The 139,105-nt window shown below is 44.1% G+C and overlaps 13 protein-coding genes and 1 long non-coding RNA gene across 19 annotated transcripts in view; 5 read left to right on the top strand and 9 right to left on the bottom strand.

Moving 5' to 3' along the window:
- Positions 1-11,365, bottom strand: part of LOC133972076 (protein shisa-7-like) — an 18,484-nt gene extending 7,119 nt beyond the window's left edge. Inside the window, exons 1-5 of the mRNA XM_062409292.1 lie at positions 8,972-11,365; positions 6,053-6,295; positions 5,830-5,946; positions 5,505-5,650; positions 810-1,040 (exon numbers count right to left, since the gene is read on the bottom strand). Coding sequence (XP_062265276.1) covers positions 810-1,040; positions 5,505-5,650; positions 5,830-5,946; positions 6,053-6,295; positions 8,972-9,378 — 1,144 coding nt within the window. The 5' untranslated portion in view covers positions 9,379-11,365. The remainder of the gene's footprint in view (positions 1-809; positions 1,041-5,504; positions 5,651-5,829; positions 5,947-6,052; positions 6,296-8,971) is intronic.
- A 2,005-nt stretch (positions 11,366-13,370) lies between these two features.
- Positions 13,371-14,534, top strand: LOC133972677 (intraflagellar transport protein 57 homolog). The gene has a single exon (XM_062410243.1). The coding sequence runs from the start codon at positions 13,371-13,373 to the stop codon at positions 14,532-14,534; it is 1,164 nt and encodes a 387-aa protein (XP_062266227.1).
- Positions 14,535-30,163: 15,629 nt separating this feature from the next.
- Positions 30,164-52,360, bottom strand: LOC133972070 (CCR4-NOT transcription complex subunit 3-like). Of its 2 annotated transcripts, none has more exons than XM_062409282.1 (20): positions 52,208-52,360; positions 48,953-49,015; positions 47,004-47,071; positions 45,876-45,950; positions 45,258-45,347; positions 44,511-44,639; positions 44,026-44,121; positions 41,869-41,997; positions 41,564-41,654; positions 40,469-40,602; positions 39,329-39,385; positions 37,951-38,944; positions 37,545-37,650; positions 37,268-37,415; positions 36,546-36,680; positions 36,195-36,291; positions 35,428-35,629; positions 33,857-33,989; positions 33,476-33,601; positions 30,164-33,317 (listed from the first exon to the last, which is right to left on the bottom strand). In XM_062409282.1, the coding sequence occupies exons 2-20, from the start codon at positions 48,975-48,977 to the stop codon at positions 33,219-33,221; spliced, it is 2,934 nt and encodes a 977-aa protein (XP_062265266.1). In that variant the 5' UTR covers positions 48,978-49,015; positions 52,208-52,360; the 3' UTR covers positions 30,164-33,218. The 2 variants fall into 2 exon arrangements, with proteins under 2 accessions (XP_062265266.1, XP_062265265.1); XM_062409281.1 differs by having other exon boundaries at positions 46,983-47,071.
- Positions 52,361-53,653: 1,293 nt separating this feature from the next.
- Positions 53,654-57,923, bottom strand: LOC133972093 (coiled-coil domain-containing protein 106-like). The gene is made up of 7 exons (XM_062409316.1): positions 57,779-57,923; positions 56,413-56,586; positions 55,608-55,796; positions 55,381-55,533; positions 55,101-55,304; positions 54,528-54,688; positions 53,654-54,292 (listed from the first exon to the last, which is right to left on the bottom strand). The coding sequence occupies exons 1-7, from the start codon at positions 57,816-57,818 to the stop codon at positions 54,137-54,139; spliced, it is 1,077 nt and encodes a 358-aa protein (XP_062265300.1). The 5' UTR covers positions 57,819-57,923; the 3' UTR covers positions 53,654-54,136.
- On the top strand, positions 55,609-60,393 carry tmem238a (transmembrane protein 238a). 3 transcript variants are annotated; one of them, XM_062409330.1, is made up of 3 exons: positions 55,609-55,725; positions 59,693-59,882; positions 60,005-60,393. In XM_062409330.1, exons 2-3 carry the CDS (start codon positions 59,732-59,734, stop codon positions 60,166-60,168), a joined length of 315 nt encoding a protein of 104 aa, XP_062265314.1. In that variant the 5' UTR covers positions 55,609-55,725; positions 59,693-59,731; the 3' UTR covers positions 60,169-60,393. The 3 variants fall into 3 exon arrangements, with proteins under 3 accessions (XP_062265314.1, XP_062265313.1, XP_062265311.1); XM_062409329.1 differs by lacking the exon at positions 55,609-55,725 and adding an exon at positions 58,642-58,756; XM_062409327.1 differs by lacking the exon at positions 55,609-55,725 and adding an exon at positions 58,721-58,853.
- Positions 60,394-63,071: 2,678 nt separating this feature from the next.
- On the top strand, positions 63,072-67,133 carry LOC133972102 (visinin-like). 2 transcript variants are annotated; one of them, XM_062409325.1, is made up of 4 exons: positions 63,072-63,169; positions 64,438-64,969; positions 65,633-65,744; positions 65,906-67,133. In XM_062409325.1, the coding sequence occupies exons 2-4, from the start codon at positions 64,589-64,591 to the stop codon at positions 65,989-65,991; spliced, it is 579 nt and encodes a 192-aa protein (XP_062265309.1). In that variant the 5' UTR covers positions 63,072-63,169; positions 64,438-64,588; the 3' UTR covers positions 65,992-67,133. The 2 variants fall into 2 exon arrangements, with proteins under 2 accessions (XP_062265309.1, XP_062265310.1); XM_062409326.1 differs by having other exon boundaries at positions 63,146-63,169; positions 64,516-64,969.
- A 1,460-nt stretch (positions 67,134-68,593) lies between these two features.
- On the bottom strand, positions 68,594-75,915 carry LOC133972078 (voltage-dependent calcium channel gamma-8 subunit-like). Its single transcript, XM_062409295.1, has 7 exons — positions 75,118-75,915; positions 72,809-73,886; positions 71,703-71,897; positions 70,991-71,050; positions 70,733-70,891; positions 70,515-70,626; positions 68,594-70,407 (listed from the first exon to the last, which is right to left on the bottom strand). Exons 2-7 carry the CDS (start codon positions 73,002-73,004, stop codon positions 69,552-69,554), a joined length of 1,578 nt encoding a protein of 525 aa, XP_062265279.1. The 5' UTR covers positions 73,005-73,886; positions 75,118-75,915; the 3' UTR covers positions 68,594-69,551.
- Positions 75,916-77,115: 1,200 nt separating this feature from the next.
- LOC133972069 (epsin-1-like) lies at positions 77,116-85,800 on the bottom strand. Its single transcript, XM_062409280.1, has 11 exons — positions 85,761-85,800; positions 84,641-84,781; positions 84,451-84,561; positions 83,833-83,988; positions 83,072-83,200; positions 82,791-82,911; positions 82,530-82,705; positions 80,786-82,331; positions 80,261-80,407; positions 79,728-79,883; positions 77,116-78,957 (listed from the first exon to the last, which is right to left on the bottom strand). Exons 3-11 carry the CDS (start codon positions 84,517-84,519, stop codon positions 78,452-78,454), a joined length of 3,006 nt encoding a protein of 1,001 aa, XP_062265264.1. The 5' UTR covers positions 84,520-84,561; positions 84,641-84,781; positions 85,761-85,800; the 3' UTR covers positions 77,116-78,451.
- A 1,047-nt stretch (positions 85,801-86,847) lies between these two features.
- necap1 (NECAP endocytosis associated 1) lies at positions 86,848-91,838 on the top strand. The gene is made up of 8 exons (XM_062409321.1): positions 86,848-86,943; positions 87,879-87,979; positions 88,362-88,466; positions 88,555-88,636; positions 88,794-88,902; positions 89,134-89,281; positions 89,539-89,632; positions 89,850-91,838. The coding sequence occupies exons 1-8, from the start codon at positions 86,849-86,851 to the stop codon at positions 89,902-89,904; spliced, it is 789 nt and encodes a 262-aa protein (XP_062265305.1). The 5' UTR covers position 86,848; the 3' UTR covers positions 89,905-91,838.
- On the bottom strand, positions 88,868-92,635 carry LOC133972105 (uncharacterized). Of its 2 annotated transcripts, none has more exons than XR_009924427.1 (3): positions 92,272-92,635; positions 92,026-92,094; positions 88,868-89,664 (listed from the first exon to the last, which is right to left on the bottom strand). It is a non-coding gene; the product is annotated as an uncharacterized LOC133972105 (long non-coding RNA). The 2 variants fall into 2 exon arrangements; XR_009924426.1 differs by having other exon boundaries at positions 92,026-92,099.
- A 3,517-nt stretch (positions 92,636-96,152) lies between these two features.
- On the bottom strand, positions 96,153-101,707 carry LOC133972091 (serine/threonine-protein kinase SBK1-like). Its single transcript, XM_062409314.1, has 5 exons — positions 101,541-101,707; positions 98,878-99,022; positions 98,602-98,804; positions 98,265-98,426; positions 96,153-97,884 (listed from the first exon to the last, which is right to left on the bottom strand). Exons 1-5 carry the CDS (start codon positions 101,544-101,546, stop codon positions 97,318-97,320), a joined length of 1,083 nt encoding a protein of 360 aa, XP_062265298.1. The 5' UTR covers positions 101,547-101,707; the 3' UTR covers positions 96,153-97,317.
- Positions 101,708-121,861: 20,154 nt separating this feature from the next.
- si:ch211-171h4.5 (B-cell receptor CD22) lies at positions 121,862-128,231 on the bottom strand. The gene is made up of 12 exons (XM_062409308.1): positions 127,870-128,231; positions 127,567-127,620; positions 127,012-127,190; positions 126,600-126,747; positions 126,342-126,499; positions 125,805-125,961; positions 125,001-125,137; positions 124,193-124,331; positions 123,598-123,703; positions 123,316-123,334; positions 122,707-122,784; positions 121,862-122,334 (listed from the first exon to the last, which is right to left on the bottom strand). Exons 2-12 carry the CDS (start codon positions 127,613-127,615, stop codon positions 122,266-122,268), a joined length of 1,239 nt encoding a protein of 412 aa, XP_062265292.1. The 5' UTR covers positions 127,616-127,620; positions 127,870-128,231; the 3' UTR covers positions 121,862-122,265.
- A 1,358-nt stretch (positions 128,232-129,589) lies between these two features.
- LOC133972092 (formyl peptide receptor 2-like) lies at positions 129,590-132,750 on the top strand. Its single transcript, XM_062409315.1, has 3 exons — positions 129,590-129,714; positions 131,204-131,390; positions 131,789-132,750. The coding sequence occupies exons 1-3, from the start codon at positions 129,707-129,709 to the stop codon at positions 132,674-132,676; spliced, it is 1,083 nt and encodes a 360-aa protein (XP_062265299.1). The 5' UTR covers positions 129,590-129,706; the 3' UTR covers positions 132,677-132,750.
- Positions 132,751-139,001: 6,251 nt separating this feature from the next.
- The window catches only part of LOC133972678 (chitin synthase chs-2-like), a 7,288-nt gene continuing 7,184 nt past the window's right edge, over positions 139,002-139,105 (bottom strand). The window contains exon 22 of the mRNA XM_062410244.1: positions 139,002-139,105. This exon is cut by the window's right edge and continues 94 nt beyond it. Within this exon, the coding sequence (XP_062266228.1) occupies positions 139,002-139,105 (104 nt within the window).

The following is a 139,105-nucleotide window of genomic DNA, read 5'->3' on the forward strand; positions in this document are numbered from 1 at the left end:
CCAGCCGCTCAAACATCTTTTCTTCCCGATCCACGGCAGCCAGGCCCCTGCAGACCAGCCAGCCAACACCCCTCCCCCCCTATCTCCACATCTCTCCCTCCCTCCAACCCTTTCTCCCTCTAACTGCCTCTCCCTTCATTCTTCCTCCTTCTGCATCTCTATCTCATCCTCAATCGCTCCGTTTTCTTCCTCCTCGTCTGCCCAGTCAGCGTCTTCACGTTTCTCCCATGTTTCTATTTCCTCTCGTCCCTCTACCCCCCCTTCCCCTGCCTCCCCCTTCTTCCTCTGTTCGTTTCTTATCGTTTTTTTATCTCCTTCATTTCCAACCTTTCTCTTCTTCTTGTCATCCACCTCTCACCCTCCCTGATCCCTTCATTTCTTTCCCTCCACTGTTGACTCTGCTGTTCGGCTGTTCAGGACCTGTTTACACGTCCGAGCTGCACCGAGAGGATTATTTGGCTTCGCAGCTGAGTCACAAATCTCCTGGCGGCCATGCCTCTCTGCTCCCGGGAGAATCAGGCGTGTGAAAGTTTGACAAACGGGGACACAATGAGAGACAGAAAAGAAAGACGCAGGGAGGACGAGGGCGAGCTGGCGTGAGAACAACTGGCTCGTAGTCACAGTTTTACAAAGATGTGCTTGTGAGCTTTGAGGACAAAAATCAAAACCAGTAATAAAATCATGATGGCTACACGAGGTGGAGCCAATTCTTCTCTATCGACCCCTGGTGGTTGGCTACAGCACAGGTCATAAACCCTGTCTCCTCCATTTTAGCAGATGAGACATGGACCACGTGCACTTGGACTCACCCAGCCTCTTCAGGGAGCTGTAGCGGTTGATCTCTGGTTTCATGGCGGCGTCGTAGGACGGCGGCAGCTGGGCCAGGTTGTGGAAGGAGTGGGAGAAGGACGGGTGGCTGCTGTTGTGTCGCATGCCGCCGCTGATGATGCTGCCGCCGCCGCCGCCACCTTTCCCGCTACCTGAGAGCAGGCTGGGACCGGAGGAGAGCTGCTGGGTGTTGTTCATACGGGGGCCACGCTCTGGAGAGAGAGAGAGATAAAAGAGGGATGAAGAGAAAGAGGGAGAGGGAGGAAAATGGATTGATGAAGAGTAGGATGATGGTGGTTGAGGGAGAGAATGTGGATGAAGAGAAGGAGATGGAGGATAAAGGAGGAAGAGGATGGAGACGAGGAAGAGGGGATGAAATCAGAGAAGAACAGAAAAGAGAAGAAGAGGAGGAGGACAGAAGACACGAGCGGGTTAATGATCAGTAAACACAGGAAGTGTCTCCGAGCTCCATGGCGACCATCTATAAATACGACTGTGCTGCTTCATCTGAGGCTCCGACACACAAACATATCAACCACATGTAAACACAGAGACACACACAGGGAGTCTGTGCACATTCACATTTATACAAAGTGCAGAAGCAGCACATCGATCGATTCATATAATAAATGATTTATTCTTATGTAAGGCTGGTGGTGAGGGGGAGGGGGAGGGGGGGGGGGCGTCTGTTTTGCAACATGTAAACTCATATCAGTTACATCACACAGGACGTTCATATACAAACAGACGACCCGACAGGAAGTGAGGGGGGGGGGGGTGGGGGGTTCTCTTCTGAAGGTGACGGGTTCGTGTTCATCACAGTGTTACTTCACTTTGTGAGTTTTGGGTCCATGTGACATCGTTCCATCTCTAACTCGAGAGTGTGGACCCCCCCACCCCCCCCCCCCCCCCCCCCCCCCCCGACCCGAGCCCATTGGGTTCAGGTCGGGTTCTGTCACGAGGTAAATCAGGGGAAATATTCAATAACACAATCAGCGAACATTCAATTCACTAAAACCCTGAGAAGCCTTCGGTTCAGCCTCGGTCACTTCAGGCTTGAATCTGACTGTGTAACTGTAGTTTGCTTCGTGGGGGGGGATTTGAGACTGAGCACACGGAGACGCCCCCCCAGCGGTGACCTGACGCTTCTGATTCGAGACGCAGAGAAACTTTATTAACTGGGTGTGAGCAGGAGATGTTTAATAACCGATGTGAGCAGCGGTAAACGATTACACGACTGAGGGAAATTGGCCGTTTGCTGTCGTTTCCTGACCCAATCGATGAGGAGTCCATTCAGGGAGGAAACGGTTATGGGCTGCGATCTCGTTAAGATTACTGTTGGACATATGCTGCTCATTGACCAGTGACAGTAATGGGCAATAATGTGTCTCTGTGAAGCGTCACCCGGGGAACACACACCACATCGACTTCTGCACTGTGCACGTCACACACACACAGACGCACACGAGGAAACAAGTAATGCCAGCTGTGAGATCACATCGTTCTTTAGGAGCAGGACGAAGGTTGAGGGAAATATAACAGATGTTGGGTTTAACGTGTGCTTGTGTGGTTTTATCAGAATTAGCTCGGTCATTTCCACGAGCGCACGTTGTTGGACTCTTTTTGTGTAGCACCTACGACGGCTGACGTGAGGTTTGGTTTTGTGGCGTCACGGTGAAACGAGCCGAGGGTCTGAGTCAGAGAGCTGAAGGGCTCTGATCGTTTCCTCGCTGGAGGTTGTTCACATTATCTAACACCGGAAGAGCGAGAACCAAACCACAGGACAAATATCAGAGTCCATTTCCCCTCTGTGACCTGAAGGGTCGAGCGCAAACGAGCACAGACGAATTAAACTCTTCAAATGGGATCAAAGGCATTAAAGGAAGACTCTGAAATGTTCAAACCCTACAATATGACAGCTTTTTCAATTATTCACTTTATTCCACTGACTGATCAACTGTTTTTAATCAGCTAAAGATGGACGACAGAGGGGACCCCCTCCCCCCCCTCGGACACACAGACAGTGTGACGCCTTCATTGCTCATGGAAAGCTGGTAAATATGAGCATCAGCGTACGGATGTGATTCTTCCCCTGAAGGACACATGTCGATGTAACTGCTCTGAAACGATCTTCATCATCTCATCACGTTTTCACAGAGATCTTATCCAGAATTCTGCAGCGGCCACGTGAGACGCTCTAAATCAGCCTCAGCAAACGTTTCTGAATAAGATCTGAGGATGTGGGAAATGTTCTGGGGGAGATATCACGTGTGCTGGCATTGCTTTTTGGTTTTCTCGGTGCAAAGCCGGAGAAAACAGACTCTGGGAGTGCAGTGACCTGGCTGAGGACCTCAGTTAACGTATCATGTCAGCTGTGAGCACATCACCGCAACACAGAGAGAAGAAGAGGAGGAAGAGGAGGAGGAGGAAGAAGATGGGTTTCCTTCTTCAGCTTGAGAGATTTCATGTTCAGATTTTGTTATGATATCTCTCAGGACCCTGCGCTTGTGCTCAAACGAGGCTCTTGCACCCAGATATTTTGTCGCTTGGACAGATTTCCTGAGCTTCAGCTTCAGCTCTCCTCCTTGTGCTATCGTGAATCGTCTCGGATTTCTTCGTGTCAAGATTACGCGACCAAAAGAATTCCAGGTGTAATGATGACAAATCAAACTGCCCCGTGCTTGTTGTGGTTACTTCTGTTCCTGTAATACATGACATGGATTTCCTTTGCCCTGTATTACAGGAACACAATTCGAAATCAGACGTTTTCATTCATGCAGAGAAGCAGCGGGAGGAGAAGAGCTCAAGCTGGAGCGCAGCCAATCCGACCAATATCTGAGTGCAAGCGCAAGAAGAGGACAGGATCTCGAGTGAGAGCGTTACACAATCTGAACATCAAATCAATAAGATGCTCTTGAATAGAAAAGAAACCCCATAAAAGAGGAAGGAGCACATTTGGAAGCAGGCTGGTGGTGGTGGTGGTGGTGGTGTGTGGAGGGGGGGGGGGGGGGGGGGGGGGGCAGGCTTGCATGAAGCAGAGGGCGGGGCCAGACAACTTGTAGCTCGCACTCTTATCCCTTGTGTGTCACTTTCAACACGCCTGTGTCGTCACAGACACAGATGTGAGTTGACAGTGACACAGCTGTTTAAAGAGCGCAGGACGACAGGCCGTCAAACCAACACAACACAGACACACACAGTGTGGTCGTGAGGCGCCGCCCCGGCCGCGCTGCTGACCACGAGGCTTACCGATGGTCGCAGCGTGTTTGGGGCTGGAAGCACCCCCCTGCTGGTTTAAATGGTGGGGCAAGTTCCCGGCTGCAAAGAGAGCAGAGCTGACAAACTGACAAACCACTGGAGACACGAGAGGCGTGTCGAGTAAGCATTTGTGTCAGCAGAGGGACAGACAGTGGACACACAGGACAGAGAGACAGGCCCTCCAGGAATACAGTGGGTTTATCAGACTGCTGCTCAGACTGTGGCTTCATTTTCATTCAAAACAGAATATTACAGAATATTCAGACAGCAGAAAATGAAACAGCAACGTTTTGATTAATCGCTTTATAATAACCAACATTTGTGAAGTTGGAACTGCTTTTCTCTTTTCTATATCAGCGCATTCTGAAGATATTTGAGTTTGGGATTTATCAATAACAACATTTAATCAAAATAAGAAATTATATCAATAATAATAAATGTTTAAAAACTGTAAAAACCATGTGTTTGTGAGAGATTAGAGTGATTCAGTATTTATAGAGCCTGGATTCTGAGTTAGTGTTTGTGGACGTGCACTTCAGATCCCAACCACACGTCCAGCTCCAGTGAGGAGGTGCTCCAGCTCCGGCTCTGAGGAGCACCTCCTTCACAGGAGCTGCTCCGGCTCTGAGGAGGAGCAGGAGCCTCGACAGCAACAGGGACAAAACAGGCTCGGCTTATTTTCATTTGTTAGATTCATTAGAGCAAATATTCAGATCCCGGAGAGACTGTCGGCAGAGAAGTGAGAGACAGCAGCCGAGCGACAGAGAGACAGAGGAAGTCAGAGAGAGAGAACAGTGTGTGTTGTTGTTGTGTGTTGTTGTTGTGTGTACACACGGTAAACGTACGACAAGACAAATCCATTCACGCTCAGAGAGAAAATATTAGTTAAATGTGAATAAAACAAGAGAAATGTGAATGTTTGAACTCTCATCTGTTGAGAAAACATAAATACATAAATTACAAATTCAAAAAAAATACTGTTTCTTATAAACATATAAAAGATTTATAGTTATCTATATATATAATTAAAGTATGTACAATTATTAGGAAAAGAGCTCAGATATTAGAAATACTAATTAAACATTTAAATAAAGTCAAGGGATTCAGTGACAGTGACATTATCAACATTTAGTTAAATAACACATTTGTAAATAAAAAAGAATAATCATACAGAATTATGTAATATGAAAGTTATATGATTATTATAAATTTTCTAGCATTTTCTTTTTCTTTCTTTTCCTAGTTTTAGAAAATCATTTATTTGAATCTCATTGAGCTCGTGTCTGAAAACAGCTTGATGCTGCGATTGAACTGGGATCTTCATGATTTGGCCTCAAATCTTCTTTTCAGTGTCGGTAATCAGATTTTTGTTTTATTATTGATCTGATCAGTTCTCACGTGAACGTGTGGACACTCACTGCGGTTGTCTTTGCTCTGCAGGACGGGGGTGTAGAGGTTTTTGGACGTGCGTCCGTCCGAGGTGGGGCTGGTCAACATGTTGGTGTTGTTCCTCTCTCCCTGCTGCACGGGGCTGGACTGGTGACGCAGGATGTCCACCAGTGATCTGACACAGCAGAGGACGGACGGAGGGACGAGAGGAGGAGGAGGGAGCGAGACGGACAGAGAGGTGAGGAGGAAGAATATCCAGACAAACAAAATTCAGACGAAATCAAATCAGGTTCTGTGCATCTTGCTTTGCTCCACATGACGTCTGTTGACACCTGGATGGACACCTGGTCTCACCTGGGCATGTTGACGTCTCGGTTTCGGGGTCGGCGCGCCACCTTGCTGAAGGCGATCCTGACGCCCACCGCCAGGACCAGCGTGAAGGAGATCACTCCTCCGATCACGTAGGCCGTGCTGATGTCAGGAGAACCAAACGTGAGCTCACGTTACAGAAAGACAAAACTCTTCTCTTTCATATCTTTGTGTGTGTGTGTCTCCCTCTTTGAGTCCAGACCCTCACCTGCTGGTCTGCAGCGGGAGCGTCTCGAAGTCCGGGTCCTGCTTGCTGCCGGTGGGCGCGGTGGAGGTGACCTGCGGGTCGGCCCACACGGGCGACTTGTAGTTGTTGCAGGCCTCCTGGTCCAGCCGGGTCCTGGCGTGCTCGCAGCAGAAGCGGTAGTGGCAGGTGCCGCAGCAGTAGATGTAGCTGCCTTTGGAGCAGTTGAAGGTGGTGTCGAAGTGGCCCATGACGTCGTAGTAACCCCTGAGGAGACATTTAGTCAGTGATGTTACACAGTTTGTGACCTAATTGACCCAATTCCTACAAACCAGTGGAAACAGAACACAGATATTTAGAAAAACAAAAAATCTAATGTTCAGAAAACATCACATTCCTCAGACTGTCCTTTGCTGCAGCTCCTCTTTTCAGCCTCTGTCTCAAACACCTGGTTTTAGCTCCTGTCCCTTTAAATCCAGTCTGCTCTGATTGGTCAGCTGTTCCTCTCTGTTGTGATTGGTCAAAGGAACTTGCTTTGCCTGGGACATGTTTAACTTTATAATATTTGCCAAAGTTTCCAGGTTGAACGACATGTTTCCACGAAATCATGTCAACGAGCATCGAGGTTAGTTTTATATTGTTTGGTGGGTGTGTCACAGGTATCGTCCAATCAGCAGCGTGTATATAAAGATCTCTACAGCCGTGGCAGCTGCTGTTTGATCTTCATATCAACTGAAACAATGACATTTACTGACTGACTGTGGACTATAGTGGATCTGATCTGGATGTTGGATCATGATCTTGCTGGTTGCTGACCATAGACTGTGATTGCAGCAGAACTGCTTGGCGTGTCATGTTGGGGTTGTCCTTCAGAATGTCTACCCTCATCAATGCTGCTGAAAACTTAATCTTGATGATGTTCTCCTGCACGTGGCATCTATTGCACTTGTGTCCGTCCTGGGAGACGGATCCTCACATGTGTCTCTGAGGTTTCTATGTATTTGTACCTGTTAAAAGGGTTTTTAGTAGTTTGTCCTGACTCTTGCTGAGGGTTAAGGACAGAGGATGTCACACCCTGTTAAAGCCCTATGAGATGAATTGTGATTCGTGAATATGGGCTATACAAATAAAATTTGATTGATTGACTGATTGATCTAACCCTGATACAGAGCATCACTGTTTACATTAAACTTTCACTCTGTTGAGTCGTTTCAGGAGAAATGTTTTCAGTGGAGCGTTCTTTACAAAATGTTTCTCCTTTAAAAGTTGAATATCGAGGAGAATATAATGCAAACACTGTAGAATGAGCTCAAACTGCAGCTGAGCGAATGTGTGCGTGACTCTCCACCTCGGCTGCCAACAGGCTGCTGCTCTGCAGAGGCTGTTTCCAATGAGCTAGTGCACATCTCTCCTCTCTTCTCCCACTGGGTTTGAGGCATGTTGTGAGCTGCCTACGTGCTCCATGCACCATGTTGTGTTGATGGAACAGATCTGATCTGTGCAGCTGGAGGAAGTGTGATGTCTGACAAGATGGAAAATATTCATGTGCGAGCCTCAGAAGAATTTCTCATTATTTTTTTTTCAACACAAGTAGAATGTCTGAGAAAGAAATAAGATATGTTTTAAATATATTTTAGAATTCAGAATATCCACACGTGGAAACTTCTCCGATCGTCAGTTTGTTAAACGCAGGATTCAACCTCAGTTATTAAACTGAAACCTTCTCGTGATCTCACTGCACATCGAATAAAAACCAGGAGAGATTCACGACAGATTCATAGATGGTGTTTGTCATGTGACGTGTCAGCGTCCGATTTAGAGCCATCGCATGTTGCCTAGCAACAGCAGGACGCCTCTGAGTGGAGCCGGTTTATGGAATCAGAAAAAGATTCAGAAGAATCATCGTAATCAGAAGATTCATCAGAATCATCAGGATCATCAGAATCATCAGAATCATCAGAATCATCAGAATCATCAGAATCATCAGAATCATCAGGATCATCAGAATCAATCAGAATCAGATGAATCAGAAAAAGATTCAGAAGAATCAGAAGAATCATCAGAATCATCAGGATCATCAGAATCAATCAGAATCAGAAGAATCAGAAAAAGATTCAGAAGAAGATCATCAGAATCATCAGAATCATCAGAATCAATCAGAATCAGAAGAATCAGAAGAATCAATCAGAATCATCAGAATCATCAGAAGAATCATCAGAATCATCAGAATCATCAGAATCAGAAGAATCAGAATCATCAGAAGAATCATCAGAATCATCAGAATCATCAGGATCATCAGAATCAGAAGAATCATCAGAATCGATCAGAATCATCATCAGAATCATCAGAATCATCAGAATCATCAGAAGAATCATTAGAATCATCAGAATCATCAGAAGAATCAGAAGAATCAGAATCTGTTCATATATTCCATTTATATTTCCATTTATATTCCATGTATATTTCTAACTGTACTTCATATTTATTTACATATTCCATCTCTGCAATTTAACTGCAATTTGTTTGCACTTCTGGTTAGATGCTAAACCGCATTTCTTTGTATATGTACTTGTACTGAGCAATGACAATAAAGTTGAAACTAATCTAATCTAATCATCAGAATCAGAAGAATCAACACATCACAGGGATGAAATAAAATAGAGACATGACATGAACTTCCCTCCACCTCATCAAACTGATTCAACCCATCGTCTTGAATCCAGAAGATCTATCTGATATATTAAGAGTATTTTTAAATCACTCTTTGATTTATTCAATTTTTCCATAAGCTAAATCATGTTAAATCAAACGTCAGCAATTTCATTCAAATCTTTTCATTAACCCTAACCCTTCTGATTTAAAACACGTCTTATTAAAACATTAAACATGATTTAAAGAGATTATTAGTGTAAATTTCAAATCAACATTAGCTTTGTTGTTTACCTGCACACGTCCACATCCACCAGCTGCCGGGGGGGCGGAGCCACCTGGGCCGCCCCGAGTGGAGGCTTCAGGGCGTCGGCCGTCATGTTCCGGGGCAACATGGTCTGAGGGAGGGGCTTCGGAGGAAGCTCGGCCACGACTGGTGGAGCAGGGTCGTCCCCGTCCTCCACCTCGGCCGCTTTGGGCGCCACTTTGGGTCCGGCGGGCGGCGGCGGCAGCCGGGGCTTGTAGCCGGTCAAGAGGAACAAGGTGGAGCTTGATTGGCCGCCGCTGCCGGTCAACGTCCTCGCGTCGCCATCGACAGCGCGTCCTGCCCGGGTGGCGGTTAGCGAGGACACGGCAAGGCAGGAGAACAGCAGGACAGCGAGGGACGAGTGAGACATCCCTCCGGACACTGTGGGTTTCATCGTCTTTACCACAAAGTTCAGGAACCGACGTAAAAAAAAAAGATGGCGGCTCGTTGATGTATAAAAAGGCTCAATATGAAAAGGTCAGACTCTGAAGTCACAGGTTCGAGTCCACGTGGCGCAGGAGCGAAGGTTTATCTCTGGTTCCTCAACGGGCTTCACTCCTTCAGCCTAATGTAAACATGTCTCTGCGTACGAACCCGTCCCTTAAGCAGCTTCTGTAAACATCGAGGTCTGTCAGCGTTTCTCAGGCCCCAGACAAAGTGCCTGTGAAACGGCTAAAGTCTGAAATCATCTTAAATTAAACTGGCCAGAAGTGTAGAATCGTTGAAACAGAAAGTAATCTCTTTTCTTTTCGTAAACAAAATGAGAGCGAGAAAAATGTAAACTCTTAACGAGTCTGCAGAGTTTTCCTTTATGGCACGAAAGTTACAATTCACATAAGAGACGGAGCTGGACACCGTCTGTAAACTGGAGCTGAATGTAAACTTGTGTTTCTCTCCTTCAATGAGCTGTGACGGATGTCGGAAGAATTCTTGTGGGCGTTTGGCACTTCTGTTGTTCTGCGTGGAAACGGACGCGTGAAATCATACGTGGAAAAAAAACGACAACGCAGAGTGTGTGTTCAAGCTCCGCGTGTGTGTTTGTGTGTGTAAACAACACAGCTGGCTGCTTTGAGTGAGTCTAACAAAGCTGTGACCTCTTTCAGAAGGATTTCAGTAAAGGTCAAGATGCTTGAAGTTTTGGTTTAAATCTGAAACGTGGATTTAGACGTCACCGATCTGAGAGAAGTTCTGTAAATGAGCAAGGCATTCACCAAACAGTGATCGACAGCGACGGGATCACAGAAATGTGCGTTCGATTCCCTTGTGTGAGTGTCTCTGCTCTGAGTTGAGCTTGGCCCAGCAGAAGAGAACGAAGGAGGGCTTGGGCCCGGTTCGAGCAGGGCAGCGAGGTTCTGCCCACAGAACAGACATGAAAATGTCCGGATTCATCCGTCAGCACGGCGGAACACGGGAGGACGACGGGGAACTCGGCGCGGCCACGATGCGCCGCGGCACTCGGACGCCCGCCGCCGGGTCACAGGTTCGGTTCGGACGCAGCTCGAAAGAGAAAAGTCACAACTCACGAATCGGCTTTCATGCAAACGGAGGAAATGTGTGTTTCCTGCGCTGACTCCCTGAATGTGTGTGCGTGCACCGACGTGAAGGTCACGTGAAGGTCACATGAAGGTCACGTGAAGGTCACGTGCAGGTCACGTGAACATCGTGAGGCGCTCGGTGGATGTGAAGGTTTCGTATGGCTGGTGCTCGTATGGCTTTAGGTCGCTTCCTCTCACAGACTGAGTCCTCTTACACCGAGAAGGTAAAAACAGTGAAAGGTTTTAAATTGCATGTTTCGAGTGAAAGAAGAGGAAGAATGTTAAAAAGAAGAGAAAAGGTTGAAGAGGTCGCCGGGGTCGGATAAGGGAGGGGCAAGGGGGGGGGGCACGTGAGGAAGAGACGACTCGGAGTGAGAGAAGCTTCTCTCCTAGAAGCAACTGGAAGAAGGAGATAGGAAAAGTGTCAGCAGTGTTTCACAGACTGAGACGACAGTGACTCTCTGAGTCTTTGAGATAGCAGCAGCAGCGGAGGAGGAGGAGGAGGTGGAGGAGGTGGGGCTTGTATTTATCAGCTTCAGACGGAGGCTTGTCAGTCAAACGCCGTCCTGCTGAAGCCGTGTAACGTTCAGTCAGAAGCACTTTGAACCATTAAAGCACTGATCCTGGTCCCGGGAGGAGAAGAGTCTTGAGAGCAGCAGAACCACAGAGAGACGTGAACTGTAGGAACTCTCCTCAGGTGGAACGGGTGGAGGAGCAGGAGGTTGGAGACACAGTCAGCTCGGCTCCTGCTTTTGGTTTCACTTGTAACAAAAGAAACGACAGACGAGACGGGAAGAGGCTCAGGAACCTGGATTCCCAACAGCATCAAGAGGAGGAGGAGGAGGAGGAGGAGGAGGAGGTGCAGCCGTCACCTGCTCGCCGTCTCTTCAGGTTCACATCCACTCCACAGGCTTCACACTGAAGGAGAAGAAAACAGAGAGTTTGATTCAATCTGTGGTTTGTTCTTCAAGTAAAAATGTTTTCAATCTATTTTACTATCTCACTAAATTCATTACATTGAGATTTGTTTTCATCTTTTCCCCCAAAAACCACAACACGTCTGAACATTCTGTCTGAAATGAGATGAATGAGGAGGAAACTTTTCCGGCTTCTTCTTCTGACGAGAAACAAACTCGCACATTTTGTCACAAATCGAAAATAACAATCAAAACAACAGCGAAGTTTACTGAGGCGAAAACAAACCAGGGAATCAAACCTCCGGCAGAACTTGTTGTTCTGTTGATGATCTTGACTTCATCACTTCCTGTGTCAGAACAACAGACTTTCTACAGGAAGAGATGATTTTATATAAGACTCCGGCCTCCAGCATCTTCACGTCAAGCTTATTGAAAGCTTGATTAGACCTGAGACTCTGCTGAATGGAGGGGCCTATGGCACAGACACATACACACACACACACACACACACAGACACACACACATCAGCTGACAGAGGAGATGGGAGCAGCCGTGATCTGACTTTGATAAAAAGAGAGCAGGCGACATGACAGCTGCCATATGGACTCATCTGACAGAGGGGCCGAGCAAAGAGACCACAGATGTGTGTGTTTGTGTGTGTGTGTGTGTGTGTGTGTGTGTGTGTGTGTGTGCTGTTTGCAGAATGAGGCCTGCAGCGTCAGAGACTCAGCACTGCTGTCAGGAGGAAATCTAACAAACAGATCTTTTCTCCCTCTTGTTAAATACTTTCGAATGTTGTGTCTTCGTTAACCTCATGAACTGAACTCTATGTAAATGTCTGCCGTGACCTTTGACCCCCTGTGAAGCCAAAGAACTGGTTTTGGAATGTTTGATAATTCAATGTGCTTGTTTGCCGATATGACAACTTTTATTTTACAGAAACGTTTATTTAAACATTTGACATAAACAAAAATGTTTATTTCTTAATTCCACTTGGAAACAAAAGAAAAGGGATCAGCAGCAGCAACACAACTCTGCAGCCAACACAAGCATCAGAGCTGCAGCTTCTAAAGACAAATATGTTTTAACACACAGCATCAGAAAGATAACATGCAGAGAATAATTATCAAATTATATTTAAAAAAGGACGTTATTCTCTCATAACGGAGGAGGAGGATAAGAGTACAGGATGTTCAGATTCCAGGACTGGGCCGGGACTACTTCCTGGATCACAGTTAACCTACATGGTCTCAGCTGGAGAGTTCTGGCTCCACATCAGCGTGTCTCCACCTCCAGGGCTTTTCCAACCCGCTTCCTCAGATGTGGTAATTAAGAAACCCCCTCTGACACACAGCTGAACCTCCACCGGCTTCCAAGGCCACAAACACATTCAATCCAATCAAAATGAATAAGAAAGGAAATAAAATAACTAGCATCAGATGTGTTGAAGGATTTCATCTGGACCTGGTGTCTCCAGGTTTACACGATACTGTTATTTTTAATGCTTATGAAAACACGATGGTCTCAATCTAAAAATCAACACTGTGATAATCGAGGGGTATTCTGCTTTTAACTAATTATTCGTTATCATATTAATATTAAAACATTATGAGTCAGATTATTTCCTGAGATGTGTTTCTAGTTGTTGAGTGAATACAACTCTACATTGTATTTTACATTTTATTTATGTATTTGAATTAGGTCGTCCAAACCTTAGCAAATACACTTTATTTGATTTAATTACATTTTAAAAACAAATAAACAAACAACAGCATGAACATGAGCCTTTGAACTTGTCACAGGCCTTTGATCTTGGAGCTCAGATATTACATCACATGTCTTTGATCTTCTATAGTTCTATAGGATCTTATCCTCGTTCCTCTGGGTTGATTCTGAAACTCGTTTTCTGTCGAGCTGTTTCTAAAAAGCTCGACATGTCGGGAGGAGAGGAAGAGGAGTGCCCTGACCGATCAGACTACCAGGAGTTTGTCAGGATGGAGCTTCTCCTGGAGAAGCTGAAGCTGTTGAACTACGAGGAGGAGGTGGTGGCCCGACACAACCTGAAGCCCCTGAACAGACATTACTTTGTCGCCAGTCGATATCTGCCTTCCGACCCCGACGAGCAGTTCCACATGTTCAGCGTCATCGCAGCCTGGCTCATCAACACGGCAGGGCGCTCGATCCCGGCGCCTCAGGAAGACGACGACCCGACTGCCACCGCGTCCAGCATCCTGGCCGAGCTCAGGGCCCTCGGCGTGAAGGTGGATGTCCCACCATCAGACCTCCTCCAGGGCTCTGGGGAGTTGGTCGTCTTTGTGCTGTACCAGCTGGCCGAGAAGGCCCTGAAGAAGACCGGGTTCTCCTTTAAAAGACCGACCCACGCGAGAGAAAGCTCAGAAGATGAGTTCATGACGGAGGACGAGGCCGAGCTGAAGTTCGACGATGAGGAGGATGAGATGAGCGATGACGAGGAGGAGAAGGAGATGGATCAGGAGGCAGTGGATCCAGCAGAGTGGAGGCTGGAGGTGGAGAGAGTCCTGCCTCAGCTCACAGCCCCGATCCAGACCGACTACACGGACTGGAGGAGCCACGTGGACCAGCTGCATCAGCACAGCGGCACAATCGATTCTTCCCTCCAACAGACCAAGAGCTTTCTGCACAAGCTGCAGGAGGACATCAGCAGCAGCATGAAGAAGCTGAGCAGCAGAGAGACGGCCATCTCCTCCCAGCTCAAGCATCTGATCCAGGAGCACCGCGACGGTCAGGCTAAGAAGACAGACGCCTCGGAGCGATACGAGAAGGCCACCAGACGGATGATGGACAGGACCCGAGTCATGGCCGAGGTCAACGACAATCTGAGGGAGGTGAAGAAGCAAATGGAGGAGAAAGGCAGGAGCATGTCTGACGAGGCCCCGCTGGTGAAGATCAACCAGAGCTTGGTGAAGCTGAAGCAGGAGATGGCTGAGATGGACGTGACCATCAGCGTCTTCCAGCACATGCTGCTGCAGGCCAGACTCCGGGAGAAGCACAACATGATGTGTGACATGTACGCCAGCAGCCCCCCCGACCCGGCCACCGAGCCCCTCAGCACCAGATGAAGAGGCCGAGGACTTCAGAGGGGACATGTCTCCGTGTGACGTCAAACACCACTAAGGACAAAACAAGTCTCAACTGCAGGGATACGGTTGTGTACACATTTTGTTCACTCGACTCCGATGAGTGTGTTAGGATGTTTACAGACATGTGCAGAATAAAACATGAGATTTCATTCTTCTGGAACATCAACCATGTCCTCCTGGTTTCTTCTTTACTGTAGGACTGCAGCTTGTGGCTGAACGTCTGTCTGTCTCCATCTTCCTGCCTTTCCGGTCGTCATGCTGAGACCTGCTGTGTGTCCTACACACACACGTATAGATTTGTGTAGCTGCCTATGTGCCTGCTGCTCGGCCTTCCTGCCCACAGCATGTGTCAGAGCATGAACCTTTAATGAACCTCAGAAGAAGAGGTTTCATTTTATATCTGACCTGCAAACAGCTGGAGACGGATCTGAATGCTCCTGAGAAGCTCCGGTTGCCTTCTTCATATCTGAGTATGATGCAATCAACAGGCGAACAAGACAAACGTTGTGTTTCTCTGAGTTTGAACATGTTTTATATAAAGTACATGTGTAAATGTGTTATATATAATGTCTGTAACACTTATATCCAGGCCCTTATACATAAATACAATATGTGCCTGTACATGTGTGTGAGCCTGTGGATCGCTGCTGCCTCACTTCCTCTTACAGGGACACGTGAACTTTAAAGACACAGAAGCCCCCCCGACAGGCAGTGAATTAGTGCAGCAGACCCCCTGTCACACACAGACACACACGCACACACCTCCTGACTTCATCCATTCACCCCCTCCCTCCCTCCCTCCCCCCCGGTGCGTGGGCCGTCTCTCAGAATACTGCAGTGTTGAAAAAGAGAGAAAGTGAAAAAACAAAGGGAAGAGAAAGAAGGAGAAATAACTACGTCTGTTTGCGTCGCCACCATCTGGATTCACTGGATCTTTGTTTTTCTTTGTGTGTTGTGTTTTTCTGCAGCGTCACACAAACACACAAACAAGCGTCAGTGGGTCGATGCTGCCGTTGGTCAGCTCGGCCTTCGTCTCACACGTCTCACTCCTCTTCCTCCTGCCTCCTCTTCCCAACATCACTCTCATTCCACTCACATCTTTCCCCCCTCTCTCTCTCGCTCGTCTCGTTCCCCCCGCTCCCTCCCTCCCTCGCTCCCTCCCTCTCTGGAGCATGCTGGGAAATGTGCCAGTGCATAAGGGCATGCAGCAGTATGGCTGTGTATTGGGATATGGACTGGGGCGAAGCTGGCTCTGCGGTGAACTCTGTCCGTAAAGGTCAGTGCACCGCCCTTGGTCCTGACACAGTGCTGGAGTAAAACGGGTTTCAGAATAAAAATCCATTAATGTAGCCTAGTTTTCAGCTGATAGTGTGGAGTATCACAGGAGGCTTCCATTAGCTCTCATCAGGGCCACGCCACATAATGTGCTAACCATTGATTTCAGTGGAGTCCTCGGATGTGCGCTGGGTCGAGCCGCGATGAAAACCTCATTTTACACGCTAACGTAAATAAGTGAGTTTAAAGCTGCTTTCAGACACGAGGCTGCTGATCCTCCTGAAACCCTCCAGAGGGGCAGTGAGCGGGAACACAGAGGTCCGAGTCCGTCACTCAGGACAGGTTCCAGAACCTTTCCAGCCGGTCTCCTCGGAAAACGTCCAGAAAATGTGAGAATGAGCCGTTTAACACCAGAGTCGGCTCTTATCACCAAATCTCTCGAAACTCGGCCTGTATATATAAATCCACATCTTCCTCGGCTTCTTCAAAGTGTGGGATGTTTGGATTCTTCCACTTTCAGGTCAACTACACAATGTCTTTCCTTTTCAATGGGACAGGAGTTATTCGATTTCACAAGGCATCATGGGAACTCCAGGACACATGGGGCTGAATGGTAACAGTCCCAAACTGGTAACGAGTCCGTGGTAACGAGTCTCTCTGTATCTTCCAGAGCTGGCACGAGGAGTCGATTAATTGATGAGTTAATCTACAGAAGACACAGTTTAACCAGTTGAATATGGTGGAGTAGTTTCCAGGACTGCAGACTCCCGCTCAGCGGATCGATTGATTGGTCGATGGGTTCGCTCGTCCAACCAAATTAAATTCATAATGAGAAAAGCGTTGCATCGATAACCTTCCAGGATTAATCCATTCGTTTTGGCGGTGGATAAAAAAGAGACACAACCTGGTTTCACAACTTTAAACTCAGGTTCGAGTGATCCAACGTTTACTGGACGTCACCACAGAAGATGTCATCATGAACCAGGAGTTATTCACCAGCCGTCAGGATCTTATTTTAAAGGGGACATATTATGAAAATTCCACTTTTGTAGTGCTTCTACACGTTAATTTGGTATCTGGCATCTACCGTCCCAAAAACTCTGGAGAAAAACAACTCCCACGATTAGATCGTGAGCAGGTAGATCGTGATCGTGAGCAGGTAACCAGGCTGGTGGAGCCCGGTTAGCGTTAGCTCGCTGCTGCTACCCGTCAGACATTTAAGTGGCCACATAAACAAGGGACCCCTGGGACACCTCTAAACGTCGACTCAACAGAGTGGAAGGATGCTGCTGCTGCGCCAGCTCAAGCTCCCACTGCTCCCACTGCTCCCACTGCTCCCACTGCGGAGTGAGGGGGGCGGGGCACTCAAACAGGTCAATCTGAGGAGGGCTGTTTTAAATGATCCTTGTGGTATTTTGACCAAAATATGTTACAGACATTTCATTAAGACCCCAAGGAGCCAAATCCACTGTGGTGAAATGTGCATGATATGTCCCCTTTAATATTTCCTGAACAAGCTGATATCAAGTGAGTTTGAAATGTTCAGAAGCGTCGGGTGGATGGAGAATAATCTGCAGAAGAAGAAAAACAGCAACAACTGAAATGCCAGCGTCTGCAAAGCAGCTACATGACGAACACGTGTCGGAATCAATCACCAGGTTGAATCGATAGACGCTGAGTCACAGCTCGTGTCAGTTGTAATGTGATATGTAAATGTTATCATGGATTTATTGCAGCATATGTTTCATGGTAGCTGTGAAACACATGGTGACAGCCACACTGAACCAGGACCAGCAGATATTTCTCTCAGAAAGATGATCAACTGTAATTAGTCAATCTGATCCCGGCGCTAATTATTCCCTCTCCTGCAGAACCAGCGGTGTAATGTTTCCCGGTGACGGCTTCACACGGCGTAAATTAAACATAATGTTTTGCCGTACATGCGCAGGAGCGGGATGTGGTCCCATCTGTTGGAAGTGGGTGATGCGACGCCTCACAGATCGAGCTGCAAGGTGTCGGTCCGGCCACGGGCGCTTCCAGCTCGCCACGTGCACGCCGCACGCCGCACGCCGCTACAGGCCGGTGAGTAACCGCTCGGTGAAGAGCCGGAGCTGGAGGCCGCTCGGCGGGGGAGAAGTCAACACACAACATCACAGCTGCACAGCGTCTGCTCAGGAAACACGTGACAATAAAGTTGTGTGATATGTATCCACAATGACTGTGCACACACAAAAACACACAACTGCTGTCCAGCTGCGTGTTTGACACATGTAAGAGACACAACCTGCTTTGTGTTACATGTGTCCGGGTGTTTTTGTTTTGTATTGTATGTGCGGCAGTTTCCCAAGCAGCCTGGTGGCCGCCTGCGGTATTGATTATAAACCCCGCCTCCTCCATGTAAACGGATGGGACACGGTCCAAACTGAAAAAAGTACATCTTGAATAAATGTGTCTCAAAGATGTTTTCTGTCATTTTCCTCGTCACACTGACAATGATCAAGTGTTAATGTTTCTGACAGAGGACAATTATTTATTTTAGTTTATTATTATTTAGTTTTCTATTCGTTAGCGAGTTTGTTCTAAACCTCGAGAGTCCCTCAACTTCCATGAAGGGAATGAAAAGTGAATAACAGACGCTGTTCCACTTTGTCTGTGCTTGAGGGAACTGACTGTAAATAACTTCCTGTCCCATCCTGCTCCTCTCCAGCGTCTCCGCTCCCAGCTGATCTGGGACCAGCCAGCACTGAGACCCAACCAGGTCAGACACATCTCACCAGTTACACTTTTAATAAAGACGTCTGCTGGGCCACAAATGGGTCACTGCACAACTACACATTTATTTATCATTTTTATTGTATCAACTTTTAGTCAATGGTCTTTAACTTGGTAAGTGTAATTGTAATTAGATATAAGTGATAAATAAAGCATTTTTAATATATATATATGTATATATATACAGTCTATACATAGATAACCCTGCCACACTTACAGTTAATGACATTTATAGTTGTTATTTTCATGTTTATTGTTGTTCATATACTTTTGATTTATTTTTTAAAATGTGTAAATGTTTTTTTGACAATGAATGAGTTCCATCATGAATAATTGATTATTGTTATTAATTTGATTACGGTCATGATGTATAAAATGCATTAATTTTATATTATTTGCAATCTTGCTTTTTTTTTAATATATATTTTTTTAACTTGTTTACTTGTTGATGGTTTTATTTGTCCTCTTTTTGAAGCTGTTGGGAAAAGGTGATTTTTAAATGAAGTTATTATCTTGAATTCACAGCCACAGATGTTGAATCAGCTTCATTTGGTATAGTTTCAGGCAGTGGAGTCAGTCTGACTGTTGTGTGTGTGTGTAGTGTGTGTAGTGTGTGTAGTGTAGTGTGTTGTGTGTAGTGTGTAGTGTGTAGTGTGTAGTGTGTAGTGTGTAGTGTGTGTTCTCGGGGGTTGTTGTGTGCAGATCATCGGCCACTTGTTCTCTCTCCTCCGGTGATTACATGAACACCTGAGAGTCTCCGCAGGCAACCGCTACAACCCCCCCCACATCCGTCTCCGTGTGAACTCCATCTCACATCCTGACCTCCACCTATCAGATGAATCACAGCTGACTCACCCCCCCGACAGTGACGGAGGGCGACGCCGCAGACGATCCAGCTCCTCCACCGGATCCAGAACCAGCACAACTACTGTCAGTGAGCAACCGGCGTGGAACAAAAGAACGTCCACATCACTGTCTGATCTCTCTTCTTCCAAAACACGTAACCTTGCAGCTATTACCCACAATGCACCACAGTTTCAGGACCACCCCCCCTCCGGTTCTTTCACCATTATATCATCAGTCGGTGATGTGCAACGCTTTTGTCATCAACTTGCTGCACCGACTTTTCTCATCTGCTTCCACTCCACTCAGTGGATCCCTGCGTTTCCCACAATGCCTTGCAACGGCCCCCAGAGAGTGGGCGTGAACTTGTTGATTTGGCCGGGGGGGGGGCGTACACAGACACACAAACAGCTTCAAAGTGTGATCACTCAGCTGTGGGGTGAGACGCATCTGTAATCACTGCTGTGCCCGTCACTCGACCGCCACACGTCCCGTGACAGCTCTCTCTCTCTCTCTCTCTCTCTCTCTCTCTCTCTCTCTCTGTTAACTTGAAAACACACTATTCTGATATTCAAACCTTTAACAGCCTCTCAACTGATGATTTGCTGCTGTTCTCTGTTTTTATATGATTGTACATTTTTATATCTTTTTGAATAAATAAGTCATTTTTCTATATCTGATGAGCTGTGGGAAGCTGTGACGGACATTTTTCTATAAACTATAAATCTTTCTAGATTCTTTAATGATGAAAATAATCATTTGCTGCAGCCACACTCAGATTTTTATGATAAGAAATTAAATCTGAACTCATGTAATCATTCGTTTTCACTAAAAGTTTGGCCCACTACACATGTATTTAATATACTGCACTATACCAGATACTATATATAATATTTCTCTGTTGTGTTGCACTATTCATCAGTATTTAATTGTTCTTATATAGTTGGATTCTATTATTTTTTTAACCTGTATTCCCTCGGCACTTGTTCTGCTGTAATAACTGAATATTAGATCAATATCAATAATCTCTTTTACACTGAGATACAAACTGTGTGATTTGCTTTTTATCTTCTATTACATTTGAGATTGGTTTTCATATAAACCTTGAAACCCCACATGTACCTTAATTTATGTATTTTGTATTTATTGTTTCTATAAGTTGTGTGAAATAAATTAAACAAAGCTCAACCAGATCAGTGAAACATTATCCATCTTATCTTAAACTCCAGAGATGTTCCTACTCATCTCTGGATGAAATATAATGAAGTGATTTCAACCCATATTTTAAAACAATTATTTTTCAATTATCAATGAATCCTCCAGAAAATGAGTTTTGGACGACAGCATTTAAAATATCATGTTGGGATCTTGGAAATTGTGATTTATAGACTTAATAATAAATTGCTTATGACCAGAATACTAATACTTATCAGATGAATCCATTCATTACCTATAAATCAATAATGAAAATAACCGTTGGCTGCAGCATCGTTCATCATCGAGTCAGAAACGTTTCCTGCTGCCAAGACGTTAAATCAATGAATCAAGTATCGATAAAAAGGCAATTTAAAGTCTCCTTTTGGATTATCAATTAATTCTTCTCGTGGTTATTGAGCTTAATGCGGTTTCTGTTTCCACTCTACCAAATGTGATTCATGTGATATGTGTAAAAATTGAATAACTGGGTTTTAAACTGTGGGATTTTTCCTCTTTTTTATTTAATTGAGGGATAATTCCCTCGTTGCTCTGATCAGTCAAACATGTTCCTGCCTCTGAACTCACTTCACGCTGTTCATCTCCTGATCCTGATGAGCTGATGTGGAATCATGTGATATCTGAATAGAAAGCTCACAGCTGCAGCTTCACACGTGTCGGATCCGTCACTTCGCTGCAGGTGAAGTGTCCGAGGGCCTGAACGCTGAGGACACGCTGAGGAGCTCAGGAGGCCGAGGCAGGTGTAGGTGTGCAGCTCGGAAACATCCTCAACCACACATGCACCCTGCAACCATGTGCAAGGTGATATCATCCACAAACACTCACCTACACAGAACTCCTACACACACACACACACACACACACACACACAAACACACAAACACACACACACAGACACACACAGTGAGTTAGGTAAGGCACCTGTGAGGCAGCAGAGCCGAGGGGAGCAGATAGTTTGCAGTGTTTCTGCATTAGCACGATGCATTAGCATTCATGAGGCAATTATTTGCTCATGCAGTACGCGGCCGCATGTGTGTGTGTGTGTGTGTCTGTGTGCATGTGTGTGATCTGTGTTTTTCTGCATGACTCTCATGTTGCTCACACACACACACACACACACTCAAATGCATGCTGACAAAAACACACAATCTACACCCCCCCTCTCTGTTTTGTAGGTGCAGCTGCATGTGTGAGTGATGCTGCATCACAGTGACACACACACACAATGGGAGGATTTGTGTTGCATTGTGTCGAGGCGTGTCTGTGTTGTGTTGTATATGTGATGAATGTATGTATCTGCAGATGAGAGAGTCCAGCGTCAGGATGAAACCTGTTCGAATGTCCACACACACACACGCACACAGACACACACGCACGCACACAGACACACAATGCAGCATCCACAGCACCGAGAGAGCAGCAGCTAAAGGCAGTGGATGACCCGTGGTGTGTTTCACGCGGCTCCGCAGCGCGCACAGCCGCAGCCTCCGTCACCACGGTGCACCTCCGAGGAGGAGAACCACCAGCGCGTGCCTCCAGCGGTTTCTCCTCCGTCAGCGCACAGCTGGAACAATGAGGCTCCGTCACCGCCGCTGCGCCCTGACGCGCACCGCCGCCTCGGACCTGATCCAACATCCACACACATTCTCCTCTCGTGCGACTGTCACACACATGACGCGTCACACTTCCATTCACCATCTGTACGCGTCTTGTCACACGCATCGATACGAGTTGGGTGTTACGCGCGGATCCGTTATTCCGGCTCATTTTTACGCATCTCTGATGAACGTGTGAAATGCCCGCGTCAGGAGGAGTTGTGGAGTTTTACCTGTTGTGTCGTTGTTGGTCGGCAGCTCGATGTTAACGTGTTTCTCCGGCGGTGACAGGAAACGTGTCTCCGACATGTTTCATTGTAAATCCGCGTCTGGCAGAGGAAGCGGATTCAGCCGCAGTGACGCGTCGCCCGTCGCTCGTCTCCGCCGCGAAACAAAAACAACGCAGAGAAAAGATTCGTATAAAACCAGCGCGACTCGTTAGAAAAGGACCCGTCGTTACTGATGGAGACACGCGGGGAGTCACTGGTGCGGTCTCATCACGCAACGGGAACGCACCAGACTGAGGCTGCTCTCTCTCAGGTCCGCTGCTGCTCCGGGGGGACAACTCGCGCGCTGATTGGACCACGCGCTTTGCATTCCTCAAGTGCTGGAAGCGATCAACCAATCAGGCAGCGGATCCGCACCGTCCCTGCGGCTGATTGGCCGAGACGCGTTCGAATGCCGTCGCTAAATTCCCGATGCACGCGCCGCTGACCGTAAATGTGGTGCAGAATTCATGAGGGAGCATTAGTCTTTATTTTTTATTTATTAGCGCAACACATCGTTCTGTATTAGCAGTTCTCCATTCAGCCACAGGTGGCGCTGTGTACGTTCCTCTATATAAACTTTATTTGATATGCTTTAGAGGTCGAGTGTGAACCAATCAGGTGAAAGGAAGTGAACATAAAGGTTCAAGTATACATTCTACGAATTTTAGTTTTTTATTGACCCTAGAATGGGCCCTTTATATTATAATACTTTGTATTTAAATACTTTACATTTAAATACTTTATATTATAATACTTTGTATTTAAATACTTTACATTTACATGAGGAGCAGGTCGTCTCTACGAGGCAGCCATGTTTCTCACAGTAGCCCAGAATGCCCAGTTTCTATGACAACTGAAGTTACCACAGGTTCTATTCCATGTTTGGAAGGGGGGGGGGGGGGGGGGCTGAGGTGAGGGGTGTTCAGCTGCAACGTGACACTTCACCACTAGAGGTCACTAAACTCTACACACTGAACCTTTAACACTTTGTTGTATTTGTTATTTCAGGTCGTTGTTATCACACTGATGTTAATTAGTTATTTGATGATTTATATGAAAATGATGACGATGTGTATTTCAACAATATTTTGGCTTAATTTCCTGATAGTACGAGGAAGCAGAGAGGCGTCGGCCATCTTTATATCCAGTCTGTGTACACACCTCTATCTGTACTTCATTGTACTTGTACTTTTATATTTGACTACACAATTTTCAGATTCTTAATCTCAGCTCCAGGATTTGTTTTCCAACAGATCACGTTTTGTTTCATCATTTTAGCTCCGATCATAAACCTATTGTACTGTTTCTATAGATAGAGCAAAAACACAAATCTTTATGTTAAATAATTCAATCGGAGCCCATGTTTTCTTGAGGACTTTAATATATGTATGTGTAAATGTGTTTATAGTTGTGTCGGATTTAGAGGAAACAGAAATGCAATGTATTATTAATTATGAGTCATAATTACCTGAAGCTAGTACAAGACATCATATATTGTTTATATCTGCGTCTAAACAGCCAGTTTTCATGATAATGCTTCACCATGAGGATTGAAGTATTTGTGGTGGACTGGCCCTTGAAAAGACACAGAGTACACACCAGTATAAGTATAGTCTGTGTGTTATTTCCCAGGCCTCCCACTCCACATTGTGATGAGTAATCATCTATTATGGTAATTGTCTTAACAAGATTAATACCAGACTAATAAACATAGTGTGAATAAAAAGCAGTTTAATGTGAGTTAAGGTGGCTGTTGCCCCCCCCCCCCTCCGTGTTGAAGGGGGCTGTTGAATGGCTGCTTGATGAATGGGAGGCAAGCGGGAGGACAGGGGGGGGAGGGGGGGGGGTTTGCAGAAGCTCCAAGTGATAATGCAGTGTCATCAGTTACCTTGACAACCGCGGCCTCTACATGTAACGTGTTAATTATGATTTTTTTTGCAGAAGCTCGTTCTCTGCTCGTGGTCGAGCGACTGCAGCTCCGGCTACAAGACGGGAAATATCAAAGGATTATCTCTCCATCTCTCTGCCCCCCCACCTCCAACCTGCAGACGCAGCGCTAACTAGGATTTATTGTTCAGTTTAATTTACTGCACGAGACATTACGCATCATCTCAGTCCAACTGCCGGGAAATGAAATCACCCGGGTTGTAAAATGAGCGTTCAGACGTTATTCAAACCAGTGATTGGACGATCATATTTCAATACAACACAGTATTTATCATTTATGGTGAATAGTTCTGTGGACGTGTGTTGGTCTCGTGAAACGTTAAAACACTGGAAGACAAAACTTCTTTATGTTTTGACCCAACACAAGCCGTCCAGTTCCCTCCTCGTGTGATAAGTGTTCCTCTGTGGCCGACATGAAAATAGATTCACTTTAAGCTCTTTATTTATTCATGTTTATGCAAATGAATACTTTATCTAAAGGCGTAACGTGTCCCACAGATTCTTTTACACTTGAATAATTACAACCAGGAGAAGCCAGGATATGTTTTTACTGTAGAATCATGAGTCCGTCTGTTTTTCTGTCTTCAATTGTTACAAAAGTGATTATTATAGTTACACATATTATTATTCAGGTATTAGCAATAGAATTCCAGTTGGAAATATGTATTTTTCTGAACGTTCAGAAGACAGAACATCTCCCACCAGTCTCAAACCAAGCTGAACCTGATTTCACACATTAATAGATAATAGTCCTGTAGATACACCTGGTGGTTCTCATCAACAAATCTCAGAGAACATCTAATCTCACAATGTGAAAGAGGGTTCAGCACCTACATGAACTGGTTCCCTAACTTCCACAGCTTCCTGATAATCCATTCAGGAGTTTTTGTGAAATCTCACAAACAAACGCAGAATAAAACTTTACGTTAAACAGAACGTGACCAGCCTGAGGTCGTGACCTCTGAGTCCTCCCTGGGTCATGATGTCCTCGTCTCGTGTCCTGAGCGGCTCCATGGATTCTGTCCTGATTGGTTTCTGTCCACAAATGTAGATTTTACTTTTGTTATTTCAAAAATCTTGAACGGTCAAAGATCCACAGTGAACTCAGATAAATATTCATGTTGACTCCGGTTAAATCTGCACTTTGCTCCGTTTTCATGCAGTTGAATATCTGATCAAAGCTCAGCAGGAGCCGCAGATGGAGAATCTCCATGTTGGTCTCTGCAGAGATAGAGTTGGCACAAACCTACCGAGCGTTTGCCAGCTGCTGCTTCACCGAAGACGACCGGTAATCTGCTGTAACGTGTGTTTCACATGAACGTCCACGGCTCAGCCGGTGGAAACATGATTATGGTCATTTTAGATCCAGAAGCGCTTCCTGCAGGTACAACAAGAGGAACCCAGTGAGGTGGCTTCAGCTGAGACCATCAATAGATCAATACCTTCACTGGATTCACAATCAATGCACCCCCGCAGGTCGATACAGTGAGAACACTGGATTCATTATGCATCTGGTTTTCTTTGTGTGTTTTCAAACGGTCACGTAAACCCTCCTGATGGCCAGGGAGACGATGATGTCACCGGAGCTCGATGTGACTGGGAACAATGGAATCTAAAAACCATTAGAAATCTATGAAGAGGAACAAGCTTCACGTGTCCGGTCCACTGTTTCCATTTGATCTGGTTCCTTTTGGCTTCTCAGAGATTAGACATCGAACATGTGGACGTGTTACCGCCTGAAAACCACTGAGCTGTGGACGAAGTGAACACTTGTCTCAGAAATCCACGAGTTCACCTTGAAGGGTGAAAAATGGTTCTCTGATGACCTCCATCCATCTTCTTCTGCTGATCCAAGGTCAGGTCCCGGTGGCAGCCGGGCGTTCCAGATGTCCCTCAGATGGCGTTCACAGGCCAGATGGGACGTGTGGTCCTGTAGTCCTGGGTCCGAGCTCCTCATCATCTCTCCGGGGCCGAGTCACCTGACTCTCTGCAGCCTCGTGTCACTGCCCAGAACTCAGGACCAGGACCAGGACCAGGACCAGGACCAGGGTCAGAGGGTCAACCACCTGGTGAAGGGATGGCTCTGAGGAACCGGCCTGTGGGTCTGACAGAAGGAAACACAACGTGGGGTTCAACTGTTTCACTCAAAACACGAGTCTCAATAATATCTGATCAGATCTGTTTTGGAATGTGGATCAAATGAGAGGAAATGATCTTAATCAGCCGAGCACACGACGGGGGTCAGAAACAATAAAAGTGTGAGGAACTAGAATCTGTTAGTCTCAGAGCGTCTTCTAGAACAGAACGCAGATCAGTGAGCTTCCAGATCCGCAGCAGCGAGGCTGAACGAGATGCTTCTGTGAGCAGAGCAACAACACAAAGCTGAAAAAAGAGAAAAACGCTTGTTCATGAGCAAAATTAGAGCATGTGGAGGAGGAAGACGTGGCCGAGAAGAGATGATTCAGAGGGGGCCGCGGCATGTGAGGTGCTTCTCCAAGAAATGAACCTTTAATGATTCCCTGGGGGAGTCAGGCCGACCGACAGCCGAGGATGAGGAGGGACTGTTCTGATTAGACGAGGAAGGTCAAACTCCCGGGTCTCAGCCCCCCCCCCACACACACACACGCACACACACACACACTCTCGCCTCAGGACAGGAAAGCAGTCTGTTTCTCTGTTTGCAGAATTATCTCTACATGTTTTATCAATTCCAATTCACAATATGTACGTTCACTAAGGAGATTAGCTTAGCTTAGCATAAAGACTGGAAGTGAAGGGCAACACTAGCCTGATCAAATGTCTTAATAAATGTTACTTTGTATAAATATTAGAAAAAGTGAGTAAATAAGAATTAAAAAGTGAGTAAAAAAGAATTAAATAGTGAGTAAATATATATTGTTTCTTTTTACTGCTTTTCTAATGTGTGTTTTATTTATTGTGTTTTATGTTTGTATGTTTATATGTTCATTGTGTGCACCAATAACCAATGCAAATTCCTTGTAGGTGTAAACCTACTTGGCAATAAATACTTTCTGATTCTGATCAAATGAGGGGAAATTGGAATTATTCTCATCATTCAACAGAAATCCTTTGAAACATTCTGAGAACGTCTGTAACAACCTGAGTTTTCTGAACTTTCCTGACAAACCTTTGGGAAAGTGAAGTTTGGACTCTTGTTGGAAACGACGCATCTCATCAACAGAAGAAGAACCAGGAGCTCACGTCTGAATCATAAACTTCTGTTAATATCTTTAACGAGAAGAGAAACAACCCAGTGAACAGTGAACTCAGGTGTCATCTTCTCTTCTCTTAATACCTGGGATCATATCAGACGTCCCTGAAACTCCTGTTTCCTGTTTGCTCGTTTTCCAGCTTCGGTCTTTCTGTTGTTCGTTCCTCAGCTCTCAGCCTCGGCTCCTCTTCCTCTCGTGAAGCTGCCTGAAGACGCTGAGGTCCATCTGAAGAGGAGCAGCTGTGCGCCGCCTCCGGACGTTCAGGGTTTGATTCCCGGGCAGGAAACCTTCTCTGGGCGTTTTCCAGAGTCTGCTCCAGCACCAGCGTGGGTTCCTAGAGTCACATGTATGAAGGGATGAGCGTCAAGGCGGCAGGATGGAGGACGAGGACAAGATGGCGTCCGCTTCATGGAGGACGAGAGGAGGAATTAACGTGAGACATCATGAGAACTGTTGAATCTGAAAGGTTCAGTTTCTCTTTCCTCTCTGATCGTCTCAGCTTCATTATATCTACACATAAAATAAAACAAATCCTGAAACGTGTCAATGACGTTAGTTCAGAAATCAAAGAAAGACAGAAAAATACTACGTCTCTGTCTCAGTTCATGTTGTCTTCTCCTCCTCTTCATCGTGTTCAGCCTTTACATCACTTCCTCCAGGGCAGGAGGGGAGGAAGGAGGAAGGGGGGGGGGGGGTTGTGGCTCTCAGTGGTCGACCTGCCAGACCTCAGTGCAGTCAACAGACAGGGATGAGTCAAAGTGTCCTCTGGCCAGCGGAGAGTGCGTCACCCTCACACATGAGGGCACACACACTCACACACACACACACACACACACACACATTAGGCAAAGGTACCGACGTGGTCCAGTGAAATCTCCAAAGTGAAGCGTTGCGTGACAAACGAGAATCTGCAGATCTGGAAAAGTTTTGAATTCATCTTCTTCAAATCTTAAATCTCTTGATCATTTTTCTTCTCACCTGTCTCACACATTTTGACCTGTGGTCACCTGTCGCCAGGCTAGCTGGGTCCATGTCCCATCTGCTAACATGGGGCCAGCCACCAGGGGGCGATCAAGATGGTTTAGCTTCACCTTTTTGTCGTCCATCTGTATTTACAGTCTGTGGTTTTTAAACCGGCTGGAGGTCGATCATATTGTAAATAAATCCTAGATCCTTCACTTCCTGTGGTGAAGTCGTGTTTCATACGTGTTCGACTTCAATGACCTTTGACCCCTGATGTCTGACCACATGTGAACCTTCGAAATATAGAATCTGTTGATCAAGATAAAGATTTAAGAGTGTGAATATTTTGTCTTTCATCAAAATGTCTGTAACATTAGATGGAAAAACCTCCGTGACGAGGACATATGGCTGCACGTGAACACAATCAAACAAACACACACACAGACACACACACACACACTGTAGACTTCAGGACAGAAAGCTGAAAAGAAGGAAACATCTGCAGGCACTGACCTGGGTTAAGTCTCGTTAAGTGTGGAGCGTGCAGTCGTCCAGGAGGAGGAGGAGGAGGAAGAGGAACAGGAGGAGGAGGAGGAGAAGGAGCGAGGAGCAGGAGGAGGAGGAGGAGGAGGAGGAGCGAGGAGCCTCAGCAGCCGTCACTCGGACAAACACACAACACAAGCATATGGTGGAGCGTCTCCGTCTGTCGAGCGTCGGTTCACACGAGGCAGGAGCGTGTGAGCGGTAAACAAGGCGTCGCTCGGCCCGGCAACATGAAAGAGGGTAAAGAAGTGGGTCGCCCAGAAGTGAGGGATGTTGGGGGGGGGGGGGGGGGGGGGGATGCTGCTGCAGTGCCCTTGAGCAAAACCCTGATGAAGCTGTGAAATACATCTGTTTATTAAATAATTGTGTTTTATAACTTTCAACCCGATGGAAGAAACGACTGCGTTTGATTTGACTGAGATTTGAACTCTGAAAGGAACCAATTAAGAGCTTCTGTGGAAACGTCTCAGTGTTTGATGTTTGATTCCCAGTTTAAAAAGAAAATGAAAGTGTTGTTTATAACCTTAGTCAATTTATGGTTTTATGCTTTAATTTCATAGTAAACAATAAAAACTGTAGTAAAATCTAATTGAATCACAATATTTAATGTTGTGATTACAAAGTGTAAGTTTACCAATGAGCAGCTCGAGCTGATCCACTGGGAATCTGCAGTTCTCCCAGTAAAGCTCTTTCCATTCAAATGTCTTCCCGTCTGCTGTCTTAGGTGAAAACGGTCAAAGATCTGAATCCTGAAATAACCCCTAATAAAATCTTAACCTGAAAGTTATACAAGCAAAATCAACACAAAGTCTAAAAATGATGTTTCCAGCCGTCTTGTCATTTTCTTTTAACATTTAATTCATGTTTTCAACCTTGAAACATGATCTTGTATTTTGTGTATTTTGTGTTTGTGACATCGTGATAGTTTCCCACAAACCACAGCACCAGCCCAGTTTTCTGAAAAGTAATTATTTTAATATTTTACAATCCTTTATTCATGGTTATTTCATTATTTACTTTTTCAGCGCCACTTTGTAAGTGTCATTATTTCAAGCTGTCTTACGACAACAACAAACAAAAAGAGAAAAAACCCAACGGAGAGGTTTGAAGAAGGAGTCTATACAACACTTTTGTCAAAGGGGCAGAGAGAGAGATTCACATTCGGGCTCTCGATCGCCCTCTCGTCCCTTACGCTTGTCAAAGGTCAACAAAAGGTTAAAAGCGGGACTGTGGGTTCGGGTGTCGAGTCGTCGGCGTCTGTTCGGCTCTAAAAACAAACCACGCTCCTGTTGAGACGATCGTTAAAAACAACAGGGTCCTCGTTCTCCTCCGGGGGGGTCAAACGTAGTTTCCCCCCCCCCGTGTCTGAAAAAAAGAAAAAAAATATACAAACTACCACAGATAATCCAAAAAATACAAAATATGAAGATGGCCTCTCGTCCAGGTGCCGCTCCGACCAACGGAGGAACAGGTTGGAGTTTTTTTTATTCAATTTCTTTTTTCTTTTTTTTTCAAAAGCTTTTGGTGAACGAAAGAGAGAAAGTGAAGTGAAGCAGAGAAACGCTGTTGGTGCTGGTCTGTTTATCTTGTAGTTGTTGTTGTTGTTGTTGTGCTGTAGCAACGGAGCTGCTGGCGGATTCATTTCCTCAAAATGATCGATGACATACTTCCTGAGAAACAAAGGAAATATCTACCTGGCGTTGAGAGAGGAGGAGGAGGAGGAGCTGAGAGGAAGAGGAGGAGAAAACTAAACAAAAAAAGAAAACAAGCTGCAGCTGGGAAACCGCCTGAAGGAGGTGAGAACTGGGCAGAGTGTGTGTCTGTGTGTGTCAGTAGAGGACGCAGGATGAGGTCTGGGCATCGTTGCTGGTGTTTGTGCTCTTCAGCACGGAGAGAGCGAGGAGGAGGAGGAGGGGGGGGGGGGACACGGACGTCCAGCTGCTGGTGGAATCAAACGCACGACGCTCATGTGGATCACCGCTGGAGCTTCAGTCGTTAAAGGATCAGTTCATTCAAATTACAAAAAATGAAAACCTTCACGTCTGTTATTTGTTTGAACTAAGACCAAATTATGTTTCTTACCTCGTTTAGTTTGTGGATGTGAAAAAGGAAAGTGACGCAGGAGAGAGTAGAAAAGTTTCCACCTGCAAATCGTTCGGCCGACACTGGAACCGACAAACCAAAAGAGTTTGAGCTTATTTCCCAGAAACGTCTGTTTTAAATACGTGTCTGAGGAATCGAGGTCAAACGAGAAGCTGACCTTCCTCCGTCGATGAAGAAGTGTCGAGTTAAAAAAAAGCTCGAGCGACTCTCTGCAGATTAATCCTGTTTTTAATCTCAGATTTGCTGCGATGACTAATTTTAGAAGTTGAGATTGAAGCACAGGTCTGAGATCAGGTGACGTCATGGCGGCTGCTTGACACTCAGACCTTTTTAAACCGTCGGTACAGGTTTGGTTTGATCGGTTATTCAGCAGCTGAATCCAACGAAGGCGAATAACAAAAAACTGTTTGTGCTCCTTAGAAGAATCAGTTAAATACTTCTTCACTTCTCAGGAAACTGAAAGAGGAGGAGAACGTGTGTGTTGTACGATTTGAGTGAACTGACCCTTTAACTTAACAACGTGAGGTTGAACTTGGTGAAGCTAGTTCTTCTGCTCGCTCTCCTGTGGCGGTGACGTAACGCTGCCCCCCCGGTAGGAGCCCGGTGCTGCCGACACCTCGCCGGCTCTGCAGTCACACTCCACTGGAACGGGACGGGAGGAGGCGGGCCCAGATATTTTTAGACGCCACGGATTCACAAAACGAAGCGGCCACTTTCACCACTTCACACGAACACAACAACAGAGCCTCGGAGATACTTTAGAGTGCGAGAGAGAGAGAGAGAGAGAGAGAGAGAGAGAGAGAGGCCCGTGAGCCGCCCACGACCGACCTTCACCCACGTCGTGTTGATTGTTTCTGACTCCGGCCGCCGTCGAGCGAGCAGCAGCCGGAGTCAGAGATCCACCGGAGGAGCTTCACCGGTGGATCTGCTTCTGAAGCTGCTTTCAGACATGAACCCAGAGTTTCCCTGAGGGGCTGGATGACAAACGTCAGAGTCAGTTGCTTGACTCTTCCCCCCCCCCCAGGAGAAATGTCTGGAACATTGATAGCGAGCGAGTGGACGTGGTGATGACGCTCTAACACGTCTGACCGGGTCCTGCTGCTTCCTCACATGTTACAGACATGAACTCCAGACGCACGATCTGGAGTTCATGTCTGAAACAGTTTTTCATGAGTGCTGGAGCGATGAAGCCGAAGACGCTCTCGTTGGAGCAGCTGGAGGAGAACGCTGTTTGGTGAAGGTTCAACTTTTCCCTGCTGCGTCAGACGAGGGGGTCGTTGGTTCTAATTGTTGGTCTACACGGTTCCTACAGGTTCAGATCGGTGATTATTAAAAGACGCCGTTCTCTCTCCTCCTCCGTCCTCACTTTAAAAAAAACTAAGTCACATTTGTCCCCTGCGTCAGGCCAAAGTCTGAGATCTGGAGCCTCTGTGGTCGGGTTGGAAACAGGACGGAGCCTGAACTGTACGAATCGTCATCTTTGGTTCTTCAGGGGCAAATGTAAGAAACAGCTTCTAAAGCCAAAGCAACAGAATAACAAGGAGAAGGGGAAAGCTCGGGTCGTCAGGATGTCGCTGTGATTTGAGTTTTTTATCTGCCAAAACAAAACAAAGTCTTCTCGTTGATTTAAAGAAAGTTCCAGTTCAGGAAAAAGATGGAAATAAAAGACCTGGTGGAGGAGGAGGGGGTGGAGGAGGAGGGGCGGGGCTGGAGGGTCAGTGGGAGGGACTGGTGTCGCCCTCCGACCCTGAACGTCTCCTCTCCAGCAGCGAGCTGAGGTCAAAACCAGGAATGTCAGCCGGACCGCCCGTATTTGTTCATTCGCTAATTCTTTCCTGCGTCCACGTCCCTCTCTCTCTTTCTCAGTTGTTCGCCCGTCTGTCCTTCCACATGTCTCTCCGCAGGTCACTGGAGGTCACGGTCTTCTAGGTACCGGTACTCGAAAGTGAATCCCTCCTTCTTCCGCTGGCCCCATTTCTCATAGTCAAAGTAGATGTACGTTCCCTGAAGTGAAACAGGAAGACAAAGAAACCACGATGACAAAGGGTTCCTCTGGTTGAGGACCTGGTGGTCACCACCTCCGTCTGGGAATCGAACCGACGAGAGGCTGTCTATATAAACACCATCACTAGTGTGGACCTTCGTAGAGATGTGAGACTCACCTGCTCAAACTCATCAGTGATGGTCTTGGGTTCTTCGTGCCTCTGAAACCACATCATGTACTTTGTGTGGAACCTCCACGACTGCTTCTTCAGGGCTTTGGCTGCCAGATACTGGGCCTTAGTGCCCTGCACCCGGGAGAGAGGAGACGTTCAGGGGATCACACAGACCACAAGTGATGGAGACAACACAGGTTCTTATTGTGCTGGAGATCTAAAAGAAACTAATCCTGAGCTTTGCACAAAATCCACATCCTAGTTATCATTTGATATTTTTGCAGTTTCTTCTTCTTGACTCAAACAAACACAAAACACGGAACTCACAGAGACGATTCTCGATTTAACTTCTACTTTAAACTTTCAGTTGGAATCACACAAACTTACCTCCAGGTAGTAAAAGATGAAGAAGAGGGTCTCGGTGGAAAGCCTCTGGTAGAACTCTACAGTGTCAGAGTGGGGGGGTGGCACCTGGTGGTGGAAAGGCAGGGTGGGGCAGGGGTTCCTCATCAGGTACTGCCTGAAACACAGAGGAGGAGAGGGAGGAGCTTAGAGGGACTGAGAGGACGAAGCCAAGTGAGACACCTCTGAGACAAGAGACTCAAAGAAAAGAGATTAAAAGTGAGATGGTGTTGTTTTTATATTACAAAAAGTATTTGTCGTCTTCTTTGTCCAATATTTTTAAAATCTAAACTTTATTAAACTTAAAAACGAATGATGCCTGGAGTCTTTTCTTTCATTATAATCTTAACCTTGTTTTAACCGTTTTTTTAAACATTTTTTTAACATATTTTACTTTCTTAACATGTTCTGTGCCTGAATAAAGATGAATATTATCATCAAGAATTAATAAAACAGAGTCAGGCATTTCACAATCATTTCCCACTCATGGAACTTCTCCTCGAAGAGTCTCGTTGAAGTAGAAAACGTACAAAGTGCGTTGACCCGGTCATGTGACCTGAAGTAACAAGCCTGATGAGTTTCAGTTAGAAACTAATGGGAACCATCGACTGACCCTGATGAATCCACACAAAGTAGGAAAATTCACCAGTGGGTCAAACTCTCGCTGTTTTCCATCTAAACCTCGTGTTTTCAGGTCAGTGACGAACGCACAATGTCTCTTTGTGTTTCCACTGCACGTGTCCCTGTCCCCAGGACTAAGGACCGCGTCCAACAGAGGACGAGAGGTTGGACGTGAAAACACTCGACAGTCGGGAACAAGCAGCTTAATGAAACGATTCAATAAAGACAAGTGAGGATTAATGCATGTGAACGTGGATTATGGATATTTAAAAAAGTTTTCGTCTCATGTTTTGGTTATAATTAAACATCGATGTCAGATTCCAGTTTTAAAAACACAAAAGGAGGTGTGTGTGTGTGTGTGTGTGTGTGTGTGTGTGTGTCACTCTCCGCCTCTGGCTGAACAACAGGTTCTGTGGGACAAGAGGTTTTGAGTGTTTGGATTTAAATGTCAATTGTACCTGTGTGGGCTGAAAGCATTGTACAGCCCCAGGATTATCTGTTCAGTGTGTGTGTGTGTGTGTGTGTGTGTGTGTTGTGTCACTGCACAACAAGGTGAAAATACTAAATATATATCAAATACAATGACACCATTTTTACTATGTCTCCTGGGGCGTGAATCTAAATAACAGACTGTAAATAAAGATGGTCGACACGTTTCCACTTCCTCCCACACAAACGCTGCCACTCATCCAAACAGGAGCCGGTCTCAGCTGTCAATCATCAAGATGGTTAACCTTGTTTCTATATCATCAAATTACTAATTAAACCAAGACAACATATGACATGTGTTTATGACCTCTACTGCAGACAGCCACCAGGGGGTGATAAAGATTCTTTGGCTTCTCTTTTGGGGAATGAAAGTCTTGGTACCGAAGTATTGACAAAGCGAAGTTAACGAATCATCTCGTGGTTATAAAATGTGGATTCCACTGCACCTGATCCTCTCGGAGTCGGATGGGTGGGGCATGTGCGTCCACGCCGCCTCCTCCATGGCCTGTTGGTAGAGCTGGTCTTTGGACACGGGCACCGGCCCCAGTGGACAGACCCCCAGTGAGGGGGGGATGCTGACCTCTGACAGCGAGGTCTGAGGCGCAGAGGGGGGTCCGGAGGAGGCTGTAGTGCTGCTCGGGAAGATGTCTGAGGAGAGGACACAGGTAAACACTACTTAGACCTGATGGAATATACGAGTGCGTGTACACCTTTAAGAAAACTAATGTTTTTATATGAAGTCCCTTGTTTCAACACACATGACTGATGAAATCAATTTTGTAATGTGCTGAAGTACGAGCAGGAAAAGGTGAGATGTGTTGACGGGGGTTGTAGTTTGCTTGTAATCACTCGCAGCCGATAAAACCTTTTAAAAGTCTTCACTTCAGAAAACCCTCAGGATTTAGGAGGATGTTTTCAAACTGGGCTTATTTCGTATTTGACGCCGTCGGTCTTAAGTCGGTTAATGTCAGAGCCCGGATGAACCAGGGAGGAGAAGGGTGCAGGGGAGGGCTGGGGAGGATGGAGGGATTCAGAGAAGTTGAGTCAGGGACGATCGAACCAGTGTTTGCTCAGAGGAGGCTGAGGAGCGTGGGAGGTGAGATGACACTTTGCTCTGTTAAACTGCAGCTTTCCTCTTTCTGCTCCGTGGTCACCCTCCTTTTACTCAGCTCCATACCCAGTGTGTGTGTGTGTGTGTTAATGTGTGTGTTACCTGGGGTGAGGTGCAGGGAAGTCACGTCTCCCTCCATCCCTGAGCTGAGTGCTGCTCGCTCGGCCATGGACTTCAGGCTGCTCAGAGGCTCCTGGGGCTGAGGAGGACAGACGAGAGAAGAGACTCATGGGAAAACAGACTCTGCTGGTCGTGGGTTTTCGGAGTTGTCCTTCCTGCCCTTACGGGGGAACTCAACTTCCGCCCACCAGTGAAAACACTTTCATGGAAATCATTTGGGCTTTGCCTTTTGGGCTGTTTGTATTGGTGTGACGTAACATCAAGCAGCTGACGAGCCATTTAGAAACTGAACAAAAACGTTTACATTGTCAAGAGAATAGTATTTTCCCGTACCTCGTCTTTCATGGTCATGTTGTCTTCAAACAGGGTCGAGTTCTCCGAATCCATTAGAATGCTTTCCTTTTGTGGTAGACATGAAAAATCGGACCTTGGTAGTTTCAGAAAGCTCAGAGCTCCCGAGCTGTGACACTAGAAAGTAAAGAAACATGGATGACGTTAAGATGCCCAAAGAGGGGACAAATCATTTTGGATGCCCCCTGGTGGGAATTTGCAGAACAGATGACATTAAAGAGATTCCTCTAAAGATGGCTGCTGGTGGGCGTTCACTTTCCGTTGAATTTAGTCGACGAATACTTTAATAAAGCGTCTGAAGAAAAGTTGATATTTGCAGCAGTCTATGTTTCCTAGCTCTGCTACACTACAGTAACGTTAGCATTAGCACATCATGTACTCGACTTCCCACATCTTAGCATTAATATCAGGGATAGTTGCTGTATTTTTTAAAGGAAACTAAAGGCCTATCTTTTTAATCTGACTTTAAACTACTGGTTTTATATTTATCTTTATCCATCGAGCGGTGATGATATCAATGAGTGAACTCTAACTCTCTGACTCCTGTTAACTGCTCCCATCGAGTATAAACCAGCTCCCCTCCCAACATGTTAAACTCCTGTGGCTGAGTGGGAGCAGATCCCTGCAGCCTGCTGCTGGTGGAGGAGAGTGAAACCAGTGAGTGGAGGCTGCTGCAGCAACATTCAGTGTGTTTGTATTCTCACCTTCATGCCATCGGAGGACTGTGAGAAGGACAGCGGTCCGTTCAGCAGGCTGCTGCCGCTCACCATTTTGGCATCACTGTAGGAACCCGGCGATGGAGAGCTGGACGACAGAGTGATAGAGCCCAGTAGACTGGGACCAGTGTCCTTACTGGGAAGAGGAGGAGAGGAGGAACAGAGGGTCAGCGGGTCATAAAGAGGGAGAATCTAGCTATTAAAAATAGACAGAAACCACAGAAGAAGAAACGTTCACATGTTTTTTAAATGAATTCAGACTCACGGCTGATTGGCTGAGGAGGTCAAAGATGAGGGTTGGCTGTTTTGTGATTGGCTGACCATGTTGAGGGCGGAGTCTGTTGTGCTGTCGCCTACCACAGCACTGTAACCTGAAGGAAAAAAGAAATGATTAAATGGAATCTGAGTTTTCAGCTCATCGTCTCTCAACTGTGATAAACAGTAAATGCAGAAGACTGAACGGGTCATGAAGTTCAACACTTTAAGAGGAACTCTGACTGTTTCCAGTAGTAAAGTTAGTGGGTGTGTAGATTCCAGTGAGAGCACCAGTACCCCCACACTGTGTTACATGATCCTTTCACAATTAGATTTTAGGTTTGGCTGATTTGTCTGTTAAAGGTCCGGAGAAGCTGGACAACCACTGAGCCTCTCTTCTGCAGACAGATACTCACTAGTGCTTCCGTTCTGCTTCTGTCGGCTCGGCGGTCTGACGGACAGCGACGAGTTTCCTCCCACCACTCCGCTCCCCACTGATCCAGAGCTCCCTCCGTTGCTCCCGATGATGCCGACTCCACTTCCTGGAGCCAGGCCTCCCACCGGGCTCGGGGACATCAGAGACATCCCCTGCATCCCCGACTGGCTGGAGCTCAAACCCAGAATCCCAGAGCCGATGCTGCCCATCGATGTCGATGCGCCCAGTAGACCTCCTGATGAAGATGTCGGCCCGCCGACTGTGATGTTCCCACTGCCGATGGATCCCAACACGCTGTTGGAGGTTGTGGTGCTGACGCCTCCCAGGGAGCCCGGTAAACCTGGTAAGCCGGAGCCAACAGCGCCTGAGGCGGCTGCCTGAGCGTACGGTGCTGGGGTGGAGCTGGATAGAAGGCTCGCCATGGTGCTCAGGGATGCCGGCATCCCTGACAAGCCGAGGCCCCCGGACATCGGACTGGTGGTGAGGGAACTGGACATGCCGCCTTTCCCCAGAGAGAGTCCCAGGCCGAGGCCGAAGCTGTTGGAGGTCTGCGAGGGCCCTGACGGAGGCAGGGAGTTTGAACTCAGGAGCCCCTGCATGCTGGCATTGGGGGGAGAGGAGCTGGAGGAGGCGGGGTGGCTGTTGATGCTGGGGCAGGCTATAGGTGCAGAGGAGGAGGAGCTCACTGAGTTCTTGGCCGGCTGCTGCTGTGCCGATGGGTGCGGCGGCTGCTGGGTGGCGTTGCTGTAGCTGCCAGCGGAGGTGTTGGAGAGCAGCCCCCCCGAGCTGGTGAAATGACTGTTGCCCCCTGAGCCGCTGCTTCCACCCCCAGCCATGGTCGCCATAGAGACCAGCGAGGAGGGGTTCAGTCCTGAGACGGAGGAAGAAGAGCAGGAGGAAGAGGAGGAGGAAGAGGAGGAGGAGGAGGAGGAAGAGGATAACGAGGAGGAGGGGTTTCCGTTCTTCACAGGTGACTGAAAAAGAATTAAAGAAAAGGTGTTTGATGTAAACTGCTCCTCTGCAGACTGATGAAATATCTGACTCCAGGCAGTCGGAGCGTTGAACGTTCAGCATTAGAAACAAGTTTTACATTTAAAAATACCAATACCTGAAAATGTTTGAATATATTTAGTTATATAAAAACAGTTACTTTAATAATTGATGAATCTATCAATTAACCAGAAAAACGTCAGAGTATAAAAGTTAGATTCAGAAAATCAGAACGAGTCTGTCTTCATTAAAAGATCATCCAACTTCAGAGTTATCTTCACACTGACTGATCAATAAATGATATTATTGTTGTGTCAAAATGTTTGTGTCCCAGGAGGCTGCACTAACAGAAGTGTGTGTGGACTCACCTGACTAACTTCACTGTCTGTTGAACGCCCTCTCTTCTTGTCATCCTCTGAGTTCTCCTGAAAGAGAACCACATGCAGGAGATTGTGATTATTCAGGTCTCAGTCTATCAGAAAAGTTCCTTATTAAAGAAATGTTTGGGAAGCGCGACTCGACTGTAGCTGTGCTGAACAGAGATCAAGCTTCAGCTCAAACTGCTCCTGGATAATTAAAAGTTTAAACTACAACCAATTGAACTTCTGCTTTCCCAGGAGTCCTTGAACATCTCATCCTTTACATTCACCTTGATGCCAAAGTATAACTTCCTGCCAGCAGCGTTTACCGGCTCCACGCCTTCTATTCAGACACATCAGACTTATAATAACTCCTCTCACTGCGTGCTGTCGGTGGGCGGATCGGAAGAACAGATGATATAATGGTAAGAGAGCAGAACAATGAGAGCAGATGGCAGGGCTCTACAATCACAGATACAAAGGCAATTATCTCCTAGTTATGTTTTTGATGTCGGCCCGACTTGACTTGAACTTCACTTTCAGAAATTAGATCGTTTTAACTCTTTGATTGGGTCATTGAGGAGGTAACAATGAGGTAGATGGTTGTTGGTGGAAAAGCAGAGGGTCGAGAGACGCTCCGTTACTTTTTGAATTTCACTCTCGAGATTTAATGTTGGAGAGTAAACAGAATATTATAAAAAGCAAATATAAACTCTTAACAAGGTGATTGACAGCTTTCCCAGTGCCAGTAGAGGAGTTTGTTTCTCAGCCCCAGAAACCAACATGCTGGAAGCACAACACACAACCAGAGAAAGATCCATCGAGACCAGTGACAATGTTTTACGGTGGTTACGCTTTTATATCTTTTCACTTCAATCTTGCACAAACATCACTGTAGCACATTGTTCCCAAGATATATAAAAGAAGAAGACAAACATTTACTGAAGTGCCCAAATGTCCAGAAGCTCAATGCGTGTCCAACCAGAAAAGGTACAGAGTTCTACCAGTGACAAATGTGTTCAAAGTTGAGCTACCCAATGTTACATTCATTTCATGAACAGAAAAAGACTCAATATCAATGTCAAAAGTGCAGGAAATGTAAATTTGTGGACTTCCATCAATAACCAAACTCTGAAGAAGATTTCCTACCGTAGTGCAAGTGGCAGGCGAGGGGGGGATGGGTGAAGATGAGGTGGTGGAGGTGGGTGTGCTGCTGGAGTGCTGGAAGATCTCGTCCTCCAAGGTGGACTGTCCCGGCGGGGAGGTGGCGAGCAGCGTCTGAGCTGCAGGGAGCAGGAACACACAAGAGCTCAGTAACAGTCTCCGGCTGATGGAACAAGCTGTGTTAACACGTTGACGCTTACAAGCTTCACTGAACGTGGGTGCATTTGTTTCACAGGAGCAGACCACCTGAGCTGAGACTCAGCCCTGCTCACACTAATGAGGATATTTTGCTAAACAAACTTTTCCTGTGTTTGAAACTCAAGCACACGTTTCAAGTCACTAAACTCGTGCTTCAGTGCTAAGTGCAGATTCTCAAAAAGTGGGATTCCTGTGTCGGGACAAGGGCAACAACAGCAGCTAAAACCGGTTGACAGGAGAACAAGCTCACCAAGCATGCTCACAGAGTTCTTCTTTGGTATGTGAAGGATCGCTGATGTGGACTTTATCGCCACCTAGTGGCCCGGCATGCCTGTTTAAGTGTGTGGTAATTTTTTGCGTTCTCGTCTGCGAGGAGCTGAGGCTGAATATCTGAGAGAAGGTATCCACAGTGTAGACAAGACCTCAGTCTGATCTAAGAGCCACAGAGTTGATTTGACATAATTCTGCACTGAATTCAGGAGTGAAGGTCATGGACGTCTCTGTGGTTCAGCAGCTACACTGATGGGAAATTCAAAAAGTAATTATACAACAGTCTCCTGAGGAACAGCTGTAGAAGGACTGAAACTTTAAACCATGCAGAGGCTCATAGTGCCGCTTAAAAACAACATTTACTCTCTGGTGCCTGACGTCAACACTCCTGGGTTTCGAGCCCTTAAAATGTGGATTTTTGGAAAATGCTTCAGTCTGGACGGATATAAATGGAGACTCAAACTTTAAAATGAGAATGTATTAGCGTGGACGTGATAACTAGAAGCTGTGGATGTCGTTATCCGTAGTTATCTGACTTTATTGTTCAAAAAATAAACAAAGACACCTGATTAAAGCTAAAGACGAGTTACGTCCAGCTCTGCCTCTACTTACGAATGTCTTCCAGATCCAGGTCGTCGTACAGAAACTCGTTCTCCTCAAAATCTGGATCCTGCGACGAGTCAATGTAGTACTCCACATCGTCCTGAAATAAAGGAAATGATCATATCTGCATTACTTCAATGGTATTCCTCAGGTTTTACACCAAACAACAGTTTGATTTTCCATTGAAACAGAAGGTTACAGTGCAGTATGCCAGTTAGGAATCATATACATATACAAATATAAAAGGTTTTCAGAAGCAACAAGACAAACTGTAAAGAATACAAAGTTCAGGAGTGTTTTTCTAAAGAGCAAACCTTGATCTTCTTGATGGAGTCCACCTGCAATGAGTCGTTGTCCAGCATCCTCAGTATTGTTTCCAGCATCCGGATGTGGTATCGATGCTTCTCGATGAACTTCTTCAGCTCCTCGATCCGGTCCTGCTTCTGCACATAAAAATGGATGGAGGCAGCGGGGAAGTTATTTTAAAGTCTAACTTCTGTCCCCCCAGACTTTTGGTTTAAAGTTAAGACACTTCTGAACGAAAGCTGTTTGTCTCTACACAAACTTTTAAATTTGATTTAGACAGTGTCACTTTAAAAAAGGACCATGAACCTCCTCCATGTCAGAAAATGGGAAATGAACTTCACTAAAAAAGCCGAAACAAACGGCAAGTAAATGTTTTGAAAAGATGGTTTCCGTCATCTGTTAGACTGTTTGTTCAAGTCTTCATGTTTCTGATGGAAAACAGAATTGTGATTGTTTGAATTGACCCAAACAAGAACCCCTTCATGTTGGAGCTGATCTGGTGAAACCGGTGAATCCATGACCCCCCCCCCCTGTTCACTCTGAGTGCTTCTCCATTTGGTAAAAAGATTCTTTCATTCCAATGCAAAACATAAATTTGAATGAATTATTCATTCAAATAGTAAAGAACAAGATGGCCCAACAAGCATTCAGATAAAGTCCTTTAAAAATTTACAACAATAAGAGAATCCCAGTAGTGAGTAAACATATAGGAGGTTTAACAGTATGCGACTGGGAGGCGCTGCTGTGTGTTCCCTTTACGGCTTAATGCATCGGAAGCGCCACTTCTGATTTCAATATTTAATTCTTCAACTCGTTCACAGTTAATTCATGTTCTGAAGCACTTGAGTGCTTCTAACCCTTTTATTATGTATTTATCCATCTTTTTGAGTACATCTATAATTTGGGGTCAAACGTGTTCCAGTTTATATCTTGACCAAACTCCGGATGGTTCTTTTCGGTGAAAGCTTCAGAGGCGGTGCTGTGGACGACCGGCTGTTCTGAGAGGATTATTAAAACCCCACAGCTGCTAAAACACAGACCTAAGACGCATGTTGTTCGGCTGCTGCTGCCGGACGACATTAGTGGAGGAGGCAGAGTGGAACATATTAATGCGTTTCATCTCAACACATATTAATGCTGCCTCAGCACATGAACACAAGGATTTCACTGTGCTGAGTGCAAACAGGTGACATTTTAATTCTTTATGTTCCACTCACACTAGTTATGTGTTATGGTACAAATTGTTTTTTTAGTCTCAGCCAACGTTTTACTAATTTATGAAGATTAAAATAAGGCAGGTCCAGTTTCTGTTGTTCACTCAGCTGAAGGCATCGGTTGAGCATATATTTTAATCCTCAACCTTGAAAAGCTATTAAAGAAATATCTAACTTACTAGTTTCTTTAAGTTTGGTCCATTTGCTAACATGGAGGTGTGTACTACAGCCAGCCACCAGGGGGCGAATCAGATGTTTTGGATCAACGTTTGGGAGCAGAGAATAAAGAGGAAGGACCACGCATCTCCACTTCAACTTTTGGAGCCAGAGTCAGTGAAGTAGTAATTGGGGGGGTGGGGGGGGGTGGAGCCTCAGAATATAGATCCTGAGTCAGACCCACCTGTCAATAATGATGTTTCACTGCATTTTTTGAACCATGAAATAACTCATTGAAACCCAACTTATCAGAATCAAATGACACTAGAACGACATGTACTTTTTTTTTAGTCTGGTCCATGTCCCATCTGCTAACATAGAGGAGGCAGAGGTTATGACTTCAACATCTCTAGACTTGCCCGGTGACACTAAGTGCATCAGAGACGCATAAAAAGATCCTTTGTGCAAATTCCATGCTCGGAGCAAAGAATCTGAGGCAGTTACAGAGAAAGTCGTCTTGATCCAAAGGATACAAATATTTCCTGTCATCATCACAAAGACATAATTTTGGAGACAGTGAAACTGCGAGGCTACTCAGAACCTGCTCGATCTCGGTCCTCAAGAGTAAAGTCAAAGAGCTTTTCTATGAATGAGGCCCCTGGAGAGGACAGAAGATGAATGGAGGACAGAGAAGCTCGGTGAGGCTGAGGGTCGACTGATCTGAGTTAATGGAGGGAAACCACACAGAGCAGAGAGGAAAACAATGAATGAATCAGGGAGGAGGATTAAACCGACCTCCTTGTCTCCTTTCTTTTTTTTGGTCTGGACCGACAGAGACTCCACTTCACTCTCAAACTGGTCCACCTGCATGTTCAGTGTGTCGATCATATTCTGAGGAGAGAGAGGAAGAAAAAACAAGACAGGGGAAGTTAAAATCACAGCAAACGTGACACGGCTCTAACATGGTTGTAAGTGTTAAAGCTGAGAAGAAGGTGCATTAAAGTTTATCATACATTTAAGTTCAAGACAAGTCTGTGAGCAGAGTGGTTTGTTTACGATCATAGCTGTGTATTGTCTATATTTGAATGTTTTACACTATGTGGTGAAGACAAAGATTCATTTTCCATTAACTTCTCAAGCAGCTCACTTTCTATTAGAACCCAAACAGGTTCATGCTGATGTGTTTTTACCTGCAGCTGTCGTCTCTCTTTGTTAAACATGTTTGACTAAATGAACGATCCCGCGCACAGATGATCATTTCAAAATAAAGTGAAACTCACCGTTAGCCACATCCCGACCTCCTCCTTCTCCCTCTGGGCCGGATCGACCTTCTGTGCCAGACCCAGTCCTTCTTTTGAGTAGGCTTTCGTCTTGGTCTCTCTTTCAACTATCTTGAACCGCTCCATTTGCTGCAGACAGACACAGAAAAGAAAAACATTATTAAAACTTGTACCTATTAAACAAGAGTTATAATGTTCACATTAATCCTAATGACACCATAGGAAACGGCTACGCTGAACAACAGGTGGAAGCTCTCGCACCAGCTCCCACGTTTACCATCTCTCTGTGAAGACGCCACAGTGATGGCAACTGAGTTCAGATTTAGATAATAACTCCTGAGTCTGTCTGACTGTGGTTCAGCTGCACAACTCACGTGTGTATTGTTAAGGGCTCAAAGAAGTCCAGTGCAGAACTGGGATGGAATCTGAAACACGCATCATGTGAATCTCTACAGGAGCCTTGATATTTACATAATACTAATATTAGAAAATTATATTGAGTTATTTTTTTGTGAACTGCATTTCCCAAAATGAAATGGATAACAAACGTCAATAAACACGAGGATGATGAGTGTTAGGAGTGGCTCGATCACTTATCTGGTTATGGATCAATAACTCCTAAGACCTGAAGTTAGTCAAATACATTTGTAAACGTTTCAAGAGTCTGAAGAGTTGAAATCAAACTCCACCTGCAGAGTGAGCGTAGCCATGAACATGCTGTGAGCTCCCTCTTCAGTTCCTACTCACCGTTTCTATGAGTTTGCGATTCTCGACTAGCTGCCGTTTATCTTTGATCTCGTTGGATGCCACCCACGTCTTGATCTGGTCTCGAAGACGCTGAGGGACCAGGAGCAGAGGAGGAGGCAGAGGAGCGGAGAGCGGGGGAGGGAGGGAGAGAGAGAGAGAGAGGGAGAGAGAGACATGAGTGAAGTGTGTGGTGCGTGCAGAGACTCGTCTTCAACTGTCATGGACGGTGAATTTCATTCAACTGGCTTGGCTTTAAGTTTGGTTCTCATGGAAACATGGAGATGAAGCGTACACACAGCTTCTGGCTTCTGATCATATTCAAAGTCATTTATTGCACGACAGCAAACACTATTCAACCTTTCATCCATTGTCAGGACATGAGACCTCAGGTCGACCAGTTTCTGCCTCAGCTGCTGATTGGCTACAAACTGGACGACGAGGAAGACTTCACACACAGGAAGTGGAGCCACAGCTGATTAGAACCAATCAGGTGGCTGCATCATCACCTTTTCCACATGTCTCTGGCTGACACTTATTTAGTTCTGGGTAAAACCTGAGAGCATTTGAACATCGACAGATTTAAATGATTTATGGTTCAAGTCCGGTCTTGGTTTTTACCTGTAGCTTTTTAATCTCTTTCTTGAGGTCTGCTTCATATTTCTCCTTTTGGTTGGCGTTGGCTGCATTGTGAAGCTGCACACACAAGAGACATCAGGTGAAATATTTAAAGGAACAACGTGCACATGCTTGCCACACATTCACAATAACAGGAGGAGGATTAAACATGTGCTCTGGAAATACAGAGCGATTTAAGAGCTATTATACAAAATCATGTCATCTGTTTTGTGCTATTGATCTCACATCATAACACAGATAAATGGGGTCAAATACAAACATCAGAGGAAAATATAAAATATGCAGAAATCACAGGAATAACTAAATGAACATGTCTGAGTTCACTCAAGCTGCTGATAATATAACCACAGCAGTATAATAAATACAGGATATAATGAGGGGAACAGGGCGACTGGGATCTGTGCTAACTGAACCACTAACAGGTTTGTGCCTCTTTATTGTCCAAACAGATCTGCGCTCTGGGCCTGCGGGCTGCTGGGAGCTCAGGGCCGACCACTGTTTTAATAATCATAATAATAATAATAATGAGGACTGCACATGCTGTTGTGGTGATGGCAGTGTTCATTTACTTATTATGACTGCAAACGCAAATCCCAGTTCAACACCCTTATAAAGAAAATAACCATAAGCAGGCAAACAATTAAATCACTGCAGCTCATGTGTAACGTGAGAGTTGTGTTGAGATTAACACGACAATATTCACACAGTCTTGTAATAGTCAAAATTTGGTTGAATGCCAGTTGAAGCTGACACACGTGTCCTGTTCACAAGCAAAGTTTACAAGCATCTGGGTTTTTTGTTTGTTCCCTGATCCACACGAAATTATAGTTTTTTCATCAGACCAAAATATGGCTCCGGGGGATATAGTGAAATGTTCTTATGCTCTAACTAAAACTCTCAGTGAGAATGTGCAGAGCTGCAATGATCGGCCAATTGAGTGAATAACTGAAACGTTAATGGAAAGGACATTGATTTTCCTCTGACATGACATTGTGACGGCATTTTCTGATGTTAAACAAACAAAAACATAATCGACAGAACAATTTGAATATGAATTGAAATGTAGAAGAAAAAAAAAGTTTCACAAACCTTGTCACAGTCCCTCCTCACCTTTTGCCAGATGTCTTCGAACTGTTCTACACCTTCCGCTACTTTTTTCAGACATCGATCTATTTCACCTGGAGGAGGCGAGAAGGAGCAGAACATCGAGCAGCTTTAGTGAAATGAGCAAATATGAAGATGTCAAAACACCAGGGGCGAGTTCAAAGAAGCAGCCGATTTAAAAACTGAAAACATCTTTTTAAGTTATTCCACGCTATAGATTTGAGAGGATTAACTCGTCAGCATAATCTCAGTAAAAGCGTGGACCTGCTTTTTTTTTTCCACGTCACGTTGATGCTCGAATTTCAAATCACACACACGGAAAAACAACAAACGCAACACAGAAGAGTCGGGCATTAGCAAATTGTGGCCGACATCTCATGAAATATGCAAATCACTAAAGGTGCATTAAGCTTGTAGGCAGGAGGCCACACAAACACCCCCCCCTTCAAATCTTCAGCTTCATGATCAGAGGAAGGCCGCGGAGTCAAACAGGCGGTGACAGGAAGTGAAAATCATTTAGGCCTCGTTATCGCCACCATGTCCCAGATTAATGTTTTCTTCAAGTCACGTGACAAAGATAAGTTGTTCGCTAATAAACATAATCGGGAAAAATCCTGTTCTTATGCAGTTTGATTATTTTTAGCACAGAGATTATAGTTGTAGTGAAGTGAGAATTGGAGAAAATGTGGAGAGTCATCTTTCAATTTCATAATCATATTTAGACAATCATTTAAATAGTTATTTCTCTCATATATATTTACAGCATATTCAGTTTTAGATCATTTTAGCTGCAGTATATTTGTAGTTTTGAAAAAACAAGACACGTGGAGACATTTTCTGACATTTCACAGACTAAACGATTAACTAATAAGAAGTTATTAGTGGATAATTGATGATAAAACTAATTGATAGGTTAATCTGATTCACTGTTATATGTCTGGAGTCTGGGAAAGAGAATCAGAAACAGATGAATACATCAGTTGATTTGAACCTTTCGCAGAAATATCAGTATCTGTGTTACTGTTTGCTGATATGAGCCCAAAGCAGCTTCCGACATTCAGCCGTGTTTCAACTTTTATCTCCACGTGGCTCTGACTGTGATTTGATCGACTGTGCGGCCACTCGGAGAAACGAGTGAAGACTCAACAAATGAGAGGAGCCAAAGTTGAGTCTGACCTTAAACAGCCTGGACGTTAAGACACCGCTGCGGGGGTGTTATTTTTAGATGAAAGTCTACCTCCTCTGTAATAATACATTACAATGTGACAGAGCCGGGTCGCTGCCTGCGCTCCATCTTTATTCAGGACGAGATTTAGGGGGAAATACAGGTTTAGTTTTTTCAGAGAGGGAAGTCACGAGAGCGTGAAGAGATGAGTGAAGCTGACAGAGAATCATTCAGGATGAATCCTGTCAAAAACGGTGTCTTCAGCCCTGTGGTGACAAATGGCAGCTGAAAATAACATCACAAGAAAAAGGACTCCCAGGAAGAGTGCTGTGGGACGGGGGGGGGGGTTCTGTCTGTACACAAAGGTCTGGGTTGGGTTACGAGAGACGCTGTGGTGTTGTGTGTTCAGCTTTGGATGCTGGATATCAACAGAGCAGTTCCAGACATCAATCAACGTAGGATTCACTGTTACAGTCCGGGCTGTTTAGATTCAAACTAATAAAAGCAGCGAGTAAAGAAGAGAGGAGCAGCGGAGGAGACACATCTTGACGGGCCTCCCTACAAAGTGTGTGTTAGTGTTTGTGTGTGAGCTGTGAGCCAGCACATGGACGTCAGGCCACCGTGACCACAAACAGGAAGTGTCAACATTTACCAAACCAGAGCGTGCGGGGTGATATGGAATATTCCAATTTAATATTCAACTGACCATTGACAGGATAATTCTCGCACACGCACACAAACACACGCAAACACACACACACACACACAGAGAGACAGAGAGTAACCTCACCTTGAAGTTTCCTTTTATCGGCCATGACTGATAACTAGGATGATGTCTTCATGCCTTCTTTCACTGCAGAGAAACACAAACCAAGAGTATGTATTAATTAAAAATGCAATTCAAAAGAGTTGATAATCTGCATCTTTACAAAGACTATAGAATAAGATAGGACATTCTGAAAATGTTTCAGAATGTAGGAAACTGATGTTTATGTGCCGGCTCCGTGTTAAACGTCAGCTGAGGATTTCTAAGTGAATATTTTTCACCTTTCAGAGAGCGAGTTTGAGTTTGAGCTGGTTGCATTCAATGCCCTTTCCTCTGCATGTTCCATATCACATGATTTAGCATGTAGGCACAAAGAGATGCTGATGTAAATATTCTTTAGTCCAAGATGGGACAAATATGGAGATTTGAATCTTTCCTTCTCTTATGGAAGTACTTTTATATCACCCATCATGCTGTAGTCAGATCTTAGTATAGTATAGTATAGGAGTGTTCAGGCCTCATGTGTTGTCACACCACATTCTGTGACAGAGCAACCACGGGTTCACCTGCAGGTGATGTGAAGTGCATCGTGCGCACAGAAAAAAACGACCAATTATTCAAAAATGGCTTCTGACTAGTAGAATTTCATCTGAGCTGTTTTCCCTGTGGCTCCTGCATCTATTGTCCTCTGGTGATGAGCGGGTTGTTCTGATATCAGCTTGGAAAATGTCTCTGCTGATTAATGGCGGGCAGGTACTAAAGTGTTAGCCAGAGCTAGCTAAAGTGTCAGCATGTAGTTTTCACGCTGGAGAGTCCCACGAGTAAAATGGCGGCGTGTGCAGTGTTCAAGACTTCAGCTTCACTAATTTGACAAAGAAAGCTGAGACTAAGAAAGATACACAGAATTCTTGTCGAGTTAATTTCAGTTCTGTTGTCAAACTAGATAAAAAAGAAGTTCTATGACGGGCTGGGCAAATGGTAGAAGAACATCTCCACTCAGCTTTGTGCCAAATGAGGTGGTTTAATGTTTCCTCTCGCCTCAGTGAACGTGTAATAAACTGTTCTGCTCGACTTTTCCTTTCATGGCTGAGCAACAATTTACAATGGAATTTCACAGCTGCCGCTTCGTCAAATTTAAAAGTGGATCCTCTTGACCTGGAACAGAACCTGAGCTGTGTTCAGCAAAGTCGCATCGAGCGCCGTCTGTCGACGAGACAGAGCAGACGTTTTTATAACATGCGGTCCGAGGTGATGACAATACGCCGTCTCGGCTTTAAGGCCGGTTATCACGTTCGGACACAGGCCATTGAACAAAGACGTTTCTGATCACGCTGCAGAAAAGTAATATTTTTAACGTTGTACTGACGCACACCCAGAGGGAAGCTAACGGCTACAGGAAAAGAATAACACACATCAGCTCAGCTGATTTGCTGAAGGTGTTAGCATTTTCCACAAGTACCGGACTTGAACCCATCAAGTCTCCTTGGTGGATGTATTACATGTATATAATTAATATAGTTTATTGGTCAACTTAACGCCTCCATAATTATGAATGACAACAAAGAAGCTTTCAGGTGCATTTTGACGCTCAGAGAGCAACTGAGCATTTAATTTGAAAAAGTCCTTTTTAATTAACGCGTCTTTAAAACAACAGCTACGTGTACAAGTTACGAGTCTCTAAATCAAAACAATAACAAATGAACTATGTTGATTGCATCATGATGCAGCATGGGATCATGGGAGTTGTCTTCTTCACCATTGCAGATTGAAATCTACCTGGCGACGACTCAGTGGCAAAATATGTTCACGGATGATGTAATGTATAAAAGTTGTATTCAAGTCATGCAGCACGAGTGACTGAACTACCGTCTAAAAGGCTAACACGGTGCTTTCCTGTGTTATAGAGAATCTTCTGAGCAGATTGCACAGAATAGAATCTGTCACTGAATTCTGCCTCAGATTAAAAACTACTGATTTATGTTGTAAAATGATGTGAATTGTTGGTATTAAAACAACTCACCTGAGCCCTGAAATACAACCAATCCCTGCACCTCATAATGATTTCACATTTGCAGTTGATTTTCTGTTTGAATAAGAATGAGTTTCAGGCCATTGTTACATGAAAAATTTAAATGAGCAATGTGCAGACGCTGCCTGAATGAATTTGACTTGAACGCAGTAGAATTTAACATGTTTTCATATTTTGCTAATGTCGCTATGCTAGCATGAAGTTTAAGGCCTTATATATTTTTGGTCACGTGTGTTAAAAATGTTTTTTTAAACAGAATATTAGAAACACATCTCAGTTTAACTCTAAGTAAGGATTTAACGCAGAGACTGAATTTGTGATAAGCTACAGGGGAGAAAGAAAACTGCATCGTTCAAAATGAAACCAATAAGGCGGATAGGATCTTTTAAGACTTTAACGTCTATTACAACATTTATAAAGTTGGAAGGTTTCAGATAATTTTACTTTGAGTGTGCACATAGATCTGGATTATTGAAATCCCTGACGCTATATTAATATTAATCATATGGAGGTTTCCTGCAGGTACAGATATGCTGAACTGGTGACCTCCTAGTTCATGCTGCAAAAAAATATATAATCTGGAGATATTTGTGATATAACAATGAATCTGATGGATTAAAGTGTTATATATTTGTCCCACTTTTTGACTGAAACCTGTTAAAACCCTTGTTTATTTTCCTGCACCGAGCCTCTTTAATATTTAATGGTTCTGAGATGACGGTGGTCTTTGACAGTTTAACTCCATTTCCCCAGTTTGAGCTGAGGAGCACGTTAGAAACCAGGACATCAGCTGCTGGTTTCAAACGTGCATCGTGTGTTGACCTGAACAAACAAGGAGGTGTTGTTTTTAGCATTTCCTCCACAACGCGCGCACACATGTGGAGCAGCTGCGGACTCGAACCGCCGGTTTCTGCAGCGGATTCACGGTGAAACGTGAACAAACGGACGGAACCACCGGGAGCGGGGGTCAAACATTTCTAATCTCGGGATGTTTATCAACACGGCGGGTATCGCCAGTCCCAGCTCCGGGGCACCGAACCCCGCGCGGACCCACTTCGCTAACCGACCCTGCCCCGGAGGAAAGCGGCGTTTGATCCGTTTTCCGGAGCAGAAACACGGACACGGAGCAACGTGGAGAGACGCAGCTTCCCACCGGCGGCGCTGCCTGATGTGGAGAGAGGAGAGAGGCGGAGAGACACGGAGGGGGACGGTTCACAAACCCATCACCTCCGGCTGCAAGGGTCACTTACCCGGACTGTTCCGAGTGACGGTCTCGGTCCTCGGTCGCCTCCACTTCCTCAAACCTTCAGGGATTCAGTAAAATGGCTTATTTTCTAAAATGTTCACAATTCTTCTCGCTAAACAATCAGTCCGCACATCCAAGATGGCCGCCAGGAACTCCTCCTCCTCCTCCGAGGCCGCGGTGGACACGAGGCCCGCCCACCTCACCCGCGATTGGTCCACCGTGGCCCCTTGCGATCTTCTATTCGTCAAAACCCTCTGTCGGTCAAACATGCTTGTTTACTACATCCTGTACAACTCGGCCTGTGATTGGCCGCAGGGCATTGTGGGCCTTGGAGTTCGTCTTATTTTGTTATTTGTTCGTTTCAGATGAACTACAGTTAAACTGACTGATTGATTTAAATATATGAAAATAAACATAATACGAAATAATAATAATTATAACTATATTAACAGCGAATAGATCAATTTATTCACTAAAATCCAAAATGAAATTTATTCTCTTACTAATATTTTAAACAAACGAATACTCGTCACATAGTCGACTACTCGTCACATGGTTTACTACCTCCGGTACAGCTCGCCCTGTGATTGGCCTCAGGGGGTTGTGGACAATGGAGTTCATTTATTTGTTCATTTCAAAGATCTGCTGGATTGATTTGTTATTGTTTGTAATTCATTTGATTTAAATAAGAAAATACAATACGAAATAATAATAATAAATATTATTACTATAATAGCAAAAAGGTCCATTTATTCTCAAAATGTCTGTCTGAATTACCTTATTATAGAGTCTATTTCTATTACCATAAAATACAATAAATAAAACTCACTTCGCTGTTTCACTGCTGTTTGACTTACCAACATTTTGCATTACCACCATTTGTCCACTGGAGAACGCTGTCAGCTGCTATGAGGGCACACGCGCTCAATCTGGCTCTTCATCTTAGACTGAAAATAAAAACTCCTCATCCTCCTTTTTAAAATCTCTGTTTTGTTGTTTCTCAAAACTTGTGGTTTGAACCTCACCTTCAACTTGATCAAACCTTTTTATTTAATTGTTTTGTTATCTTACACATATTTAATTATATTTCATTTTCACCTTCTAACCATGTTTTAAAGGTGCTTTATAAATAAAGATTATTATTAATTTAAATTACATTAAAAACCTTTTTCAGCAAAAATCTATCAGTTTCATTTCTTCCCTCAGCCCAGATCATAAAAAACCAGAACAGGTTAATTCATGTAGAATAAAAAATACTAAGAGTCGACTTCTCTGTTATTTCTTTGTGTAGAAAAAACGTGAAACAAAATAATGAACATTCAGGTTTGTGGTGTTATTTCTCATATTCTCATGAAACAAACATTCATAGATTCGAAAGTCATTTACTTTTTATATGACATTTTAAACTATTACAAATTCAAAATTACAGCACAACATTAGTCAACTTAAATAAAATGTATAACTTAGCTACGAGATGATTGAACAAGCAAAAATACCTTTGACACATCATAAATGTTCATATTTTACAAATAATAATTTAGAAATTACAAAGTAAAAACAGTCAAAAACCAAATAAATGATAAATATTCCTATTGCTCATTGACAGAAACCATGAGGTGGAACTAACTCAGTCGGAACCTGTAAACGTTTTCAGGACTGAAAAGTCTGACAGTGGCCTTTAAATTAAAATCTTGTTTTAACATCGTAACAATGTATCTCTGAGTTATCGTATAAACTTCAGGTAAAGTTTTATGCTTCAAAAAGGAACTTGTTTTATAACGATAATGTCAGAAAAACCTCCTGACCGACATAAAGAGCTGCACGATAAACAAATAAACAACAACTATTTTTTTAAACATGTCAAGCAGCTTTTTGGAAATAAACCTGAACTGTATTCAAACCAGCTTTATCCTGATGAGGGACAGGGCTCAGATCAGTTTCTGAACCTGTAGGAGATGGGAAGCAGCTTGTGAGTCTTCTTCAGGCCCTGGACCTTCGCGTGCGTCTGCTCGTCCATGGTCTTGTAGCAGCGCCGGGCGTAATCCAGAAGCTTCTCCTTCGAGGCCTCGAACTCTCCGACCTCCGCCACCTGCACAGCAACAGATCAGTCAAGTGGAAATTCAAACCAGTTTGAACTGAGGATCCTGTAATGGACACATGATACCCGGAGAACCTCCTTCCACTAAAACCCTTTTCACACATGAGGTGTGTCCACACTGTTGGTTCTGTTTAAAATATGAACAACACAGCAGGAGACGTACTGCTCGAGATGGGAGACAGAGATCTGAGCGGTCATGTATCAACGACAGAGTAAAAGTTGGGACCTTCTCCGGGGCGACCAGCAGCAGCTCTGCCACCGGGGACGTGGAGGCCATGGTGTTGCGGTCCACGCCGTGGATCTGGAAGGCTCGGGACATGCTCCTCACCCGCTGGTAGGTGGTCAGGATCTTCTTGTAGCGAATCAGAACGCCGTCCGGATCTTTAACTGAAGGAAGGAAGTGGTGAAAGAGACAGAAACAAACAAACAGAGACATTTAATGATGAGTCGTTCATGTTCTCCCTCACTCACTCACAACTCATCATAAATGAACCTCGATCCTTCTGACTTCATTCTTCCATCCGGGGTTTCGGCAAATTAAAATATTTAAGACATTTTAAGGCCCGAAATTGTCATTATTACATTTGAGACTTATAAGATTCACTGAAACCCTGTGATCCAGATAAACAGGTGGATCCAGGAATATGTTTTATTTTAACTTATCGTTAGCCGAGTCTGTCTGAGCACCTTCATGTTCCATCTGGAGCAGATCCACACGTTTCACTGATTCAATCCCGGTTGTTAAACAGTTTCTTTTGTGTATTAAACAGTGAAACATTTCCTTCCCCTCCAGCCTCACCTCTCTGCCTCTCCCTCCCATGTGTGATCCTGAAGATCCTCCTCATCTTCATCCTCGGCTCCCCGTTGCTCCGCCCTCGGCCTTTCTTCTTCGACCCCTTCTCTAACTCCTCCTCCTCGTCTTCCTCGTCCTCCTCCTCCTCTTCTTCCACAAACTCATCGTCAGTGTAGTATTTCTCCTCCTCCACGTGATACTCCTGCTTGACTGCAGACATGAAAAATACACTGTGAGAGTTGAATTCTTCCACCTGAATGACGGATGGTGTCTGAGGCTTCCTGACCCGGGATGGCGGTGCTGCGGCGGCTCCGCGGCCCCACGGCCTGCAGCCGTTTGAGGGTCATTCCAGACCTGGTGGTCATGGGGGAGGGAGGAGATGGGGAGGTGGAGGGCTGGACCTTTATATTCCGCTGGGCGTCACCACACCACTCTGTCACTGCATGAATTATAGTCATCAGCATGAAATATTAAAACCACAACGGCCACACGACACGTTTCCTGACATCTCACCCTCCGGACTCATGCTGACGATGAAGCGATTCAGCTGACAGCGCAGGAAGTTGCGTTCCTCCTCCAGCTCCTCGATGCGCTTCTGCAGCCAGGCGTTCTTCTCCAGGGCGACGTACAGGTGAGCCCGCAGGTTCGAAACCAGGATGAACGGGCTGTACTGGGAATGAGGAGGCTCATGCACCACAGCTTCTGCAGGAGGACGAGGGAAGAGTTCAGAACAATGAAAGATAGAATGAGAAGAAGAAACAGGAAAAGAAAATAATCTAGAGAAGAGATGAACAGCGCCTCAGAAAAAGGTTTGTGAGGTCCCGGTTGATTTGACCTTTGACTCTCAAACACCAAATTCTAATCGGTTCATCTCTGAGTCCGAAAGGTTCTTGAGATATTGTGTTTAAAAGATCAGGATGATTGTATATCACAGAAACGATAATGCCTCCGGTCACTAGGTGTCACCAGTGAAGAGGCAAAAAAAATGCACAACTCAAATAAAACATGATCTATTGTTTGAAATCATCAACATGTGTTCAATCCGTCATATCGAGCATCTTCATAATTGATAGTAATTGATATGGTTCGACTGTTTGGTTAAAATCTTAATTATTATTACGATACAGGTACGTTGGAGGACTTTTCTATCTGTGATCTAATAAATATCAAATAACTTTGAATTATCTTTTTCCCGTTGATCACGGAAATATTAATAAATATTCCCAACAAAAATTCAGCATGGAAACTGTAACGTGACGATGATCTAAACCCGAAACCAGAGTTTGTGTCACGTGATAAATCTGATCCCCGGTCGTACCATCCATCATCGGCTGACCCTGGTTCAGGTCATAGGCCGCGGGTCGCTCCATGTTCTCCTCCAGGGGGAACGAGACCTCGTAGGCGTCCAGATACAAACCTCCTCCTCCCCCTCCTCCTCCTCCTCCTCCTCCACCTCCTGGGGCAGCTGAAGAGGGCTGTGGCATGTAGTGCTCTGACAAACACAAGACAACAGGACATGAGAGGCTGCCAACGGCTTGTGTTTATTATTCATAATGAAGTAGTAGAGGTAGATGAAGTAGTTGATTTTAAGTTCAAGTCAAATATGCGAGAACCTTTCAGGCACAAATAACAAATATTTCTGGATCCAGCTTCTAATAGGTAAAGATTTTCTGCTCGTCTTCTTCAACATTCACGATATAACATTCTGTGATGATTTGGATGTTCTTCACTTTTCTCTTGTAATTTCTAAAAGATGAATTAGTTAAATCACTGGTTTATATTTCTTTTGAGCGACATGCAGTAGAGAGCGGCTCGGGCCCAAAAGGAAACCAACCGAGCCCGACCTGAACCCCCACAGGAGTTCTGTCTTCTTGGGTCTGAACCCAACCAGAACCCCTGGAGTACTACAGCTCAATAAACACGGTTCTATCAGAAGAGAAAGTAAACTTAGAAGAGGAGGTTATCACACGATCATGCCAGATTCATTCAGAACCAGATGCTGTTCTCAAGACAATCACACTTCAGGGGCTATAATGAAATGACAATGTTGCATGATGGGAACAGGAAACTATTGATAACACAACAGATAACGCAAAGAAGGCGAATCCCTCCAGAAACCAGACTCCTCCAGGGCCTGGGGACATTTGGACTCTTCTGTGTGAACTCCTCTAGATACTGGGAGATAATGTGTCATCATCACTATAACATAAAACTGTGGAAACCATATCCATCACACTTCATCAGATTCTTGGTTTGGTTCTAATAACGCTTCAGAACCCATAGACTTTATATTTATAATAATATCAATCAAGTTAAAACAGAAGAAAGTTGAACTAAAAGCTTTGTTAGTAAATCAATGACTTAAACAATTGATCAACTTCACAGGGGCTTCAGATTAACTCGTTTCAGCTCTAATAATAACAAATGGTAAAGTTTATACAATGCATCAGGTTTATTTATATACTCTAGTTCCAACAAACATCAATACAATGGTCATAGTATAGAAAACAAGGTTTGAACTCTAGAGAAACAAGGTGTAAACTAAAACTGATCAACAGAAAGACCAGTTCCTTGTCTCCAGTCAGAGGTCCATTCAGTAAAGTGCATATCAGAGGTTATGGTGAAGCTCTGGGTGGGTCAGTGAGCTGCAGGGCGAGCACCCGTCGTGCACGTGGTGCAGTTACCTGGCGGGTGTGCATCGTCTCTGCAGTTTGGAGGATTCATGACGTGAGAGCAGCAGGAGCAGGATGTTCGGATGAACTCGTTAATAAACCGCACTTCAGTTATACTTCAGTAATACAGCGTGAAAACGAGCCTCAGCTGCAACCGCGCGCACACGCTCCTCGCCGCTCGCTGCAATTACCTGATTATAAGTGACGAGCACAGCTGTCTCAGGTGTGCACGCTCCACGCATGCGCACGACGCATCTCAGGCGTTTTAAAAACTTTATTCAAAACGAGCATGCGGATTGCACATGATCAGCAAAATAAAAGTCTGCGATACACGTGGAAGTCAAATATAATAAAACCCTCCACAGCAACAACAACATGAATTCACAGAGAATCAACAGCACACAATACAAAATGTTAAATGTTAAAAGTCACTTATTCATTCAATTTCAATTTAATTTTCACCCAAAACTATACAATGATATACTTGGGATTGTAGAAAAGGAAATGACATCATTCCAAAACCGGATATACGATAATAACAACAATAGTAATGATATAAATATGATAATAATATGTCATGATTACCATTACAACTTTGATTTTTATATTTATATTTATAGATAAAATCTGTCATTATAAATCTGTGATTAACTATTTATTCATAAAATCTTCCTTCATGGATAATTAACGTGAAGCAGATATTGATTAATTTGATTAGTCAGTGTTTAAAAAGGAAAAACAAGAAAAGCGTTTAAACATGTGAGTTAGTAGAGTTTTAATTTATAAAATGTTGTTTAAACTTAAAATCAGTGGTTTTCTTTTTCATTCTGAGTGTTTTCATATTTATCTGTAAATAAACCGAAGAGGAAGAAGAAGACGATGGCGGAAGTAGGTCACCTGAGGGCGGGGCTCAGGTAGAGGAACGTAAATGCGGAAGTGAAAAGAAGCGGAAAGGATTAAAAACTTTAAATCAACGAACAACGAGAAGAAGTGAGTTCAAATCAAAAGTTACTGTTTTCATGTGGAAAGAATCGAATTGAGAGAAACGTTTGTGTGAAGAGGATTCGACCTGAATCCGATTCAACGGGTAAAACACCTGGATTCACACGTTAGAGAAAGAGTTCAGTGGAACTTAGAGGATCTATAAATATCCTCCAGATCTGTATAATATTGATACCTAATACAAATAGTCAACTAATAACACGACTAATCAAATATAAGGGTTTTAATATTATAATAAACCATCTGTTTTTGTGGTGATTAATATATAAACTGCTGCGGTCATGTTATTCTCTTTAACTTTCATTACAGCGTGTAACAATAGTTTGTGTTCACATTTATTAAAACATCACAAACTACTACACATCAACCTAAAACTACTTTGTCGTGTTTATCTTTTACATTTTCTCTCTTAACTTGAACCCACATCAGAGTAAACTTTCATATTTAGACCTGAAACATGCAACTACACTATATAAGAAACTACAAATTCTTATATGTTTATATATAGATCTTTTTCTGCTGTTTTTATATATATATACACATTTTATATTTTAAGGTACTATCCAATCCCTTTACTGGCTATACTAGCTCCATGCACACTTTACCACTACATATTTGTATATATTTATATATTTATATATATATATATATTTCTGTAAATTTGTTCTCCGTATGTGATTTGTGTATGTATGTCAGTGATGTTAGGTGTACAAGCTACTGGATGATCTGAATTTCCCACGGGATTAATAAAGTGTCTATCTATCTATCTATCAACTGCAGCTCTTAAGGTTATTCAAAGGCAGGTTATATATAAACTAACATCACAGGGACTACAGTACATTATGTTTTTATTCAATCAGGATCTGATTATTATTATTGAGCAGCTGCTGTTTTCATGTGAACCCGTGTTTCCTTCACATCCAGGAAACATCTGTAACATCTGTGTCCTGCTCCAGCTTCACCATGGGCCTCTGTGACGGCCTCTCTCACTGTAAAGTGGCTCTGGCCTTCGCCGTGTTGATGGACCTACTGGGTGGAGCCGCTCTGCTGGTGGGAGTCTTCGCCCACCTGGAGGTCAACGGACAGGACTTTGGAGACTTACTGGTTTATACTGGTACGTAGCGTCCGATGAGTTGGAATCAGAAGAGGAACTGTGGTGGTTTAAACTTTGTCTAAATGCTGTTTGTCGATTGATTGAGAAACGATCATGGGGTGTGTTGCTGTGGCGTCTTGCAGGAGCCCTGTTCGTCGTCATGTCTCTGGCCGGGTGGGTGCTGTGGTACAGCGGGAACATCGAAGGCCTGACGTCCAAGAAGGAGCTGGGACACATCGGCAGCGCGGTGGACCGCCTCGCTCGCAACCTCAGCCGCAAGATCCGCACCTACAGGGGCCACCACTGAGCCCCGCACATGAATACACCTCATTTTTAAACCCTCCAGTGTCGGATACCTGTGTTTGTCAGTATTAAGATGAGAAACAGACCCGGAATCAAACTGTGTTACAAGCTGGTCACAAACATTTAACCTGTAAACGTGTCTGTTACAAAATCATGAAAGTTCTTTAGTGTTTGAACGAGACTGAATTCAGCATCGGGCTGATAATGGATGTCAATAAAAGCTTTTTATACCTCAGAGACAAGTTTGTTTTTAATTCATCATCAACGATATAAAATCATCTCTGGTCACAACCAAGACAATTCACATTCCTTTTAATTAAAAACAGGCAAAATAATAAAACAAAATGAATAAATAAATATATGTACACACAGATGTACTTACATTTATACTTAGCACAATCTATCTCTCTTTAAGGTCTCCATCTTTGCTGCCTCTGTCTCTTTCTCTCCTGCTCATCTTTTATAATCCCCCTCTCATTCCTCTCAGCCACAGGATTCTCTTTCCTAGAACTCCGTCTACAGCAGGTTGTGGGTCAGAGGTGGGAGATTCATCTTCAAGCCAAGAGAGGGAAACCTCGAATCAGCCTGGAGGGAAAACCCCTGTTGGAAGAGAAGCTACACTTTCTGTTGACAGACAGATTTTGAGGTGCAACACGTCATCGAGGAGGTTTTCATGCAGTTTCATGTCAGAAGACAGGAATCAGAACAGGAAGTTGGGTTTGATTTTTGTTTAATTATGCAAAAATAAGTTGCAAAAGTCAAAATCACAGAAATTACTAGTTTACTAAAATTAGAGAAAACTCTTCTCTGACTCTTTGAGTGTTCGCAGCCTGAGAGTCCATCAGAGGGTGAAGATGACTTTGGGTCTTCGTGTCCTCTCCTCGTCCTCTCAGATCTCCAAAGCCTCCTCGGCCAGATGGCAGAACCCAAAGCACCTGTGGAGGCGGCGGTGCCAGGAGGAAGGCCCCAGTTAGGCCTCAGGACGTCAGCAGGGGAATTAAGTTGTTTTATTTAATACAGAGGAGAGATCAGCGCTTTGCCAACAGAGCTTAGTGTCGATGCCGATCTATACTCGTCCTGCATTAAAGCATCGAGCTGCGGCGCGCAGGGCGGAGCGGACGCATGGGGGTTGTGTCATCCGATTAATGAACAACAGTGGACGAGCTCACGGGTCCTTGTTGCTGTTTGATGATATTATGTCACGAGGCTGTAACTTAGCTTCAGAACTTCCACACTGCCCCTACAGGTCATGTGCATGTTGCATTGTGTGTTCACGCAGCGTTACACAGGACACGTGAGTCACACATCGTGCAAACAAGCAGCTACAAGCAGGGCTGGAAGGTAACAGAGTACAAATACTTCAAATACTCAGGTAAAGTACAGATACCTGAAAAAGTTTCTATTCTTGCAACATCGGGTGTCATCTTCCCATCATCACACAGCTGAGGTAGAAATGGGAGCTGAAATAAAACATGGGAGTCTTTGACCAATGAGAAATGGCCAATGCTGCGATCCTCCCCCCCCCCACCACCACCACCACCACCTTAACAATAATTTGGGCGTTACAAAATGTCCCTGGAACCGAAATGCAGATTTGCAAAGTTCCTCCGAAGCTTCCTCTGCTGACTCTGATCCTTCTTTCCCTCACAGCAGTAAATTATCTAAAGACTTGTTAAATACGTTTTTATGAGCCGGCAGAGAAGAGGGTTGGTCACAGGTCGTTACAATCTGACCTCTGACCTCAGGTGCCTCAGAGGGAGCAGGTTTCTCTGTGTTGATGTGTTCTCAGGCTGGTTGACAGCCGAGCAGATCCAGGATCAGCAGCGAAAACTAGAGTTTCTCCATCCGGAGTTCACCTGCGTCCGGGTCACAGGAAACTTTGGAAATGATTCGCTTCCTCTTGTCACCTCAGTTGAACGGGTTTGTTCTCACAGAGGAAAGTTATCAGGCAACGTGTCTGTGCCAGGTTCAGTCAGCTGACATGCTCACAGCAGGGGGGGGGGGGGGAGCTGCAGGGCGTCCATGCTTTCCATTCGATCTTTGACCCGTGACACGTGACAAAACCACATCTCACCTCTAATGACTTCTTCATGATGATGACATGAAGCACCGATGATTTGTGTTGATTTAATTTCTTTTACATGGATGCTGATCATTTACAAATTTAAAATATTTAGAGTCGAATTTCTCTTTCAAATGTTGTCACACAAATTAAAAATAACGTGTCAAGTTAAATAACTTAATTTTTTAATATCTAAAATAAAAATCTGCTGTTTTAATGTAATGACAAAAACATATGATGTAATTATTAATCTATACTATAAATATTATAAATATCTTTTTTGAGGAGTTAGTTTGTGTTGTTAATGTCGTAGATTGTATTATTATATTAGTATTGATTAAGTTATAGTATTGCAGACCTGCATTCATATATCACAGTTCAACACAAATCAATAATGCATTTCTTCTCACTGCTATAATTCATTGTAATAAGAAACAGAAGGTGTTTTCATAACTGACGGAATATTCCAGGATACCATCGGCAAATTTTACTGATGTAATATAAATATGTTCTCATAACTCTGTAGCGTCATAACGTATAAAATCAGTTTTGAAATGAAGAGGAAATTCAGTGTGAGATTATTAAACCTGTGAGTGATGAGTCCAGAAGCAACTGAAGGATTCAGTAAATCATCCTGTGAATAATAAAAATTATTCTCTAAACAAACACAATAAACAGATTTTCTGTGTGTTTGTTTCTTTTGCTAAATTAAAATTTAAAAAACCAAACCCACATGAGATTATTGTGCAGGAGTTGTGTGTCCTGGAATGAGCCTCCTGCAGTTGTGTTTGTTGAAACACTTTGATGAGACCTGACATGGCAGCTCAGGGGTTCACGGGGGGGGGGGGATGATCCAGTTTAATTGACTAATCCTGACCGGCTGATTCGCTGCTCGCAGGCAGAGCCTCAGTGTTTGTGTTGGACTCGCCAGCTGCTCACACAGGTAGGAAACAAACCGCACAACCCCGACACCGGGGAATATCAACACAACAACGACTTCACCAGCAGAACCAGCAGAGCTTCTCTTCTGGGACTGGTGGTGCTGTCACTTTCTTTTAATCAAGTAGATTGAGTTGTGCTTCTTTTTGTTTTTGGACATTTTGTTCTTTACTGTAACTCAATTTTTTTATAAATAATTTTGATTAAACAGCTGATAAACTAAAAATATATACTCACAACTTAATTCTGAACTTTATTTTATTTATTGTAAAAAATGTATTGTTTTACTTTCTTATTTGCTTTAAGATAGATAAGAATCAAATTAGTTATTGATGATTAAATTTGCGTTATTTATTATTTCCTATGTCTAATTTGATCAGCATGGAGCCTGTTCGTCACAATTTGACAGAATGATTTAAGTTTATATTTTCTTTTTAACATTGAAAACTGAGGTAAAGGAAATGCAGATTTATCTTTTTGTGAAAATTTGGAAAAGTTTTTAAAGACAAAACATTTTGAGGTTTTTAATGAGGTCAGTTAATGTGCTGCAGTCCACAAAGGAATCCATACTTATTGAGTTCAGTTGCAGCTGTGCAGTACTGTGGAGTGGATTGATTGACCCAGTTTGAGGCTAATTGCAGTGGACTGGTTTCAGTGGGGAGACAGTAAACACATGGAGATGTTGACTGAGCTGCTGGTTAACTTGAACCCTCTGAGGATCCTGAGCCGTGTGGACGTGGGCTCGTCCGTGCAGAGTCGACTTTGACTTTGACTTAGTCTTAATTGACCTTCATTAAAATGTCTCCTGCAGACTCTGGTGTTCCTTCACGTTGGTTTTCACTGCACATTGAAAATGAAAGATGAACAACTTCCTGCTCACGTTTTAAATGCTTGATTTTCAGAAGGCAACAGAAGTAGAAGAAGTAGTTTTAAATCAATGAGTTTCGTAAAATGTGTCAAGTAATGTCACCAGATTGTAGATATTAACAGACTAGATTGGAACCACATGATTACTATCCTGTCCTCGCTCTAGAAGACGTGACTGATGTTCTCTTATTCCCATTAAAACCTGGCTTGAAGTTTTTCTTGAAACAACCAATGAACAGAGACTTTCCAAAAACCTTCTGAAGCTCCACAATTCAAATGTTGGATAAATAAACAAGCAGATCGTCTGTGACCTGAGTTTAACTTTGTCCGTGACAACTCTCGCTGGTATTACTGACGGCTGATTGGCTTAACGAGCTTACCAAGCTGCTTCTGCTCTCCTCACAGCACTTGCTTCTCGCTGAGTCTCCGGCCAGGACCAGGACACTGCAGCGATCCTGAAGCTTCTGTTTCCCTCGTCCACAGAGCAGAGGAGGAGCATCAACAGCTCTGAGTCACACTCGGATACACCGGTCAAACTTTGCCAACGCTACCGACAATGGGCAACAGCAAGAGCGGCGCTGTGTCGAAGGAGATCCTGGAGGATCTGAAGCTCAACACCAAGTTCTCAGAGACGGAGATTGCCCAGTGGTACGAGAACTTCAAGAGGCAGTGTCCGACGGGCCGCATCTCAAAAGAGGAGTTCCAGAACATCTACAGTAAGTTCTTCCCAGACAGCGACGCCGACACGTACGCCCAGCACGTCTTCCGCTCCTTCGACACCAACGATGACGGCACGCTGGACTTCAAGGAGTACATCATCGCCCTCCACATGACGTCCACAGGGAAGACCACGAGGAAGCTGGAGTGGGCCTTCTCGCTGTTCGACGTGGACAAGAACGGGTACATCACCAAGACAGAGGTCAAGGAGATCTGCACGGTGAGTTCTGGAAACAGAGCGGCAACGAGTTCATGGGGACGGTTTCTCCTTGCAAAGAAAAACAACATGGCAGCAGAATTGATTTTGTGTCAGGGTCTTTGTGTCTTCCGCCAGTTTGAACCACAAACCACATCTTTCAAAATAAAGTGCCAGTTTATTAGAAGGAAATTTGGCAAAAGCTTTCACCGATTTAATTTATTAAACACCTTGGCACCAGTACAGAAATGACCATGTGAGGACACTAGTCAGAGACACTGGAAAATAGGGTTTAAGTTTAAATAAGTGCACAGATTATTGTTCAGTCTGCAGAAAGTGTGAATGAATCCCAGCCTCAACATTCTTTGACCTTGTCTTTGCATTTCTCTTTAAGAAACCAGTAGATCTGGTTCCATTTCTCATGGGATTGGATCCATTCGGTAGTAGAGAAGCTGCCAAAACTTTGATTACATGTTTATGACATATGATCACAGATGTAGAATCACATCCAGGGCACCGCAGCAGTTTGTAGCTGTTTCCATCAACAGACACACAATCAGCTCCCGGACGTGTGGTCGAGATTAAAGGAGGATTTGGGGCCGATGGTTCTTCTCTGTTAGTCGACATGAAAGTAGAATGTGAACTTTCTATTACAGCAGAATTCATCTGGCTTGTTTTTGCCAACAGGCCATTTTCAAGCTGATTCCTAAAGACGAGCTGTCCGCTCTGCCCAGCGATGAGAACACCGCTGAGAAGAGGGCCGACAAACTCTGGAAGTTCTTTGAAAAGGGCGACAATGGTGAGAGCAAAGAAATGACGCCATGTTGGATGAACACAAGACTTTCTGTGTTCTTGTTTCTGGTTTTGTGCCGTCAGTGAATCGTATCGTATTTTACAAAGTTGTTCATGTTCCAGTTGTTTCAGTCACGTGATCGTAACTTTCTTCTTTCCTCCGTCCAGACCGAGTTGCAGAGGGAGAGTTCATCAAGGGAGTTATGGAAAATGAAGTCGCTCTTCGCTTGATTCAGTATCAGCCTATAAAGTAACTGTTGTGTCAGATGTGCTGGTTCTTCATCTCTCTCCACGTCCCCCCCCCCCCCTCTCCCCTGCTGATGCAATGCCACCTGACAGCACCTTCACAAGTTGTGAGCACATCGCTCCATATTAACCACTGACACAGAATCTCCTCATAACAGATGTCTTTACCACACAGAGCAAAAAATACATGTTGGAGTTAAAGGTTCAGTGTGTAGGGTTTAATGACATCTAGTGGTGAAGTGTCACGTTGCAGCTGAACACCCCCCCACACACACACATACACACACACACTTCCAAACATGAACGGGAACCTGCGGTAGCTTCAGATGTCGTGAAAACTCAAAAGGTTTAGTTTGTACAGTCTGATCTACTGTAAAAAACATGGCTGCCTCGGTAGAGAGGAGCCGCTCGATGTTAATATGAAGTATTTAAATATAAAGTATTTAAATATAAAGTATTTACATATAAGGGCCCATTCTAGGGTAAAGAAAACAAGAATTTGTACAATTTAGATGATTAAACAGTCGTGAAATCATCACTAAGATTATTTTATATTTCAATTTCTGCCAATAGATCCTTTCACCTGCATCTTAAACACTGAACCTTTAACCCCCCCCTCCCCCCCAGTGGACCGGTGTGTGTCTGTCATGAAGCAGACAGCAGCGCTCCCTCATGACAGTGTGGCCTGAATGCTAAACTTTTATAACTAACTATAAATATATAGATTTTTCACTAGATCTAAATTGATAAAGCACACATCGAATTTCTAAAAAGTGTCCTATTAACTTTACGAACGTGATTTGTGAAGGTGTTTCAGCAGCTCGACAAACCTTTCACTATCATGACATGTTGCATGAGTCCAGTAACGCTACAGTTATGATTGTATGTTCTCCTGAGCAGCCCATGTCGGAGTCTGGAGTTTCTACCCTGAGGTGTTTCCTAAAGCTGCAGTAAAGGGCAGTGTGTGATTATTGTACAACTTTGTGTCTTTGACAGTGTGTAATTCATCATGTGAGCGTTCTAGTGAAGTGGTGCATGTTGGAGAGTAGGTTTGTTTGTGTGCAGCATGTAAAACATGTTGGATTTGAACTTAACATTAAATTCAGAAAATCAAATTAATGAAATTGTGATCAGACGTAAACACTTTTTCGAGGTCTGTATTAAAAAAAACAGACGACATTACTGTTTATAAAAACAAAGTAAATCACATTCGGTCAAAAGTCAAAGTCTGATCCTCTAATCCACATTCCCCACTGTGCGTAGTTCTGATTAGGAACCATTTTCCCGTCTGTGGATTATCCAGAACAACCAGGACATTGTTCCAGTGCCACGTCGGCACCAGAGTGAGAATCCTTTCACCCGTAATGAGTTGTGGACGCAGAGGAGATGTTGTTTGTAGGAAGTTGAGGGGTCAGGACATCATGTCAGGACTTTGGGGGGGCTCACCAGGTTTACACCCAACTGAACCCAGAACTGGAGGAACCATGGATCCCCTCAGGTCTGGGAACACCTCGGGGAGCGGGGCTGACGACCTCCACAGCCTGAAACCAGATGAGCAGGAAACAACGGAGCGAAACCTTTTATCATTTCTGTCTTTACCAACTTATTTAGCTCGTTTCCTTTCCTCGAATAAATCTTTAAAAACAAGAGCTGAAGCCTCTCATTCCTCCCCAGAGCTCCAGATGTTCACAGCTGTCCCGCCTTCACAATGGCCGAGTTCTTAAGTCGCACAAGACAAACGCAGATAACAGTATTAAAGATTAATATCGTTTCATAATGAGAAGACCTACTTTACTTTCTTTCCCCAAATTCTGGGAGACGTCTGCCGGTTCCATGACGAGGTCAGAGCCGCTTCCTTTGTCCTGATTGAGCTCAAATAGTTTTTAATTAGTTTAACGATTTAAGGGATTAGTGATGTCACTGATGACGTCATCAAAAGTCACTCTCCAAGTTGACGGACATTAATCAGACTTGTAAATTATGAACTAAGAATCATATTCAGATTGAAAATGCGATTAAAGCTCAAAACAAAATGATTCCAATCAGGACGGACACAGACTGTTGTGGGAATAAATGAATAAATGAACCCTTTCATCTTCTGGAACAAAGCAAATAAATCATCTGCGTCTGAAGTGGTGTGAAACTTTCATCTTACATAAACTGTTGTATAATTCAAACTCTTAATTTACATTTTCAATTACTCTCACATACTGTCCCGTGACCCCGCAGCCCCGCTCATCTGCGCTGCACTGCCTCTATTATGTCAATCTCTCTCTCTCTCTCTCTCTTATTCCCCTGACTGGGGAGATTATTGACATAATCTTCTGGGCAGCATTTGAAAGCATCTGTCTTAACGTCCAAATCTCTCTGTCGCTGTAATTGTTGACTCGAGCTTTCTTCTCTTTTTCAAGGTACAAACACGCGTTACTGTGTTTGTCTGCGGTTTGAAGGAATCCTATAGATTTATACACGTCATGTTTCCTGCTGTGTTGAAAACATCCAACCTGGAGAATCTGCTGCTGCGTTTGTCTTAAGTGAGAGTTCTTCTCATGAAGAAGGACTGAGACTCGGCTCGAACAGATTTTCGACAGTGAGGCTTTTGTGTATTGATAAAACATGCAGTGATTTAATTTGTCACCAAACTCGTTCATACAAACACTGAATAAAAAAATCTGTGAATAACACTTCAAACCACAGTCACAGCCAACGCAGTGAAGTTCACAAACTCTATCACATCATCCACTAAAGTTTCATTACATATAAATATTGTTTTCAATTTTCAATAACTGCTCTTTTTTATCGTATATGTGATAATGTGTGTTTATCACAGAAACATAATTTGAGCAGATGTCTTGCAACCAGACTGAAAATGTACCGATACAAATATCAACAGGATTCAGAGTTTCGATTGTCCAGGAGTCCTTTAAACACATTTAACCATATTTTACAATCACAACTGTCTTTATAAAAATGAAACAAATCCTTTCTTACACTGATCTTTCCGTCAATGTCCTAAAACAAATAGATCATTTAGTTTAGAAACATCGAAAGGTAGAGCTGGGTCTGTGAGGGTGGAGCAAAATATGATGTTTTAAAATTAATCCAGGAGAAGATTCGAAGCTTCAGTTGGTTTTGTTTTCGACTGCAGTCGTTAACAGAGCGAATCCAATGAGCATCAACACTCAACTCTTTAGCTTCTGTTCCTTTGTTTTGGTTCCTCAGCTCAGTTCTCCTCCACCTCAGAGCTCAGGTCACAGTTTTAAATCAAACAAGCTCAAACGACCCGAGTCTGATCTACACACACTGATATTTAAGTTGGTGGAGACCAAACCGGAGCCACAAGGGACGTGAATATTCATCAGGTGGCCAAAGACACAACAATAGAAAAGTAATGTTGCACTGTGTGAGTCTCTACGCCACCTAGTGGTCAGGAAATCAAATGACAGATCAGTGTGTAACTGCTGCAAACAAAGAGTCCAGAAATACAATGTGCCATAATCATTGTTAAACTTTATATATACAAAAGTGGGCGTGGTTCCAGTGTCGTTCATCACAGTTCTACAGAGTCTCAGCAGAGTGAGTCCTCTCTCTCCTCCTGCAAAGCGTAATCTATCTCGTCCATCTCCCGTTCGCAGTCTTCACATCCTTCAACGCAGCATCCTTCCATCACCACCAGTCCGTGAGGGTCCCCCAGCCGCCCCACTCCCTCTCCAGCTACTCCCATTCCTCCCACTGCTCCCACTCCCATTCCCACCCCATTTCCTCCAAGTCCCATTCCTCCCATCCCTTCCATGGAAGGCATTCGTCCCATTCCTCCCATCCCTTCCATGGAAGGCATTCGTCCCATTCCTCCCAAACCTCCCATGGAAGGCATTCGTCCCATTCGTCCCATACCTCCCATGGAAGGCATTCCTCCCATTCCTCCCATTCCTCCCATGGAAGTCATTCCTCCCACGCCAACTCCTCCCATAGCCGTCATTCCTCCCAAAGCCGTCATTCCTCTGACTCCTCCCATGGTGGTCATTCCTCCCACTCCTCCCATAGAAGTCATTCCTCCCACTTCCACTCCTCCCATTCCCATTTCCCCAACTCCAATCCCTCCTCCACCAACTAGCAGCGCTCCCCCTGCTCCACATGCCAGAGGTCCAACAGCTGGTCCCACCCCTCTGGGCCACGTTGGGTCCATGAGCACCCCCTGGTGGCCGAGCTGAATCAGCTGGCTAACGGAGTAAACCCCAGCGCCTCCCCCTCCGCCGCCGCCTCCTCCTCGGACGACCTCCTCATAGGAAGGGGCTAAGGTGGCAGCGTGGGCCTCCTCCAGCCGCACCCGGGCCCGGTGCTTCATCTCGATCAGGGTCTTTGTGTAGGAGTTGAGTGTCGCCACGGCGGCCGCCATGCAGCAGCTGAACGACAGCCACGCCATTCTGAGGAGTCATGGGGGGGGGATCAAAACACAACGATGGTCATGGCTGCTCTCTGAGATCAAAGCAGTTCCTTTGAAATTAAATGAAACCTAATTGTTTAAACTCACGCGAAGGACCATCCGTAGTCCCAGCTCTGTGGCCTCCAGTCTTTGGGTCCGATGCTGACGGTCATCTGGAACACGGTGGTGTACATCATGTGCGCCATCATCCCCATCAAACCTGACGGAGGAGGAACACAAAGAGAAACACAGGGTTTGTTAAAGACGAGGTCGAACAGGTTAAAGAGCGTTCGTTCGGAAACCACTCAGCACTCAGTGGCGCTCACCGGAGAGGACGGTGCACATGGCGGCATAGGCGTTGATCTTCAGGGCGTTCATCTCCCTCCCTGCACAGAGGCAAATGGACTCCACCCACATCAGCAGGAATCCCATGGCCAGGAGGCCGATGTACATGAACTCGCTGATGACGGACAGCCAGAGGACGCCTGGAGGCAGCAGGAGGGGATTCATTCTTTATCTCTGAGTAACTGTGTTCTTTAAGAAACGTGTTCTGCTCTGACTCAAAGTGAGGAGCTCATACCAACCTTGAGTTTCTCCTGGCGTCAGCTCAATGAAGCTGCGACACTTCTCCACCTGATCCTCACCTGAGAGAACAAGACACTTGTAACCACTCACATCCTGGGAACAAGATGAACGCAGTGGAGTCGAGATTCTTCAGATTCCCCTTGAGTTTAAAAAAGGTTCTGAACATCAACCATCAACGTTCCTCACTGTGTTTGTGTGAGCGGGACTTTAATGAATCCCTGAGTCGTGTCTGTGACCTCAGGTTCAAACCCAGATCTGCTTTGAGCTGCTGAACATGAACCAATCACATGTCTCCTCTCGATGAAGAATACAAGCCAGTGATAACTGTTTGTTTGCAGGACGCACACGTTCATCTTCTGAGGATGATGATTCAGTGAAGAATCAAACCAGGATAAAGTTATAAGAGCAGATTTTAAGTGTCATAATCGTCAAATTGGTTTTAAGTAAAATGACTTTGTCTTTTTACTTGACTGAAATGAAGGTTTGTTTAGATGATAGTCGTCAATGAGAGGCTTCGCTGTAACTCATCCATGTTGACCAGTTCACAGTAATTACGAGAAGTTATTTAGAAAGTTAAAAAGCTTTGACAGCAGTTTATACGACCTGCGTTTCAGTTTCATCTCTACAAGTCACAAGTTCCAGTGCTGGACACTCAGTTTTCCACTGAGCTGCTTCAAATCAACTCTTTCACCATCACTCCTCATAACACACCTTCATTGTGCTTCTCACACGAGAGCCAGAAGCCCGTGTGGAAGTACCGCAGCATGTACTTGTCCTCGCCCGTCTCCCAGATGTAGTGGACGGCGTTGGCCAGCTGCTTCCTCTTCATCCTGGCCAGCTCCTCCTTCTGCAGCGGAGTCAGCGTCAGGTTGGAGGTGGGGTTCTTGGGGTCCGGGGTGGGGGCCTCTGAATGGAGGAGCAAAGAGACAAGTTACATGCAGAGTCACTTCATGACCAATATGAACAAGAGACTGTGACATTAATCCTGCAGCGGATCCACTGCAGGTCACAGTGTGAGGAACAATCTGCCACACGGCTCGTTGGGTAATTTATGGTCTTTCTATGTCGTGGAAATTGAATCGTACATGGAAACAAATAGGCTTAGAGCTCAAAGATAAGACAGCGGGTTAGAGAGTCCAGATAACATGCAGCTGCAGATACAAAGTTCTGAGATTAGCAACAAAGCCGGGATTATGTGAATCTCTGCAAGTGCAAAAGGTTGAATGTGGGGTTCAAGAAAAATCGTTTGAAAATGCTGCATTAAATAATATGGAGTATTATTTTTTACATTATACATTTAAAATAACTTTAATTAATAGTTAATTACATTACAAATACACTGTGTGTTTCATGACAGGAATATCAGCACTTGTCAGGACTGTCACAGTTATTACACATATGTATTTTATACATCGTTTAATAACCATAGATTTTGGAATTTGCTGATTTGAAAATGTGTGTCAAGGTTAAATCTGGGAAACACTAGATTAAAATGAGATGTTAAGTTTTAAGTGACATGCATATGTTCCTTAAAAAGCATTTTACAAATGAATAAAATACTGTTTAAACAACATTTACGTGTGAAAAGAAATTCCCAATTTCAACTGAGACGACATTTCACTCATAAAATGACCAAATTAAGTTTATTGTTCATAATATTTGAGTTCATTGTGGATGATCCAGAACTGAAGTCGCTCAACCTCAAGTGTTCAACCTTAAAAGTTTACAAATGGCGGATGATTATGATTGAAACATACACCAGGGGGAGCCGTGTAGAAGTTGTGATTTCTGCTTTAAAGCCCCCGCCCCCCCCTCACCTGTGGTGTATGGTTGGCTGTCATTCTGTCCACAGTTCTTCAACTTGACGGGCGACAGGCACAGCGGCTTCACCACCTTGTGCGTCCCCTCGCACCAGTAGGAGGTGCAGAACGCTGACACGGACAGGGTGAGGGCCAGGGAGGTGAGGGACAGGGACAACAGGGAGCGGTTGCGTCTGGACATGTTCTCCAACATGGCTGCCTCTCCACGCAAGACGGACACGTGATGAAAGATGGAGACAGGACGAACCTGGCTGCGGCTTCGTAAGTTCAAAAATGGCCGTGAGAGGCCGCAAACCAATCAGGACGCAGATCAGAGGCGAGAGGGGGGGTTCTGTGACACCAGTGAAGATGTGCTGGGCGTGAAAGGCTGTGGTGGTGATTGAGGTTGATTAATGGAGGATGGAAAAGAGGAGGAGAGAGAGAGAAAGCGAGGGAAGCGGATTAGGGTCGTTTGAGAAGTAGAACAAAGATCAGAGGAGAAGAACAGAGCAGAGGATGGATGGAGAGATGGGGGAAGGGGGGGGGGGCTTAGGAAGACAACAGGCGATGAGCGGAGGTCAAAGGACGGAGGACGAAGATGAAGTGTGGGCAGATTTAATCACTTCCAGTGAGTTAGAAAGAAGAAGAGACAGATGTGAAGGCCAGAGAAAAGTAGTTCATGACATGTACATGTCTTCTTCTTCTTCTTCTTCTTGTTCTTCTTCTTCTCTTCTTCTTCTTCTTCTTCTCTTCTTCTCGATGCTACGGCACGAGCCAGGCGAGACGCTTGACTCCGCACATTCCCTCTCACGAAGCCGCCGCTCTACCCCATCACAACTCGCACCTCCTCTCCAGTCGTCTCCTCTCTGGATGAAGATAAACGTCTAAATGGGTCTGGCGCTCAGGGCACCTCCCGTTCTCCAACCTGCTCCTCCACCTCTCAGGGAGGGGTTGAGCTCGCCAAGGAGCGATTAGTCCAGAGTCTCAGGCCCACGTCTGGTCAACCTACCAACCAATCTGGTAATCTGTGTTAATCTGGCAGAGTTAGGTGGATGAGATTAATGCTCCATGTCTCTGTCTTTGTCTGGACGACCACCTAAGAGGAGGCAGAGGCAAACATCTGGATTAACAGTCATAAGGAAAGAGTCTAACAGTGCTGTACTCCATCATGTTTAAGTATTTATTTGTGTACTATTACTATTTAATGTATATAATTTCATCATTTTCAACATTACATGGTCTGAACACAAGAAGTTTTTAGATGAACTCTTGTTTTTCTCTGTTCTCAGGTTCTCATTGTCTGTTTTTCAAAGTGTGATGATTTGTTTGTGGACTTTATGTCTCAGTAACTGAGGAACTGCTGAAGCTCAAGTTGAAGATGAAGAACAACTCTCCTGGGTTCAGTCCGACTGGGAAACTCTTTCCCTCGTTTCTTTACGTCTCACCATCTTCCATATTTAATACATCCACAACATGTTCAGATTTAAAGCTGATGAAGTATTTATATTTAATGTCACTTTGAAACGCTGCATCAATGCAAAGTATCACGCATTATAAAACAGTTTAATCATTTATTTCTGATCAACTTTCATTTACAACACACCACAGATGTTGAAGAGCACAATGACAAATATCATTGTGACAAAAGCTAAACGAAAAAAATAAGAAACAATCATGATTTAACTCTGTAGGTAGAATTCAGTCTGGAATAAAAACACAAACAAGGACCACGTTTCTTTCTGAGGTCCAGCGGTGAAATATGATATATAATTTTAACTTCATTACATTCACTTCACTTCTGTAAGTAGCTCTGGAAAATGCATAAAATGAATTGAAATTAAGTTGAGCAGAGTCTGATGCATCGGCAGATCAGTGAGGCTGAGAAGATTGTCGCTGAATGATTAAAGTCTTTCTCTCTGACTCGCTCATGTAACCTCACTTTAATCAAATCACTTTATTCATAAGTTATTACGTGGTGATCGGCCAGCGAAGCGTTGAGGTTTAATTCAGCTGTAATCCCAAGTGTCCAGACACATTGTCCTGCTGCACCTGTGTGATTAACATCTGAGGCTCAAACAGGAGCTGACCCACCAACACACAACTCACATCCAGCTTTTAATCCCAATGACCAAAGAAACATGAATCCACCGTCCAGCAGCAAAAAGCTCCACAACTACTAGAACACTGGGTTTACTGGGACACATCATGATGAGCTGAAATCTGTCCCTCGTGCATGTGATTGAAAACCCAGCTGCAGTTCACGCTCAGCTCCTGATCAGCTTACACTCACACCACCGATCAGAGAAGTCAGAAACAAGTGGACTCACCGTGTCCGGGAGGAGCAGGAGACGCAGGAGTCCTGGTGTTTTCTTCACCTCTGCTCAGACGTGGATGTCGGTCCCCCTCACCTTTCCTCTGTGCGTCCCTCCCTCACCACACCCTCCTGCATCTTGGGTGAGTTTCCATCAGAAAACCACCCAGATTTCTCTCTAATCCTCACAAGTCCCATCTGTTCCTTTCCCTCCCCTTTGCTCCCGATACTGTGTCAACTCCTCCACACTCCCAGCCCCCTCCCTCTCTTTCTTCATCTCTGCCTCTCGTGACCCCCCTGACCTGTCGTCCTATAGTGATTAATTTGAGAGGATGGTATGGAACAGATGATGAGTTGTTGGTTCATGGTACAGCTGCTGTAAACGTCCACCCTTGTTAACACCAACCAGTGCTGAGCTGGCTTTAAGCAATCTCACGAGTGGAGAGACCTTGGTCTGGATCTGCGATTGGAAAATGAGAACCAGCAGCAGGACGCTGGAGGAGCTTTACTGGTTTCTCTGCTTCAGTGGGAGTCGTCTGACACAGAGACAACTAAAACATCAACACAACCTTTAAATCCAACCAGACACACAGTCATGGATACATGTCTGACCTTTCCATCAAGATCTACAAATTATTCTCAAAATAGTCACAATGTTGACGACAGAGGTGACAGATCAGCGAACCAACCAGTAAATAAACCAGTAATGCAACCAGCCAGCCGACCAGTAAACCAACCAGTAAATAAACCACCAGCCAACCAGTAAACCAACCAGTAAATAAACCAGCCAACCAGCCGGTAAACCAGTAAACTAACAGACCAGCGAACCAACCAGGAGGCTGAAAAACCTGATGAGTCCACTGCACTTTACTTTTTTCAGCTTTAAAGATCTCAGAGTTATACTTATATATTTTATATACCCCCCCCCCCCCGTCACTTACACCTCCTCTCCCCCACTTCTCTCCACTGACCAGCAGGTTGAGCCCCCCCCCCCCAGCACCCTGAGACTGGTTTTCATATCAGCTGTATTTTGATAATCATCTTCTCAGCTGTTAATCTGAAGCGTTGTGTGTTAAAAAGGCAGCTTGAGGACTGAACTGACCATTGTGTCCTAGTGTAACTCACACTGATGAACTGATCCACAATCTGTCCACGCTCTGTTTTTAGACACTAAGCTCTCTGCCCCGCTCATGAATGGGGAGACTCGGATCCGGCTCAAGCGTCAATCCTACATTTCCTCTGCTTCCCATCAAATTCTGTAGTGACCTGACCCGACTCGCCTCATGATGATTAAACAGGTGATAAGTGATGAATGAGTGAAACACAGGTTCCATCCAGATTAAACAAGACTCAACTAGAAGGAGAAGAACCTCCAGCAACAAGACAGGTCAGAGTTCAGCAAAAATTAAAGAGCAGTTGTGGAACAAATCGTTTTAAGAAATTAAAAAAAATATGCATAACATTTTACAGGCCAAACTGTAACGGCTCCCTAAATATGACTGCATTATTCCTTGAAACATAGTCAAAATAATTTCATATTTTCTATAATATTTCAAATAAAATGTCCAAATACAGCTAAAATAAAATAAGGCTTATTTTATTACACTTAAAGAATAAAACCAGAAATTTAAAAATTGAACAAGAAAATGTATAAATGATCATAAAATGTCAAGTGACAATGAAAACCGTGATATTTTTAATAGAAAAAGTGAAATGGAAAAGCTTCAAGCTGGAAGTGTAAAGAGGAAATAAGAAAAGACAAAAATCAAACAGGAAACTCAAAATTTAAAACACAAAGAAATGATCTAGTTGGAAAAAGCACATTTACCATTATTCCTGCGCTGAAAAATATATCGTACATATATTTAAATATGCAAGCAGCTGAGGCATCAACTCTGTACATGAATCCACAGGTATATAGTGAATTTGTGCATGTGTGGCCCCCTTGTGGCAATACCAGGGAAGTTGTTTAGAGCCACAGCCGTCCCTTACAAAACAGTGAAGACAACACGAGTCGCTTATTGTGTCAGTTTATTTCTCAAATGTTCTTTATACTGTCACAGTTCACAACACAACTTTAAATCTGGATACAGAGCAAAATAAATTAATTCTGTCTAAATTAAAGTTGAGAAATAATAATAGTGTTATGGTCTAATGTTCTTTCAGTCGAATCATCCTCTACTGGAACAAACTAATAGTTTATGGTCTTTTTAGTCCATTTTCCCACCAGTTCATATTAAGGAATCAGACATACATGAAGGACATGAAGAGATGTGAATGTCTGTTTCATGGTTCAAGCTGAGCCTGGATCTCATGCACTACCATTAATCCTGCTGCTGTTCATGTTACTTCTTGAGCCGTAGAGAAGCAGATGTCTGCAGAGCGACTTCAGGTGCAGTCTTTAAGCCTTCATGTTCAGATGTGTGATATTTCATACAGAGAAGGATTCTGCTCGGACAGCATGCAGGTCAGAATTCTGTTTTTAATGAGCCAACGCTGCAGCTGAACATCACACAACACATTTCTGCCTCGAGAGACAGAGAGAACGACACAGGGAAGTTCAAGCCACCGCTGGTTACTGAATTGATTGGTGATGCAATGTGACCAGATACCGTCACCGCTGAACATGTGATCACTGGAATCAGATTGAACCAGTTGTTTGAGGCCATGGCTGCCGAATAAATAATCAAGCAATGAATCAATCCATAAATAGATCAATAAATAGTTACTCGGGATTGTAACGCTCTTATATAAAGTATATTTCAAGGTTTATCTGTGATTTCTTTCACTATTTACATCAGCACAATATACAGCAAATACACACACAATTCTTCACTGGTCCCACAGACACACACATACACGCAATCAGTTTCCAAAACTTAAGCATGGGGGAAAAAAAAAAAAATCAACTTGCTGATGCGATAGATTTGTTTCAAATTAGAAGTACACAGCTTTACACACAGTTTAAATATTACTCTGTATACATCAACCCCATGGCTGTTACATTAACTGGACCCTGGGGGGGGAGCAGGTGGAATTGATGGGTTCAATGGAGGCATCAACATGTGGTTCTGCATGTTTGGGCCCTTTAAGGTGCAGGTACATACCACTGCCTGTTAATAATACATCTATTTGCCATTTATCGTTTTTGCACTTTCAAGGAAGCCACTGATTTCTTCCTTTTTGAAAACCCTCCTTGATTAATTTAACAACACACACAAGCTGTAACGTACACATTAACACAATCTGTGATCTTATGGCTTAGAAATGGTGATGATGCAGAATAAAGGGCTGAAACATGTGAACCTACACCGTGTGCTTCTTTACCACATTTCCAAATCAATCACATGTCAGAACAGGAATGGATTATTGTGTTTCCCCCCGGTCTCACTCAGCCCGCTGCCTGACAGCAGCTGTGGCTGCATCGTGACTCCACCTGCGGCCGACGGAGTGGATCCTCCCGTTTGAAGATTCCCTCCAAAGAAACTGGACTGACCCATTCCTGTTTCCAAAAAAGGGGGGGATGCCCAGGGATTCCCTACAGGACGTCCAGTCTGCACCGGTCCAACTCCCCAACAGGGGTTCTTCATGTGAGGTCCCCCAGAAACAGGTGGTGTTGTTGTAGTTGCTGGTGCTGCCTGAAGCGCACCGAAGCCTGAATAGGATGCTCCCATATCGTAGCATGGTAGCTGAAAATGGGGGGGTTCACTGGACGGATTAGCAGAAGATGCGCCGTGGGAGGACATAAGGGTGGCACCAAAAGGACTCCAAGGTAAGGGGGGGGTATCAGGAAGGGACACCCCTGCAACAGCCCCTGATCTGAGCCCAGGGTCTGGCAACATGGATTTGAACAGGCCTGGGAAAGTAGGAAAAGTAACGGCCGGACAGAGGGGTGTGGGGAAGGAGGGGGGGGCGTCGCACAGTTCGAAGTATTCCAGCAAAGAGAAAATGCACCAAAGCAGAGAGAGGAGTGAGAAGAGTTATATTTCTGCTGGTTAATATACATAACACTAATCAGGTTATAGTAGGTCTCTAGGTCTCTAATGCACACACACGTTTACAACATCTTTTCACTACACAACGACCACATGGGAGGGGCACATGTTCACAAGGAGCTTTTCCATACAAACCTATTGATAAATATTTGTCAGTCATATTGTGCCAATTAAGAACTGTATATAAAGATGGACGTGGCAACTCCTGAAAGTGAAGCCAAAGAATCTTGATTGCCCCCTGGTGGCTGGCTGCAGTATAGGTCATATTTCGGCTGGACTCCACGATTACTTCTGCACAGACCCTTATTTAAGATGACGTCAAACGATAGTTGCATCCATGTCCAGGATGTTTTAGCTTAATTTTGGTACAAAGTGGATACGTGTCATCCATCTTTATTTACAGTCCATGGACCCACTCCTCTCTGTCTCCTGACTGAAGACTTCGGACGGACAGCGGTGAAAAGCATTTGTAACGTCACGGACTGACGGATGTTTAGCACGTCAGTGATTCATCGGGCTCGGAGGTCGATCATGCATCCGTTAGAATCAAGTGCGCCACAAATAATTCCACATGACGCCTTCGTTAAAACTGGTATTTTCCCGCAGAGTGATGCATTTTTTCTGTCCTTACCGATGGCTTGTGTGTGGGCGGCGGGCGCGTTGGTGAGGGAGCATTTTGTGGCGTTTGAAGAACATAGATCGTCCAAGTCAACCAGCGACGCCCCCGCCGAGCCCAAGAAATGAGCAGTCTTTCTGTACGTCTCCTCTTTGTGCATTGTTCGCTTTCCTGCAATAAAATAAAGGTGCAATTCTACTCTAAAAGGTGTTGTCTTTAGGGAACAGGTCAGGGAGGAAGAGAGAGCAAAGCGAAAGAGAAGGTTAATGCATTAGAACTGTTAGCAGAGTGCAGACTGATTGAAAAGGTGGAGATGAGATGGATTCACACACAAACACAGATGCAGGCAGACACAGAGTTGAGTTTTTAAGAGTTGCCCGTCTCAGCCGAGCAGCTGGACCATGATGATTCAAATTAGTTGTAAATTGACCAAAACAAAGGTTTAGTGGTTTGAATCAGAAGCGTTTCTTATTGAATACAAAGCAGAGGATGATTCACCCTGATGAGTAATGGATGGATAGCGTGTGATAGTGTGAATTGTGTTTTACCTGTGGCATTGCTAGTTGCATTGCTTGATTTACCCCAGGGGTCATTGGCTTTGGATGCTCCATCTCCGAAGGGGTCATTGGCTGGTGAGGAGGCCGAGGGTGGAGCAGCTGACCCCCACGCATCGTCTGTGCTGGCTGGAGCTGAAGCTAAGTGGATAAACAGAGCAGGTGAGTCAATTCACCACGACAGTAACTTACATATTAACCCATTCCTTCAGTCTCAAGGCGTTGTTAGTTCTGTGATTAACAATTGTGTCCTGGGGCTCAGGTCTTTGACTACGGACAGATGGAAACCAAACCCATGATGAAACACTGTTCATGACTTGTAACAAAAAGCTTTGTGGTAACTGTTGACTCCTTGAGCCTTGAAAACACGCACTAGACGTTCCAACACAAGTCCAAACGTGAGTTGGTATCAGAGGGTTTACATTTCCAACATATATACAACCACTCGTGAAAGACACAATCTACAAAGTAATCGTGACTTTCTAAGAACTAGTCTGAAAGCATTTGTTTAGGTCTTACCTGGGGCTCCCCATGGGTCATTGTCCGGTTGCGATGCATCCCCGAATGGATCAGAATTATTAGTGGCTGAGGTCACAGGGGCCTCATCTCCCCAAGGATCTCCACTGTTTGCTTCCTTTGGAGTCGATGGTGTCTCCCAGGGATCTGACACAGTAGCAGGTGGAGAGCTGGCAGGGGCCCCCCATGCATCAGCACTCTCCTGGGGGGATGTTGCAGCAGGAGCACCGAAGGGATCTGAGGCATCATTCTTTAGTGCACTAGATGGGAATGGGTCCTCTTTGGGGGGTGTTGTTGGCGCAGTGAAGGCATAATCTTGTGCAGGTTTGGACGGTGCAAAGAAGGGATCCTCTTTGGGGGATGTTGTTGGTGCAGAGAAGGGATCATCCTTAGTCGGTTGGGATGATGCAGAGAAAGAATCCCCTTGAGGTGGTGTTGTTGGAGACCCAAAGGGGTCATCTTCTATTGGCTTTGATGGAGCAGATATAGGATCTTCTTTAGGGGGTGTTGATGCTGGTGCAGTGAAGAGATCGTCCTTAGAAGCATTAAAAGGATCGTCTTTGGGGGCGTTGAAGGGATCCTCTTTTGGAGCGTTGAAGGGATCCTCTTTTGGGGAGTTGAAGGGATCGTCTTTTGGGGAGTTGAAGGGATCGTCTTTTGGGGAGTTGAAGGGATCGTCTTTTGGGGAGTTGAAGGGATCGTCTTTGGGGGCATTGAAGGGATCGTCTTTGGGGGCGTTGAAGGGATCGTCTTTGGGGGCGTTGAAGGGATCGTCTTTTGGGGAGTTGAAGGGATCGTCTTTGGGGGCATTGAAGGGATCGTCTTTGGGGGCGTTGAAGGGATCGTCTTTGGGGGCGTTGAAGGGATCCTCTTTTGGGGCGTTGAAGGGATCCTCTTTTGGGGCGTTGAAGGGATCATCCTTAGGGGCGTTGAAGGGATCGTCTTTTGGGGAGTTGAAGGGATCGTCTTTTGGGGAGTTGAAGGGATCGTCCTGAGGGGCGTTGAAGGGATCGTCCTTAGGGGCGTTGAAGGGATCGTCTTTGGGGGCGTTGAAGGGATCGTCTTTTGGGGCGTTGAAGGGATCGTCTTTTGGGGCGTTGAAGGGATCGTCTTTTGGGGCGTTGAAGGGATCGTCTTTTGGGGCGTTGAAGGGATCGTCTTTTGGGGCGTTGAAGGGATCGTCTTTTGGGGCGTTGAAGGGATCGTCTTTTGGGGCGTTGAAGGGATATTGTTCATCTTTCGATGCTACAAAAGGATCTTCTCCATTCTGTGGTGCAGCAAATGGATCCTCATCCGTTTTAGGTGCTGCAAATTGGTCATCAGCTTCAGTTGAACCCCCCCAAGGATAACTGCTAGCTGCTTTTTCAGTGGTGTCCGGTGTTGTGGGTTTGCCCCATGGATCTGTGGCCTCTTTAGGTTCTTTGGGCGCTCCCCATGGACCTGGCTTCACCTCCTCTTTCTCTTCCTTCTCTTCTTTCCGAGCAACAACTTTGACGCTTGTGTCTTTGCCTGCATCTTCCCATTTCAGCTCATCTTCACTCAGCTTAGCCTACAATATTACATAAAAAAAAGGGTAAGCACAAACACTTTTTTATCACAGTTTTCGATGAATTTAAGTTGCGTCTGGTATTTGGTTAAATGAATGTTGTTGAGGTCGCTCTTCAGACAGATTTGCATAATATTAGTGGAGAGTTTGTGCAAATCCATCCACTTGCTACATCGGAGTGACCTGTTCTGAACAACTCACCCTTCTCTCAGTTTCTTTCTTCTCGGTTTCCTGACGAATCCGTTCCTCTTTGCGGGCGGTGAAGGAAGCAGTCAAGTCAGCCACTGAGGGTATGTTGTCTAAGGATGGGAGCCCTGAGGCCCCGGCAACATAGCATGGCGTGTAGCTAGGATCCTTGACGACATCCAAGGACGAGGCTGGTTAGAAAGGAGCACAAAGAATCAGAGTGTTAGAAGAAAAGGGGGGGATTTAGCAGTGATACTTCAAGACAGGAGGTCTCACCTGCTGAGCTTTTTGATGTCTTCTCTCTGGTCTTCACGGCAAAGTCTCTTTCTTCCTTTAGCTTTTCATCGTCCTCCATTAGAACAAGGACAACCTTGGCCTTCTCTCTTACAGTCCCACCCTGGGACAGATACACTCATATTAGATATCCCATTCTGATTCTGGCTTCGACGTGTAAACGAGTATTATGACATGGATATATTTGTGCAAATAATGTGATACTAATAAAGACCATGCACAACCATTTAAAAAGGAAGTCAAAAGTCTTTAACACGAATCACCTGATCTTTGCCATCTTTTTCCACAAAGCGGTATTCTGTGAGGGCTTTGACGATGTAGATGCTGTCTTTCATTTTCAGAAGCACCCGATCGTCACCAGTCTTTAATAGATACTCCAGCAGGGTCAGGGACTAGTGTGGGAAAAACACCACGAGAGACAAATTTATGACAAACACATGTGTGTATGGCTGAAGGTAAAACTGGCTATCTATAGTTTGGTTTTTGTTTGCTTTTGGATTAGGGAACTCACTGGATACCAGGGCAAATGACACATGAAGACTTATCACACAACATAGTACCACAACAGACCATCACAACTTTGCCATCTACGAGTCTATGAGTGTATCCAATGCAAATGTCTCCAATGATATACTGACACAGCAGAATGATACTGAGCTCTTATTACTTATTGGACATTGGCCTAACAGTGTCCTTCACCTTCAGACGTGATCTGAGAAACCCTCTGATGAAAGTTTAATTTCTCTGCTGCTTATGTGCTCAAGTTACTGCTCACTTATGCTTTCTAATGAATCGAGAAAAGACTTAAAGAACAACACAGCTTAACACTAAAGACACTTAGTTGGCTTAGAAAAATAAAAACAAGCAAAATGCTGTACTTGAAAATGATCTGTTCCTATAAATACATTGACATTTAATACACGACATCAAATCCATAATAATGGCAGTGAAGAGGCTGGTAAAACATGGTCTTAACACAAAGTGTTAGGGCACTGAAGCGTGACTCTCCCTCCCTGTTCCTCACCTTGTGGATGTGTCTCCAGTTCTTGTCGTCTTTCAGCCGTTTCCAGAGCATTGTCATGATTTCGTTGCAGGCCACCACGTTGTAGGTCAGGTCAGAGAGGTCGGCCATCTGAGTGCTGGAGGGGCCCCATGGGTCATTAGACGTAGCCTCTCTCACCTGCAAAAGAAGCAAAGTCAGGCAGTGCAGAGCTTTGGCAGCCTGAAAGCTGGTGATGTCAGCTTGTGAAGAGAAAACAGGCGCTGGAGCCTATGAGGGTTTGGCAGCAGTGTAGCTCCTTCTCCTTGACACTGGTAATGATTAGTAATCAGTTTTGAAATGATGTTATTGGTTACGTCCTATCAGATCCGCATTTTGGCAAGAAATCTATCTGCACCTCTGAGAAGTTAATATCTTCGATGTTGTAGAAACTTAAATCAATTCCTCAAAACCAAAGGAATATATTCAAATAATTTTGTTTTCCAATCTCAAATCTAATAGGTGAGATAGACTTTCACAATTTCAAGAACACTTAAAGGCATCTTGAATCAAACAGCAAATAATAACATATGGATTCAGATAACTTTATACGGAAAGACTAAAGCTCACAGTCTCCCTCTACTTGAATCGAACTTCTCGTACCTTGACCTCAGCCTCAGAGTAGTTCTGGACCAGGTTCTTTAGCTGTCGCCGAAGCATAGAGGACGTCATTGTGTGTGAGGGGGGGATGTTCTGGAATCAAACCACCACGATCTGTTCAGAAAAAAAACATGTAAACAATGCTGCAACCTCAAAGACAGAAATAGAAGGCTCCACATCCAACCCCTTGTACCTTTACGTAACGCCTGAATGTGCTGTGAAAGTCTGGCTCTTGAGTTGCTTGCGTGCAGATGCTGGATCAGTGAGCGTTCATCCTGCTGTCCTGTCTGATCGCACTGGCTTGTCTCAGGATGTCAGAAACCAGATCCGGGCGCTGCAAGAAGGCACCAGTCGACATTTAAGAAAAGAGCTGAGGCGACAATGGCAAGCAAGTCAATGTGAATATCAAGCAATCACACTTTGCTTGTATAGCCTGTATCCTCATCCTCTGTTCTTAATGCTAAACTTGGGTGAGGACCAAAGAAAACCCGGGACAGGCAGGACAACACTGGAAACTGTGGCTCAGAAGTAAGAGCCAATCTCCCTCCAACTGGAAACTATATTGCCACTGATGGTTGTGTGAGAGAAAGTGCTGCACATAGATGCCCTGTATGAATGCTATTTAACACAGATTGCAAGATATGTCAATTAAGAGATGGATGGATAGATAGCAAACAACACAAGAATAATAAACAAAACAGTCATTAAGATTGTTGAAATTTTGATATGAGTCCAGAACAGGTTTACTGCAGTGAGAATATGACGTGAGACACAATGTTGAGAGCGTTTTTGCAAATTATAGAACATAGAGAGCGTGATGGGGACACGGAGGAATATGTCCCCGCAGCTGCAGAGGGACAGTGGTCTCCACCACTGCGACAGATCCCCCTCTGCGTTAGCTCTGTGGCTTATCTACAAGCTAGCTAGCTGCCAGCATCCTGGGGCTAGTGGGTGAGAATCTGAGCTAAAGCCTCGTTCACACCACAGGAGGATAAACGGTGTGTTCGTGTGTGTGTTCGTGTGTTCGTGTGTGTGTGTGTGTGTGTGTCGACGCGCTCGTGAACAGCGTGTGTGCGGAGCTTCGTGTTTTCAGGACCTGGGAGAGCGACGAGCAGCGGACGTCAACACGGATAACGAGCGAGCGTCGCTATCAAGCTAGCAGCAATTAGCTTAAGTAGCGGACGTAAGCAAACAGTGTGACGGGGTTTGAGTCGAGACACGGCCGTTGTTTTCTGTCCGTAATGTCGCCCCCTGCCCTCCAGTGTCCCCCCGGGCCAGAGACGTGTGTTTACAGTGAAGTAAGAGGCGCTTACCGCCGAGTGGATCTTTAGGAACCTTCGAGGAGACGACGCGACGCAGCCACTTCCGCTTCCGCTGTTTTCAGCACCAGTGAGCGGCGGGTTGCCAGATCCGACGGAGGGAACCCAGCAAAGAATAGCAGAGATCCAAACATTTAATTAATATCTAAGTATTCGAAATGATCTCATATTAAAAGTTAAGATAATAGATGCAAGTTTCCCAGGATGTGTAATATGTTGACATGGACCAAGAGGAGTTTTCAGTTGGCTGCAAACACACACAGCCCGAATATGCACAGCCCATTCCTCTGCTTTAAATCTGGATTTATTGATGATTTGTTTATTGAAATATTGATGTTAGTCTATGTTGTATGTTGGACTGTGATAGTAAAATCTAATAATATCAGTAAACTAATCTTATTTGCACAACAACGTAAAAAAATAGTCTAATCTGGCAACACAGGCTGCAAAATCCACACCCCCTCACGACTCATTTTATTTATTTATTTACTTATTTTCTAAATATTTTGTAAAACATCTACTTATATATTCCAACCAATCCTGCATCTTTAATTCCGACACTTTAAAAATTGTTTTGAAATATAAAAGATGCCATTTTTCTAACTGAAACCCATTTATTCCAACCAATCCTACATGTTGTAATCTGACACTGGAAAGTGAGTAAATTTATATCTATAATATAAAATCTGTCCACACTGGCTGTAAATCCACAAACCCCTCACGACACATTTTATTTATCCATTTATTTGTTTTCTAGCAAAATATCCAATAAATACAACCAATCCTGCGTCATTTCTTCTGATACTGGAAAATAAATACACCTTTTTTTACGTAATAAAAAATCTGGCAGCTCTGACTCCCTCAAAACATTCTTGATTATATTCTACTTGCGAAATTTATATATTCAAACTAATTTGCATGTTGTTTTCTTCCCATATAAAACCAAGGAACTTTATTCTGTAATATAAAATCTGGCATATTTCTACAAATGTAAACACACAGACACACACACACACGCACACACAGTCACACACGCTGAATAAATGAGTCACTACTGCCACATCAATAACAGTAGAGCCAAAATGGCGGCGGAGGGAGAGTACGAGTCCATCCTGTGCGTTAAACCCGATGTGCACGTTTACCGGATCCCGCCGCGCGCTTCAAACCGCGCCTACAGGTGAGACACGCGAATAACCGGGAGTCGCTAACGGCGCCGCTCACGTGGGGTGACGGTGTTCGATGTCCTCGGTGCGGGTGTGTCACTTTCACCGGTTTGTACCAACACGTTTTTTTCAGTACGAGGATCGAACACTGGCCTCATGTCGTGTGCGTGTGCTAGTGCCTTTGGGGTTTTGTGGAGACACGGTTTAACGGTTCGGTGTTTCAGATGTTACCGGGATACGTTGTCATTGTACCGGGGCGGTGAGCCAGGACTGCACCACTGTCCGTGTCTCAGCCAGAATCCAACCTGAGCACACACGTTCGAGTCCAGAAGTCTTTTCAAAAGAAACTTTGTGTATATGGTTGAAGAGTATATGTTTTTATTAATAGATATCTAGGCTTATAAAATGTAAAGTAAATTAGAAAAGATGTTGTGTCACAATGTAAATAACACAATGTAAATCAGAATTTACATTTTTTTCACCCAGCAGGTGTTCACATGCACGAATGATGCCTGTGTATTTGTGCAAGTATTAATATAAAAATTATAAAGATAGGAAACAACTGCATCGGTCTTCAGGGGGTCACAAACGCTGCCAGGTCATTTTGATCATTGGATTATTTTTAGTCTGACCCGTGACTGCGCCTGATCTCCGTCATGGGAACAACATTCACAGAATCACTTCCTGTTTGGCAGCATGTTAATATTTTGTAGAATTGAGAATTAGATGGTGTTGTACAAATTAACATATTCCCTCCTCTCTGTTATAAAGTGTATTTTTGTCATTTAATATGTGTCACAGCTCAACTTGTGAAACATAGTTGACCGCAGGGTTTTGTTATTTATCACCTCAACAGATATAACACCAAGCGATCAATAGAGAAAACAATCAGCACATGAATCGATAATGACTCTCACCCTGACATGTTGACATCAACCCGTCTCTGCAGGGCTGCTGACTGGAAGCTCGATGCTCCGGACTGGTCCGGTCGAATGAGGATCACAGCCAAGGGCAAAGTGGCTTACATCAAACTGGAGGACAAAATCTCAGGTACCACTTTATCGTTATGAAACTTAATCCTTCATTAAGTGATATTTCATCTTTTGTTGAATCCTGAATAAACTCTTGGCCCCTCAACTCTGACTTGGATCAGAAGAGGGAGAGCGTGGCCTAGGGGATAGAGCGGGTGCTCTGCAACAAGAAGGTCGCCGGTTTGAATCCCACTCTATCCCATCTGCATGCCTAAGTATCCTTGGCAAGATACTGAACCCCTTGATGGCCCCTCATAAAATGATGAGTGTTCTAAAAATGTAAGTCGCTTTGGATAAAAGCGTCAGCTAAATGACATGTAATGTAATGTAATGTAATGTAAAAGAAGCAGGACGGATTAAAAGATGTCATTTTCACGGTTTGTCTTTTCTGTTTGCTGCAGGTGAGCTGTTTGCTCAGGCACCAGTCGAGGAGTATCCCGGCGTCACAGTGGAAACAGTCAGTGACTCCAGCAGATACTTTGTTCTGCGGATACAGGACGACAACGGTGAGGATGAGAAAACCTTAATGAATGACGTCTGAATCCCAACATTGTTAAACACGGGGGGGGTTTCGTGTTCCTGCCTTGTCCTCAGGTCGCAGCGCTTTCATCGGAGTCGGCTTCGGGGACCGAGGAGACGCCTTTGACTTTAACGTGTCTTTGCAGGATCATTTCAAGTAAGACGTGTTCTGATATCTGCAGCGTGAGCAGCTTAAAGGCCCCATGATGGAGTTGTGCTCAAAACGGCTGAGATGCATTATTTATCTCTGTGTCATTGCTGATTGTGTGTGTCTATGTGTGTGTCTGTGTGTGTCCCCGTCCCGCTCCCTGCAGATGGGTCAAACAGGAGATTGAACTCCGTAAGAGTTCCCAGCTCGGGGATTCAGGACCTAAACTGGACTTGGGCTTTAAGGAGGGACAGACCATCACACTCAACATAGGGGTGAGAGACAAACGACGTCCAAACTTTTCCTTATTTCTCAAAATGTATTCAGAATCATTTTATTTAGCAGTTTTAAAGTTTAAACAAATCATAAATTATGCATGACTTTCATTTGCCCTTTAAAAATATCTTTAAGCATTTAAACCTGAGAAGAAGCTCAAGGAATTGAGCCGGTCCCAGTTCCCTGCGTTGTTAACGTAGCTTCTATTTCTTTCTTTTCTCCGTCACCAGCAAGGTAGAAAAAGGGATAAGCCCCGCCCACTGAGCTCAGGTGGGTTTGGACTCCTCCCACCACCACCTGGAGGCAAGATAGCCCCTCCTCCTTCGTCAGGCCCATCCAATCACAACATCGTCCCTCAGACAGGAGACACAGCAACAGGTAGCCGGCACTTCCATGAAACTACTGTACGTTCAAGCTTCATTACAGAGATCATAGCCAACGAGAGAATCTCATGTGAACAAATCGAGTAAATAAAATTGAACCTGCAGCTTTAACCTGCAGGAGTGACCTGCTCTGAGTCACATGGTCGACTGAAGGCTTGTGTGTCTTTGAGCTTCAGGCTGCATGACATGAGGAGAATGTGTGTCAGTGTGTGATCCGCCTGTTAGAAGCTCTGATCTCCTCCTCTCTGTCAGGCTGCCTGCTGGAGCTGGACAGCAGCAACTGCAACACAGTGGTTCAGTCAAACCCGGGTTCAGATGTGTGGGGAGACTTCGATGCTCCTGCAAGGTACACAACTCGTGCACTTTCTGGCCAGAAGACTGTGGACACACACATATTGTAGTTTACATTGCTGTCAATAATGTTCATGTTTAACTGTGTCTTGAATCCTCGATAACTGCCTGAGAAGAAGTGTTTGCACCGTAGTTTGTTGTAGGAAAAGTCAAAATGATAAATTTAAATATGTAGAGAAAAAAACCCTAACATCAGGACTTTATGTTTTCAGATCAGTTCCAACTCCATCTCAGCCACAGAACTCTCCAGACTGGATCCAGTTCTGAATCCTCTGCGGTGGTCTCCTCGCTTGTGATTTGCATCCCACCCGCATCTGTGTCTGTAGCTTCCCGTGCATCACACCGAGTGTAACTCCTAACCCACCCCCCTGGCAGAGGCAGTGAAACGCCTCAGATCTGTCAAAGAAAAACCATTCATGACATCACTTCACTCGGAAACATTCAAGGTTCTTTCAGAAGGGAAAGTTAAACATCACTGTGTCAAAGCCATTTCAAGATATGAGCCATTTCAGCAATATCCAAGGGCTACGTGTGACGAGCAGCAGGTGTTCCTGTGCTGTGTCGCCATCTCCTCGCCAGTAGATGGCGCTCTGAGCAGCGTTTAAGATTAGATCTGGAATGTTTTTTGTCACAGCAGCAGCTCCCCCTGCAGGCCATGCAGAGTACTATCTCAAGACTTGAACTGTGACCTATGAATAAGTGCAAACATTGAAAGTGGGCCGAGTTCTTTAATGTTCAAGCATTTGCACTTTGTACAATCATGTAGAAATTTATATCCGCCTTCTATTTTGTACTGAAGTCGAGGTTTTACTGATTTAATGAATCGTTTCAGTAAATCCTCAAAATCTGAGACGCTTTGCAAGTTTTCCACAAAGAAAAGCAACTTTCAGACTCGTTCTCACTGTGAATTGGAGTCATTCAGCCTCAGACTGGAGGAAACACATCTGCACTTATTACTGCTGCTGGTTGACAGTGTTATTTGATTACATTATGACAATGTAATTTAATTTAATCGGTAAACATGATTTTCTTTATTGGCTATAAAAATGTATCAACATGTTTATCAGAATCAGGAATTATCAGTCGTGCAGTATTGTGATGAGTAGACTGAGACTTGTTTTCAGAAAGCACAGGGAAACTTCCTCCCTGTCATTAAATCTATTCATGGCTGTTTACAGTTATATCATATTTGTGCTCACTAGGTGCTTTTAATCAACGAGAGAACTGAGCTCGTTAAAGGCAAATTCTGTTGCAACACGGAAATTTGCCAAATACAATGTTCTCTCTTTCTGCTGTGAAATTTAACAATGTAAATTTCTTCCCAGTCAATTTGAAACCTGAGAAAACAGCATCACAGGTTAATTTACCTTTTATTCTAAACTCTGCAGAAATGAATACATGAGCTGATTCAGAGCAGGAATGAAGGACTCAGTGAAAACCAGCTCCTTTCCCTCAGGCTCATCTTGAGCTCACCAGAGGGGAGCTGTACTGTGGGGGTGCTCGTTAGTTAAATCATAGCTTCACTTTCTGCATTGAATATTAATATAACATTCCTCCACATACAACCAGTTTTATGTTGGAGGAAAATGAGGAGAATCAAGAGTGTGATCACTACAGGAAGTGCACGTGCATGTGCATTCACTTTACCTGCTTGCTCATGTTTGTGAGGCGACCCTGAGGTAAACATGTCTGAGCATCAAATATAAAGCTGGAGCCAGCCGGTGGCTAGCGTAGCTTAGCATTACGCCTCTATCTGGGCAAACTGGGCTCTGTCTAAAATGATAAAACCCATCTACTGGCTTTTCTGAAGCTCTAAACGCTCCAATATTTTATTCATATTTCCCTAAAAGTCTCAGGACTGAAGGCGGAAGAAGGAAACGTGGTGATTGTTATCTGAGGAATGTTTTAACGGCAGCGGACGATATGTTAGTGTGATTGTGTTTACAGAACTTTGTGAAGTGTCAAACATCTCTTGACTGTGAATTCATTTTGTTTGCACAGATTTTTAAGGTTTGCTGTGATCAAATCACGAGAAGTTTATTAAACTGGCAGAAAGATTTAGGGCTGCTGTGTGTGTTGTGTTTGCATTTCTCATATTGGCCAAAATATTAAAAAGCATTGTCTCCCATTTCTCACTCATTCCACTCTGGCTGTAAAACCACTGGACTAACACTTTTGATTCATGACCAATTTAATGAGAAAGAGGCAATAAAACCTTTCAAAGGACGTGTGGTGACCTTTTTAATTTGTCACTCTTACACAACAACAAATACACAAAGTTAAATGACTCATAGACTCTATTTCTGTTAGGTATAATCTCTATTAATTATTAATTATTTCTCTTCTACTACACTTGAATGAACATGAATGACAATGTGTTAAACTCACCAGTGTGATGTAACTGGGTCATTGGGAGGCACTGACCACCAGGGAAGTGTCAGGCGGGGGGGTGATAAACTGGCCTTCGACAAAGAGGCGTCAGTGGAGAAGAAACACAGGTTTTTATCAACTTAACACTAAAGTATAAGTTTATGTCGCTTTGTAAAAGTCAACAGCTTCACTCCAATCCCCACTCAGGACTCTTTCTTAACACAAGAAGGTTATTGGTTCGCGTATGAATGTTTAAATTCTCACATTAAGTCAAATCTGGACGGCAGGACCAGTATTTCTTTGAAACTTCCTCGGCCGTGGTCTCGAGGTATTCGCATGAAGCTGGTCAGAGGAGGCGTTCGCAGTGGAAGAGAGAAATATTCACGAGGTCAGGACATGACAACGGAGAGAGAGCGGTAGCTTTGAGCTCTGCTGACAGTCAGAAAGAGAGAGCGACAGAGTGCTGGCCACCTCCGAGCTGCATCAGGAGCACGATTCGTCTTCCTCTGATTCTCATGTCACCTCTTCTTTCCCCTGAGGCCATTTTATCCTCCTGGTATTTGTGTTACGCTCCTTGTTAATTCGCTGCTGCAGGTCGTCACAGCACTGGACATGTCTGATGGTCCCGGGTCTGTATGAACACACAGCACGTGTGTGGATGAGTGGGACTCCCACACCAAGCAGCACATTTCTCCAGAACAGCTTCACACGTATCACTGTGATGGAGCCGTTTGGATCTGTGCCGATGCCAAATATAAACACAGAGAAACTCAGACTTAACACACCTGATATCCCGGCGTGCTCACTTTGGATTTAGTTTCCTTTTCCAGGGAACTTTCCTCATCTATCATCATCAGTGATCAGGAGCTTGATTTCTTTTAAAATGCACATTAAAGATGTTCAACCTGACACTTTAAAACCAGATATGATCTGTGCAGAAGTCATTAAGTTAGAAGTCACATCAATTCCATCATGGCTGCAGAATGACAGATTGTGGTCACATCCCAGAGTCGGTCTGTCTGCACCAGTTGGCCAACGCACTCGTGGAGACTTGTAGGTCACGATGTATAATCTTATCTAGTCGTCTAATCTTAGCCTTAGACATCAGCACTTCATAAACTAAACAGACAAGTACATTTATTAATTTGAAGAATTCTACGTCAGTGCCAGAGACGGTGTCCAGTCAGAAACGACGTGTCCCTGTTACAGGACGTCTGCTGCCAGATCCAAATAAGGTATCGAGAAGAAGAACTCGTTAATTAAAGTTAATTAAAGAACTCGTTAAATTCGAGGTCAGGTAAACCGTATTGATGCGTTTTTAGCGACAGTGGTAGAAAAGCTCTTTATGAAGAGATTGGTGTTTAATGAGAAATGTCACAGAGCACTCACACGTATGAGTCACTGTGACTCTGGTTCCTTTGCTTTACAGCAGAAGTTGAGAGAAGCTCCACTTTTCAATCAGCTGCACAGGCCCCCCCGGCCAATCGGATCAGGTTTCAATCAGTACATGTGTTAGCCAATCACGTTAATGCAAATACAGTCCATGTAATACTCGTATGGATCAATAATGTGCCACATATATGACTGAATATGAACCTTTTATGACTGTTAAATTCAGTGATATATTTATGACGTGCCCTCTTGTCAACAACTGTCTTTTTCTTTTCTCACTTTCCTTCACATACTTAGACTAGATAAATATACACACACACTCAGAGACACTGTTACACATTCTTCAGACGCAGCGTTAACGCAACAGATCAGGTGAAATGTCAGGAGAGGAGTTTGGATGGGACCGGTCAGTGTCCCCCCCCGCCCCGCCCCTACCCCTCGTCCCCTCGTCCCCTTGGAATTAAACTGTCTCCCAATAACAAGCTCGCTAATTCATGGGTTTTGGCTCCGGCTGGTTGGAGACATAACTTGGGTCGCTCCCTCTCACGGCTGATCTCTTTATTTGAACTTTGCTGAGACCAGGGGCTGATGTTCCGCGTGAGGATTTGGTGTGAGGATGATTGAGGTGCTGTTAGGATATGGGGGGGGCGAAGGGGTCAAAGGTGAAAGGTTAGAGTCACTCATGGCCACTTTCTGCTCTGAAGTGTTCGGTGAAACCTGAAACGACGCCTGTGCAGGATGATGTGTGTCAGCAGTGCTCATGGAAAGTGGATGTGTGTGAGGTTTTGTATTAGCCTTGTGTAGGTGTGAGTACCGGGTGAGTACACACATCCTGCATTAGCATCCTGTCACACACTCATCTGATCAATTTAAACCAGAGCTTAAATCATTTGAATGTAGATTTGGTTTGAATGTTAGTATTTGTTTAAACTAAAGCCTTTTTTTCAGCTGTAGGATCATTTAAGTTTTCAGTTTGGCCACAGTTTTTGAAATCTGTCAATGTATTGTCGCACGTTGCACAGATTGAGCAAATTGAGCTGAATTTGAAAAAGCATGATTTTGGAGCTGAAAGCCCTCTGGAGGTAAACACACCATGTGCACAACAAACAGATAGATCAGCTATCGGATTTAACTTGTGTTTCCATGTGCATATAGATGTTCATGTCTGGACCTGAATCAACAAGAAGAAGTATAGACAATAGCTCCAAGATTTTATAATAACTCATTGTAGAGATCTCACATCAGTCTTGAATCAGGAACATCCCCCCCCCCCCCTCTGATAAAGAGCTGCCATGTCCCTGAGCTTTCATTTGGAACGGAGCCAGTTCTTACAGGTCCAACACAACATGCTGTTGTTAGTTAAGACGAATGTCAGTAGGGTTTTGATTTAAAGTTTTTCTTCCTCCAACAGTTCTGAGAAGAAGTTAACAGCAAATAAAAAGCCAGTGGGTTAGAGTTTCAGTTGAATGATTGTGTCACGTCTCTATTTTTAAGTTGATCTGTGGGTAAGATTAGAATGTACATCCTTAGATAGGCCGATGGATTCATCCTGCAGCAGTCCTTTGTGTTTGTTTTCACCGCGGTTTGTTATTTACGCCTTCTCTGGTTTTTATTAGACTGGGCAGACGCTCAACACTGGTGGGCCAGCGTGTCCCTGCTCTTCCACTGACCTCCTCTCCCCCTGTAAACCGCTGCTGACTGTCCCTTTTCAATACAAGTGTGAAAGATCAAATGTTTTCTGGCAGATAAATCACACAGTAGTACTGACACCTTCCCAGGCTCGAGGAAACGGAGACATTTATTAGTGTCTGGCTGGAGCTAACTGGAAACTGTGAAATAGCTCTACATTAATCCTCATCTGCTTGTTTGCAAATCTTCTCCAGCAGCTGGAGGAGTGATCTCACGATGCACATCACATGGAACTGCATTCAGGTCCAGTGCAGCTGTGAGTGTGTTCTTATGTGATCAGAGATGTGTGTAGATCTGTGGTGTCAGTTAGTTGTCCCTGTTCGTGGCAGTGTGTCTAATCCGCCTCCGTTGATTGTATTTGCATCACAGAATGTTTCCAGGAAGTATCTTGGAATGACTGCAAGGCCCAGGGGCCAGAGCCAGGGTCTAGAGCGGGGGGACAGAGCCTGGGTCTAGAGATGGGGGGCCATAGCCGGGGGCAAGAGCAAGGGTCTAGAGATGGGGGGCCAGAGCCGGGGGCCAGAGCGGGGGGCCAGATCCAGAGACCAGAGACGGGGGCCAGAGCGGGGGGACAGAGCCTGGGTCTAGAGATGGGGGGCCAGAGCCGGGGGCCAGAGCCAGGGGCTAGAGCCAGGGGCCAGAGACGGGGGCCAGAGCGGGGGGCCAGATCCAGAGACCAGAGCCGGGGGCCAGAGCCGGGGGCCAGAGCCAGGGTCTAGAGCAGGGGGCCAGAGTGGGGGGCCAGAGCCAGGGTCAAGAGCCAGGGTATAGAGCGGGGGGCCAGAGTGGGGGGCCAGAGCCGGGGACCAGAGCCATAGGCCAGACCCGGGGGGGGGGGGGGGGGGCCAGGGTCCACACACACGCTGCTGAAAGGTTGTCGTGTGAAATTTAAGAGCCTGGATCTATTTTTGCAAACATCTGGGGAAGCCGTCCAGATGGCTGCACTGTGTGGGGGTGTCATCAGTGAGGCTGATATGTTGCATCAGAATATCATTTTACAAGGATACTATCCATGGCTTTTTAAGGTCAGCATATTTTAAGACTAACACTTGCAGATGTGAGTCTTTGTGACAGTTTATTGTACAAACAAATATATTCAAGAAGAGTTGTTTACAAAAAACAGCAGTTTTACTGCATTATAGGTATAGTTACACAGAAAGTATTTTACCTTGTACACTTTATACATAACTCCTGAAAAGGTTCAAACACCAAAACACTAAATCTCTTTTATGTCTTCATTATATTATATCAAGAGTATGTATCTGTATTTTACACGCATAGTTTCAAAAACTAGTATAACTGTCAATTATTAGTATATTTAACTAATTGAATCATGATTTCTGTAATTAATGTGAGAAATCATAAAACAAAAAAAGTGCAAGAAAGCCACGAACAGATTAGACATAAAAACACATTTCCGAGCTGCAGACCTAGTGCTACTAAAATATTAACTTTATTACTTTTTTAACTCTTGAGGCTTTTTTCATCCCCTGAACCAGAGTCCGAGATCCAACGTGGTCGTATGATAACTGGTTATGTTTACGGCTTCGGTCTCTAAACAGTTCAGGGCCTACTATGACATCTGACACTCTGAGTAGCGTAGACCTAAAAATAGAAGCAGTGCGCTAAGGAGGGAATCTTTTCCAAGGACATGGAGGCACTACACTACAACTGAACACTGGTCATCTCCAGAAATGCAGCTGTCGCACTATTAGTTTTCATGTGATATATATATAAGATAGAGCTATTGCTGTAATAAATAGTTTCGATCAATAAAAAAATTGCTGAATGAATTAGCTGCCAAAAAGGAATCAGATCTGGACAGAAGAAGTTTGTCTCCCACAGTTTTGGATATTTGAAACCTTAATGTTTTGCATTTGTTAATCATATTTAAACAGGTTTATAATTCATTGATGCTAAAGCAGGACCCATTAAAACATACATTTAAAAAAACGTATATGACCATTTTTGACCAATGTTGAAAAATGGTGTAAAGTGCTTGAGCTTTCTAAATTTCCGGTTTTGTCTCAACAACCGTAAACCAGAAGTCATTGATACAAGTTCATGATTATTATCACACAGAAGAGAAGAGAATATCAACTTTTACACATTTGAGCAGCAGATTTTTGAGCTTCATCAGAATTATCTTAAATTATATTCCATAACTGTGATCCTATAACTTTAATAGGTTTTACTAAATAAAATCATGAACCTAACTCCAGCGTTTCTTTATCGCTCCGCTCTGCCCTCCATCTCTCTCATGCTTCTGAAGTCTGCCTTCCCTCTGCCCTTCTTCCTCTCCTCCTCCAGCCTCTCCCTCTCCTGCTCCATCATCCAGTCCCCCCCGAGGTAACTCAACGCTTCCTCGGGTTGTCCTCGGAGCTCAGCTCGCGGGTGGAGGAGCGACAGGAAGAGGGAGCAGGCCAGTGGAGTGAACCAAGCAAACTGGGGTGCTACAGGAACGCTGTCTTTCTTTCCTCCCTCAGGCCGATCCGGTTCATCTTCAGGACTTTTCTCTCCATCAAACCACTCCTGATACTTCAGGTATGAGCGGCAGTCGCTGGCTGTCTCCGCCCAGGGGTGACTGCCGGTGAGCATGGCGTAGGTCAGGACTCCCAGGGCCCAGCTGTCGGTGCTGGGCTCCACAGAAACCCAAACCCTCGTCTTCTTCTGCTCCTCTTCACCGGCATTCATGCTACTCCAGCTGTCCTCATTTCCACGAGCAGTCTCGGCCTCGGGGGTGCAGTATGGGGAGCTGTACCACACCTCGGGGACCCTGGTGCCTCTGGCCTTCACCTGCGGTAGAAGAATCAAGGAGGGATGTTTCGTCTGATACTAAACAGGATTACTCAAAAACTACTCAGACAATTTCCATTAAACTTTGTGGAGGGGAGAGACATGACCCAAAATAGAACCCATATCATTCTGGAGAGGATCAGAGGGACTAGGTGGCCAATGGATCTCTTGTTTTTAGGTATAAACCATGTTTTGGTTCAAAATGAAACTGCGGTCAGGACAAATTAGAATATGACGGCCACCACAGTCTGGATAGTAAACTGCTTTGACATAAGCCTTGGTGGAGGTATGTGCCCCTAAATCTAAACTTAAACAGACTCAAGCTTCACATGGCTGATAGTGTCAGGTGACAAAGTAAATAAACATGCTTTGATACTGACCATGCCAAAGTCTCCCAGTTTGACCCAGCGGCAGGCGGAGTCACACAGGAAGACGTTCTCTGGCTTGAGGTCCCTGTGGACAAAACCAAGGGAGTGCAGATGGGCCAGAGCGCCACACAGCTGGGACACCACCCGCTGACAGCTGTCCTCCTCCATACCCACCTGGAGAGGAAGGGGGGAGACGGACAACAGAAGAAGAGTGTGAGTTTTATCAGAAAAGCTCTGTTGGAAAACGACAGAATCCGTCCTGGTTCTTTGTCAATAACAACAATCCTCCAGGGGCAGGAACCTCGTGATGAAGATATCATTTCACTAAATGGCAGAAACAAGTGTGTACCTCAGGCACGATGATGTCATAGAGGTCTCCAAAGAGGCTGGCCTGCTGAGCGAAGACGTAGTGCGAAGGCGTGGAGTAGGCGATTCCCAGAGCTCTGGTGAGGGAGGGGTGGGTACAGAAGGACAGAGAGAGGTTGTACTCCCTCAGGAAGGAGATCAGAGAGGTGGACTCCCGAGGGAAGAACTTCAGAGCCATCGGCGTACCTGGAGGACACAAGGACATTAAGTCTCATCTTTATCCTCGGAGGCTTTAATGATGAAGGGTCAGTTCCCTCACCTCTCTTCCTGTGCACGGCCAGCATGACCTTTCCATACGAGCCCTCACCGAGCAGCTTCAGGACCTGGAAGTGCTCCGATGTGTCCATCGGTATCAGAGACTGAGCCGTCAGGTGGCACATCTCGTCCAGAAGCTTCGCCGCGGCCTGGACACGAAGACAGAGGATAAAGGGGATGTTATGTTGTTCCTTGAAAGTTCTTGAAAGGCAAAGGACATCATAAATATAAATATATATAACACATGTGCAGTACAGCACATAAAAAAACAAATACAGCAGGTAAAATACATCGTCAGTGAACGTCTTGCTGATTTGCGCAATTCTTTCAACTCTTATTTTGTAGTTTTCTGACCTCTCTTCCTCATCACTGTTTGGATTCACGTGTGTTTATCGGTCACATCCTTTCACAATAAAGACCAGTTCTGCACCAGATGGGTCAAAAGCAGAGGTTCAATTTCCCTACCTGCATGAGTGTGCCTGTGCATGTCTGTGCATGTGTTTGGGACTAATAAATGCATCTTAATCATCTTAATCATCTTAACTTCTCCCTAACACCAGTAAAGAGAGGTGGTCCGGCTCCTCTTCAGAGAGGAACCTCACTCAGCTCTTTGCTATGCAACATAACTATCCCCATTATGATTGTCGTCATGGGGATGCTGGCAGCAGTATTATAGATATGTCTGTTAATAGCCTCATAAAATCCTGTCTCTCTCAGATCTTTGTTTTGTTTTGTGGAACCTTTCCACCACAGCTGGCGCCCTGAGGCCCGGGCTGGGATCTGGTGTCGGCTCATTACAGGTCATTAGAGAACCACTCAGAGCCGTGGAGGTGCTGGACGCCAATACTCTGAATACCCCCCCCCCCCCCCCCCCCCCCCCCGAGGCGTTTGTTCACACCTACACTCGGACAAACAGAGACAGAGTTCTGGACTCATTTTACATTCAGCTGAGGGAGGGGGGGGAGGGTTTTTATCAACTGACAGTTCAGCGTGTGTAGCTGTGTTACCCCATATTCTCAAAGTATAATCCCTGTGTGTGTTTGTGTGTGTGTGTGCATATATTTTTAGTGTGGGTGGTCGGAGTGGAAACTGAACTCTGGGCCTCACTGTGTTTGTGTCGTGCTCTAATTACTGAGCTATTTGAATCTGAGACAAACGTTTCAACACCAGAGGACAACAGTTTCAGATCAGGGAGAAGGTTCAATGGGATCCATATCAGCTGAAGTAATATTTCATTTTTTTATTTCGGTTCTTAACCGAAGAATCAACACTACACAACTGCTGACCTCAGGTTTACATGAGAGGAAGAGGAGGAGATCTCATTCAGGACAGAAGTGCAACAATTTCACTGAGAGATGACAAGTTACATAAGACAAAGAGAGAGAGAGAGAGAGTGTGTGTGTGTGTGTGTGTGTGTGTGTGTGTGTGTGTGTGCGTGTGTGTACATGGAGAAGGATCTCAGTGGACCACAAACGTGAGTGTGATGAATGACAAGATGTTCATCTGTGTGTGTATGTGTGTATGTATGTATGTGTATGTGTATGTATGTGTGTGTGTGTGCGTTTGTGTGTGTGTGTGTTTGTTAGAAATATCCTGCTGATGTCTCTACATGCAGAAGGATCTCAGTGGACCACAAATGTGAGTGTGATGAATGACAAGATGTTCATCTGTGTGTGTGTGTGTATGTGAATGTGTATGTGTATGTGTACACTGTGTGTGTGTGTGTGTGTGCGGTTGTAAAGAGGGGTCTATTGGGACACACACTCGTCTGTCATCACTGGCACACGTCCAGAGAACAGCTGAACCTTTAAAATGTTCCCGTTACATGACATGGACATTTTTCAATTAGTGGATTAAATACATAATCAGTTTTTAAGCTTTTCAATTTTTCAGTCACTCCTCTTGGATTAGATAAAAGATTTACATTCAATTTTTACTGGGCTTGATAATTAAATAATAATAATTGAACATCGTCTGCAATCAAATAAGTTTTGAAAGAAGAATATGATGAAGCAAATGTTCATGTTGAAACATCTGTAGTTAGAAAGCTGATTATTCATGATAAATATATTATTTGTGGAATTATGTTTAAATTACATTAAGTTTAGTTTCATAGGATTAAGGATTTATTTTTTCAACACATGATCCTCAGAAGGCAAAGAACCAAACACACACTGAAGCAAAGTTTAACAGCTTAATAGCTTAACAGGATATATATATTATACTTCGCAGGATTTAATACAACGATATGGAAAAACATTTATACCATATAAAAAGATAATTGTGTCTCTAAAATGTTTTAATCTGCTCCATCAATGACTCAACACTTTTAAGGGGCAGTTCAACCGAACACAAAGTGTCTCTCAATGCAGGTTCTGCAGTTTAGGTCTGAATTGTCCAACTTGTGACAAATCTATACATGAAATTATTATCTGACTGTTTCTGTCACAGTGGATCATCCACAGGAAACGGTTTTCAGAGGGGACATTTTCATGGGATCCGAAATGAATCTTCATTTAAAAGTTTATAGAAATGTTTAAATCTCATCACCTGTGTTGCTGATATGAAAAAACTAAGCTCTAAGCATGACTCATCCAAATTGAGAGAGAAAATGAACGAACTGACCCTTTATTCTGTGACGTTTCCCTCATGCATGTTTGGACTTACTGTCATCCTGCAGCTGTGGTTCAGTCCGTCGGTCCTGCAGCTAGAAATCCGTCCAACGAGGATTTATGTCCTTATCGTCATTTCATCAGACTGGGAATCCTCCACAGCTTCTCGTCTGCTGCACAAAAGTGTGTGTGTGTGTGTGTGTGTGAGTGTTTGCGTCTCAGTCGAGCTTGATTGTAGATTCATATCTCACAGTGTTGTGTCCTCACCTTCACTCCTCCCCGGTCCTCCCTCTGCTGCCCTGTGGGCTGGATCCAGAGAAGAGTCATTGGGTTTGATGTGTTCCTAATGTGGAGTCAGTTACACCGAACAGTGTCTTTGGCAGATGTGAGGAATCTGTATTTATTAGTTTTTTCAGGTGCTTTTTACAAACTCAAATATTCCCACTTACTGGGACTGGGACGTTTAAGTTCAGGTGATGACAGGAGAGCAGACAACGACAGGAAGGAAAGAAAGAAGCTTCAGAGTGAAACAGGAAACAACAAGACAAGAAAAGATATGAGAACCAGAAACAAAACAAAAAGGAAAAGTCACATAAAAAGTCCAAACAACAGAAAGTCTTTCAAAAGTTCATGACAGAGGCAGAATCACGAGAACTTCTTGAAGAGGAGATTCAGTTTTCATTTGCATTTTATTATGATATCAGGATTTCATAGAAGCTACGTGACTGATGTCCACGTTGAATCTGGATCAGGATCAGGGGGCGGATCCAGGACATGTTTTCACTTTTTTTAACAATGCAAGATAATTCATCACTGTCTTTGATATTGATAATTTATAATTCATCGATCCTGATGAATAAAATCTTGCATAATTCGGGGATATACTGATATTTGTGAGTGTGTGTAATGCGCTGCCGACCCACATATCTATAATTTGTAGATATCAGCAGTTAATCTGTCACCTGTAACTCTCACATGTCTGCCGGGCCCTCAGCTGCTCGCTGACGTATGTTGACACATGTTGATGTATGTAAGTGCAGGATGTGTCTGACGTCCCCTGGAGGCTGGCATCAGTTACAGGCACAGTGTGTCTGGTGTGAGTTCATCTGTCTGTTGACACCTGTCAACACGAGTGTGTTACTGCAGGTCACAGCTGAACAGGAGCAGAGGTCTGGACGTGTGTGAGGACGCTTTTAACCCCCGAGCTTTACGAGTGTTTGCATTTCAGCTGCACATGTGGAGTTTGATACTGGTGGAGCCATCCTGCTGCTATATCTGTCTATCTATCTATCTATCTATCTATCTATCTATCTATCTATCTGTCTGTCTGCCTGTCTGTCTATCTATCTATCTATCTATCTATCTATCTATCTATCTATCTATCTATCTATCTATCTGTCTGTCTGTCTGTCTGTCTGTCCGTCCATCTATCTATCTATCTATCTATCTATCTATCTATCTATCTATCTATCTATCTATCTATCTATCTATCTGTCTGTCTGTCTATCTATCTATCTATCTATCTATCTATCTATCTATCTATCTATCTATCTATCTATCTATCTATCTATCTGTCTGTCTGTCTGTCTGTCTGTCTGTCTATCTATCTATCTATCTATCTATCTATATATCTATCTATCTATCTATCTATCTATCTATCTATCTATCTATCTGTCTGTCTATCTATCTATCTATCTATCTATCTATCTATCTATCTATCTATCTATCTATCTATCTATCTATCTATCTATCTGTCTGTCTGTCTATCTATCTATCTATCTATCTATCTATCTATCTATCTATCTATCTATCTATCTATCTATCTGTCTGTCTGCCTGTCTGTCTGTCCATCTATCTATCTATCTATCTATCTATCTATCTATCTATCTATCTATCTATCTATCTATCTATCTATCTATCTATCTATCTATCTATCTATCTATCTATATCTATTTTTCACTTTCTCCCTCTGCCCAGAGATGATGTTTAGTCTGATTTCTTATTCGGACCATGTCCCATCTGTTAACATGGAGTCAGGGTTTATGACCTACACTGCAGCCAGCCACCAGGGGGCGATACAACCTCTCTGTGGTTTGAACCAGTTCACGAGCATGAAAGACTCTCTTCTATGTTTTGATTTACATTTTTTATTAATGACTTCAGACATGGTAAAAAAACAAAACATATAAAAGTATAAATAGAATTGTAACAGTCTACAGCATGACAATACTTTATTATTATTATTATTATTAATATTAAATATTACATAGGAAACAATGAGATGCCTGCATCTCACACTAAACACTGTCAAATACTTTATGTAAAAAAAGCTCATAAATAGCATTCTAAATATAAAACAGTCAGTAGAAAAATATTAATAACAGCATTCCTACTTGTCCTGGTACTTTAGCTCATGTAAACAGTCTTAAAGGGCGTAAACGTAACCGTGCCATGGAGCAAGCACCTCACATAGAAACACATTCAATCTCTGACCTCTTCATTTGATGGGGAACCATTTTCTGTTCAACACAAACTTAATCTCTATTATTTGTGAGATCTACCTCTGCTCAAAAAGTTGATCATCTGGAGGTGAACTTCCAGGTTCTGTTCCCACCACCAGGAGGTACTTCAATCTGACATTCACCATCTGGTCCTAACTGGTCCAAACAAAACCCTTCCTCCGGCTACACTGGTGTGAAGGGGGACTACGAGAATTAAGGTCTGGACCGAGCTGAGACTTTGTAAACCTGGTGTTGTTTGAGGAAGCAAGTCACCAAAGTCCTGATAAGGGACCAATAAGGGAAACGTGTGTGTATGGGAAAGGTTGATGGTTCACATCCTCTGAGTACCATGCAAAGTATTGATCTGAACCTCATGAAGTATTGTTGTTGACAGATTTCAGTCTGAATCCAAGTGACTCTCCCTTTTTGCTGCTGCAGGAAAGTCATTAACGTTAACAGTGCTTTAGTAGGAAGACTTGAGCCGCTGCTTCTCAATGTCTGCGGCAGCGCGAGAGTCTTTTGATTCGGTGTAAAACTCGTTTTGACCAATTACCGAAGACCCGTAGCCGTTCAGAGATCTCGATGGAACACTGGAGCAGGTCGAAGGCCGAGGAGACGACAGGGAGGGAGGGGGCCGGCGGCCGAGGAGCGTCCTCGCCCATCTGGAGACACAGAGAACATCAGAGGTCAAAGTGGGAACTCATTAGAGCCTGATCCAAACCACAGAGGAGCAAGTTTTGTTATATATTTTATAAGTGCTCTCACCTGCTGCAGTGCTGTGTTGAGGAGGGTGGACAGCCGCAGCAGCTGAGTGCTGGCGTCCTCTGCTGTCTCACTGGGCAAACTGAAGTTGTGTTTCTCAGTTTTCAGCCAGTCCATGTGCAGCCTGAAGGACTGGGTGAACAGGAAGAGCTGGGACAGGGACTCGTTCAGCTGTGGGTACGTGGGAGAAACAGTCAGTGGAGCATCCAGAGCACTTTTCATCCAGAGCACTTTTACAACAGAAATCAGAGTAAGTGGAATTGATCGGTGTCAGAGATTCATTCCTCGATTGAGAAACTTTACCTTCAGTGAATTGAAATGTGCAGCGGTGTGTTGCATGTGAGGAAGATCCTGAAGTTTGTTTCCCACAGTGTTGAGGAGCTCGTCGTCTTCTGACTGATGGAAACATGTTAAGAAACAAAGGTCACATTTAAAATACACTTTAAAAACACAACTTTAGATCATCACAGAGAAGAATGTGATAGAAAGCTTTAAAAAACAAAGGGTAGGTTTTACCAGGCCATGAAGTGTTTTGGAGGCGTGCACCAGCTTCTCCACCTGATGGCTCATTGGTCCCAGCATCCCACAGAGGGAGGAGGGGTTGGCGGGTCGAGACGATGACGGGACAAACAGCTCAGCCAATAGCAGCAGGCGGAGGAGACACGGGATGGAGTCGTGAATCACTGAAAACACAGATAGAACAACTTTACTTGATAGTTTGAGTTTTAGTCACATTAACCCGAAGATGTTTTATTCTTTCTTCATTTGGTTTTCAGGCCCTACATCCAGCCTCAACCCACAGCAGCTCTGAGGCTCGTGGAGAAGGGGAAAGGTCTGAGAAGTTCAAATCTGCAACTTGACTCCATCCACCATCTTTATGGGTTGAGGGTCGTGGGGAGAGTGGGAGCAAATCCCAGCTGACGTTGCGTGTCAGAGTGCTGAGGGTTCAGACCTGCACTGAACTCTGGGTAATGTCCGGAGAAGCTGAATGTGAGGACACTCTGAGGGACCTGAGGGTCTCGGGGGTCCTACATCAAACCAAACTGAATTTAAGGGGGTTCTTACGAAGCTGTCTTAGCTGTGGACTAATGTCTTCATCTGTCCTCCGGGTGATCCCCTCCTTCAGCTTCTGTGTTGTGACGCCTCACAGCTGCAAACAGACTCACAACAGGTGGCTGCTGCACCTCATTCATGTCGCAACAGGAAGTGAAACAACTCAGATTTCCTCCCCGCTCATTGACCTGCCGCCAGTGAATCACAAAGAAAACCCACAAAGCTGCGTGCACCGGCGTCTGAGAAATGCTTCTATCTGGGGAACTCTGGAAAAAGTACCGACCCAATCTGGGCCAGAGTTCATGTCTGAAAACAGCTGTAGAGAAATGAATCGAATGCTCCTGCAGCACGAGAACCAACAAGTGACGTGAACCAGTGACGAGTGTCTGAATGAAAAGCTTCTACACAAACCAGAAGCATCATCTGTTTGTCTTTTGGATCCTTTCACTCCACCCGACAAAGAATAACAAAGATCATTATTCCCTCGATTCCTCCGTGGTTTGTTTTGTCTTGGTCTCTATTCAAACACTTGACACCTGAACCATTAGTTCACGTCTGTAAATGTATCCGCCGGCTTATGCAACTTCAAAAGTCCCATCACGCCGCTCAACAAAGAGGAGAACTGTGCGTTGGTGTGAGGTCAGGCAGAAGGAATGTGAGCTATGCTGTGGGTTTTTTCCTTTTTTCCCAGCCGGCTCTGGGCCTCCTGTCGGGGAGAGGGGAGCCGGCGCAGCGGCGTGACTCAGACGGATCTCACTGCGGTGACATCAGCGGGCAGACGCCTCAGGCTGCACTTTGCCGAGGAAGCGTTCACTTTGTGTCTGACACTTCAGACTCAACGCTGAGCACTTGTGTGTTTGATTCAAAGACTCAGTCATCGACACGGAAACTCTGATGTTTTACCTCCTTCTGATCATTTGCAGCGTTTTGTTGATCACCTCCTCGTCAGTCTGAACAGGATTACACAAAAACTACACAACTGATATTCATGTGCTTAGTGGAGTGGTGAGACATGACCTCACATAGAATCAATTAGATGATGGTGAATTATTTCCAACACATGTGCCATTTGTTTTTCTCTCTTTAAACTCATCAGAGGCGTGCTGTCACTTTTAATTTTGACCCTGAACAAAAACAAAAAGTTTGACGGAAACATTGTTAATTAAAGTTTAATAATTGTTTCCTCCACAGTCTTCATCCCACGATGCTAGCCCTGATAAACACTTCAGCATCTGAGGACTTAAACATTTCATAGTAACTTCAACTGTTTTTCTGGAAAATTACTGAACAAGACCTCAGCAGAAATCCTCTGTCACTGTAATAAAAACATGGCGTGCAGTGCAGAGTCCAGTCATGAGCCTGGCAGAGTAACGGCTGCGGCAGCACAACAGCTCAGCACAAAGCTGCTTAAGAAGCAGCAGAGGATGGTTCATCTCTCATGTGTTTATCAGGTTGTTTCGTCAGCACGCTCACTCACACACACTCACACACACACACACACACACACAACACATCCATGCACACACAGCGTCTCACACACTTCCACAGTTTTCGTTCCAGTTGGCCTCTGTGTTTTTTGCTGAGTCAGATTCTGAGCAGAGACGCTGCAGTTTCCTGTGTTTTACTCTCTGACAGCGAACGCCTCTTTGCCTCAGCGGGAACTTTTACTTTTACTCACGAGAACTCACAGTGAACTTCTGAACATGTGTCAGTGAACTTCCTCCAAAACCAGCAGATCAAGAGAACCTCACCAGTCTGTGATCTCGATGAATGTGAGCGCAGAGTTTTAAACATTTGTGTTTCAGGATCAAAGTGTTTTAAAATGACACGTGAGGAACTTTACTTATTATTAATCTTTATGATCATTATCCCCGACTGATGAGAACAGATTAAATCTGCACTTATCAATAGTTTCATATTTCCAACGTCTCACGTCCCTGTCGGCTTGACGGAGAGTTGTACTGACTTTCAGCTCAATGTTGTGGTTTCATCTTGTGCTGCCCCGAGTGGCCGATAGAGAAAGTGAATTATTAAAGGTTTAATTTTTTCTGAAGAAGCAGCGAGAGACACACCTTGTTGTGCAGCTAAATATTAATGTTCAGAGGTTTATGTTTTGAAGAGTTTAATTAACTGAAACGTCTGAATCTGGGATCGTATGTTTAAGAAAATGAGTTTAAATAATATTAAAAACAACAATGAAGGATAAGCTCATCTATTATCTTATAAACACAAACTTTCCAATATTTTTGCAGAAGGAAGTAGGAAGCAGCTTAATTTGTTGGAATCCACCTGTAACAGCTCAAGCTTGTCTTGTGTTTCAGGAAGTGTAATCTAAACCACTGAGATGACCTACTGCATCTAAAATTAGCTTCTTCTAGACTCTGGGGAAATATGAAAACTTTTTTTTTATCAATAATCGGTGACAGTGTATGAGTCATAATGATGCAGTTGGTTCACCTTGATCCCCAAAGTGTTGACCTGGTTTACTTTGTGAAGGTTCATGAATAGAAACTGACAGAACAGGTTGTTTGAGAACAGGATCAATTCAAACGCCACCAATTCATTGTGTTAACGTTCGTTGATTAATTAAGAATTCAAGAACTGAGCAGCAGTCTCTGTCCACAATAATTTTGCACGCTCACAATTCTCTATTTGACATGCCAGTTTGAGCAATTGTGGTTATTTTTGTGTATTTTCTAAAACAAAGCTTGTATGGATGAATATTTTTACACAAACCAAGATAACAATATCTGTCATATTGTAGAAAAGATGTTAATCATGACCAACTACTCATCAAGTACTTGTATATGTGCATGAACCATCCTGTGTCTGTGATGATTTATAATGTTAGTTGTCTGTTGTTGTCCGGTGTGGTCTGTGTTGCTTGTTTTTTGTGTTGCTTGTGACGCTGTTTCTTTTAAGTCATGTAGTTGTGAGACTTGACGGGACCCCTCAGACACGAGATGGTACGTCTCAAAAGGTTTGTCCTTGAAATAAATTGATCTTGTCGTTCACTGCGGCAAACTGGCATCACTGCTGACTCACTCGCTCTCACTCGATCTCTCTCGCTCTCACTCGCTCTCACTCTCGTCTGATCAATCAATGATTTGCTCTGAACTGTGACTCTGCAAATTACAAAAGGGAAACAGATAGAGGCCCCGGCTGAGTGCGAGGATGACATCACCGTCTGCTCACCTGACTCACCCACAGGATCTCACTCTCCCTCTCTGTCTCCCTCTCTGTCTCACTCTCTGTCTCTGTCCCCCTCTCTGTCTCACTCTCCCTCTCTGTCCCCCTCTCTGTCTCTGTCTCACTCTCCCTCTCTGTCTCACTCTCCGTCTCTGTCCCCCTCTCTGTCTCTGTCTCACTCTCCCTCTCTGTCTCACTCTCAATCTCTGTCTCACTCTCTGTCCCCCTCTCTGTCTCTCTCTCACTCTCCCTCTCTGTCCCCCTCTCTGTCTCTGTCTCACTCTCCCTCTCTGTCCCCCTCTCTGTCTCTGTCTCACTCTCCCTCTCTGTCTCACTCTCAATCTCTGTCTCACTCTCTGTCCCCCTCTCTGTCTCTCTCTCACTCTCCCTCTCTGTCTCACTCTCCCTCTCTGTCCCCCTCTCTGTCTCACTCTCCCTCTCTGTCCCCCTCTCTGTCTCTCTCTCACTCTCCCTCTCTGTCTCACTCTCAATCTCTGTCTCACTCTCTGTCCCCCTCTCTGTCTCTCTCTCACTCTCCCTCTCTGTCTCACTCACTGTCCCTGTCTCACTCTCCCTCTCTGTCCCCCTCTCTGTCTCTCTCTCACTCTCCCTCTCTGTCTCACTCTCTGTCTCACTCTCTGTCCCCCTCTCTGTCTCTCTCTCACTCTCCCTCTCTGTCTCACTCACTGTCCCTGTCTCACTCTCCCTCTCTCTCTCTCTCAGTTTTTGTCAATCAATCCCCAAGTTTTGCTAAGTGTCAACAAATCCAGAAGTTATTGAAACGGAACAACGCAATGTGAGGATGATGGAATGATCATCATCATCATCATCAATGTTATTTGCCTGAGTCCTGAAGTGTCCTAATATCTGTTTATTCATGAAAAGCACTTTATAATTTTGTTTTTAAAATTGCTGCATAAATACATTTATTTATCCTTATTACCATTAATATATATATTTTATTATTATTAATTATGCACCTGAGCTTTAGAAATAAGTCTATTGTGCAGTGTCTCATGTAAAGTGTTAGGAAGACTTCAACTGGAAGAACAGACACACACACAGGAAGATCAGACACACAAAGATGCATACACGCACACACATACACACACACACACGCAGCCAATCACAACCCAGTCCGACACCAATCAGTGGCTTGTTTGCGAAATTCAAAAGAAACTCAAACATTTGTCACTTTAAACTGCAGCTACACGCGAACACACACACACACACACACACACACACACACACACACACACACACACACAAACACACAAACATATACATACAAAGCATTTCCAAACTCTCAGACTGAAAGTAAAATGACCAGGTGCCATAAACCCCCTCCACACACACACACACACACACACACACAGCAGAAACACACACCCACACACACACACATTATTAAAGTGCCATAAACAAACTTACATTTCATCTTTCTTCTTCTCCCGCTGCAGTGAACCGACCTCCTCTGACTCCAGTATGTGTACAGTGTGTGTCTGTGTGTGTTTGTGTGGACAAAATGTAAAAGTTCCCTTTTATAGCTCAGAGTATGACACATCACCTGAGTCATCAGCCATCGTCGCCATTCAAAGCATCGACGCCCACGCTGGACAACCCCCCCCCAACACACACACACATACACACACACACACACACACACACGTTGGAGAAGCTTTGAATTTCTTTTGTTTTTTTGAATGAAGTTATTACAAATCATCATAAAATACCAAATTGAGCAATCACCAGCTCGTCTTCCTCCTCCCCTTCCTCTGAACCCTTATCTCATCACCTCTGTCTGCTGTTTCTTTCACCACATTAGGTTTAACTCTTTTTCTGACTATGAACTAAATGAAATGAAACGGAGGAAAGATCCACACAATAATAACGTTTAGTTTCTATAGGCCTTTTTAAAACAAATATAAAATGGTAAATGTAAAAGTTATCTGAAACATACAAACAAGGCGACGCTGTATATGTAAAGAAAAACTTTTTCCAAACTCTGGGAAAGTTTTACATATATCCAACCTTCTCGGATCAATAATCAGTAATGAGCTATAATTAATAGAGTGTGATTAAGGTTTCCTATCAAGGAACAGAAAATGCATCCAACACATTTTACATCACAACAGTTTTTGGGGGGCTAGAAATGAAATGAAAACATGAAGGGAAAGTCACAGAGAGGAGAAAATGGTATTTGGATCATAAAACCCTCTTATGTACTTTCAAAAGGCAGAACATTGAGAAAACTGGTGGAGAACATGTAAAGATCATGTGAAAGTGTGTGAATGCGGTGACGACCCCCCCAGATGAAAACGTGGAGTAAACAAAGAGCCTTCATCCCATCACATGCTCCTGACCCCCCGCTGCTGCGTCTCACCGAGCCGCTCCGACTGTCACTAAGAAAACACAAAGTGACATATCAATATTCTTTTTTCAAGTTTGTTTCGAAATGTAATAACTTCCTGTCTCCTTTCCAAAGAGATGTAATCCTTGTTCTCAGGAAACTGACTCCGAGCTGACGACATTTCTGGAGCGATTCCTCTTCACGTCACTTCCCCGTGAACTCGTCGCGGTAGAAAACGAGTAGTTCTGTCAGACAACTCACGTTTGATCATGTAATATATTTATTACAACAGATTTAGTGTTTGGCGTCTAGGCTCCAACTTAATCACTCCCCTATATGATTACACAGGAATGATGGGAGTGATGAGCAAATACTTGTAACCCCCCGTTTGGAGCCTACAGGTGGATGCTGGGCCTACAGGTGGATGCTGGGGTGGTGGAGGGACTGAAGCAACAGGTAGCAATACTGCAGCAGCAGTGCGAGAAAGAGGGGCTGATGGGAAATGTCTCTCTGGTTAAATAGACCACCTGATAAGGTGGGTGTGTATTATAGCTGGTTGTGGAGATTGAGGTATGTCACATGATGTATGTCACGTGATGTATGTCACGTGATGTATGTCACGTGATTGGCGCCGCGCAGCTCGAGTTGCCTGCCAGAACTAGCTCGCAGGCGTCGCCATATTTCTGTCAGACAACTCACGTTTGATCATGTAATATATTTATTACAACAGATTTAGTGTTTGGCGTCTAGGCTCCAACTTAATCACTCCCCTATATGATTACACAGGAATGATGGGAGTGATGAGCAAATACTTGTAACCCCCCAAAACTGCACATAGTCGGAGCCTGACGTACGGATCGGTATCTGCTATGTGTGCGCCATTCACCGCCGCGGTGTGGCCATTCTCCGTAGGGGCATTAGCCTGCAGGAAAATATGCTAACTAGTGAACCTGTTATGTGAGCCATTCACCGCCGCGGTGTGGCCATTCTCCCTAGGCGCATTGCCTGCAGGAGAATATGCTACCTAGTGAACTGTTATGTGTGCCATTCACCGCCGCGGCGTGGTCATTCGCTGTAGCCAAATTGTCTGCGGGGGAATATACTACCTGGTGAGGTTCCCTATACGGGAATATAGTGAACTTGGCACATGGCAACATATGCACCGGAATTTCACCTTTAAGCCCAGCAAACCACCTGAAATGCAATAAAATAATCAGTCTGCAAAACACATACAAATTATTCATTCACATGTTTGTTTGTATCGCCAATATCCAAAACATGATTCGTTTCATCGGGCTTAACAAATGCGACATCCTGTCCTTAACCCTCGACAAGAGTAAGGAAAAACTACCAAAAAAAACCCCCATAAACAGGGGAAAAAGTAGAAACCTCAGAGAGAGCCACATGTGAGGGATCCCTCTCCCAGGATGGACAGGAACAGATGTATGCCATGGCAAGGGTGCAATGAATCCCTTGGCATCGTTCGCATTGTATCGTCACCATTTGAGGGGATAAAGGCGCGCCGAAACATGCCTGTGACTACCCCGGACGCGGATACGTGATGGATCCCGAGATCTGACATGCAACAAAGGATTTATGCAGCGGAGATTACACATTAAAACATCAAGGCTGCAGATGATGTTTGAGAGTCAATATTCCTTCTTGTGGTGTCCAACATAGCATGAGTAGCATTGATGATGGAGTGTTGCAGTCATAGTGGTGCAACATCTTAGTGAGTGCGGGGACAGCATCCAGGTGTTAGGCCTCAGCTCTGGCAGGGATGGCGAAGCTTTGAGGAGATCTCGTCATGCATTTTCGACCATTGTTGGTAGGCAAGGGTGTCGTCAGATGGGTTGAAGAGGGATGCAAGCGTTTGATCATAGAGCAGAAAGAACAGAAAGCAGTATTATTCTTAGCAATGATAATTCAGAAGTCTCGACAAGATCTATCAGACTTGTTGTGAACATGTGTTCTTCTAATACTAGAGAGGATAAGGTCATGTAGAGGATTAAAATAAGCGTCCTTGTCAGATTTCCTATTATACTGCTTCCGTTATCGTATACTCTGACTCACCTCACAACAATTCCGTAATAAGGAAATATAAAGCCAAGGTAAATGTTAGGTAAGACTGTCATCATTGAGGATTCATAGCTTTCTATTGTAGCAGCATGCAAGTGAAGTATGTCACCTGATATATGTCACATGATTTATGTCACCTGATGTATGGCACATGACTGAAGCAGCGCAGCTCGAGTTGCCTGCCAGAACTAGCTCGCTGGCTTCGCTCCATTTCAGTCAGACAACTTACGTTTGATTATTTATCTTATTTATTACGATATTTATTATTCATAGTAGAACAGGTTTGTGTTTGGCGTCTAGGCTCCAACTTAATCACTCCCCATATGCTAACACAGGAATGATGGGAGTGATGAGCTAACACTGTAGCCCCCCCAACACTGCACAGATTTGGAGCCTGACGGATGAATCGGTATCTGCTATGTGTGTGTCATACACCGCCGCGGTGTGGCCATTCTCAATAGGCGCATGCCTGCCAGAGAAAATGCTACCTAATGAGCCTGTTATGTGTTCCATGCCACTGCAGTGTGGCTATTCTCCATAGGCCCATGCCTGCAGGAGAATATGCTACCTAGTGAGCCTGTTATGTGTTCCATGCCACTGCAGTGTGGCTATTCTCCATAGGCCCATGCCTGCAGGAGAATATGCTACCTAGTGAGCCTGTTATGTGTTCCATGCCACTGCGGTGTGGCTATTCTCCATAGGCCCATGCCTGAAGGAGAATATGCTACCTAGTGAGCCTGTTATGTGTTCCATGCCACTGCAGTGTGGCTATTCTCCATAGGCCCATGCCTGCAGGAGAATATGCTACCTAGTGAGCCTGTTATGTGTTCCATGCCACTGCAGTGTGGCTATTCTCCATAGGCCCATGCCTGCAGGAGAATATGCTACCTAGTGAGCCTGTTATGTGTTCCATGCCACTGCAGTGTGGCATTCTCCATAGGCACATGCCTGCAGGAGAATATGCTACCTAGTGAGCCTGTTATGTGTTCCATGCCACTGCGGTGTGGCTATTCTCCATAGGCGCATGCCTGCTGGAGAATATGCTACCTAGTGAGCCTGTTATGTGTTCCATGCCACTGCGGTGTGGCATTCTCCATAGGCGCATGCCTGCTGGAGAATATGCTACCTAGTGAGCCTGTTATGTGTTCCATGCCACTGCGGTGTGGCATTCTCCATAGGCGCATGCCTGCTGGAGAATATGCTACCTAGTGAGCCTGTTATGTGTTCCATGCCACTGCGGTGTGGCATTCTCCATAGGCGCATGCCTGCAGGAGAATATGCTACCTAGTGAGCCTGTTATGTGTTCCATGCCACTGCGGTGTGGCATTCTCCATAGGCGCATGCCTGCTGGAGAATATGCTACCTAGTGAGCCTGTTATGTGTTCCATGCCACTGCGGTGTGGCATTCTCCATAGGCGCATGCCTGCTGGAGAATATGCTACCTAGTGAGCCTGTTATGTGTGCCATGCCACTGCCACTGCAGGCATTCTTCATAGGCGCATGCCTGCAGGAGAATATGCTACCTGTGAAACTGTGATGCTTACCATGCACCCCTGTGGTGTGGTCATTCGCTGTAGGCACATTGTCGCGAGAGAATATATACTACCTGGTGAGGTTCCCCCCAACTGCCCTGGCTGTAGAAGAATATATTGTCAACTTGGCACGTGGCAACCTATACCCCAGAATTGAACACTCTAAGTCCAGCAAACCACCTGAAATGCAACAATTTTTTTTTTTTTTTTTTTTTTTTTTTTTTTTTTTTTTTTTTTCCCTCTGCTTCAACTTCTACAGACCTCAGAGTGACAATGGGAGCCACAACAACTAGGGCTGCACAATTAATCGAATTGCATGATCGTCAGCAATATTGACATTTAAAATGCGTGATTTGCTACAAGCGCTTTTTCGACTAACATACGCTAACCACCAGAGGGAGAACAAGATGGGAGTTGTCATGCACGCACCATGCAGTGGTAACCAGAACAAACGTTTTGTCTGCAGCCAGTTCCGGTATTTCTTAGAAGAGTAGAGACAGAGAGTAGCCAGTCACGGTGTCGTGTGAAAGGTAAATCAATTATCAGGAGCAGAAGGCGAGGAGCAAGTCCTTCGAAAAGGATCATCATCCATTGTTTGGTAGTTTTGGAATTTAGGGCAAGTGATGATAACCAAGAACAAATCATGCCAGAGTGCGTTTAGAGTTGTGTTTGCGCCGCATAGCAATACAACTACCTTGTTTAACCACCTGAAAAAAACAACCCACAAACCATAGTACAACAAGTGCATCAAGGCCAAAGCTAACATTACCTCCCTGAATCTCCGTCCATGTCCAACGTCAACATATAGCGTATCCATCCCCATTCCCGAAGACACACTGGAATAACGGATGCGATCGCATTTCATTTGGCCAAAGACAGGTGTCCCATAAATACTGTGAGCAATGATCAAGCACAACAATGGAGCCGTACATGTCCCTGACAATTCACTGCATCGATTGTAATTTGCAATGAAGAGTCGATGCTTACAGACGTCATTTTTCCCATAAGAACCGACAGGAGAGTCGATTGCCCAGGACCTAATGAAAGATGTGTACATTAGCTGGAATGTAGCACAACATGGGAGTGAAAGCAGTGTTCTTGTGCATTTAAACATAAAAACGCTATATAAAAAAAAAGATGTTGTTCCTAAGATGTATTAATAATCATGATATTAATATTGATCTAAATAATCGTAATTATGATTTTGGCCATAATCATGCAGGCCTTACGACAACGCTGCGCACAGAAGTGTTGTGGTGTCTTGACACAACAGTAAACCACCACTCTCTCACATCCAATGAAAGATGTTCAGAAATTTTCAAAGAAGGTTTCCCGAGACGGACATCGCCAAGACGTTAATATGCGGAAAGGAAAACCCGGGTACTGCTCAGTGTGTCTATGAACTGTTTCTCACACCACAAGTAGATTATGACCACCAACAGTAGATTCTGACATATTTACTTCCTCAAAGTGCACCAGATTGTAGTCGACAATCCGAAGACAAAATAGTTGCCCGTGAATTTAATATTCGATCATTCGTTAGTTACCTCATAGCGCGTGTTATTCGCGCAGCTGTAATAAACTTTGTTTTACCGGAGGTGCTGATGGAAGTAGCTGAGGAGTGAGCCATCTCGCTCCCTTCCTATCCCTGAAACTCGGGCATGTGCAATGGGACAAATATAGCACATGGCACGTCCGTTGCGAAATCATCGCATGCCAGAAGTCATAAGAAAGTCATATATACAAGTTATTTACAATTATTGCATTCAACATCTATGAGGGCCCATTTGAGGGTTCAGTATCTTGCACAAGATTGAACCCCAACCTTTGGTTGGAGGAAGACCACTCTACCCACATATATATTATATTATATAATTGAATTTTCAGGAATAACAAAACATTTTACCTGCAGCATTTGATACCTTTGGGAAAGGTACTGTTGTCAGGAGACAGGAGCTTCAAACCCATGGCTGGAGATTGGACTACAACTCCCATAATCCTGCTGGAGTGACGTACCAGGAAGTACTATAGCACAAGCCGGTACCGTTGTTTACATCACGTGCAGGGAAGATGGCGTGTGATTCGAGACTGAATTGTTTCATTCATAACGTTCAGTGCAGACTTCATTCAGCAGAGGAGACAGGATGAAAGCCCCAGCGGATCCAGGCGCGCTTCCTCTGCCTCCGAGGGACAACATCCCGCGGTGAGGGAGAAGTTGGTAGAGCAGAGATGTCCCGGGAAGAATCCGTCAGCGAAGCTGCCGTCAGTGACGCTGCCACCGGCGTTTGTTCGGCCTCGCGGAACCGCCTTCAGTCAAGAAGTAGTTGAAACTAACTCGTGGCTCAGACCGGATGAATTAAACGCTTCGGGTGCGCAGCTCCTCCAAGATGTGGTGCGCGCTGAGAGGCCCACGGGAGTCGTGGTGCAGACACTTGACGTCCGTTTCACACGTAGTGAATCTTAAAGGACCGAGCCGAAATTACGGAAATAATGCGAACTTTTTCGGAGGAGGAATCACGGATTGAGAGAGACAACGACCCACGGAGGAACAACGGTCACTTGGTCAACAACTGAGACGCTGAAGCAACAGGTAGCAATACTGCAGCAGCAGTGCGAGAAAGAGGGGCTGATGGGAAATGTCTCTCTGGTTAAATAGACCACCTGATAAGGTGGGTGTGTATTATAGCTGGTTGTGGAGATTGAGGTATGTCACATGATGTATGTCACGTGATGTATGTCACGTGATGTATGTCACGTGATTGGCGCCGCGCAGCTCGAGTTGCCTGCCAGAACTAGCTCGCAGGCGTCGCCATATTGAAGGATTCACTCGCTGATTGAATCACCTGGATCTGCAGCTCCACTCGGCTCCAGTTGTTTTGAACACAAGTATCTAAACTTCTACTTGAGTAGTGTCGTCGCCAGGCACTAAATTTGACCTCGCCTCCGGCGATTGGACAAGCGTGTTTGTTGATCCAGGATTTGAGAAGGAATAATTAGACACTTATACATGAAGTTCTGGAAATTGAACATTTATTGTAAAACAATGAAATACTTACAGAGAGTCTCTGGGGTTCTGCCGGACACGTCACCAGGTTCATTGGATCATGTCGAGAAGAAACCCCCCACATCCTAAGTCCACAGTATTTATACAGACACAGGGGGCAGCACAGAGGCGGTTCTTTTTCTTTGAGAGAATTCAGTTATTGGCCAGATGTATACTGTTTCCTCAAAGTGCAGTTTTTTGCAAGCACATCACTTTCAACTGACCAGGTGTCCCACTACTGTGGCCTTGGCCAACAGGGAGCCTGCTACATCGGAGAGAGACAGATTAGAAAAGAGAGGAGGATTTCATATCTTTTTCTCACCACGTTTCATGAAACACCTCTTTGTATTAATTCTGGCATGACCTCTCTCTTCCTGAGAACCTGTGCTTGTTGTGCAAACCCTGTGTCTGAGTCAAAAAGATAGACATCATCCCAAGAAAAGAAACAGTTGTAGCATAAGCATTATTGATTATCTAGATTATGCAGCTAATATTTATTCACAGGATATAGGTAAAATATAGTCACAAGATACAGAGAAACATAGATATCTCAACAATAGGAATGTGTGTACTTTTACCACCGCTGGAAACCAGGCAGCCACTGGAACACTTGGACTGGGAGAGACTGTGGTTTCTGTTTAATACTTGCTGCCTCCTGTTCAAGTCAGTGTTAATATTTAACCAAGACCGCAACCATTCCCTAACGTCCACATTGATTTTCTAAAACACTCTGAAATATGAATCATGCTTCAGGAGGAGCTGGCGCAGAAGAACTGATGTAATCAGTTGTTGGTTATTTTGCAGGTGCACATTGTGCTGTGACAGAAATATTGAGCCTATTATTTAATGTCATAGTAAAACCTTGCAACTAAACCTGTGTGCGTCTGCAAATCGGAAATTATTGGCAACAGGGTTCAGCTTCTGTTCAGTATGTCACCAGTTACTCATCCTGTTTCTGTCACAGAGGGAAAGTGTCAGCCCAAAAACAAATGGTGAGTAAAGTGGAGCCTCATTATCTTACTCACTTCATCCATTAAACAGACGTTTGGCTCAAAGCTGCATCGGCATTAAAGCTGATTCTGATGTTTCCAAGAAGTTCAGGTTTCCTGCTTCTCAAGAAAAACTCTTTTGAGTTTAACGTCCACCCACCAGGATTTAGAGGATGTGACATATGACAGCTGCCCCCCCCCCCATCCCCTCCAAACCTTTTATTAATGTATATGTTGTAATCATCATCTTTACTGACCACGTGTGTGTGTCTGACATCAGATGCTGCTAGTTGCTGCCGGTGAAAGTGATCCATGGAAACAGGAGAACGTCACAATGGTCTCAGTCTGACTCGATCGCCCTCCTTTTGTCATCAGAAATAACACCATATGGGGTAATGGAGAGGCTGTGTGTGTGCATGTGTGTGTGTGTGTGCATGTGTGTGTTCATGTGTGTGTGTGAGAGGAGGGGTTGAGGGCGGCTGATCCTCAATAGTCGTTTTCACAGTCCCACCCACTTGTTTCATCATTTCCACAACCACCCACGTTCCGGATATCTCCTACTTTTATAATCCCTACCCCCCCCCCCCCCCCCTCTCTCTGTCTCTCTCTCCTGACCTCTGCACTCCCTCTGTCTCTCTCTCTCTGTCTCTCTCTCCTGACCTCTCCCTCCCTCCCCCCCCCTCTCTCTCTCTCTCTCCCTCTCCCTCTCCCTCCCTCTCTCTCTCTCTCTCCCTCTCCCTCTCCCTCTCCCTCTCCCTCCCTCTCTCTCTCTCCCTCTCTCTCTCCTGACCTCCGTTGAACAGAGGAATGTGAGGAATGCAGCAGTGAAGGGCAGAGTGGGAGCGGCAGCCTGTCAATGACTGAAGGATGCAAGTTTTTCTTACTGATTTCGCTGAGTCGTGACCACACAGAGATCTAATGAGGGGGCGTGATCCTATTTCATTCCATTTATCACTGGAGACAACAGAGCATGCTCCGAAAGACAGAAACAAGCCAGCACCTGCACCTTGATCTACTGTCAGAGGACTTGTTTTAATCTTTAACTCAGAGAAGCTACATCACCACCAAGAATGTGACGTGTCAGGTGCAAGACAGTAACTGCTTGAGCTGTTAACACTGACTCATCCATGTGTTTTCACACCTGCTTCTCTGGGTTCAGAGCTTCAGACTCTTCAGTTCAGTCATCAGATCCTGAACATCAGATGTGAACGGTTCCTCAGAGCAGAAGAGGAGTTCTGGGTCTGGACCAAACTGAACCAGGTTCTATTGGATGGCAGTGAAAACACTTTGTTGGATAGTTTGGACTTTTGGACCCATCTCAAGAAGTAGAAACAGCATTAAACAAGAGAGGAAGAAGAAGAATAAGAAGAAGAAGAAGAAGAAGAAGAAGAAGAAGAAGAAGAAGAAGAAGAAGAAGAAGAAGAAGAAGAAGAAGAAGAAGAAGAAGCTGCAGTCTTCACCTCCGACGATATGTTTAAACCACGAGGACGTTCATTTAGTAAAAACCATCAAGATATCAAAGTGGCAACAACTTTAACGAAGTATTAATTTTCTCCATTTAAATAGATAAAACTGGAAAAACTTTATTCAACAGTTCTCAAACACAGCAGCCGAGTTGACAACAAAGAACAAGTTGACCACGTAGATGACGACACATGAAGCTTGTTCAGACTTTTATCTGAGAAAATGTTCCAAAGTGCAAATGATCCAACAGAGAAACATCCGGGAAAGAAACATTTAACAACAGTTTTTATGGTTTATTTATCTAAATTTAACAAAAAAGCATATTTTCCTAAATATAATCATGTTTTTGAAATCCAACCACAGATGGTCTCCAGTGTGACTCCTGTGCTTTGTCATCCACTTCCTCCCGGCTAATAAATAATGTTGCATTTGTTTATTCATTAAAAAATTCCTGCTTCTGAAAGTTATTACATTACCACCACTACAGTTTAGTGAATGTCAGGTGAAGGTCACGAGAAGCATGTTGAGAATCTGGTGCAGCCGTGGGGCCATGAACGTAAAATCCCTCCAGACTAATGAGCCCAGTTGAAAACTTCTGAGACAGAGAAGATTATATACATGTGCTTTAGTTTGGAAGGAAGGCCGACTGCATAGCATTCCTCTCGATGTGATGATGTAAACCCCCCCCCCATGCGACCGTTAGCATGAGATCAAAGATGGTGTCGGAGTCTCAGAAAAGAAATTCCACAGGAAACACGCACACGTCAGTTACTTTGATTTCACGCCTCACTTGGCGTCTATAGGGAGCTGAGCTGTGGTCTGCCGGCCGCGCCACATTCCTGCCTAATGTCATCGGTTAAATTGGCGGCGGTTTGGTTTGATGGTTGAAAACAAACCAGGCCAACACCGGAGGTTTGATCCCTAAAAATAGTTCAGTGTCAAAACAATCGTGAGCCCCTGTCCATCAGTGGTGCCACCATGTAACTAAGTACTTTTACTTTACTACATCTCAGGAAGAAGTACACACAGAAAGCAGCTGTTAGAGAAAGTCTGATGGTGAGAAACTTTGTTTTGGTGAGAAACTTTGTTTTGGTGAGAAACTTTGTTTTGCCACGTTATTGTTATTAATAACAATTAAGCATTATTAACGTTTAACTCTGATGGGGCTTTAATGTTTTTAATTCATGGTCACAACTTATTTGAATCACCAGGCGGCTGCGTATTAATCATCTCATGACTCCTCTTCATATCAGTTGAATATGATCTGGGTCAGGAACTATGTCTGTGGTCTATATTACCGTCTGCTGATTGGTTAACACCATTACATTACAGTGGATTGATAAAAAAGTTCCATGAACCATCAGCACCGGTAAATTCCCCAACACGGTGTCACAGATAACACAACCTGCACGTCTCAGCTTTCATGTTTTTATTTCTCAACGGATGGAAAATGACAGTTAACGTCATCGTCAGTTTGTAAACCTGATCTGCAGACACTGCTCTGAAGGTGATTCATACCTGTAAGGTCAGAGGTCAGCGTGTGGCTACACAAGCACAGTTTCCTTATTGTTTTCCATATGAATTTTGCTTTACAAAATATCTCAAGGTCAAGTCCACATGAGCAGTCGGTCAAACAAGAGAAGATGATAAATGAAAGAGACGTTATTCACAGCCTCAGAGCTTAATAAAATAATTCAACAGCAGAAACAAACGTGTAAATCTGAAGCCACTTCACAAACACGTAGAATTAAACATTTAAAAACACGTTGATAGAAGCGGTAACTCGTCCTCTCAGCGTCCGTGGGGCTGCGGTGGATCTTAGACTGTGACCTGCATGGAGACGCCATTCTCGTACTCAGGAACTTCAGGAGGAGACTTTGGTTTCAGCTGACGGGAAACAAAAAGACACCGAGTGGAATAAAACACAGGACGTAAGAATTCAGATATTCAGATGAAACAAAACATAATGAAGACACATCGAATAGAAACCAGGCGGCTGACACTTCTCCACTTCCTTCACTTATCTCTTGAATAAAGTACTTAAGATTACCAAGTTACTTTGTATTTACTTTGATCTGCTGCAGAATCGTGGGCAAAATATTCAAAAAGTTAAGTTTTCTAATGACAGGACACTTTTTAGATAATTGTAGTGACACAACTCATTATTCATGGAAGATCCCATTTAACACACAAGGTCGAATGAGGAAATCCAAATGTTACACTGGTTAAAAATGTGAGGAGTGAGTAGTTTCCAGTTACCTGGAGCTGGTCGTAGTCAGAGTTAACACGGTTGGTCTTCAGATCAGTGTAGGTGTGTTCCCCCTTCAGCTCAATCTTCTACAAAATACATATAAAAAACATTTAGATATATAATTATAGATATTATAATTTATAATTTTTACGTTTTCCTTGATTTCTCAGAATATGTTGGTTTCATAGGAGACTGTTGGGTCTCAGGGGACGTGTGTGCTTGACGAGCACCACCTCATTGTTCCATTTCCACCGGCTGCCAGTTCCTTCTCATGTTTCCTGCATGTGATCTGCAGGAAACTGTTTATCCCTAAAAACATGCAGTGTATTGATAATAGCCTTTTTACGACACTTCACTCTGACACTTGTTTGTTTTGAAAAAGAGCCAGATAAAGATGAATCGCTCTTTAAAAGGAAAGTTGAGCTATTACATGTTTAAAGGTTAGTCACTTTGACTTCCTGCCTCGGAGTCGGCGTGACGAGACTCTGACTCGAGCGTGACGTCAAAACACTTTATCTGGTCTAGTCTGCTGTGTGTCAGTGTCGGGCAGAAAACAGGACTCACTTCGCCTGTCTCACACTTTCTCTGTCTGAGGGCAAGGAAAGAAAAACTCTTACCTTCAGCCGCCTGGAGAGACTTAGAAAAGAAAAACAAACGGATCATTAACCAAAGTTCCAGGAAGCACAGAGGAGATAAACTGGTTAGCAGGAGTATGAGGGGATTTCAAGAACAGAGCGATTCTAAGAATGAATCAACAATATCCTGATCTAATATTTATCTTGGAGAGAAAAGTGACACCTCGAAAACAGAAGTAAAAGAGAGGAGGATATGAAAGGAGGCGGTGAGGGCGGGAAAACCCCCAAAAGATACCCAACCCTACTCAGGAAACTTATCTTTACCTGTGGTACTTGTACAAATCGACCAGGACCGTCAGGATGTAGAGGACGGACACCACTCCACACACGATGTAGGGCATCATCACCGAACCATCACTGTGGCCTGCAGCTGCCACCAGACAAGGAGAAGTTAAATGTGTATGAACTTGTTTATATAAGTCAGCACTAGTCTTCACAATACACGTGCTCCACCAATCAAGTGTCAGCTTTCAATCATGACACTGTTTTAAAACCTTAACTTAGCACAACCAAACTTTTCACTTGAACATACATCAGCGTGATAAGAACTAAAATGACAGATTCCATCTTTGAGAGATTAGTATTTAATGTCACTTTAATTCTTTGGTCTGGTCCATGTCCCATCTGCTCACGTGGAGGAGGCAGGTTTTTGGTTTTAACCACATCCATCCACAGAAGATCATATGTGCCCAGGGATCATCTGGGAAACAAATTACTCTCTGTGTCTTCTTATGATTAATGACTTTGTCTCTGTGTTTGCAGCCTCACTCATTCCTCCGAGGTCTGATCGAGACACTTCGATCTCGGGAGCATGTCGTCCCTTCTCAGGTACGTCAGTGATGCACGTAGAGAAGTTTACCTTGAGCGGCGCCGACCTCCAGAAACACAGATGTGCTCCTCTGGGATCCTCTCGGAGATTGAGCCTGACACAGATACGCCCCGCTGTCCGACCGGCTGACCTGCAGATCCAGAGTCGGTCCTGGTGCAATCGCTCTGATCTGTGATGACCACATGTGAGGAGGTGAATAAATGATTCTGTTCAAGCTAAAAAAAAAAGGTTTCTATGTTAATTTTATCCTGTTTCAAGTTTTTATAGTAGTTTCTTCTTTTTCTTCTCTCTGCTAAAGCCCTATGAGAGAAATTGTGATTTATGGATATGGGCTATGCAAATAAAATTGGATTGATTGATTGATAAAAGTGTTTGAATGCTGGTGAACCCGTTTGAGTTTAAAAACAGACAGAAACACAAACGTATGATCAATGACGAAAACATCCTCTGCCTGATGATGAAGCCTTCAAAGAAACCTCGGGTCCATACATCACACAGTATTACCAGGAGTATGTGGACACTCAAAGTCCCAGAAACATCATTTTCCCAATGAGCTGCTGCTCAGGAACTTGCCCCAGGCTGAAAAGCTCCTGCAGCTCATTGTGTTGCTTGGTTTCAGTGCCGGGCCACAGCCACAGGAAGATGAAGGGAACTCGATGAAAGACAAGTGCATCTTCACCCTCGTTCTAATCTGTCACAAACTACAAGGAATACAATGTGGCCCGGACCTAACACTGTGTAATAATGCTAGAAGGAAAAGCCAGGACTGTACTTTGCAACTACAACAGCTGCTGCTCTTTCATTCGTCTTCATTCATAACAACATGAGGACTCTTCACCTTCCCTCGTTCGTCCCTGAACCAGGTGAAGCGCGTCACTGGAGGGTTTGCGTCACTCGAACACGTCAACATCACGGTTTCCCCTTCGAAGACCGGTCCAGACGGGCTGATGGCTGCCGTGGTGAACCGAGGAGCATCTGTAGGAGACGGACAGAGACACCTGCAATTCACTTTTCATGTGCCTCAGAAAGTCGTCTCTGTTGTCTGTGTTGTTTGTTCCTCTTTATTCCAGAGCATTGTTTTTCAGTTCAAGAGCAGGACTTGTAGATTTTTAGATTTTGCTAAACTTTCCCTCAAAACCCTGCGCTGGCGATCAAATAGTCCTGCTTGTGCTCAGACTTTGCATTACTTCCTCCTCCAGGGTCACAGAGCACCACAGCCTGCAACACAATGGCAGCTTGTGTTTGCTTCATTCATTTCGTCCGTCAGCACCAAGTTAAGACAAGTTCAGTTTTTCAAAGTCAGGATCAAGAAAAAAACCCTCAGGTTGTGTCAGGCTGGAACATGTCGACTGTGCAATACATTAAAGGGAAGTAAATAAAAGTGAGTGCTCGTGTGAGGAAGGAAGAAGAAGACGAAGAGCCTGTCAAATGTGTCACTAATTAAATGAATAAATCCTCGGAATCAGAATTAAAAGAACGATATTTCCCTCTCGAGAGCAGTGAGGTCCACGTTTAAAGAAACTGAGGATTTTTGATACATTTACTTAAGAAAGTTAAGTTTATCAAATCTTGTATTGATGAGTAAAGCATCCTAAAGATGTGGGCCAGCAGAGGGCGCTGTCTGAGTCACTGAGTCTCTCACACAGGATGCTGAGTCGTCGACTGGTTGCGGGAGACGAGCTGCTGCCCCCGTTCGCCAGCGGGTAGGAGGCAGAACAGAGGATGCTCTGGTTGTGATGGTCGGCCGAGGCCATGAAGGTCAGCGTGGACGTCATGATCACCGACCCGTCTGTGCTCAGCTTTGAGAGAAGTAAATAAAACCCAGTGAAACAAAAACCCAGTGAAACAAAAGAACTGAGTCAAAATTAGTTTCATGATTTTATAAGTAAGGGACAAGAGTTTTTAAGATGAATTTGTCACTGTAAGATGAATTCTGACTCTGCATGTACAGTATACATGTACAGTAAAATGTACTTTTATATTTTAAAAGATGGTTTTGTTCTGTCTCAACTTCCTGTGATTGGTCAGAAAGTCCAAACTTTCCAAAGACGTGTTTTCACTCTGCACACAAACCAGGGTTCAGTTTGATCCAGACCAGAACACCTCTTCTGGTCGGAGTTCATTTTGGCCAGTTGGTCTGGACCCTGGTCTGAGGAATGAATGAATGACGGTTCGTCACCTGATGGATGTGTGACACCTCCTGGCTGGAGGCGTCCCGGGGGGACCAGGTGAGGGAGGGGGGCAGGAGGGAGCAGGACACCGGGGCCTCACACTGCAGCCGGGCCGGGCCTCCCTCTGACGCCTGACCCACGACGCTGAGCTGAGGAGGAGACGGCTCTGCGGTCCAACAGCAAAGAGCCAGTTAAAGAAAGAGAGAAACAGGGTGTGGGGTGAAATACATGCTCATTTGATCCCTGCAGATTTCCTCCAGTCGTACCTGTTTGGATGCTGATGTTGACTCCAGTTACGAAAGAGAATTTGACCTCCGGACATTCGAGTCTGAAGAAGTACAAGTCGTTGTGGATGTTTGAGAACCTCATCACCGTGGTGCAGTTCTTCTTCGTTAAGTCGCCGATTATTTCTGCCTTTGAGAGTTTTGAGAAAATAAAGTTTAAAATGTGATCCATCGCCCCATCCCTCCATTTATCTATTCATCTATCCACCTAGCATCCATCCATTTCCCCATCCAACCAACAATCGGTCCTTAGACTGAACCATCTATACACGCAATGACTGATCCGGAGATCTATCCATCCACCTCTCCTTCCATTAATCGAGCCATCCATTTAGCATGTTGTCATTTTTAATTCAACTTAAGTGATGCTCAAAAATAAAGACAGACTTCTTACCTCTGCGGTCTTTTGATTGAAATGTGTTCCCCTCCTCCAGTTGGCGCTGTTGGAGCAGTTCAGGATGTTCGCCTCCTGGTTGTCGGGGACCTCGAAGTGACATGGGACCGTGACACAGGAGTTGGGGATGCTCACGATTCTCCGAGGCGCCGTCAGAACCCAGGTTCTACTGAAGACGCCTGCAGAACACAGAACACAGGACTTTAGATTCATCTGCCAAAACTCTCCACCCCCGACCCCATCCTCCAACTTCATTTACAACACACACCTTGATGGAAAGTATCTTTGAACATTCAACCCAAAAAAATTCCCTGCAAATATCAGAATGGTTTCCTCTAATGCTAAAGCTAAATATCGTACATTTCAGCATAATTTAAACATTTTGTATAAAAGGTAGAATATGAAAGGAATGAAAGGATAAGAAAATATAAGAAAAGATTTGATATGAAAAAGTATTAAATAAATTATTTTTATAGTTTGATATATATATTTTTACTTAACTTCACTTCCACATCTACAGATACCTGAATTGAGTAAAATCCAGAAACTACCGACCTTGCATCACAGCGAGGAGCAAACCGACCTCCTTCACACCAACACCCATCTCAGCTGGATGAAAAGAGGCATTTCCACAACAACATAAAAACAACAACTAACAACAACTTTAAAAAAGAATCACAATTTGCATTTAATGAAATAAAGTTTGTACGAAGACAACAACAAATATCCCCCTACATTCACTGACACGTTTAAAACCCGGGGAAGCAGATAAACACAAGACACTTTGTGTGAATGCTGCCCTCTAATGCAACCCGGAATCGAACCTGTGACACAAACAGACACACACATTATCTTTACCTGTCGAATGATGGTGAGCAGTTCTGAGTGTGCGTTTTCTGCGGAAAAGGAGAGAATATTTAAAAAGAGGAAGAGGTCACAGAACTTCTGTTTGTGTTGAAGTGATGAAATCTGTGGAAGCAGCATCGGTGGTGAAAAGTTGACAAAAACATTCTGCAACAGATGTTGTCACGTTTCAAAGTGTCGCAAAAACACACTTTCATTTCCTACTAAATTCGTATTCACGCACATGTGATTGTGTAGAGATGCAGGGCACAGTGTGTGTGTATGTGTGGGGGGAGAGAGAGATATTCTCAGAACTGGAAAAAACAGTGTTTGTAGCAGTAAAAATATTATTTAATGTTTAAATTAGTTTTTAGCTGTGGAAATACTTTTTATGTTTCTATTAAACAAAAGTAGCTGCAGAAACACATTGTACATATTTAAATACGTTTTGAAGCAATAGAAATATTTGTGACATGGGTAAAAAAATAAGTTTTGATTGTAGAAATATTGTATGTGTTTAAATATGTTGTGCAGCTTTGAAATATATGGTGTATGTGTAATTCACATTTGTGCATAGATTTTCTGCTCACACTCTCTATTTCTATGTGGTTCCTGCACAAATGCATAAAATGTCATCATTCAAACATTTCGTGTTGAAGCATTTGAAAACCCTAACTCTCGATGGAGGACGAGTGAGGAAAGAGTTCCTTGGTCGTTGTTGTATGAGATCAATGAATCAGGATTCACAGTTTGGTTCTGATTCACTCACTGAGTGAAAACAACACATGATGAGGGAGAGACTTCAAAATCTGAGGAGTCAAAAGAAAACCTCAAAAACAAATTCACTTTATGACACTAGTGGGCAGCATAAGCAAGAGGATCTCTCTGTCTCTCTCTCTCTCTCTCTCTCTCTCTCTCTCTCTCTCTCACACACACACACACAAAGACACACACCTGTCCCACACACCAGGAGACACACTGACGACTGGCAATCAATATATTTCTGAGCACATGCTTGATTCCCATGCACCTGTGAGGACCCTCAGGGAGGTCATGATGTTGAACCACACACTGACCCTCAGCTTCAGCTTCACGTGCTTCACACCAGCTCTTCACCAGCTCTCTGTCGAACCCACATCCGTCCTCCTCAGAGACGTTTCCTTGAAACACTCTTTTTAGATGAAACCTCCATCGCAGCACTTCCTGTTGGATGACTTCCTCCTCAGTGGTCAGGATATAGTTCTGTCGTGACCCTTTTCAACTTCAGTGACCTGAGGGCCAGAGAAAGAAGGAACCGGTTATTAAAACTTGATTGTGGGAAAAGGAGAAAGAAAGTGATTCAACTGAGAAGCAGCAGCAACAGCTTGATGATACAAAATCAAGTAAAAGTCCCAAAAAGGAAGTTTGTAGAAGTTTGGTCCCTGTGGAATTATTACAATTACTTATGAGGTTGTTGACCCAGTTCAGAGGAAACACATATCATTCATGAGCTCATGTTTGTGTGTGTGTGTGTGTGTATGTTTGTGCGTGAGAGAGACACAACAACAGGGAGATAGAGTGAGAAAATGCGGAAGGCAAAGTCAGACACTGAAATAAAAGGAGAGAGAGAAAGAGGAAGGGTCTCTGTGTGTGTGTGTGTGTGTGTGTGTGTGTGTTTCTGTGTTTCTGTGTTTTTGTGTCTGTGTGTCTGTGTTTGTGTGGTGTGTGTGTGTGTGTGTGTGTGTGTGTATGTGTGTACGTGTGTATGTGTGTGTGTGTGTTTGTGTGTGTTTGTGCAGCCCATGAAGATGCGTCTTCACTTCTGCCTCTGACCACTGAGACACTGACCTCGGAGCTGTGAGATCCTTCAAACATGTACAAGTAAGTAGCCAGGACATTTTCTGTTGAGCTTTTATAATGACGACATTAAAACAGATATTAATTATTATGACTTAATGCATACACTCATATTTTTTTATATTTTGCAGTTTGAACACAATTCTCAAATCACGGTTGTTTTGATGGTTGTGTTGTGATGTCAACACAAACCTGCACATCTCAGCTCAAAGGGAGAATTTCACCCAGAGCAGGTTTACCTTTTCTATCACAGGAAACAGAAAGAATCACTGAAGTGGATTTTTGTTTTATTTTTTATTGGTTCTGAGGATTGTCACAGATCAGGGGCAGTTCAAGGGACTGTAGGGCCCACGGGCAAAAGGGACCAGGGGGCACCCTACATCAATAAAACAGAATCCCATGATACCAAACCATCACCTTCAGAAGCTTCTCTTAGTATAAAAACATAAAGAAAGTTCTCGTCTTCAACGCCTCTAAAATGAATGTTTTCTTTGAGCTGTGAAATTGCAGTCGGGTGCCTGAAGATAATAATAATTTATATTTATATCTTGTTTATTTAAAATCATTTAAACCACCTCTATTCTAACTGTTTGTTTGTGAAAAGCTGTGTTGTTGTCTGTCGTCATATTCATTTCCCCTTTGAGGGCAGAGCCTTCCTTCTTTAAACTGCACAAACCAAAGAGGTTTTTCCACTGAATTTAGTTCCACTGGCATGAGTGAGTATCGATGGATGAAATATCACCTCAGCCTCTTTACTCAGAATTTCCTTCTTCTTCTTCAGGTTATTTTGTATTATTCTATATTATTCACCATTGTTCCTTTCAGGGGTTTAATTTGATGTTCTCAGGTTTCACTAAATGTCTGAGGTCTGGAAGATATTCAGCTGTTTCCCATTTTCCAGGTGTTTGTGTGTGTGTGTGTGTGCATGTGTGTGTTTGTGTGTGTGTGTGTGTTGTGGATGAGTCAAATGTGTCCAGCTGAGTCATTTTGTATGAGAATGTGTCAAGGTTTGTGTGCATAGGCTTATAATAAAACTGTGTGTGTCTATTTGTGTGTGTTTGTTGTGTTAGATGTGTTAGATGTGGGTCAGCAGAATTATCGATATTGTCGGACAGCTTATAAAAAGTGTCATGTCACAGTTCTGTTGTGTACTTATTTAGGGTCAGATTTGTGCGTCTTGGGCATTATTCACCTCCTGTGAATTTGGAAATCAGATGAAGTATTCAGGAGTTGTTGAAACTGAAAAACAGAAGAAAGAAGAAGAAACAGGAAAACTATAAATCTATCTCTAATACATTAAATTATGATGTGTTAATTCTTAGATCTGTTTATAGTTCTTAAGTTTGTCAACACTCCTTCAGTGGTGGTATTAAATAAATGTATGTTTTCTTTTAGACATACTCAATAATGTCTCCATGTATTGCAGTTTTTTCAAGGAGGACCAGCGTGGACCTGATGACTGGAATTCATTTCTGTATTTAAATATGATGGAAGTTTGATTCTGTGTCTGCAGCCTCACGATGTCTCCTAACGCCTCCGTGCCGCTCCACATCCTCAAGTCCTCTGAGGACGACCACAGGACAACGGTGGACATCGACACCATCATGAACACCGTCACCATCGTCCTCTACACAGTGACTGTGGTGCTCGGCATCACCGGGAACTCCGTGGTCATCTGGGTGGCTGGATTCAAGCTCAAGGTGGGTATAACGTGTCGAGGCCATGAGCCATGAGTGTATTTTATATGTGTTATACTGTAGATGTACTTACACTCACAAGCCTCTCAGCATTGGGTTCGTCTGCTTTAAATACTGTCAAACTTTTATGTTCATTAACTGAAGTAAGACCTTTACTTTAATTTGAGGTATTAATACTTTGACCTCCTGCACCACAGGGTTTCACGACTGAAGAGTTGTCTGCAGCAAAGTGTTGTTACGGTTTCTCACAACTAGAGTTGCGTCAAACTGTTGGAGGGAGTTTTCTCACGAGAACCTAAATATCAGTTGTTTCAGTTGAGTTCACTCAAACGCAGAAGCTTGAACTCCATGGCTCAGTTGAGAAACCTGATGATTCTGCTCTTTTCTTTCTTCCTTCTCAGCCGAACGCCATGAACGTGTGGCTGGTGAACCTGGCGATAGCCGACCTGATCTTCTGCGTCACTCGCTCCTTCTCCCTCATCAAGAAGTTATTCTTTGACAAATGGCCCTTTGGCGCCTTCCTCTGCAAGTTCAACGGCTTCTTCAAGTACGCCAACATGTTCTGCTCCGTGTTCCTGCTGGCAGTGATCAGTGTGGACCGGGCGCTCTGCGTCTGGCTGCCCGTCTTCACCAAGCGCCGGCGCACCCTGTGTGCCGCGAGGCTGGTGGCTGCCTGCGTGTGGGCGGCCTCACTCGTCCTCAGCGCTCCGTACTTCGTCTACCGACGGGTCTACCTGGGGAAGAACAACCAGACCAAGTGTTCTTTTGAGGTGAAGGAGACGTCACAGGGCGACGAAAGCACCAAAGTCGCTCTTTACTCCATCCGCTTCACATGTGGCTTCATGCTGCCCTTCCTGGTCATCCTGCTGTGCTACCTCCTCACCGGCCTTGGCATCCGCCGCACACGTCTGTCTGGGAAAAAGCGTCCTCTACGTATATTGGCGTCCTTGGTGATTGCGTTCTTCCTGTGCTGGGCTCCGTACCACTGCCTCCAGCTGGTGAAGATGGTGGACAGTGACAACAAGGTGGTGAAGATATGGCACCCTTTGGCAAAGAGCATGGCCTACTTCAACAGCTGCATCAACCCGCTGCTGTACTTCTGCATGGGGCTGAACGTGAGGGGGCGCTTCAGGCAGAGTCTGTCGGGGGTGTTCAGAAAGGCTCTGGCAGAAGACGTGGACGGACAGACGACCCAGTCCCACGAGCTGGACGACAGTGGAGCATCGAGACAAACCGCTGGCGTGGTGACAAGAAGGAGTCAGGCAGCAGTGGACGTAGTGAAGGTTTGAACGTCTCAGACTGATCGGTCCGATTGAAGGACCAAACACGTGACGTGGTTCAAATCACTGTGAAGAGGGGGGGGGGGGGGGGGGGGGGATGTATTTCAGAATGAGGCTGAAATAAATATAAATGAAAAGGGAATCGAACTTTTGGAATCAGTTCATCTTCCCCGCCGGCAGCTGCGACACAACATCCTGGCAGCAGTCCAGGGAATGTCCACTAGTGGTGCTAACCTTAACCCCCCCCCCCCACCACCACCACCACCACCACCACCACCACCACCACCACCAAGGACAGACTCTACTTGTCTAATGTTCAAATATCCAAGATAAGTCTTAACAAAGGGATGTCACTAAACATTTAGAGAAAGAAAACAAAGAAATTAGCCAATTAATTCTTAGTTAAACAGGAACATCTCCCAAGTCCCCCCCCCCCCACTCAACAGGCTCCTTGTTGACCCACGTTGAAATATTTATTTGGAACTGCACCAATTTACACACACTCATTAATATCCGTCTGTTACAGACAGAGAAGAAGAAAATTATGTCTATCGTTTGCAGTATATAGTTCAAGAGATAAAATCGAAGAAATTAACAATTTAGTAGCACTTAATGGCCCTTATTTATAGCACTTTGTAGTTTTGCTTTATTTTTGAAGAAATCGTATTTTCTTGATTCTTGTTCTGTTCCCTCGGGGTTGATGCACGTATTGTAAGTCGCTTTGGATAAAAGCTTCATCTAAATGAAATGTAATGTAAAAGTTTAATGTTGATATCTTTTTGTCCTTTACGATTAGTTTAGAATATATGTAGTGTTCAATGACTTGTTAGATGATGTTGTACTCACACCTTCCACCCAGTTATTGTGAATAATGAGAGGGGGATGAAAACCCATTCTCTTTGGCGGAGGTGTTAATGATAAACATTGACAGATTTTCTAAAAACAGGAAATAACCTCAAAGAAACGAGGTTGCTAGTTTGATGTGATGTGTGTAGATCGTGTTTGTGATAATAAAACTTCTGTATTCCAACTGACCGATTGTGAAAGTTGTAATGGAGCAAAAATAACATTCAGATATTTGTGTTAAAATGTTGCAAGAACAAAATCATAAATATAAACTCAAGTAAAGTACAGATACCTTAAATATCAACTTAACGTAACTTTACAGAAGTATTTGTACTTCCTGCTTGGCTGCTTCAGACAGCTGATCCTCACAGACACGCCCACAGACACATCAGATTTTCCTGCACATGTTTGATGCATGTGATTAACGTGTTGGATGAAAAGTGGAACCAAGTCTAGAGACGCAGGGAAGGACGGTGAAGGGAAGTGAGACACTTCTGAGGAAACACAGTTTTAACTTTATTCCTGACGCTGAATGCAGACAGACGCTCAGATAAAGTGAAACTCAACAGTCTTCTTATAGATCGGGTCATAAAACACAAGTGTGCTCTGCAGGCGACTCACACATCAGCAGGACACAACACAATGACACTGGTGTGACAGACACTAACAGAAAGAAAAGACAAACAGTGAAAAGAGGATGTGATCGTCTCACTAGTAACCGGATGACTTAAGAGGTTGTGAAACAAGCGAATTATAAGTTTCACTATCAGAAACATTTCAAAACTTAAGTCAAATGAGCTCAGAGTGAAAATGTGATGATTTAATTGCATCAGGAAAAGAAAAAAGAAGTTTCCACTGAATCTGAATTACTGTGAAACTCAGATATTAAAGAGGAACAAAGGAACAATCACCTCTGATGTGACTTTCCTCTGAATTTTACTTAAACAAGTTGCTCTTTGTTTTCAGCCAAATTTAACCTGATATATATTTCATAGTAAATTAATTATCGATCATGTCATTTGAACAGTTTTTACTTTAAGATTGTTGGTGAATTAATTTACAGACACACACACACACACAAACACAAACACAGAGTTGTGTCTACATTACTCCATAAGGACACTACATTGACTTAACCCTAACCTGCTGAATTCCTTGAGACTTCTCTAACCTTAACCTTAACCTTAACCTTAGGCTTAACCTTAACTTTAACCTTAACCTTAACTTTAATCTAAACTGAACCTAAACCTGAGCCTAATCTTAAACCTAACCAAAACATAAAACTAGACCTAACTTAAACCCCTTAGCCTAAACCCACATTTCACCTTAACATTAACCTTAACATAAACTTAAACTTAAACTTAACCTAAACCTTATACTAGACCTAAATCTAGTCTTAAACATGTCTTCACTAAGAATCTGCTGGAGTTGTGGGGCCTAACGGTGACACGTGTGAACCTTCGGAGACGTTCATGTTCGATCTGCGTGAGCGAGCAGGAGAATAGAACTTCTGCTTCCTGTGGCGAGGGGGAAATCAAAGTGTGGGTAAGACTGGACTTTAACTTTCACCAAGTGAACAGCTGTATGTCCCCACAACATCAGTAATACCTGGACCCCACATACACATACACACGCTTTCTTTACTTCCATAAGCATACTTAAGTAAATGACCTCATCTGCCTCATAACACAATTAAAAATGAACGATGACAACTCGCTCCTGCACAAACTCCGGCTGCAAACAAACAGATGATTAAACTGGAGTAAATGTTTGTCCTTGTTAGATCACATTTACAGGCAGGGCCCTAATGCCCTAATGACTTCCGGTTCCTATAGAGAAGGATGAGTTGCAGGGGCCCCACCTTGTCGTCAGCCACCCAGTGATTACTGCCCTGTTGTGTTTAGTCTTCCACTAATTCCTCTTACAATGGAACTGCGTGGATGCCTCTTCAAACTATGCAGCCTTTGATGTATGTGCAGATACCATTAGTAATGACGATAATAATGATAATTAATGGTTATGTGACAGTGTAATAGAGACAGTATGATTAACACATTCCTAAAGTAGCATCACCTTATAAAAGATAGGTCATAATGGCAAACCTGAAACAAACCTGTTAACATTCACTCATTCATAGTGTTGTAGTTTGATAATTCAGATTGTGTTACATAAATCATCACAGACGGAGTTTGCTTCCGTCCACTTCAATCTGAGGACGTCAACTGACACGTGACAGCGTCTGTTCCGTTTCCTTCATCCTGACTGTGACCTGATGTCAACTCCATGATGTTGTTTACTTTAACACATAAAACTAGAAGGTCAAACCTCCACCAAGGTTCAGGTTGAGTTCCAGCCTGCCACAGATTTCTGGATTCAGGAGATATATACAGAACAGATGTAGATATAGATTTAGATGGATACAGTTCAGCTTCACTCTTCAACTGGAGCGGATTTTCATCAAGCTGCTGCTTTAATGTGTAGATTTGTGTAGTGTTGCTTATTGAAGCTGCACGGTTTGACAATTTGACGTCCAATGATAGACAATGTTGTGTTGCATTGTGGGATAGGCAGAATTCAAGGTCCACTCAAAGGGACTGAGAGTCTGTTTTTAAACATATATTTTTTTAAAGAATGTTGTTCTTTTGTTCTCGTTTAATTTTATTATACATTAACACATTTTAATCATATTTTGATTGAACACCAGTCATCTTTATATGTCACAGAAGTGTGTGTTCTTGCCCTAAGAATAAAAGTATTTTTTAATGACGTGTGTTCTTGTTCTGCTTAATTACGACTACACGCCCTATTTCCAGGCGTAGTCATATTAAGTCATTAGCATGAGAGCAGGATGAGAGGGTTTCACCTCTGAGCTGATCTGAGAACAGTCTGACCTATATTCTTTCCTTCACGTAAGAGTGTGGAAGACCTGTCTTTGAGAAATATGCATATATGTTCATAGAGTCACGTTTCCACAGGAGGTTCATTTTTCACCTCTGGCCGATAGTTTGTTTGATTGTTTGACCTTTGTAGACAAACTTATTTCACACAATTTGGTTATTAATAATCATTCATTGGTAATTATGTCCATATTATATTCTGCACCTTCATTTGCTTCTGGATCTGCATTTTGGTGTGATTCACCGTAGATCTGATGTGAGGGAGTTGAGGTGTCTCACATTTAAAGACCTTAAACGTGTGTGTGGAGTAACGCAGATCTCTGTGTTTCTACTTTAATCAAAAACTGTTTATATGGGTCTTCAAAAGTTTTGAAACTATATAAAAAATAAATATGACGGATTAAGTGCAAAGGTTAAATGCCTGGTGGGCCTTGGTGGAGAGAGCTGCTCTTCACAGAGTGTCACTCTCCTTTGTCTTTTAAAGTTTTTCTTGATTGCTTAAGCACGATTTTAAAAACAGGGCCCGGTGTTTCAAACACCACAGAACACTTCAGATCCTTTGCAAAAACTCTTGTAAAAACGATACACTAATTAACAAAACCATATTTGTTAACCATATGAAACACACACTCTTCATAGGACCTAATTCTGTTTGAGCCAGTTACACACTGCTGTTGCTAACCTTAAACACTTTTAGCCATTCCAGTTCTCAGTGATTAGAGTTCTACAAGTGAAGTTCACAGAGAAAGTGCAAATACATGAACAATAACACTACACAAGACAAATGCTGCAGACTCATGAAAATATAATTTATTCCTCTCTATATCCATAAAACATGTCCCAGTTGTCATGCTACTACAGGAGTGTGCAGAACACTGTAAGCTCAGCAAATATCCGACAAGCAGAACATTCTGTATCCAGTACAGTTTCAATGAGGGGTACCTGAGCCTGGGGCCGGAGATCGTAAACCCTCCATCACCATGCAGAGAAAAACTCTTTGATTGGGTTTAGAAACGGAGAGCATGGGGGAAGGTATGGTACTGTAAACTGCTGATGGTGTGAAACCAGTTCTGGACCAGAGCAGAGCGGTGGAATGACCCATTGTCCCAGATGACAGTGTGTTGTGTCTGGTGCATGTGGTTTAGTGCTGTGACGATGTTGTGCAGAACGGGAGCATGTGAGGTGTGTTGTAAGGGATCATGTTGGCGTGACGGAGGAGGACCCCATTCTGTGTAGTGGCAGCACAAAAGGTGGTGTTACCCCCACGTTGCCCTGGGACATGGATTATAGCCCCGTGGCCAATGATACGTCTGCCTCTCCTTCTTGATTTTGTCCTATGAACCCTGCCTTATCTATGGATATGAATTCATGTGATTTCCTCATTCATCTGTAAAACTCTCAGAAATACATTGAAAGACAAGATTGTGTAGTTCAGCATAAGTCTGGAATACGGGGGGGGGGGGTCATTTGACAGGCAGTGCTTAGGAATTGCAAGGAAGTGACATCTTGATATACTTCTGTGTCTAATGTATACAAGTGTGTTTATAGTGTTTTGCAGATCACTTTGTGTATTGTTTTGCAAAAAGTGTGAGGATGACATTGTGCTCATAGTGGTGCAGATCTGGGCCATGTTTTGCTCCTTGAGTGTCAGGTTTTGATAATTGTGTAATACTTTTGATTGTAGTGTTTATGCATTCGAAAAATACTGTAAGTTCAGTAAGAAAAAACCTGACCTCTGACCTGTAGTAGATGGTCAAGTTAGTCAGATTAACTTCCACAAAATGATGAGTAGTCTGTGTTTTTACAGCATTAAGTAGAAATAAAAGCGAGTTATCCCCCAAACATTTGTATTGAAAGTTTATTCAACCTGGTCTTCATGACAAAGTGCTTTTTTACAAACAGACAGGAACATAATGAGTAACAGACGAATCACATTGTCATATTAACTGCAAAACGAAGAAACTAAATCCTTTGGTTTGTAAGCCTCTTCTTTCTCATTCATTCAAAAATAAATATCAAAAAAGATCCTAATCTATAACTGCTATATGAGCTCTCTACAGTGTTTGTGTTGCACGGAGCAGCTTATATTTAAAAAAGAAGGAATTCAGCAAACACTTTAAGCTCACATGTTTATTCTACACTGACAGAAGTAGAGAAGAAGACTGCACTAATAAATCTTTAGACTTTAAAGGCACCAAAACAGTTTCCCTTTAGTGTGATTATCAATAAATATAAGATTAGATGAAAGCACAAACATAAACCAGACTCCCCTGACTTTTCTTCACCGTTAAACAAACTTCACCAAGTCAGCGAACACTAAACCTCATTCATTCCTCTTCACATTACAAATAGAAGATTTGCTGTGTAACAGAACAGATCCTTCATAACAACAGGTTGTGTTGTTCTTTGCTTTGCCCCGGAGTCGTTTTCTCTTTTCGTGCAAAGGTTCAACAATTCTCTATAAAGGAATTCACTTGAATAAATGAAGACTTCACATAATTAAAATATAATGTAAATACATTTTTAAAATCTTATCAACAGCAGGAATTTCCAAGTTCTAAAATGGTTTTGCGTGTGCTGAGAGTCTGTGTTCACACCCCAGTCCCTTCATCAAGATCGTAACTGTAAAACCTCGAATTAAAGTCCATCTCCTCAAAATCTGTGGAGTCGTATTCGGAGCCGGAGTCGACGATGG

Source organism: Platichthys flesus, chromosome 17 (genome assembly GCF_949316205.1).
Source record: "Platichthys flesus chromosome 17, fPlaFle2.1, whole genome shotgun sequence".
Classification (NCBI taxonomy): Eukaryota; Metazoa; Chordata; class Actinopteri; order Pleuronectiformes; family Pleuronectidae; genus Platichthys; species Platichthys flesus.

Excerpts from the sequence above, each read along its gene's own strand:
- LOC133972677 (XM_062410243.1), top strand. The coding sequence starts at position 13,371 with ATGTCGGGAGGAGAGGAAGAGGAGTGCCCTGACCGATCAGACTACCAG.
- LOC133972070 (XM_062409281.1), bottom strand. The coding sequence starts at position 48,977 with ATGGCCGATAAAAGGAAACTTCAAG. Across the intron at positions 38,945-39,328 it reads CAGACAGTGAAGTTAGTCAG|TCACCTGTGAAGAACGGAAA; the intron begins GTGAGTCCACAC and ends ATTCTTTTTCAG. Across the intron at positions 33,602-33,856 it reads TCATCTTTTACTACCTGGAG|GGCACTAAGGCCCAGTATCT; the intron begins GTAAGTTTGTGT and ends TCCCGGGTGCAG.
- LOC133972093 (XM_062409316.1), bottom strand. The coding sequence starts at position 57,818 with ATGAATCCTCCAAACTGCAGAGACGATGCACACCCGCCAG. Across the intron at positions 55,797-56,412 it reads GGGTCAGCCGATGATGGATG|AAGCTGTGGTGCATGAGCCT; the intron begins GTACGACCGGGG and ends GTCCTCCTGCAG. Across the intron at positions 54,293-54,527 it reads TGCTGGTCGCCCCGGAGAAG|GTGGCGGAGGTCGGAGAGTT; the intron begins GTCCCAACTTTT and ends GTTGCTGTGCAG.
- tmem238a (XM_062409330.1), top strand. The coding sequence starts at position 59,732 with ATGGGCCTCTGTGACGGCCTCTCTCACTGTAAAGTGGCTCTGGCCTTC. Across the intron at positions 59,883-60,004 it reads AGACTTACTGGTTTATACTG|GAGCCCTGTTCGTCGTCATG; the intron begins GTACGTAGCGTC and ends GGCGTCTTGCAG.
- LOC133972102 (XM_062409325.1), top strand. The coding sequence starts at position 64,589 with ATGGGCAACAGCAAGAGCGGCGCTGTGTCGAAGGAGATCCTGGAGGAT. Across the intron at positions 64,970-65,632 it reads AGGTCAAGGAGATCTGCACG|GCCATTTTCAAGCTGATTCC; the intron begins GTGAGTTCTGGA and ends TTTTGCCAACAG. Across the intron at positions 65,745-65,905 it reads CTTTGAAAAGGGCGACAATG|ACCGAGTTGCAGAGGGAGAG; the intron begins GTGAGAGCAAAG and ends TCCTCCGTCCAG.
- LOC133972078 (XM_062409295.1), bottom strand. The coding sequence starts at position 73,004 with ATGTTGGAGAACATGTCCAGACGCAACCGCTCCCTGTTGTCCCTGTCC. Across the intron at positions 71,898-72,808 it reads CAGCCAACCATACACCACAG|AGGCCCCCACCCCGGACCCC; the intron begins GTGAGGGGGGGG and ends TCCTCCATTCAG. Across the intron at positions 70,627-70,732 it reads CATGTGCACCGTCCTCTCCG|GTTTGATGGGGATGATGGCG; the intron begins GTGAGCGCCACT and ends CTCCTCCGTCAG.
- LOC133972069 (XM_062409280.1), bottom strand. The coding sequence starts at position 84,519 with ATGACGTCCTCTATGCTTCGGCGACAGCTAAAGAACCTGGTCCAGAAC. Across the intron at positions 82,706-82,790 it reads GACATCAAAAAGCTCAGCAG|CCTCGTCCTTGGATGTCGTC; the intron begins GTGAGACCTCCT and ends CTTTCTAACCAG. Across the intron at positions 82,332-82,529 it reads AGAAAGAAACTGAGAGAAGG|GCTAAGCTGAGTGAAGATGA; the intron begins GTGAGTTGTTCA and ends GTAATATTGTAG.
- necap1 (XM_062409321.1), top strand. The coding sequence starts at position 86,849 with ATGGCGGCGGAGGGAGAGTACGAGTCCATCCTGTGCGTTAAACCCGAT. Across the intron at positions 88,467-88,554 it reads GCGGATACAGGACGACAACG|GTCGCAGCGCTTTCATCGGA; the intron begins GTGAGGATGAGA and ends CCTTGTCCTCAG. Across the intron at positions 88,903-89,133 it reads CCATCACACTCAACATAGGG|CAAGGTAGAAAAAGGGATAA; the intron begins GTGAGAGACAAA and ends CTCCGTCACCAG.
- LOC133972091 (XM_062409314.1), bottom strand. Across the intron at positions 98,427-98,601 it reads ATGACATCATCGTGCCTGAG|GTGGGTATGGAGGAGGACAG; the intron begins GTACACACTTGT and ends CTTCCTCTCCAG. Across the intron at positions 97,885-98,264 it reads AACTGGGAGACTTTGGCATG|GTGAAGGCCAGAGGCACCAG; the intron begins GTCAGTATCAAA and ends CTTCTACCGCAG.
- si:ch211-171h4.5 (XM_062409308.1), bottom strand. The coding sequence starts at position 127,615 with ATGGGTGTTGGTGTGAAGGAGGTCGGTTTGCTCCTCGCTGTGATGCAA. Across the intron at positions 125,138-125,804 it reads TCGACGACTCAGCATCCTGT|ATGCTCCTCGGTTCACCACG; the intron begins GTGAGAGACTCA and ends CGTCTCCTACAG. Across the intron at positions 123,704-124,192 it reads GGAGGTCGGCGCCGCTCAAG|CTGCAGGCCACAGTGATGGT; the intron begins GTAAACTTCTCT and ends GTCTGGTGGCAG.
- LOC133972092 (XM_062409315.1), top strand. Across the intron at positions 131,391-131,788 it reads TGGCTGGATTCAAGCTCAAG|CCGAACGCCATGAACGTGTG; the intron begins GTGGGTATAACG and ends CTTCCTTCTCAG.